The sequence below is a fragment of the Bicyclus anynana genome, chromosome 22, assembly GCF_947172395.1.
Source record: "Bicyclus anynana chromosome 22, ilBicAnyn1.1, whole genome shotgun sequence".
Taxonomy (NCBI): domain Eukaryota; kingdom Metazoa; phylum Arthropoda; class Insecta; order Lepidoptera; family Nymphalidae; genus Bicyclus; species Bicyclus anynana.
Genome location: NC_069104.1, coordinates 7173943 through 7315998, shown reverse-complemented (window position 1 = coordinate 7315998; position 142056 = coordinate 7173943). Strand labels below are relative to the sequence as shown.

Here is a 142056-nt window from a genome sequence, read left to right as displayed (position 1 = left end):
ATTAATTGCCTCTCTTTAATTTAAAACAGAATTAAAAAGGACACGGAGGTTTTTAATTTAATTTTAACTTTTTTTGTCAGTGGACTGTGAAATCATTTGTAATTTGTTCTAAAAGTAAAACTTTTATTTTCATTTCAACATCATGTACCTACCTATTTTTAGGGCTGGTATATGTCTGACTTGTAAGTCCTTGTAAAAGACCAGGCCTAAATAGGGTATTTAAGGAGAAAGAAGAAAAGCAGAAATACTATAATGCACACAATAATACACAGATTAAAGGATAATAGGCAGATTGAGCGCACAGAACACGACGGTGTCGTAGCCGCTCCAAATATAAAATTCAAAAATGAATACATTCTCGAGTCAGTACGACACGAAACGTCGCATCAGTTATTTTCAATATCATTCAAGGGAAATGGCGTCTCGTGTTTTTAAATATTTTAAAAAATTTATGGAAGTTAAGGATTTTGAAACCCCCGAATGTCATGAACTTAAATAAAGATTTTCATGACTTTTACACTCTTGATTATATCATCAATTTAAAAGCTTTTAGCGTTTTCTGCTCTCTGATCAATAATCTTTCCCTTTCATTTTAAGACTTTCGAATATATTTGCAGACATTCGGTTATTCTTCCTCAGATTGAGCCCCAACAACTTTTAAACAGTTCAACCGATTTTCATCAAACATATCTAAGAACACTTGTACATAAGTCACCTATCTTACAAAATAAACTAAATTGAAATCGCTTCATCCGTTCGGGAGCTATGACGCCACAGACAGACAGACAGGCAGACACGTCAAACTTATAACACCCCTTTTTTTCGTCGGGGGTTAAACAGATTATTCTTTGAAGTTGAAGGTTTTCCAGGCGGTCGAAGTCACAGGCATTTGCTAGTCCTACTAATATTATAAACGCGAAAGTTTATATGCATGTATGTTTGGATGTTTGTTACTCTTTAACGCCGCAACTTCTGAACCGATTTGGCTGAAATTTAGAATGGAAATTGATTTTACTCTGAATTAATACACAGGCTAATTTGTATGCCAAAAAACCTTTGATTCAAGAGATTTACGAAAACCTTATGATTTTGTTGGTATTAGTGTTTGTTACTCTTTCATGCCTCGGCTACTGAACCAAATCGCCTAAAATTTGAAGTAGAGATAGATTATAGTCTGGATTAACACATAGCCTACTTTTTATCCCGAAAAATCCATGGCTCCCGAGGGATTTGTGAAAAATTAAATTCTACGCGGACGAAGTCGCGGGCGTCCGCTAGTTATTTGTATTTTAAAAGACTGAGATAAAATTAATTTCAATACCTCCGCTGAGGTGAATTGCTCGTATTTTTGTTCCAGGTATATTATTTTATATGTGAGAGCAAAGAAATGAAAATAATTCTAGAATGAATCTCTTCGCTCGGTGAATATCTATTCATTTCATTCGTTTTATTTAAGTTTAGATGAAAACTGAATGCTTAGATCCATCTCATGATTAATTCATACGTAGGTACGCTCGTATTTACGGCACCAACGTTTTTTTCTTTTACTTTTTTTTCCCTCGTGTGTTTATATCTCTCTAGGACTACCGCTAATTACTTTTAACCGACTTAAAAAAAAGAAGGAGTTTCTCAATTCGATTCTATGTTTTTTTTTGTATTTTAATATTGTGGCTAAACTCATTTAATTACTTAACCTTACGTTTTACTAAAGTAGTCGTGATTTTGTGCATCCAAAATATTGAAAACCACTTGACATCATTCATTTCATCATCATCATAATCACTGCTGAGCTCGAGTCTCAGAATGAGAGGGGTTAGGCCAATAGTCCACCGCGCTGGATGCCAACCCAATGCGGATTGGCAGACTTCACACACGCAGAGAATTAAGAAAATTCTCTGGTATGCAGGTTTCCTCACGATGTTTTCCTTCACCGTTTGAGATACGTGATATTTCATTTCTTAAAATGCACACAACTGAAAATTTGCAGGTGCATCTGTCGGATTGGATTCGAAACCACATCCTCCGGAATCGAAGGCAGAGTACTCCATATCCACTGGGCTATCACGAAACTCGAGAATTTCTAGGATTCTTCCAAAACGTGTCTCAAATGGTGAAGGAAAACATCGTGAGAAAACCTGCATACCAGAGAATGTTCTTAATTCTCTGCGTGTGTGAAGTCTGCCAATCCGCATTGGGCCAGCGTGGTGGACTATTGGCCTAACCCATCTCATTCTGAGAGGAGACTCGAGCTCAGCAGTGAGCCGAATCTGGATTGATAACGAACGAGTAGTAATTAGAAGAAAACCCCTATTCTTATAGTGCACTCTTTTTTTTTTATTTATTCTATACAAGTTAGCCCTGGACTACAATCTCAGCTGATGGTAAGTGATGATGCAATCTAAGATGGGCTAAATTTTTAGGAGTTGGATTAAATCCTACTCTCCTTTTGGTGTCTACACGACATCGTACCGGTACGCTTAATCGCTTGGCGATACGTCTTTGTCGGAAGGGTGTAACTAGTCACGGCCGAAGCGTCCCACCAGCCAGACCTAGGTCAATTAAGAAAACCCGGCCCGGGAATCGAACCCAGGACTTGCGTCTTGTAATCCACCGCGTATACCAATGCGCCACGTAGGCCGTCAAACTATCTAATCCTATTCAACATTAAAAATCACAGATTGACATTTAATAAAAAATCTTTTTAATATTTTCGTTAACATAATACCTAATATATAGGATAAATGATTAGAGAATTAACACAAAGCACAAATATAATCAGAGACTTGTATTAGGACCAGCGCAGACTAAGGCTTAAGGCGGAATTATATTTGTCTGACATGTCGTGTCGTGACGCATCAGGACAGAATCGATATCATACATTTTGTATGCCACACATCAGCAGGGTTATTATGTAACTCGGTGTACCATTCAAATAGTCACTACATCGTTTTTCATCGTATTTTCGTAATTGTGATCATCTGACATAGTTATTTTAACAAAATTATATTGACTACGTAATTTTAAATTAAACGACAGTGATTTTTTTGTTTTATGATCATCTAACATGATTATTTAAACAAAGATTCGTAAATAACGGTTTTTCGTTTGAAATGATCTTAGTAATTGCTACTGCCGCTGCAATATTACTACCGCTTTACGTAAAATATAGATACTTATGTCATTTCGTTGAAAATACTATGTTAGATGATTGCATAAACGAAAATATGATGAAAAACAATGAACAGATTATAGCCTTGCTCGATTCGTTGCGTTGTGATGACTGTCAGTATATTTAGTCTGTGACAACTTCCGGTGGAGATTTTTTTGCTCTAGGAACGAGACTCGGAGTGTACGCAGACCTTTATAGTTTTAATTGGCCCGGAACAGCATATGCAGGAAACGGCTTAGGTTGCAAATTTGAACTTTGAGATTTTGTGCCCCAATTTCTAAATACACTGAGTTGATTCATATTGTATACACAGTTATGAACGCGATTTGTTTATGGGCGAGCCAGCCAGTCACTAACTTTGACGTAAGTGAGCAACCAAATAGAATTAACATTAAATCATTTTTCGTATTCTGTAAAGCCTATTGTTAACAAAAATCAGAATTGCTACTGGATAATGTCATCTACTCTTACCTACTCTATGATATTCACAATTGCTTGTTAGCATTGAATAATTAGTGAATAACTAGTTACTAACTAATAGCTAGTTGGTAAATTTCGTATGTCTACTAACAAACGTCAAGATTAGTGAATTGGCCTGTTAGTTTCTTTTACCACTATAAAGCCACGATATTTGTGAGTGTCCTAGGCTATATTTTATCACGGGAACAGGAACTACGCGGGTGAAACCGCGGGGCGTCAGTAGTAATAAAATAAACAGGTCAGTAAATTATTTTTGCTTCAATGCGTACGTACATAGTGCTTCGACCTCCTTTTTACGTCAATGACTTATATTTTATTTATTTGGGTCTTACATAACTTTAATCCCCTTAAAGCTTTGCCATTAGCCTTTATGAATCTTTTATATTATTATGAATATATTTTATGACTTGATATTCCCAATTCAGTCGGGTAACTCGAATATATCTTGTGTTTTTGCCAAAAAAGCAAACTTGGCAGTCGGCGGTAAAACAAATCTTGTATTGCTTTAGCGTAATCTCGGACCGGATTATAGGACGTTCGTATGCCTTGATTTGTGCATACATGTATGTTTATTACAGTGTCGTGAATGCCGTGATAGCCCAGTGAATATGACCTCTACCTCCGATTCCGAAGGGTGTGGGTAATGAATCCGGTCTGGGGCATGCCTCCAACCTGCAAATTTTCAGTTGTGTGCATTTTAAGAAATTAAATATCACGTGTCTTAAACGGTGAAGGAAAATATCGAAAGGAAATCTGCATACCAGAGTATTTTCTTAATTCTCTGCGTGTGTGAAATCTGCCAATGCTCATTAGACCAGCGTTGTGGACTATTGGCTCTCATTCTGAGAGGAGACTCGAACTCAGCAGTGAGTCGAAAATGGGTTGATAATGATGATGTTTTTTTTACAATATGGATAGCCAGACTTCCACGTTTCTAACCGATTATAAAAAAAGTAGGTTCTCAATTTGACGCGTATATTTTTTATGTTTGTTGCACCATAGAGTAAGCTCCCAGTTGCCATGTGATTTTAGAAAAGATGTTTTTAGGATCGTTCGCATAACTCAAACATAGGAAGGAATGGATACTCGAAAATGAACTTAGCTTTAACTTGAAAAACTTAGCTTTAAGCAATGTGTTAAAAAACATTTACTTAGTCGAGGGTACTACAACATTGATGAGTTCCTTAATGATAAAGATGCTTGGAGGCCGTTGGATCAGCTTCCACCTTCACACAGGAAGTAAAACTATAAGAAATGTAAACAGTAATTGTTGTTATCAATTGTAAATTATAATACTGTATGACTTTTTCAAAAAAGCAACTGTTGAGTTTCTTGCCGATATCTTCTCAGCAGAACCTACATTCCGAACCGGTGGTAGAATCTTTACAAATAGTCAACTGACGTGTCAAAAGTGTAAACTGAGCCTACTTGAAATAAATGATTTTTGATTTTGATTTTGATTTTGAAAACGGGTCCTAACCCGGCTCATTCTGAGAGGAGACTCGTGCTCAACGATATGGGTGTAGTAAAATATTGTATAAACTACCTACCACGATTATTTTCAACTGTTTTAAGCAGCAGCAAATCTACATTTCAGTGCAATAAAAACATAACAATGGACAGTTTTTGCCGCCGCGACCGGCAGCCATTAGATCCGAGCAATCGCTCTGCATAACGGACCAACACGCAACACTTTTTGCCGAGTGCATTGACTGTAGCAAATTGGTTACAGTAAGTTGAAGACCAATCAGAAGCCGAGGCCTGCATCACGCTATTAAAGTTTTTAAAGATTTGTGGTATATATAAGGCAGATTTGCTATTACCTTCGGGGAGTCCGGTGTTGTCGTAAAGACCGGCCAAAGCGAGGGGCCGGACTATCACCTCGCTATTTCTACAATTAAAAAAATAGTAGAGTGGCCTCTGCTTCGTGTATTAGAATGTTAATGTTAATCTCTTGTAGTTAAATTAACCGTATGTATGCGTTAAGATTAGGGACCCTCTTCAAAGCCGTAATCGGTCGACAGCACGTTTGACTTCCTTTTGCCGCACCGTTCTACGCAATTTTTCTTTTGTACTAGCATACGCCACGCGGTTTTAGCCCGTAGTTCTTATCCCCGTGTGAATACAGGGATTAAATATAGCCTATATGTTCATTAGGGATAAAATAAGATTCTAATGTTGAACGAGTCGAACGAACGAGTAACGTTCAGAAAGGCAGGTCCCTTCCTATGGTACGAGTAATTGGTCTGAGGGTGTTAAAGCATAACTGAGAGCGACGAGACGAATATCTTAGCAATCCATGAATTCAACGTGCGGGAGCCGGGTCCATCGCGTGGCAGAGAGAAAACCTCCGAGAAAATTCCAGGACTTGTGACCAATGGATGTAGGGTTAAGAAATTCGTTGACGATCGATCAACACTTCCCGTTCTCTGCTCGTGTTGTTCTCCCTGCCTAGCCAAATTTGGTAAGATCCTGTTAGAGCAGGTTTGGATACCCGTTCTAATATAGAACTAGCTGCAGTTCTAGAGAGGCTAAGTTCTTTAAGTAAGTTATAGAGAGATTTATAATTTAGAATGACGAGGCGCATCTTTGTAGTATTATGAGTTCGAGAAGCATCAACTTTACTGCGAGTTGCGTTCCACAACTAATTGCTAGTTTTGTGAACTCGCAACTTGTCTGCAATGTGCAGTGCATACGCTGCAAGTAGGTCGTGCAATAATGCAAGACCATCTACATCCGGGGAACAACTGTTTGTTCCAGTGTTGCGTATTTTGTACTCACAGTTTCTAAGCATAGTGCTAATTTTAGTGGCCTTCTATTTATATTATTGTTACTTGTTAGGTATAGAACAGTCATTTGAAGTTTGGAGGGATTTTAACCGACTTCAAAAACAGGACAGTTCTCAATCGACGCGTATGTTTTTGTTACTTCATAACTTCGTTATTTACTGACCAATTTTGATAATTATTTTTTTGTTTGAAAGAGTATAACCTCCAGGTTGGTCCCATTTCATTTTCATGATAATCGGTTAACTAAATTTGTGTTGAAATCAAAATAACTAAAATACGTCTTTGAAGTCGATTCTATTTTTATGTTAAAAAGATTATGTAAAGGCTTTCTCTCTCGAATTTCTTTTTATTTATTTTTTAATAAACAGGAGCCATGTTTTTTTAATATCAATTAATTTACACTGAGCAAATAGCTCACCTTAGAGGCAGAGCGAGACCTATTCTACATCAATGGTAATAGTATTTATCATTTTACTCTCGTGGCGTTGCAAGAATCAGCTCATGACTAAGGGCCCCCTACGACTATGAAACTAGTCGAGCTTACTCCGACGTTGTATCACGTGAGTTTGATATTAAATTTAATAAAAATAAATTTAATGAAAAACATAGATAGTCTATAGATATAGGCCAACATAGAAAGTCCTTCTTTTTGGACGTCGGTTAAATAGAAGTCATTTTCAATACAAAACGAAGCAAACACTCTTTTAAAGGAAATATAATATTTTGTACTTTTTTTTTATTAATTATAAGTTAGCCCTTGACTACAATCTCACCTGATGGTAAGTGATGATGCAATCTAAGATGGAAACGGGTTAACTTGTTAGGAGTAGGCTGAAAATCCACACTCCATTCGGTTTCTACACGACATCGTACCGGAACGCTAAATCGTTTGGCGGTAAGTCTTTGTCGGTAGGGTGGTAACTAGCCACGACCGAAACCTCCCACCAGCCAGACCTGGACCAATTAGGAAAATCTCAATCTGCCCAGCCGGGAATCGAACCCAGGACCTCCGTTTTGTAAATCCACCGCGCATACCACTGCGCCACGGAGGCCGTCAAAACCCTTCCGAAGATGATCTCTTTTGACGGATAAGTAAGTATTAGTACTCGTTACCGTATTTAAGTATCACATAAACAATTAATGCATCAAAAAACTACGGGCCGTAACGAACGACCCAATTTTCAAATTACGTATGCGGTGTTACGTACAATTACATAACACACGCAATAGAAATGCTGCTGACGTATAAAATACCGTGTGTATTTGCGATTTGTACCGCTAGATTGCATACGTAAAATACATTGAGATGTTCTATCTTTGCATTCTATCTTGAGGCACAAATATTGAGCCTGTAATTTTACAAGCAACTCTATAATATAATATATATAATATATATAACTCTAAGTATTGCACAGTAATAAAAACAATGAAATATATATAATACTAGCTGACGCCACGCGGTTTAACCCGCGTGGTTCTCGTTCCCGTAGGAATACAGGGAAAATATATAGCCTATAGCTTTCTTCGATAAATGGACTATCTAACACTGAAAGAATTTTTCATATCAGACCAGCAGTTCCTGAGAACAAATTAATCATGTACAAACATGGGGTAACTGTTGTAAGCCGTTAAAGAGTTCCCTCGTGTGTGTTGCGACTCCATCATCAGATCGACTCCAGACCTTCATAAAATTGTAGTCTACTATATAAAAATAAGTCGGGTTTTCCTTCCTGACGCTATAACTCCAGAACGAACCGATTTCCACGGTTTCGCATTCGTTGGAAAGGTCTCGGGCTCCGAAAATTCAGGAAATATTTCAACGTAGGGTAGGGGTAGGGTAGAGTAGGGGTAGGGTAGGGTAGGGGTAGGGTAGGGTAGGAGTAGGGTAGAGGTAGTTGAAAGTTAACATCGAATTTCACGCGGACGAAGTCGCGGGCGCTAATGCTTTATAATTGTTAATGGAAAAAATATAAAACGCTTTAATTGCCTTTACGATTTTTGAAAGTTTTCTTCGGTTTCTCCAGGATCATCCCATCATGAGATCCTGACATGATTACTATGGGACCAACTGGAAAGCCTGAATCGATTTGAAAAAATATTTTTTCATGTGAGAGGGTCACATGAAAAAATATTTTTTCAAATCGATTCAGGCGTCTTCGAGTAATCGGTAAACATACATAAAAAAAAAAGATTCCGACGAATTGATAACCTTCTCCTTTTTTTTAAGTCGGTTAAAAAATGGATGAGTACAAATCGTGCAATACACATACTATGATAGGTAGCCTATAGTATTTACAGGGGTTTTGTGTATAGGTACGAAATAATGAACCTTATCTCAAAGTACATAAGGATTGTAATCGTTTAAATCCGAAACTAAACATGGTGCGTGGCATACACTCGTATGTATGGAAAAGCGGTCGAAGCGGTATGCCTCTTTTATTTACAATTCTAATGGAAATTACTAGAATTTAATAGAAAAACCGGTCAAGTGACAGATGGACTCATACGAATGGTTCCGTATTCATATAGATGTAAGAGGGGGTTTTTACCATTCATATAGATGTAAGAGCGGTAAGCTAGTAAAATGATTTTCAAAATGGCGACCGCCGCGACGTTCTTTGCGTTAGTTCCAGTTTTGGGCACCGAGTCAGAAAGTTTGTGGTATTAATGTTACCTAATAATAGTCAAATCGATGGCGGAGGCTTAACCTACTAATATTATAAACACGAAAGTTTGTATGGATGTTTGTATGTTTGGATGTTTGTTACTCTTTAACGCCGCTACTACTGAAGCGATTTGGCTGAAATTTAAAACGAATCTAGATAATACCATGGATTAACACATAGGCTACTTTTCACGAAACGAATACAAAAGTTTGTATGGATGTTTGTTTATATTATGTTTGGATGTTTGTTACTCTTTAACGCCGCTACAACTGAAGCGATTTGGAATGGAAATAGATTTTACTCTGGATTACTTATATTTCGGAAAAATCCATGGTTCCCGCGGGATTTGTGAAAAACTGAACTTCAAAGTCGGTCCGCTAATAATAAAGGTTTATTAGCATAGAGCACGGAACTCTAAAAATTCAAACATACCCAACTGGTGTTTTATTTGAATAAGGCCGATTGAGCTAGATTTTACTCGGTCAGTGAGTGCTTAATCTCTGTAAAATGTTTTATTGGGATTTTCCAGTATTTGTAGCATCTCACATACACAGAGATAGCGTTAATTTGAAAGGGGTATTGAGCACATACATTGAATTTGTTCAATACATATGAATACATACGAATGCGTATTTTAATCAATTCAATTTATTTATTAACATGTCATGATTACGCATCAATAATTATGTTTTTTTTTTGCCACCATTTCACGTGGGCATGATTTGTATAGTTATTAGGATAAGTTAGCTTAAGTTCCATATTGTATTCTTTCTCAATAATTATGTTGAATTGCGTTTTCTCTTAAATCGTATACACTTTTGGAATAATTCTTCTTTAAACTTCTTTTTGTTCTTAAACTTAGCGGTCTTATTTATAAACATGGATAGGATTTAAACCTCAAATTTCTTCAAAGCAAAGTGAACTTAAACAGTAGTGATTAGGTTTATAGGATTTACATTGACGGAAATTTAAGTTTAAATCCTAATCCACGATTATAAACTATTTAGGCTGGTGATAGGCTTCGGCCGTGGCTAGTTACCACCCTACAGGTAAAGACTCACCGCCAAGCGATTTAGCGTTTCGGCACGATGTCGTGTAGAAACCGAAAAAGGTGTAGATTTTCATACTCCTCCTAACAAGTTAACCCGCTTCCAACTTAGATTGCAACATCACTTACCATTAGGTGAGATTGTAGTCAAGGGCTTACCTACTTGTAAAGAATTAAAAAAAAATGTTAGTTATAAGTTGTCAAGTAGGTACTCTAGCACAAAAAACTTTCGTTTTAAATTCAAAAAGTTCCACAATTAGAATGCTGGCGTTCGTAAAAATGAATCCATTTTTAATCTTACGTAATTAGGTCGGTGTAGTTAAAGAACCTATTATTTCCGTCCATCCATCAGTTCATTCATTTTTAACTACTTACCCCCTATCATTTATAACGATCGATTTAATTCAAAGACTTTCTATAAGTATCATTTAGAAAGAGATATAAAGGCAAGTATTATAAAGCTGACTAGTTAGTTTGTTTGGTTAACGCGCTTATCTCGGGAACTTTTGGTTCTTAAAATATTTTCAGTGTTGGATAACCTTACTAAGATAGGCTATATAATTGGCTGTAATATAACGCTATATGCGCGATAATTTTACGAGTAAAACCGCAGGCAAGTAGGTTCTTTTTAAAATGAGGTACATCTAATACGTAAGTATTGTTACGAACTAGGGTTCAAAGAAACACCTGGTGACTCTTATGAGACTTTATTTCACTTCTTAATCCGAGTACTTATACACACTTCAATTCGTTGTCCAAAATCGTAGCCGAGTTCACTATTGTTCACTTGTATCGCTGGAATCACTTCGATGTTGCTCCACTTCGTTCCGAAGTACACTGCCCCGGTCGTCCTGTCCGCCGCATATGTAAACCAGTGACGGTTTTAGATCATTCTGGGAATGCTTACACGCGTGTTGTTTATTTCACAAAATTCGACAAAAACAATAACAAAAGATTGTTTATATAATGATTTGTTTAATTTGCTATCATCCGCGAAAAGTCGACGAACCCATGCAACAATGTCACCCAGGTCCGACAAAATACTCTCTACGTACGTTTCACCCCGAAACCGGAGCATCCTCAAGATATGGTGACTCTACAACGTGCAACGTGCAACGTGCTATCTAAGTAGTACGTACTATCACTTCCTAAGTAGCAACCTTAGGTTTAGGAAAACATGAGAAGTGGGCCGTTTGTGGTTGGTATTGATGATGATGATTGAAACAAATCTATGAGATATATTCACGTGAAAAACTTATAGTTCCTACCCACATAACCCGTCGTGAGTGAGGTCGGGTATCTCATACCCTGCGATTTATAAAACACAAAATATTTCGAAACTGGGCGATTCCTGGAACTCGGCTGGCTCAGCAGCTAGAAGTGGTGGTGCACAGTGATTTTAAAAGATACATATTAGGCGTTGTGACAGTTCGTCGGCGGAGGAGTAACCTACACGTGAAACCCAATACAAAAGGAAAAATCTGCTTCGAAGAAACATACATAGGGTAATTTGTATTAGAAGAATTAGAATATTTTATGTTATATCGAAGCTGAATTATGTAAGATAAATTTATGTATGTGCACAGTGTATTTTACAATATTGTTGATTAGTGCGTTAAAAATACATTGCTTTTTATAGAAAAATACTTTCATTACTAGATATTTTATCATATTACTTAATATATTTAAACAATACACATCACTATCTAGCCCCAAAGTAAGCATACAGAGTAGCTTGTGTTATGGGTACTAAGATAGTAGATATTATAATATTCATATACATTTATATACTACATATAAATACTTATATAATGTATAAATACACACAGACACTGGAAAACACCCATGCTCATCAAACAAATATTTTCCAGTTGTGGGAATCGAACTCACGACCGTGGATGCAGAAAGCAGGGTCACTACCCACTGCGCCACGCGGCCGTCTATTTTTTATACTTTTTATATTACCTCATTTTCCTAATGTTAAGTTAATATATTACAGTAATAAGTATTATTATAAAGTCAGTCCACTTATAAAAATCAACAATTTTATATTTGGGTATATCATACCCACCTCATAGTTGGTGTAACAATTTTTCACCTCATTCACGCCGGGTTACAGTAGGTACCATAATACCCATGCATACTCGTTACAATAGAAAATGTAGCAAGCGTAAATGTTGTAAAATACTACAAGCTTTTTGCTACTTAAGTATGTGCTCCATTACAGATTTAATTAGCCATTGCTTACAAAACCATTTTGCTGTAATCTCACAGTTATTGCGTGTGGCGACATGGAATGGTCCATTCGGTACAGATATTTGTTTCGTAAGAACTTCTTTATAGTATCCGATCCGATATCCCTTTAATATAAAAAGTATCATCATCAACCAATCATCTACGAGTAAATAAACATAGTAAAGAGAAACTTTTCAAAGTATATTAAGAAAATTAGAAAAATATAATAATTTTCATTTGGTCTGGTAAACATATCAAATTCTAAGTAATAATTACAGGAAAACATATAAATAAATTAAAGCAAACTTACCTAGTGCAGTAAAAAGAATTTATGTACCAAAGTAATGTACTAATTATGTCTATGATTTTTTTTTACCTGGCACCTAAACACATCCACATACTTCTGAATGAAAAACATGGCGTCGTTAATCTACAGGCAATACAGAAGCACAATATTTAAACAAAAATAGATATACTTACAACTTTTTATTAGATCTCAAATACTAAGAGCAGTTATAATGCACATAAATGGAAGTAATATTGAGCTTTTACAATTTAACTAACTAACTAACTAATTTAACTAACTAACTAACTCTATTTAGCAACAGTACGACAATACCAAATTGTAAAAACCTGCAAAATCAGAGGCAGAGGTCATCTCCACTTTGCTATCACGGCTATGCTGTGTGAGCATAGTGACTCACACAGCATAGCCGTGATAGCAAAGTCAACAAAGCAAACCTCTGCCTCTGATTTTGCAGGGTGTGGGTTCGAATCCGGTCCGGGGCCTGCACCTCCAACTTTTCAGTTGTGTGCATTTTAAGAAATTAAATATCACGTGTATAACAGTGAAGGAGAACATCGTGAAGAAACGTGCATGCCAGGGAATTTTCTCAATTCTCTGCGTGTATGAAGTCTGCCAATCCGCATTGGGCCAGCGTGGTGGACTATTGGCCTTACCCCTCTCATTCTGAGAGGAGACTCGAGCTCAGCAGTGAGCCGAATATGGGTTGATGACTTACTCATAGCACAACCTATCGCGATGATTACATACTCCAATACATTCCGAAGACATAGTGTTTGCTTCAAGTAGCTTCCTCACAATTACGTGAGGATGAGAAGAAGCTATTTTTAATAGTTAGTTTAGCAAACCAATAAAAAAAAAGACTTGTTCCATTATACATTGTATCGGAGTGTGTAAAAGAGTTTTTGCACATTTATAATTTTGCATTTGTCTTTTCAATCCATTAAGTGAGAAGTTTTTAACTGAGTGACAGTGTTGAGAGATTTGTCTATTGTTTTATTTTTCATATAGTAATTAATAACAATTAGAAAATAATTAACATGTTGTTAAAATGTTTGTATGTTTTTACGGTTGTGTGTGTTTGCATAAAATTGACCTCACAAGGTAAGTCATTAAAGTAACACCTCATCACCGAGGAGTGGTGGTTCGATCCCCGCCCCGTTGGTATATTGTCGTACCCACTCCTAATACAGTCTTTCCTGACTAGTTGGAGAGGAATGGTAATAGTGGTCATATTTCAAAGATATGGCAAATATTAAAATACAAAAAAAATAAAAATATGCTTTTCATGTGGACCATTAGGTACATGTGTTGGAAAATAATTTTTAATTTTTTTACGTATATTGCATACCCTAGCTAAAAACTTTGTGCACACCACTGTGTGCAGATCAATTTCAATTCTGAACTACTACAAACTACTAAAATTAACTGTATATTCAAAAAGCTTCACTACTCCACGGTTGAGTATCGTACTCAATAATTCAACATGATGAGGTCATGGGTTCGATCCCCACCCATAGGACTTGTATCCTCCCACACCAAAAAGTCTCTACCCAAATTTAATATTTTAGACGTGCGTTAACATTTTAATTAATTCGTTTTTGACCAATTTATTAGGATTTATAAGCTCTTAAAAAATACAGATTATGTAATGACAGACAAAAATAAAAAAATATAGTGTTTTAGTATCCTGTAAATAATTTTAAGCACTTGCGAAAACACAGTATATTTTTATTTTCACAGACGGACACGTCTTCAATTTGATTTATATGTATTTATGTTGAGCAATGATATCTGTGAAGCAACTAATTGAAAATTTGACCCGCATTGTCAACGGCCCTGTGGCGCAACGGATAACGCGTCTGACTACGGATCAGAAGATTCCAGGTTCGAATCCTGGCAGGGTCGCGATAATCTTTTTTTCTTATTTATATATTTTTTTAATTTGTATTTACATAGTTAATGTAAAAAGCATTAAGTTTTTAATATAATTTTGTTTGTGTTTATGTAAGTATACTTATCTTATTTTGTGTGTCCAGTACTAGTGCGCTAAAATAAATAAATGAACTCTTCAATTTTAACAAATCAAAATCAAAATTATATTACTACAAAAATTACCATAGTAATATATAAAAAGTCAAAATTCATTTATTTTAATTAGACATAATTTAGGTACAAGCACTTTCGAAACGAATCTAATTTCGTTAGATAATAGTGCTAATAATATTAAGTCAAAAACTTAAAATTAAAGCCATGAGGGTTCCAAAGCGCGTGTTATTTATGTAGTAAATACTTACTCGTATTACATCTTTACTAATATTATAAAGAGGAATGATTTTGATTGTTTGTTTGTTTGTATTGAATAAGCTCCGAAACTACTGACCCGATTAAAAAAAATCTCTCTGTTGGGGAGCTACACTGTCTCCCGGTGTTATAGGCTATATTTTATCCCTTACTACGCAGATGAATCCGCGTGACGTCTGCTAGTATTTTATATTTTAGTAAAGGTTACTTGTTTTTTTTTTGCCTAAGCATTAAAAGTTTGTAACGTAAGCATACCTATAAATTACTATTAGAAATGAAAATTATATAAGTAATCGATAGAAATAAAAACGAAACCAAAAAGTATGTATTACCATGTTTTCTGTGGTATTACTGTTACTTAGTATGATTCCGAATGAAATAATTTCAGTATAAAAACGGCGTACATTTTCGAAATAAGTAGTTTCGTAATGGCTAGCTTGCGAAGGCTCTGCGTGCTTCTGATTTGCATAACACCTCCCCCAGAGGTAATACGAAATGTAGTGAGAGAATTTCCACACTTTTCCACAAAAATATCTCATTTCCCTAGTGTATTTAGAATTAGAGTGATATTTTCATATATAAATAAATACGAGTATTTTGTTAAATATTTACATCCATCTCTCTTCTACTATAATCGAAACATGAAATTACCAAACAATTTAAACTATTTATTAGTCCATAATATATAAATGGATTTGGATGATTTGAATAACACTTAGGCATCAACTTTTTATCCAGATATTTCCACAGAAATGGGAATTGGGGAGGGAATAATAATTATTTTTATTAGCAAAAGCCCTCTGGCAATAAAGCGGCGAATTCTTTAGATAACTTATCCTACTAATATTACAAACGCGAAAGTATGTATGGATGTATGTTTGTTATTCTATAAGACCGCTACTACTGAAGCGATTTGGCTGAAATTTGGAATGGAAATAGATTTATTCTGAATTAACACATAGGCTATTTTTCATCCCGGAAAAAATCATGGTTCCCGCGGGATTTGTGAAAAACTAAATTCCACGCGGACGATGTCGCGGGCGTCGGCTAGTAATAACTACAGTTTAAGTTATCTTGTAAGGCTTAGGGTTCTTCATTTGGCTTGTAAGTACATCAACGATAGGAAATTATTTATGTAATTATTTTTTTAATAGCAATTGTTACTTTTTGTATAATTGCAGAAAAAATATTTTATAGGCATTTGTTATTGTATTTTCATTTATAATTTTTACAAAAACCTATAAAAGAAGGAAAATTTTGTTAATTTAAGTTTTACACTATCTGTATTCCATATTTCATCCAAATCAATTTATGACTTTTAAGAGGAAGTGGACAGTGACAGCGGACCATTTAAAAAAAGGCTTCAGTCAGATGAATATAAACGTAAAGATAATAATGTCTAGATAATGAATATATTATATAATACATTCGTGTGTTATGTACCTATATCAAATGACTAGCAAACGCCCGCGACTTCGTTTGCGTGGAATTCAGTTTTTCACAAATTCCTCGGGGACCAAAATTTTTTCCGGACTAAAAAGTTACCTGTATGATGCTTGAAACCCTCCTCTATCTTTCAGTGTAAGTCCCATTTAAACCTGTTCGGTCGTTTCATAGATTAGCCCGTGCAGACAGACAAAATGTTTAAAACAGCGTGTTTGTGTTTTTGTTTCGTCTCAATAACTATAAGCACTTGATACAACACTATTATTATGAAATCACAGACATACACGCATTTCTACACAGCTAAAACTAGTTAAAACCAAATGGGCCACTTTATTTAGTTAGTTGTTAAATAAAAAACCACGAATTTCTCATGTCTAGTATTAAAAATAGCGCTTGTAACCGTGTCAAGTTGTCAGCCAAGGTATTCTGTTTTGTTAGCTTAAAGACAAAGGCTTTCTTTGATCACAATTTGGAGTTGTAAAGGGCTTAGTGTCACGATGTCATAGCTTCACGGTTATGAGGCCGGACTCGAAACTGAGGTCTGAGGTTCGATTTTAGCTCCTTGGACTTAGGCTTATTAGAAAGGGAAAATACAGGCATGTAAGGGTCTTGACGGACGAAAAACAAAACAAAAAGTGATGAAAGAGTTACGTATTTTTGCTTTTGTAGTAGGTAAAGAAAAAGGCATGGCAGCTAAAATTTTATTAATAGGCTAGTTGACACTTTTTTAAATAGTCTAAATTATTGTTCATTATCGTTCTAAAAAATTATCATATTTCTTTGAGAAGTGATTACATGAAAATTTTAAATATTTTTTGACAATACCCGCTAAAAAGCCGTCTGCCATAATGTTCTATATTTCTTGACGTCACTTTAACGAATCCTTTACTAAACAGAGCGTTTGACAATTACTTTGACGTTTAATACATCAAGTAACTTATGAGTCAACTACCCTATTGATCATCATTATCATCGTACGATAACGGTATAATAATAATCCCAGGGTGGGCGCGGGTCCATGGGCACGGTTGGTTTTTTGGTTACTGTATTCGTAACCAAAAAACCAGCATCACTCAAAGATCATTAAAGACATATTATTATATCTTTTTGAATTTAATGACCTAAAAGTAAGTAATTCGCTTTATTACTGTCTAAAAGGGCCCCAAATTCTTGTGTGAACAAGGGCTCTAGTTTAAGACGGCGGTAGTTACGTTAATAAGCGGTTTACCCTCCCTGAGGTTATCACTTCAAAAAGTTGAGTCCAAAATCAAATGTTGAAATCTTCAGAGTCAAATGCAGGTTAATTACTTCAACCTTGCGCAAATTCCAAAGGCAGATACTATCTACACAAGGGAGCAATTCCTTTGTCTTGAATGAAATCAAAGACCCTTGTCTCCAGGTGACCCCAATTTGCGAAATTGCCTTTCGCAATTAAGCTTGCGTGCACGAACCATATACATGAGTTTGCATGTCGCGTAAAATGACGATTTATGTATTTCCTAATTGTCTTACAGCCTGTTCCGGTCACACTTTCGTCAATCATCGTCTTCATCAATTCATCATTATCATTAACAGTCGATGTACTTTCACTGCTGGAAATATCACTCACTGTTGAGCACAATACTCCTCTCAGAATGAGAGGGTTTAGGATAGTCAATGTGCCAATCCGCGCATTGGGCCAGCGTTGTGGATAATTGGCCTAACCCTTCTCATTTTGAGAGGAGACTCGAGCTCAGCAGTGAGCCGAATGTGGATTGTTAATGATGCTAATTATGTATGATGTATTTTATAAACGCAAAAGTTTGCTATAGATTACTTGTTATAGATGTATTGATGTTTGTTACTCTTTCTCGAAGAAAGTACTGAATGGATCAAGCTGAATTATGCCATGTGAAGCAAGCTAAGCTCTGAGAGGAGACTCGAGCTCAGCACTGAACCGAATATGGGTTGATAATGATACCTAACTGAAAAATAAGAGGTGCATGATCGAGACCGGATTCAATCCTACGCCCTCCAAATCGAAGGCTGAGGACTATCGGGTTATCACAGCTTGTATCGATCACTGTTTATAATTATAGTTTTTTTTTTTCTTTCTTTACAAGTTAGCCCTTGACTACAATCTCACCTGATGGTAAGTGATGATGCAGTCTAAGATGGAAGCGGGCTAACTTGTTAGGAGGAGGATGAAAATCCACACCCCTTTCGGTTTATACACGGCATCGTACCGGAACGCTAAATCGCTTGGCGGTACGTCTTTTGCCGGTAGGGTGGTAACTAGCCACGGCCGAAGCCTCCCACCAGCCAAGTAGAATGTATATTAAAAAAATTACATAGATACTGTACGAAATAATGGCATATTGGTACTTATATTTCACACACGCGATTCTCGATGATGTCTCCCCAGAGCGTCGTCTGTTGGAGTGCACTCAGTTTCGATCTCTACCGAGCAGGTATGAAACATACATTTGACATACATTTTCCGCTGTATGGCTTCATTGCTCGTAACTCATTGACCTTATTAATACGAGTATAAGCTTCTTGAAGTTTAACACTGGTGTTGAAAAATATGCTGTTGTTTATGGTTATTATATAACTTGTCATGTTCATCATTAGTTTATTTTAAACAAAAAATCAAAATAAATAGTCATTTATTTTAAAAAAAAAATTATATTTTACAAGTTAGCCCTTGACTACAATCTTACCTTATGGTAAGTGATGATGCAATCTAAGATGGAAGCGGAATAACGTGTTATTAGGAGGATCCTTTCGATTTCTACACGACATCGTACCGGACCGCTAAATCGCTTGGCGGTACTTCTTGGTCGGTAGAGTGGTAGCTAGCCACGGCTGAAACCTCCCAGCTAGACTTGGATCAATTGGACAAACCTCAATCAGGATCGAACCCAGGGCCTTCGTCTTGTAAATCCACCGCGCATACCACTGCGCCACGGATGCCGTCAACTATTTGTAAAGACTATTTTTAAAAACTCTGTCACTGGTTTGGAAGGCTGGTTCTACTGAGAAAAGTCAGCATTAAAGGCCAACTGCAAAAGTAGGACTTTTAAGGGATATGGAGCTTAGATCCACCACACCTCCCCAATGCGGGTTGGCGGGCTTAGTGTGTTATGGAATCTTTAACGATCAGGTTTTAACCGAAAATTGACAGGCACCGACGGCTTATCGTGCTTTCTAAGCGAGTAGCACAACCCACTTCCCAATTCCAGACTTTGTTAAAAATGTGCTGAAAAGAAAAGCTCAGTATTAATTTTCCGACTCAGGATTCGTACCCTCGAAATTTGAGCACCTCTGGATCTGATGCTACATAAATGTAAACCAAAGAATAAACCTTATGCACCAGAAAGTTGCTAGGGCTTGCTTAATAGTTAGTAAGAAATATACACTCACTCACTCACTCGCACATAGATAAAAGGTATAGACACAGTATATGGAACAGGTGAGTCAATGGATATTTTATTCACATTAATCTTATAAGCCGCTAAAGCTTATAAGAGTCAAATAATACATAAAATAAGCGTTTTCAGGAAGTCCTCAGAAACAGCTCCGATTTTGATGACTTTTTTTTAAAGTCATGTTTATAAATTGTGGCGTCTTGATAGTACTAAGCGTTTTGTATTATTAGGACTAGATATTAATTTTGCCTAGAAATGAAAATATTACACACATACAGACATTTAAACTGTCTTCTATGCCTATTTAATATTAAAGAGATACAGTTTGTGAGGTCGTAGGTAGGTAGGTCGTATCTTTGGATCTACTGAACCGATTTTAGAAATTCTTTTACCAATAAAAAGCCACGTTATTTGTGAGTGTTAAAGACTAATTTATTACCACACTCCCACAGGAATGGATACTATACGCGTGTGAAACCGCGGCGCGTCTGATAGTTGTACGAGTATAAATTCCGACATGTCCCAACCCATATTAATTTTGGTAAATCCACAGATTTATAAATGTACGGGGCTTACACAGTCACATATAATGTATATAAAACACCGATCCGGAGTCCTTGATTTAAATTTTAAATTAAGCGTATGAAGTAGGAAGCTGATACAAAAATATTGAACGTTACAAAAAACATTGCGTATAAAAAGCCGCTAAAGTGATTGTGTGTACGGCCTTACGTATATTTTCCTGAACTAAGCCCGCACAAAAATAAATAAAAAAATCGGACTTGGTTAAGAGCCGTGATAGCTCAGTGGATATGACCTCTGCCTGCGATTCCGGAGGGTGTAGGCTCGAATCCGGTCCGGGGCATGCACCTCCAACTTTTCAGTTGTGTGCATTTTAAGAAATTAAATATCACGTGTCTCAAACTGTGAAGGAGAAACGTGAAGAAAACTGCATACATGAGAATTTTCTTAATTCTCTAAGTGTGTGAAGTCTGCCAATACGCATTGGGCTAGCTTGGTGGACTATTGCTGTCATTCTGAGAGGAGACTCGAGCTGAGTCGAATATGGGTTGATAACGATGATGATAAACAGAGATTCTTCTGTGATTGTTTGCTTCTTTCTAGCTGAATATTCTCTTAGACTGCATTGTCACCTACTCAAATGAGTCAACTTGTTAAACAAAATAATAATTTCAAGCGAACGTAAAACTTTTTATTAATCTAAATCAGTTCAGATATTTTAATATCTGATCATTAGTTAAAAGTGCATGTTCACTTTTGTATATACACACTAAAGTCAAGTTCTACAAAAGTGCACTTCACTTTAGCTGTCAGTTCAGTTAAGGATGCGACTAAACAAGTGTTACGTGACTGTTTTTTTTACATTTAATGATAGATTCGGGTTACAAATTCAAGGAATGTTCTAGCGTTATTACTCAACCGTTGACACAACTCGTCCTGATGACCAAAACGGGTCGCATTATCGATACGGTGATTTAGTAATGCATAGCTAAATGATTACAACACCCTAACCCAACTAGACTGAGTTAGACACGGTCAGTTATAATAGGATATCCAGCTAAGGTCGTCGTGCATTAGGAACGGATCAAAAACAACCCTCAATTTAAACGCTGCGTTATTTTTTTAATTGTTTTGTCTTATAACGTCCAATCAAATCAAGTGAACGGAAATCGCACAAATGATTTAATAAATTCAATTATATTTACAGCGTTTATAACTTTGTTTTCTTGTGTCGATCTAAATAAGTGAACGTAAATAGCACAAGTGTAGTTCTTAATTAGTTACCAAAAGCGTTTTATGTTTTTTTTATTAAATCGTTCTAAATAAGTGAACAAAAATTTCCGTCAGTTTAATATTGATTCCTAAAAAAAAAGTTTTGTAATTTTTGGTTAAACCGTTCTAAAAAAGTGAATTCAAACTTCGGTTGTGTAATATTTTTAATTACATTTATAGAAGTGTTTTCATTTTTTTTTAAGCGTAAATTACGTGAAACGTGGACATGAAACATTTTTAATTAGTTAACAAAAGCGTTCTTGAGAAGTGAACTAAGTGGAAAGTGTAAAGATGGAGATAATAAAAATCTTCTACATCTGGACAATTTTAACGTTCGTTGTACTACAGAGTGTAATAGTAGGAAGTCAAGAAAGCTCATTCGAGCTTCCGGTGCAATTGTTTGGTTTCCCTTTCATCATAATGGCGGTTAGGATCACAAATTTCATTAAGAAACTCTCTTACGCTGTGAGCCCAGGTAATTTTGTTTATATATTTAATATCTTTTATGTATTTACAAACTAATATTTTGATTATTATGGATATAACGCCCTTTTAGGGCATTATTAGGTACTATTATTAGGTGGATTATATAATTTTACGTATTGTTATTGCTATTCAAAGTCGCGAAGTATTAATTTCGATTGGTGAATTTTAACATTTACATGTTATGTACTTACATACTAATACATTGGGTATTATGAACACTACGCCCTTTTGGCTTTTTTAGGTACTATTATTAGGTAGATTACATACTTTTATGTATTGTTATTGCTCGCGAAGTATTAATTTCAATTGGTGAATTTTAACATTTACATTATTAAAATATTGTTAAACAATTTACAATATACATTAAATAAAAAAAAATCTAATTTAAAAAAAAGTAGCACATAATTTTACCAAAATAATTTAAAACTACTTCATCAGTGTCAACCCATATTTGGCTCACTGCTGAGCTCGAGTCTCCTCTCAGAATCAGAGGGGTTAGGCCAATAGTCCACCACGCTGGCCCAATACAGATTGGCAGACTTCACATGCGCAGAGAATTAAGAAAATTATCTGGTATGCAGGTTCATCTACGAACGGATTCGAACCCACACCCTCCGGAAACGGAGGCAGAGGTCATATCCACTGGGCTATCACGGCTCTCAAAACTACTTATCTTAATAATATTTTGTAAAAGATTACTTAAAATTGTGTAAGATCGAAAAAATACCTGTCTAGGTGAATACTTCGAAAAAGTTGTATATAGCAATATATTGCGGTCATTTAACCTTGAGCCATATACATAAATATTTTGAAAGGTGTACGTGTTAATCACTATTGCGTCTGGTTAAAATAAAAACATGTTCTTTTCTGCGAATAGTATTCAGTAGACATAGAAAGTTCATTATTTACGGATATTCTTTTTCTGCTTTAAAACAAATCCGACTCAAATGGACATTAAATTAACCAACAAAGAAATTAGTATTAATTCCGAAAAGGGACAATTCTACTAAGTACTTAGTACTTTCTTCGCAAGTCCTCTCGTCAGGATTGCCTTTGCATGCTACGTGTAATTTGTTTATTTTGAATGTTTTTAATTATTATTGTATTTTTGTGTGCAATAAAGTATTTCTTCTACTTCTTAAAGGATTCCATACAACAACAAAGGTTGTTAATCCTTAATAAATGTATTTTGAATACAGGGAAAATATTTTTTCATTAAATAAAACTACTGTATCTGTTATATTATTAACTGGAAACAGTGATACAAAAACTTGAACACAATAAAAGTTAAGAGACAGGTAACAAATAAGAAAATGTTGGCAAAACATCTATAGTCTAAGGGGCGAGGATCGAACTTATGAACTTTCGATGTTGAATCCGGTTCCATATACGTGGAACTCTTGAGGCTTAAATCTGACTGTTAAAAAATCAAAGGTTCAAATCCTTACATTAATTATAAGATTTGTAAGTATAATTGGCGAAGGTATGCCGTTAATATGATATGATCTCGATAACCTACTTCCATGTGACCGCTATGACATAATGGTATTGACTAACAAACTCAAGCGGGGACGGACAATCTCACCGAGCAGTACAACCGTAGACTTACTCTCACTAGCACTTCATAACGTGCAAAATCTCTACACAGTTTTGCATATAACTATCTATTCATATTGCCGTATAAAGTTCATAAGCATTAATCATAATTTTGCGAAATTTTTCTCTATAAATATCTGTAAAAGTGTTTTGAAGTGTGAACATAACTTTATGTTATTGTTGTTTGTGGTTGTACCGTGCTTATTTTAACTACATAAATCCAAAATATTTTTTGATTTTTTCTTTTTAAATATCTATAAAAGTGTATCTGTAAAAGTGGACGTATAATGGTTATACGTCATACTTTGTGTTCAGCAAGTGTTGATCGAAAAAAATTGTAACTTAACTTAAATATTCCTAAATAATTAACAATGAAGTACCCTATTATTCTGTCATTGTATTTTGTTTTTTTCGTTAATTCCAATATTGTGAATGGTCAAGAAACGCCTTTTGAATTGCCAGTGCAGTTAGTCGGTTTTCCTTTCATAGTTGGGACTGTTAAGTTGACGAATTTTTTGAAAAAGTTGTCCTATTCGCTAAGTCCTGGTGAGTTGATAATATTCCGTATCTATACAATTATACATAATAGCGTGAGATGTGATTGCTAAGTGGATATGACCTCTGCCTTCGATTCGGAGGGCGTAGGTTCGAATCCGGTCGGGGGCATGCATCTCCAACTTTTGAGTTTTGTGCATTTTAAGAAATTAAATATCACGTGTCTCAAATGGTGAAGGTATAACATCGTGAGTAAACCTGCATACTTTAGAAATTTCTTAGTTCTCAACGTGTGTGAAATTTGCTAATCCGCACTATGCCAGCGTTATGGACTAATCCTACTCATTCTTACAGGAGACTCGTGCTTAGCAGTGAGCCGTATATGGGTTGATAATGATGATGATGATGATACATAATATCAAACTTTTTAAAAGCTCAAAGGTAAATGGGCCGGACTCGTCATCAAGAAGTGTTGGTTCGATTCCAGCCCGCTGGACTATTATCGGATATCCTCCTAACATAATATTTTTTTGACTACTTGGAGGAGAATGGGAATTAGTCATATTAAATAATATTATAATAGTTTAAAAACATTACCCTCTTTCTGACGCAGTCGGGTAAAAATCTAAAAAACACGCTTTTTTAAATTATAAATTACAAATGGAGTTTTTTCCTATTCCGGACAGCACACTTTCAACACTTTCTTTTTATAACTCATATCATGGGGGTGCATTTCAAATAGCCTGTCCACTATCTTGGGCGTCCGCCATATTGGATTTAAGTCACGTGACAATTCCATACATATATTACATACATACATAGTTAGTTACAAGTGAAGCTAATGTAAGGGTGCTAAAAAACATGGCAAATATTATATTTAAAAAAATGTCGGTATGTTTATCTGTCTGTCTGTCAAGGTGCTGCATTACCACCCTTTTGGGCAAAGACGTACCGCCAAGCGATTTAGCGTTCCGGTACGATATCGTGGCCTCTTACCAGCCAAAGACCGCAGTCAAGGGCTAACTTGTCTAGTTGGTATGCGGATGATAATGAAAAGTGAGAAATGTTCTTAATAAAAACCATTGACGCTTGATAAATAAAACGATAATTCAAATATTTAAAAATGCAAACGTGACTGCCCAGCGTAAAACAAACGTTTTGTAGGCTTTTACGGCCGTTTCGCAAATAAAAGGCTATAAACCATGTGTGAATATGCATTCGCGCGTTCACATACGCGACAGGCGGAATTCATACGGGCTGTCTGTTAACGTCTCTTATCTCGCAAATTGGTTTTTATATTGCTCTTGTATTGATATGATGATGTTTTTTTTTTATTTTTTTACCTTTTTTTTTTATTCTTTACAAGTTAGCCCTTGACTACAAACTCACCTGATGGTAAGTGATGATGCAGTCTAAGATGGAAGCGGGCTAACTTGTTAGGAGGAGGATGAAAAAACCCCTTTCGGTTTCTACACGGCATCGTACCGGAACACTAAATCGCTTGCTCGCTAAAACGATTCAAATAAATCAAAGAGTATTTAGGAGGTTTTTGACGGCCTCCGTGGCGCAGTGGTATGCGCGGTGGATTTACAAGACGGAGATCCTGGGTTCGATTTCCGGCTGGGCAGACTGAGATTTTCATAATTTGTCCAGGTCTGGCTGGTGGGAGGCCTCGTCCGTGGCTATTTACCACCCTACCGGCAAAGACGTACCGCCAAGCGATGTAGCGTTCCAGTACGGTGTGGATTTTCATCCTCGTCCTAACAAGTTAGCCCGATTCCATCTCAGACTGCATCATCACTTACCATCAGGTGAGATTGTAGTCAAGGGCTAACTTGTAAAAAAAGAATAAAAAGAAAAAAAATTAATAAAAGTTTAGCATCAAACTGCTACATAGTAAAGCAGTCCTAATCACTACTATTAGAAGATCACTGTACTTTGAAGTACTTTGATGCTTAAATTTTAATCTATGTTTATAAATATGGTCGAAAAGGTCTCAGTCTAACGTCGTCCCCATTTCTGGGCTAGGACAGTTTTTAGCGAAGCAGGCTGGCTTGACCTCTAATACTAATAAATACTTCATAACATATAGCTAACTGATTTCTATGTATCATAGAGAATTGTCTATACGATGTACAATCAGTTTTAGATCACAGAATTATGAAGACGTTAGAATTTATCATGTGATCTGAAATAACTCTAAGAAGAGTTAAATCGTGTATTCTTCTGCCATACAAAGGAAAAAAGAATATTGCGACAGTATGTCTGGATGTTACGAAATTGTTTTTTAAATCCATTTTACTGAAAACTTTACTTTGCCGTAGTGCCGTAACTTTTTAACCGACTTCCAAAAAGGAGGAGGTTCTACGTTTGGCTGTTAGTATGTTTTTTTTTAATTTAAGTACTTGTGTTATACGAGTAGGCTAGTGTTAATATCGCTTAAGCTTATTGAATTGCATATAATTGAGCTATTTGCTGTTGCCGTGTCGATATTAATACGAGATTATCGTTGATTATATTATTATTGGCATATTAATTAATTAATTAGTAATTGATAATATCAATAATAATATGCTTGCCATAATTATTGATATTCTCTGAAAAGCTAAGATAGTAGGTTGTATAAAGTATATAGGACTGTTTGTCGATTTCGTTTTAACTCAAAAACTATTCGATTGATTTTAATAATTCTTTCACAATTAAAAAGTTCTATCTTTATCAAGTAACATAAGCTATATTTTAAGCACGTATTCCCATGGGAACGCGAACTACGCCGGTGGAACTTATGCTATATTTTACTAGCTTAATTATGTAGGTTACGTAGATTTCACTGTGATTAATATAGATTGAATCGTATTTTTAACCGATTTCCAAAAAGGAGGAGGTTGTACGTTCGACTGTATGTATGTTTTTTTTTTAATTATTAGCTACACTTTATTTGACCGCCGGTGTTGTAGTGAGCAGTGAGTTTCTAACTTTTTTTTTTACAAATAACCCCTTGAATACAATCTTACCTGATGGTAAGTGATGATGCAATCTAAGATAGAAGTGGGTTATCTTGTTAGGAGGAGGATGAAAATCCACACCCCTTTCGGTTTCTAGACGACATCGTATCGGAACGTTAAATCGCTTGACGGTACGTCTTTACCGGTAGAACTACATACAAGTACATAGGTTTGAGTACCACAGCTTGAAAATATTTGTGTGATAAACATATGAATCATTACTCATACTTAAAGATATTAGTAACTAGCCGACGACCCGCGTTTTCACCCGCGTGGTACCCGTACCTGTGAGAATACGAGGATAAAATATAGCTAATGACACTCACAAATAACGTGGCTTCCTAGTGGTAAAAGAATTTTTAAAATCACTTCTGTAGATCCAGAGATACAATACCATTTACCTCTTTATAATATTACTATAGATTACCAAGTTGTTATATTCATATTATTTTAGATTACAGTAATAGGGATGATGACACTTTTTTAAATTGTATATAAATTTGAAGTATGCTAATAGTAAAGCAATTTTGTAAGAGAAACAGGGTATCTGCGATCATTACTTTCGGAGCTACAGGGATTTAAAGGGTCAGATTTGCGGCGCTGACGCGGATCCCTGAAAAACGCCCTATACAAAATGGCACGAACTTATGACGTCGTAGGTAATGTAATGATCGTTAGATTTGTATGTGTGTTTGTTTGTTTGTTTGTTATTTGTGCGTTTATGTATATAGTTTATTTATTAAAAAATGTCACATTCAATGTAAGGAAGCTAAAACTGTATGAATTTTCTTCTAATTACGATAAAAGATTTTTAATAGCTTTTGAAATTTTATAATCTCATTTATTTTGCAAATATCCAGACAATATTTTCTTTTTATGTATAAATTAGTTAACATTGACCCTAATTACCCGAATGTATCATAAAAATCAATATATTCAAACCTAGTCAGCATCCCCATTATGATTATAAAAGATCTAAAATTCATATTTTAATTATAGTCATATAATAAGTAGTAGGTAACATTATAATATTATCTTCAGATTTACATAACAAACTACCGTATATAACTACCGCAATTTTCGTTTCGCCAAATATATTACATTTATAACGACCTAAACTATATGTTTGTCTACATAAATATGTATGTATAGAACCAGTTACACAGGTCTATTTGTTACAACATGAAACCGATTACTACGCACTTGAATTGTTGTACCATGTTATTAGAGTTATTCATGCAATGATAGTGTTAGTAGAGCAAGAGAAGTAACGTTAAAAGTGCGTGTCGGGCCTCGCGCATTGTAGGGTCCCGTAGAATAATTTATTACGACACTGGATTGGCACCGCTTTCAAACTGTTCAAAAGGTAGCATAGATACAATGTTATTTTTGGCTTTTTAGTTTAGGTTAATTAATGTGTTGGAAGTCGGTTGAATTTTTTTTTATTACAGATGGGATTGTAGTCAAGGGCTAACTTGTAAAGAATAAAAAACAAAGTCACCTTACATCAGTTGAGATTCCAGTGAAGTGCTAACTTGTCAATTAATAAAAAAAAACATCCAGTATGCTTTTGGGTTATACCAACACCAATTTCCAAACTCCGGGCTGAGAATTTTTACTGTCAATGTATTAAAATAAAGTAAAATTCGGTATTTCATTTCTGGGTCAGCCTGACCCAGGGTTCGAACTCAAAACTTCATGAGAAGCCCTGAAGGATAAGCAACGGTCCAATGGACCAACGAGGCAGTAAATACTGCATCCCTTACCTTACCTTATCAGGCGACGTCCACTGCTGGACACAGGCACCTTGCATGGACTTCCAAAAACAACGGCCTCGAGCTGTCTTCAGTAATGTACTCAGTCCACCTAGTGGAAGGGTCGCCATTCCAGCACCTTGGGATCCCAACGTTCATCGGCTCTTCGAACTATGTGGCCCACCCATTGTCACTTCAACTTCGTGACTCGCTGAGCTATGTCAGTGACTTTGGTTCGTCTGCTGATCTGCTCATTTCTGATTCGATCACGCAGAGAAACTCCAAGCATAGCTCGCTCCAAAATACTGCATAGATAAAGATAAACAACAAGTCATAAGTAGGTTAAACGAAATAAAACACTCGAATAACTTTTCCAGGCAATTTTTATAACTTAGCTACTTCTGGCCGATTTCCAGGTCAAATAAAACAATATGGCGCACAAAACAAATTGTTCTTGATTGTGTTCGAAGTTGGAAAAACTATTTGAAGAAGCTTTCGGACGGGAGGATTTCGCGGATATCGATAGAACGAACGAATTCCTCGGGTTGCTACTAAGAGAGATTTACTGAGGAAATTATATTCCGCTAAGAAACTTCGAGCTAGATTTTCAAGACATAATGCTGAAGAATCTATACTTGATATTAGTACCTATCTAAAAAGAGGTAAATTTTGTGGTGTTGTAGACGGTAATCTCTGGATCTACTAAACCGATTTTGAGAATTCTTTTACCATTGGAAAGCAATGACATTTTTGAGTGTGATAGGCTATATTTTATCCCCGTTGACTCAAGGAACGGGAGCTACGCGAGTAAAACCGCAGAGTGTTGGCTACTTTAATATAAGTTTATATGCACGTTTGTTTCATGCAAAAAGTACTGAGTTGATTTGGCTGAAACTTGGAATGGAAGTAGATTATATCATGGATTAACACATAAGCTACTTTTTAGCCCGCGTGATTCCCAAAAAACCAAGTAGATTGAGATTAAATTACTCTCTTATTTTTTACATTTTTAACAATGTTATTAAGACAAAATATAATACAAAAACTATTAAAAATTTACAAAAAGTAATTAACCCTCCCGCTGCGGGACATTTGAGTGCCCAAGCACCTCCTCCTCTTCCTTACTATACGCGCCGTCTGAAGAATCACTGCCTTCTGTATCCGACTCCTGATCCAAAAGTTAAGCGAAAGCTTTTTACGGTCAAAGTTTTTCGCTATAAGACCATTGACTATCACACAACCACTATCAGAACAATAATAGTTGACTCAACATTCCACATGGCGGTAATCTCGTGAGCAAGGTCCAAGTAGATTTAATCACTAATTATTACATCAGCCGATAGACCAGCCGCTGCTGGGTACCAAGCTAACTAGCTGGCTTACCAGCAGCTATCAGCCCATCTAATATGCAGCAGCGTAGCTAGGTAACCTGGTGCAAATGAAGAAATGGGACCCCACTACTATCTATACGGGTTGGGTTTTATTAAGGAAAATATTAAAATACCTACAAATACATAAAAACGCTAAGCTACTTTATCATCAGCTCTTTATCATTTTCAAAATTTTGTAAATCAGTCCGCTCGCGATTTTCTGGTAAGGTTTACACCGCTATTGATAGGGTGCCGTAAAGTAGGCTGGGGCTTCCTTCTTGAATTACGTAGCTATTTCTAATTATAAATCTCTCTTTGATTTCAGCTACATACCGCTCCAGAAATCGTCGCGAGTTGACTTTAGCGAGTGACTCCGAGCCGTATGACTCGCAAGAAGTAGAGAAGTACATCGTAGGAGAGTTCGGCGCGCGAGCCTGCGTGTTTGAGAGAGTGTGCGCGCACTATGCAACCAGAGCGCGATCACAGCCGCGACCACAGATGAATTGGTCTGATGTATTCAGGTAAGCAAGCCTAAGAAAATGAATGATTGATCGATTGATTCATTGATTGAATGAATCAATAAATTAATTTACGTATTAAATCAGTTTTTCACAAATCTCGTGGTAACTATGGCCTTTTCCGGGATGAAAAGTAGCTTATGTGTTTATCAAGAGTAAAATCTATTTCAATTCCAAATTTCAGCCAAATCGCTTCAGTAGCCGCAGCGTAAAGGAGGAACAAACATACACACTTACACACAAACTTTCGCCTTTATAATATTATTGTGACGATAAATTTATTTTTTAATATTTAGGTAAACGATTGGATTAAATCGAGTGACTGTGAGCCGCTTAAGCTGCTCATTTTCTTTGCTCTGAGCCATATTAGAATAGTTTGCCACGAGTTTAAGCGTCAAGTCAAAGCCGCAACCATAAAATAGCCAGCTTGAATAAATAAATAAATTTATGTTTGATTTATTCATAGAAAATAAGGTCATAAATCTAATAGAATTCTGCATTGAAATTCCATTTGATTCGATCTAGAGTCTGGGTTGAATGATTTACATAGAAGTAGATAAGTATATAGTATATAGTAGTATGATAAATTGAAATTTTACCAGGGTGTGAGATACCCTGGGACATGCTCGCCGGGTTAAAGAGTGAAGTAAAAGAGATATTTAAATTTAACGGCTATCTTAAACCGCGAGGTTCAATTTCTAACGGTTCTAAACGATTAACTAAACAAGTTTCTTAACAACATATTACTACTTACATGCGAAAGCACATCCAAAATTTGTCAAGGACATAAGAATTTGAATACAACGGTTGAGTCAAAGATCATATCACCTTTTTAGTTTGAACTCTTATGAAATAAAATTACACATAACAAATTAACTTTAAGTACCAGCTGTAACTAAGTCACTTTTTATGATAATTTAAGAAAGGTTTTAAGTTTTTTTTTACTTGTTAGTCTGTGAAGAAGCCTATAAGAAACTTTTTTTTTATTCTTAAAGTAATTACAGCAATTCAAGCTTTTTTTGTGTATTAAAAAATTTTTGTGTATTAAAAACTATTTTTTTTCTTAATTAGTCAAACGTAAGATACATAAGTTTGACTAAACACGACACGCATACAAAAAAAAAACATTATTAAAAAAAATTATTAATGTTTTTTTTTCATCAAGTTAGTCTACGATATCACCTGATGTTAAGTGACAGTGCAGTCTAAGATGGAAGCTGAGTTATTTGGAAAAGGCATAACTTTATTCAACCCGTAGGTACCTGTGAAAGTTGATCTTGGTTTTTTTTTTATTTAAATAAACCTTTTTATATTTCCTTTTTTAAATTAATATTATAATAATCAATTAGTAATAGATACAATACCCGGCCTTGACCTGGCCGGCCGTCCGAAACGATGGGTTTCTCTTACGAAACCAATTCAAATGTATGCAATTCAAGGACACGCAATTCTGACTTCGCGTCACGCAACAGTGGATAGCACAACATGCCAGTTCTACACATCTTGATTGACGTAACACGTTGTTGTGACGACCTTTTGACTTAGTTTACAGAGGTCCAGGGTTTGATTCTCGGTTTGGATTAATATAGGAATTTATGTTTTCTGAAGTAGTACAGGTTTCGCCTAGGGGTAGACTTTGGCCTTATAGGTATAGATGTAATGCTAAATTGTTTCCGGACGATGATGTATAACCAAGGGTAGGCAAATAAATAAGCCATGCTATATCCTATACTACAGCATTTCTTTATGAGTAATGTTTACCAACAAAAAAATTAGAAATGAAGGTAGAAAACGCATGTCATTTCATAACTTATTTATTTTCAATTGTGTATTGTTTGTTTATAAAATGTTATATAAAATATATTAATCATATCTAATTCTTCTAAGCTTATTAATCAAATTTATTTTTATTAATTTAAGAACAAGTTAATTATAATTATGTTTAGGTGTGAAATGACTAGTGATGTATACCCTTATTTTTAATTTGTTCGTTGGTAAACAGTACTCATCAAGAAAGGCTATAGTTGGCGTTAGAACCTATCATCACTTAAATAAAAAAATATATAAATAAATATACTTAAACAATACACACGTCATCACTATCTAGCCCCAAAGTAAGCCTATGTAAGTCTATATAAAGTCTTGTTGTACGTACAGTTGTTCAGATATATGAAGCACATAATGAGACTTGTTACAGAGCGAACAATTTTCTCGCTTCTTCCTTGGCTGTGTGTACAAAAAAAAATGGGAATGTTACACAACATCCCTCAACTTTAATCGGTACCCATTGAGTCCAAAGGTAATCTATGGGTAGCACAAAGAAAATGAATAAAGCTATGCTCTTCGCCTGCACGATAGAACGAACTGTGTTAGGAGTATCTTTGCGTGATCGAAACAGAAATGAGAAGATTCGCAGAAGAACCAAAGTCACCGACATAGCTCAACGAGTTGTGAGGCTGAAGTAGCAATGGGCGGGGCAAATGGTTTGAAGAGCCGATGGTGTTTGGGATCCCAAAGTGCTGGAGTGGCGACCCCCCGCCAGGTGGACTGACGACATCAAGCGAGTCCCAGAGATTCGCTGGATGCAGGTGGCTCAGTATCGTGATGTTTGAAAGTCCCTACAAAAGGCCTATGTCCTGCAGTGGACGTCCATCGGCTGATATGATGATGATGATGATGATGACTTCGCATGCACATTTCATTTATTTAAATAGGTATACCTAAATAAAAACTACTTAATTAACAAAAAAGTTCATATGTAAATTGATGAGGAAGCTATTTGGGCAAGTAATATAATGTAACCAAGATTTGTTATGATACGTAAACTTTTGCAGGCTGGTTTGAGAGAAGTTTTACCTTATATTCAGACTTTTTTCACGAGAACTTTTTGCAAGAGATCTCACCTCAGCGGCTCTGAGGTCGACATACTTACACATCGTATAGGCAGTGTTACCAACTCTCCAAAATATTTATCCCTAAAGTTGGTGTCAAAAACCCCTAAAATCGCCTTAATTATTGAGTTGTCCCCCTAAAAAATATAAATTCATAATAATTTAGAAATAATATGCTGTCATACGTTTCAAAAGTCTATATTTAATACAGACAAAATACTACGTCTTTATCTGAAGATTCAGATTTTTTGAAATCATACATGTTGACAATGAACAAATTTACCAATTTTTTTTATTCGATGAAAATTGCCTCCAATTGCCTCAGAGTGGTTGTAGAATAACGTATTATATGTCGTTATAGGTCGCTAGGCCAAGAAAGAAATATTAAAATTATCATCAATTTAAAAATATTAAAGAGTCAAAAGATCCCTGAAAATACCCGTAAAAATTTCAGACCCCTAAAAAATCCCATTTCATTTATTTGCCCCCTAAATCTGGGGAGAAAACCCCTAAGTTGGGAACTCTGCGTATAGACTACGTGCAGTGACTGGCAAAGATAGACGCTGGTGTGGACTAGGCCTTACGTGGCTAGTATGTAGGACAGTGATGTAACGACTACGCAACCGACTCGCGTCGTGTGGTGTCACGTAGACATGTCAATAGTGTTCGACTAAAACGTGTAGCATGGTGCGGCTGACAGTTGCCTTATGACGTTCAATCCTACTAATATTATAAAAGCAAATGTTTGTATGGATGTTTGTTTGGATGCTTATTACTTTTTAACGCCGCTACTACTGAAGCGATTTGGCTGAAATTTGGAATGGAAATAGATTTTACTCTGGATTATCACATAGGCTTACTTTTTACCCTGAAAAACCCATGCTTTCCCGAGATTTGCGAAAACTGATGATTTTGATGATATGAATGTTTTTTACTCTTTCAAACCTCGACTACAAAACCGAATTAGCTGAAATGTGGTATTGAGGTATATTATAGCATGGTTTAACACATAGGCTACATTTTATCCCGGAAAAACCATGGTTCCCGAGGGATTTGTGAAAAACTGAATTCCACGTGGACGAAGTCGCGGGCGTCCGCTAGTATGTACTATTATCGTGAATCGCGGCTGACTTTCAAGAGTGAAACCAACTGTCACTCGCACTATGCTCAGCGCACGTTGTAAAATGACTCGATTAAAGTGACTCGAGCAAAAATAGCCAAGTTCTGTATACTTAAACGACGTTTGGGGTACACGCGTCACTGTTGAAAGATGGATGATGTTAGGAGCTAACTCGCATTGCAGTTCCTTTAACGATATTTATAAGAATGTTAAGTAGAGAATCTGGTACATTCTTAAATGTTATGTACAAAAGCTTTTCGTTAGTGTATATGTAATATTTAAAAATGGCATGATTTTTTCTTGTAAGTATGGTATGGTTAATGAGAAAACATAAGATAAAAACTCAAACGATATTCGTCTCTCCACTGTTAGTACTGATTTAATGAATGTCTATTATACAAAATAGGTAGCAATATTTTTAAGGTTAAAGGTGAAACGAAATTTTAAAGATGTACATACGTAAATACAAATAAAAAAAGATAATTTCTAATAATCAAAACACCGTGAGCACGCAGCACGAAAACATTTTGTATGTTTTCCGAACTTGGCTGAGTCACTACCGTGTTTCCTGATCTTTACATTACTCGAGTCATTTGAACTGCGGCAATTTACAAACCATATAATATTCATCTATTCAACTATCTTCGCCGTAAATAACTTCTTACATAACTAACTGTTTTTCGGCCAATTAATCCAGTATCTATCTATCAGATTACTATGTCGATATCAGACAAAACAGTTAGTGCAAATACTATGTCTGAAAAGTAACTAAAGTCAAGACAAAACTTTATGTTATATTTATGCATAAAAAACGGCAAAACGGCCTTCGTAGTATGCCGCTAGTATAAAAGTGAAGTAAACTTAATAATGCGGAACTTTTACCTAGATTTCAAGACCGCAAAGATGATCATGTTTCCTTAACACTCAAAAACTTACCTTAATGTTATAAATTTAAAAATCTTTTTATGTGAGAAGGATATAATAATTACTCTAAAAAAATCCTCATTATAGAAGCTATTAAAGATTTAATTAGCTAAGTTTAAAGTTCATTTTTGGTTGTTCATTAAACAGTAATAATCAGTGAAAGTTTTGTGTGGTCTTGCATAATACCAGCATAACTCAATGTGGTGTGCATTCCATAGATGCAAAAATGCACTGCTTATACACCTTTACCCATTGTACGGAATATAACGGAATACGGAATATGGAGTTTTCCATAACGGAATACGGAGTTTTCCATAATGGAATACGGAGTTTTCCATAACGGAATACGGAGTTTTCCATTTTGTACAATAGGCTACTTGCCTCTTTTGTAAACAGTGTTTAAACTGAGTTATGGAAGTATTATAAGCTATATTTTATTTTGTCCCGTCAATAATAACCAGTAAAACGTTTAATATAAATGAAAAAATAACTACGTAAAATTTTAGCCGCCCAAACACAACACAATACGAAGTGACGTCATTCATAGAGATAACAGCCTGATTGGCGTTTGCAATTATGTGATTTTTTCACGTCACCGCAAGCGCCAATCACAAACCGATGCCTTGTAGCGAATGACGTTACAGTTTATGATTGGCGTTCGCGGTGACGTGATAAAAATACAATTTTGTTCTATAAAAATATTACAATTACAAAATTATATTCACAAATAAAAATGTGATTAGAGTTTCTAGGCATCTAAACTGCTTCTATGCAAAAAATCTTCTTAGTTTTGTACAAGTAGCCTATTAGTATAATGCCTTAAATTAAATACCCTATGGATGCCACTAAACTTAGATACAAAAATCATTACTTCTTTATTCTGTAAGGAGGGAGGCCAGGCTCTATAGTTAGTAAATAGGCTAATAATGATGTTAAACATCTGTTTCTTTGTCCACAGACAATACAAGCGTTCACCAGAGCAGGCCAAAGAGCTGTATCTACTGAGCGTATTCCTCGGAGACATCGTGGGGTCGCCGCAACTGTGCCACCAGCTAGCCAAGAGGCGGGCTTGTGATGACACCTTGCTAGCCGACAATCATTAACGTTTAGACAATAGATTAAGAATAGTCTAAGAGCCCGTGAACTCCAGACTTTCGTCATTTCATAAAAGCTGAAAGTTTGTCAGCTCATACTCCTACTATAAGTAAATACGGTAGCCAATTATTGAGTTTGGACCGTGGTGGCTTTGGGAGGTAGCAGATTTTAAGGATCCAGGCCCTCAACCGTCTAATAAAAAGTATAAAGTGTAATTTATTCATGTTTTCCTCGGCTATGAGAAATTATATTACCAGTCGTCAGCTTCGTAGAAACCCTTCGAAAAACACTATACAAATTTGAAACTTCAAGGGTTTCTAGCGAAGGGTTGCCAAGAAGCCACGTCTGGCAAATGTTCTCATATTATGCCAATAAACATACACGGGCTCTCCGTCTATAAGGCCCGTCTATGTCGTGTAGCAACCGAAAGGTGTGGGTATTCATCCTCCTCACTTACCATCATGTTAGATTGTAGTCAAGGCCTAACATGTAAATAATAAAAGAAAAGGAAGAAGGAAGAAGTCCTGGCTACGAAATATAAGGAAGTGGACTAGCATAAAGACAGACGGAGAACTTTTACGCCTAGCCATGGACAAGGAAAAGTTTAGGCAGCTGACCGCCGACCTACAATAATAGACAGGAACTTTAAGAAGGAGAAGCTTCTTTAGAAGAAGTAGCATAAAGTTAATAAGTTATAGATTACGGTATAGACTATCTGTCATTTATCAGAAGTGGTGAAACTGGCCCTCAGTATTTTAATCTACTATATAAAAATAAGTCGGGTTTTCCTTCCTGACGCTATAACTCCAGAACGCACGAACCGATTTCCACGGTTTTGCATTCGTTGGAAAGGTCTTGGGCTCCGTGAGGTTTATAGCAAAGAAAATTCAGGAAAAATTTCAACAGAAAAGCGGGAAAATGTAGGAGTAGGATAGGGGTAGTTGAAAGTTTACATCGAGTTTCACGCGGACGAAGTCGCGGAGGTCCGCTAGTTTTACTATAAAAATATGATCATGATGGTTGACTGGCTTGTTCCGAAAACTATTATAAAAAAAATAGACAATTTTCTTTAGTACCTACCTTAGTAATGTTATGTTATAATAATATATTGTTAACTTGTAGAGGCTCGACTCTTAATCACTTAATTAATAATAAGTATAGTTTAATACATACATACAATGTTGTCCTATCCGGTCCCGCTTTGTCCTCATCCTGTGAATTCCCTGTCCTGATCTTCCCGTCCCGTCCCGCCGTAATCCACCCCGTCCCGTCTCTGTCCCGTCTCTACCTCGTCCCGTATCCTCACCCGTCCCATCGCATTCCGTCACATCCCATCCTGCCTTGTTCAAACACTACCATTTGGCCAGTTTAAAAATTAGTGGAGTAAGAGAAGCCGAACGAATTATACAACTGACTTTATAAAGGCCCTCCATTACCAACTACGGAAACGATACAACCGAAAAAGAAAATCGAATGTGAAAATTAAACAATGATACTGTGAGATAATTCCCCGTTACTGTGAACTATGACTAAGTTTGTTTATGTTAATCGAGTTTACATAGACTTCAAAACATTAATGGTTTACTATTTACAAATTACAATCGACTAAACTTTTAAAGCGTCTAAAAGCATGTTTTTGTAACTAATTTGAATGGCACTTTTGTTTGTCAACAGATTTTAGCAAAAAAAAAACACTAAATATAAATAATGCTTCAATTTTGTTACAATATCAGGAAAAACAGCACCATAACCAGTTTAGCCGTTCCTGAGTTAAGTGTGCATAAACAAAAATAATATAAACAGACAAACCAACAGATTAAAGTTTTGAAAATCAATATTTTGTGCGTTATATTCAATGCGTATGTCACCGTAAAATTGTAAATACCGTTAAATAACAATCTATCTCGCAAGATTGTGAACTATCGATATATTTTGAATCGCAACATATTGATTACAAATGTATTATTATTAGGTAGATCGTAAAATTTCTTTTATTTTTTTTATTTGTACGTTCACGAATAAAAAAATACCTTACTAAGTTAACCTAGCCTTTTTTTAACGCTGGGAAATGCTTTTACGCATCCGGAAATAGAGCGGCATAAGCTGGCACTATTACCAAGGGAGTATGTGCGACTCACCGGCTGCGAGTCAGCCAGAATACCCATTAAAACCCAGCAAGGTTCCATCGCGTCGCCTGATGCCTGAGTTCCGGGAACAAAATCAATCTTCCGCAAAACCTAACCTAACCTAACCATTGGTTTCTGAACTACTCGAGTCCCGGTTCTTAGGAATATGTATGGAGTCCACAATCTATCGAGAGCTTGTTTGCTGTGTCGAGAGTTTAAAATCTCGCGCGATAGATTATAATCTATGTATTTACAATTTCACGGTGACACAATTAATTACATTGGTTTCTTGTCTGTAAGGACACCGTTTGCTTACGATTTTATTCTAAGTATATAGGGATGTTTAAAAACTAATCTCTTTTATGCGAACAAATAAGTTTGTTCTACTGTTTAAGTCTAGGTGTTGTGGTTTTGATTTTAAATATTGTACCCATTACAAAATTGTACAAAATATTACGTAAAGAATCAATAAGCTTAGCTAAGTTATAATAATATTATTATGTATGTAGGTACATTAAGTTACTAAATACTAATAAATTACTAACTTTCATAAAATGTGTGTGGAGTTAATAAACTGATGAGACGTACAAAGACGAAATTCGGGATGAAATTTAGAGGCTTTTGTTAAAGAATATGTTCAGTAGTTTTTAGAAGATTACTTATTAGATTATTGGATTTTAAAACGTATTTTTATTCGATGTAAAAATTTGTCTATTGACAAAACAATCTTCAATACACTTACCATTTTATGTGAATAAATAATATTTTAATTTAGTTAACTATTAAAATGTATTAATAAATGAATAAAAAAATCCTTTTACGTATATCTCTATGATAATGTTGTAAAACATGCTCAATTTCAATGTAATAGTTAGATAATTTTACAAAGTACCTTCGAAGGTACTATTTACTTTACTTAATGTTTTTTTTTTAATTTTATAAAAAGTTACCACATCAAGCAAGTGATGAATAGAGTTTAAGTAAGTTTAATTGTTACAAGTTCTTGTAATTTATATTTAGGTACATAGGTATTACTTAATAGATATACATAATATATTAGGTATATTTTAAAATTAGGTATCTACTGTCATTCGAACCTCAAAAGCTCAAAAGGTAAAGCGGTCAGACTCATCACCGAGGGGTGGTGGTTCGATCCCGTCCAGTTGGACTATTGTCGTACCCACTCCTAATAGATACAGCAAAGATTACAGTGTAAGATACAGTCTTTCCCGACTAGTTGGAGGGAAATGGGAATATTGGTCATAACATATAAAAGCAAATATTCTTTATTAAAAAAAAAGTTGAATCCCAAGGTTAAAAATTCTTTATTTCAAAAATTATTGTACTTATTATATCCATAAAACATGAAAAAACTATTTACACTTGAATTTATTTATTTGTATTCGCTTGATTAATAACAAGGTTTATCGCATCACGCCATCTAGCGACGAATGTAGCAAGCGACGCAAACTCAACTAACGGCCGTTTTCAGTAACCTATCTATCAGCCATTTCGCTTGTTAACGTTAAGAAAATCTATCTTTATGTTCTTATCTGTTTTTCAATAACTTACTGACAGATAGTTTGACCATGTAAAGATAGTTTGACTGTTACAGATAATCGAGGATAGCTATCTATCTGTGATCTTGGGTAGCTTTGATTCATGCTGACAACATGATGACTTTTCTACCAATAAAAAATATACAGTGTTTAATTTTTGTTGTTGGTTTTTGAATCCTGTAAATATTTAAAATGTTATATTTTATAAAATAAATAAATGAGAGAAGATTAAACAGGAATGTATACTTATTACGTTTTTAGGGTTAGGTAATTTTAGTGTAATGTTTTCGTAAAGTTGATAATTTGGAACCGTGAATTTTTCTACTTAGATGCCACATTATAGGCCTACGGAAATTTTATTAAAAGAAATTCTTCCAATAATAATGCTATTTTATAATATTATATTTTGTTTTATTTATGCACAATATAATTAATTATCCGTTATTCGTATTAAAAATCGTATGAAAATTTTATAAAAGTTTTCTAATAACGCCATCTAGTATCATTTCAACTAACTATGACGTGTTTTACGCTTGTTTCATAACTACGTTCTCGTGTAGATATTTCTCTTACGAAGTTTTTATATTCACTTATAGATAGATGGCTCTGAACACAAGTAATACTGAGGTCTTAGAATAATATAGTTTACTAGCGGACGCCCGCGACTTCGTCCGCGTAAAAATTGATGTAAACTTCTCTACCTCTACCTTACCCTGCTCGTAAACCTACCCAACCCTACCCTACCCTACCCTACCCTACCCTACCCCTACCTTACTCCTACCCTACCGCTAACGCTAACCCTTCCCTCCCCCCCACCTTACCCTACCCTAATCCTACCCGTAACCTATCCATACCCTATCCTACCCTACCCCTAATCTACCCCTACCCTACCCCTACCTTACTCCTACCCTACCGCTAACCCTAACCCTTCCCTACCCCTACCTTATCCCTACCCTAGCCCTACCCTACCCGTACCCTACCCCTACCCTACCCTACCCCTATCCTACTCCTCCCCTACCCTATACGTTCCATATCCTTCCCCTACCTCTACCTTGCCCGTACCCTACACTACCCCTACCTTATCCGTACCCTACCCTACACCTTCCCTAAATTACCCCTACCCTACCTCTATCCTACCCCTTCCCTACCTCTATCCTATCCCTACCCTCAGCAAAATTGGTCCAGCCTTTTGTGCGTGGTGCAATGACCAAAAGACTATAATTTCCCAAGCGACTTCTATGCTAATACTATAAAGAGGTAAAGTTTGTGTGGTTGTCGGGGGTAATCTCTGGATCTACTGGACCGATTTGGAAAATTCTTTTGCCAATAGAAAGCTACATTATTTGCGAGTGTCATAGGCTATGTTTGGTCCTCATATTCATACGGGAACGGGAACCACGTAATTGAAACCGCGGGGCGTCATATAGCGGCATTTCTGCGACTTTCAGAAATTTTGTATTATCTCCGAAACTATATAACTAATTAACATACTGTAAAGGGCAAATCTTATCTCTATAATATCCTTGTGATTATTAAATAATTTATTTTGATAAGGATTTAAGTTTAGTTGTGTAAATAATGACGTAAACCTTAGTTTAAAATTTAAATAATTTATTAAAGTACTAAAAGTACTATATCTGCTAAAATATAAAAGATAGATATATGGTGTCGCGGACTTTTTTGTAGAACTTTTAAAGGTTCAAAAAGCCTCCATACATTTATTTCAGTTATACGCAATGGTTGAGGCAGCGCATGCGAATAAGTAAGTTTTTCGGTCTGACCTGTAAGAGAAAACCCGCGATATCTCAGTAGTTATATATGATAGAAATATAAAATATAGCCTATAGCACTCCCCGATAACGTAGCATTCTACTGGTGAAAGAAGTTTTAAAATCGGTTCAGTAGTTCCGAAGATTACCCCATTTCAAAAAATTGTTACAAACTTACAAACTTACAAACTTACAAACTTACAAACTTTACCTCTTTATAATATTAGTATAGATTATTAATAATATCTATTGAGTTTTTCATTCTAAGTAATTCTCAGTAAAAATTCTCAGCCCGGAATTTAGAAGTTAATTAAAGTTACACCCTCGTGCCTGTGAGAACAGTAATCCGGGTAATTATCACCAACCCGCATTGATTCAGCATGGTGGGTCAATGCGCTATATCCCTTTCCTATTAGGAGTGTGCAACGTCAAGTCAGGTAATATTGCCTAATTTAATCATCATCATTAACAGCCTCAGACCAATTATTGTATAGGACCTGCCTCGCTAGACGTTACTTTTCTGTCAAAGTATATGATCAATGATCTAATGCGATTATAAAAACTGTCTCTATAGTATCTATGTTTCATAGTTGTAATCGTGTTCATCGGTTAAAGAGCTCTGTAAAAATACTTTTTTGTGTAATTGAATTGCGTAAAAAACGGGCAAAAAAAATCTAAGCTCGTTTTCTTCTGAAAATGACAGACAATTTTGTTTGTGACTATGAGTACGATACAGGTCCTTCTATAATTGATCCGAGTTAACAGCCGATGGACGTGACTTCCAAACACAACTGTCTCGAGCCGCTAGCATCCAGCGGCTCCCTGAGACCCCGCTTGATGGGACCCCACCTAGTGGGTGGACGACCAACACTGCGCTTTACGGTCCGCCATTCCAGGACCTTGGATCCCCAACGTCTATCGGCTCTTCGAACAATGTGCCCTGCCCATTGCCACATCAGCTTCGCAACACGCTGAGCTATGTCAGTGACTGTGGTTCGTCTGCGGATCTCCTCATTTCTGATTCGATCACGCAGATAAACTCCAAGCATCACTCGCCCAATCGCCTGCTGAGTGACTTGGAGCCTTCTAATAAGGCCAATAGTTAGCGACCAAGTCTTGGATCTGTAGGTCATCACTGGCAACACGCACTGTCCGAAGACTTTCGTTTTCAGGCACTGAGGAACTTTGTAAAGATGCTTAGAATAGTAGGTAAATGTTTACTTTGCGTACATACAAGGTAACAGGGGTGATGGTTGTTAACATACCGATTCCTATCGGATTACCTTTTAAAAGTTCACAAGTTTTACGGAAGTTAATACTAATTTAACGTACTTAGCCAAAACACATTTAGACTCAAAAACATATGAACGGTTTACCTACTAGAAATTTCAGCCTTCGCTACTGCTAGGTAATTATGTTACAAGCATCAGATGGTGTTCTGAGATGAGAGGCGGAACATATTATTGTGCGGTTAATATAAATATGTGGTTACGTTCATTACATTATTTTGTTTACGCTTTTCCTTTTACTACTTACTTTAAACAGAAAGTTTGTTTACATTTTGAAATATACTTAATAAATTACTAGCAGACTACATCAGAAGTGTACAAGATTTTGAAATGCTGGTTAAACACTTCAGTTTTATAATTTTTTAACAGGACATTTTTAAATCGGATCTACAAAACGAATAAAACATTATTTTATAAGTAGGTAGTTTTTTATCATACTAGTAATTTAATCCGTAATGTTTAAACAAAAACCAGATCTTTAAAATCTTAACTGCAGCAGCTACAGCATTGAAACAACTGATTCAAGATAGAATATTTTTGAAAATCCTAAGAAAAATATAACTTGGTCACCCTAAGCATTTTTTCAAAACGAATTAAATAAAGGTGGTGGTTGGTTGCTGACGGCTCGAGGCCGTTGTGCTTGGAGGTCCATGCAAGAGGCATATGTCCAGCAGTGGACGTCTATCGGCTGTTAAGGTAAGGTAAGTTAAGGTGGTTTAATCTGTATTTGTGTTTTGTTTATTAATTATGGAACATAGTATTTAGAGATAGAGTACATAGTATTTACTGATTGGTTTAAAGATGATATATAGTCGTACATCGTCGGTCGGTCGATCATTTTAAAGTTGGTAAATAATGCGAGCAGTGATAGCCTAGTGGATATGACCTCTGCCTCCAATTCCGGAGGGTGTGAGTTCGAATCCGATCCGGGGCATGCATCTCTAACTTTTCAGTTGTGTGCATTTAAGAAATTAAATATCACGTGTCCCAAACGGTAAAGGAAAATCATGAGGAAACTTGCATACCAGAGAGTTTCCTTAATTTTCTGCGTGTGTGAAGTCTGCCAATTCGCATTGGGCCAGCGTGGTGGACTATTGGCCTAACCCCTCTCATTCTGAGAGGAGACTCGAGCTCAGCAGTTAGACGAATATGGGTTGATAACGGCGACGACAATTATGGTAATATTAAATGAACAATGCACACGTAACAAATATTTCAACTGTCCACGTAACCAAATAATTCTAACATGTGTTAAATGAAGCGATTCTAATCTTGAACATAGCGACAACTTTCTGTAGAATTTAATGATGACTTTCAACACATTCCTCAGATTAACGGTCAGATTAGAGTTAGAGCCGTAACGACTCATTAGTTAGAAACAAACTTAACACACTTGCTACCATTGCTACCATTAAAAACTTTTTTTAAAAACAAGCTTTAATATTTTGTTAATTAGATTAACTAAAAAGGTTACTATCTAGTATGAATATACTTGTTGAGACGAATCAAACAAGCCCAAACTCGATGGGGTTACGTCGTTTAGTTACGGATATCCTATGGCCATCTTCCAGTTCCATCATCAGACCCTGTTTATCATTTAGTATCAAAGTATTTGTCAAGATTAATCAAATGAACCCAAACTTAATGGGCAATCCGATTCGTTTAATTACGAGTTCCTTTAGTCATCCTTCTAGCTCCATCATCAGATCAGCTCTATCTCATAATAATATTGCAATGTCATCCGATTTATACAGACAAGATTTGATTACAGACAGAAAACGAGGAACTAAATAAAAGCTTGTGAAAAGGGAGACGAATATCTTGGCATTCCAACGAGCGGGTTCATTAAATTTTAAATATTTAAATATCAAGTGTTTCTAATGCCTCTAAAAAAAATCTCCTCTAGTCGGATCGACTGTTGTCAACTAGTTGACTATTGTCAACTAGTCTACTATTGTCATACTAATAAATACTGCTGTATTAGTATGACAATAGTCCAGCGATCGGGGATTGAACCACGACCTCTCGGTAATGAGTTCTGCCTCTTAACCGTTGAGCTATTGACGCTTTACTGTTTGATCATCATGATTATCAACACATATTCGGCTCTCTGCTGAGTTCGAGTCTCCTCTCAGAATGAGAGGTGTTAGGCCAATAGTTCACAACGCTGACCCAATGATGATGCAGACCTCACACATGCAGAGAATTAAGAAAATTCTCAGTTAAGCAGGTTTCCTCACGATGATTTTTCTTCACCGTTTGAGACGTGATATTTAATTTCTTAAAACGCTCACAACTGAAAAGTTGGAAGTGCATGCCCCGGACCGGATTCGAATCCGCATCCTCCGGAGTCGGAGGCAGTGGTCATATCCACTGGGCTACCACGGCTCTACTGTTTAAATAAATAAATAAAAAAGCCATTTATTTCTTACAGAAGTACTAGTTTACAAGATTTGGTTAAGTTGAGTTTAGTTTAATTGTGTTAGTATCAAAAAGTAGATGATTATTATTTAATAGTTAGTGCTTTTAAGTATTTTTTTTTCTACTGTTTACTATACTTTAATTTACTGTTTTACTGTTTCGTTAATGGACAGTGTGCCTAGTGGGAGTTTTCAATATTTTCATACTGTTTCTATCACGTTGACGTTTTCGCAAATTTTATATGGAAACAGTTGTGCAGTAGTGCCACTAGATGGCGCTGTTTCAATTCCTTAGAAATTCGCGTTTACGTTACGTGACGGTAACAGTATCAAACTGCCACTAGGCCCTCAGTACTATAATAACAATGGCGCAACTATACTCCCAAGGCACATTCTAATGACACCACCCTCGCATCGTTAGTTAAATTGTGTTGGCTTAATTAAGGCTATCATACAACACTTGCGAAATAGTACTAATGATTTGTGTATTGTGGTTGATTATTTGATTAACTATGCAAGTATGGAATTTGTCTTATTTTGGTAGTCTTTGGATGGAGTAGTGAGGTGTACTGGTGGACCAATAACTATATATTGTTCTTTGTACATTAGAATTCTGTATTAAATATAAATTAATTTATATTATTATATCTATTTTGACGGCCTCCGTGGCGCAGTAGTATGCGCGGTGGATTTACAAAACGGAGGTCCTGGGTTCGTTCCCGGTTGAGCAGATTGAGATTTTCTTAATTGGTCCAGGTCTGGCTGACCAAGACGTACCGCCAAGCGATTTAGCGTTCCGGTACGGTGTCGTGTAGAAACCGAAAGGAGTGTGGATTTTCATCCTCCTCCTAACAAGTTAGCCTGCTTCCATCTTAGGCTGCATCATCGCTTACCATCAGGTGAGATTGTAGTCAAGGGCTAACTTGTAAAGAATTAAAAAAAGAAAATAAACCTAGTTAGAACTACTTTATTGTTTTAGTCGGGTGCCAACGATTTTTGGTTTTACCGCCCAAAAATCGTTTGTACTCGGCTGGATTAGTGGAGTAGTGCGATAACCTTATCCTTATCCTTATCCTTATCCTTAGTGCACGCTGTGACAACCAATAAGTGGGTCTGCAATAATTGCCGTAACTTATATATTTTTTTATAAGATTTTATTGTAACCTGTTGGTGTCCTGTTTAAAATAAATAAATAAAAATATATATTATATACGCAGCCTCTCAGGTCGCACGTCGGTACTTAAGGGTTAAAGATAGTGAATAAGCGTGCAGGAAAGATTTTTTTGTTTCAATAAGACTTTGCAATTGATATCCAAGATTTTGAGTAGAAAAAAATCAAATCAAAAAAGAAAAAATCGAAACCGATAGGGGTATGGATTTTCATCCTACACCTTATAAATTAGCTTTATTATCACTTCTCAGCACGAGGGAACTGTATTCCCAAACCTGATCCCTGAGGGTCAGCTCCGAGCTAGTACTATTGAAAGGCTTGGTAGGGTGCCTGCAGAACATCTAAACGAAAGTTCTCCTGGCGTCCAAGATTAGTTCATAAGTAGATTAGTGGTGTTTGTTGCATCTTCTAAATAATAATGCTTAATTGATTGAATAATAATAATCTTGTGAAATGGACTTGTGTACTTCAATTAGAATAACCCATAACATATGTCATCATCATCATCATCATATCAGCCGACGGACGTCCACTGCAGGACTAGGCCTTTTGTAGGGACTTCCAAACATCACGATACTGAGCCACCTGCATCCAGCGAATCCCTGCGACTCGCTTGATGTCGTCAGTCCACCTGGTGGGGGGTCGACCAACACTGCGCTTACTAGTGCGGGGTCGCCATTCCAGCACTTTGAGACCCCAACGTCCATCGGCTTCTTCGAACTATGTGCCCCGTCCACATAACATATGTAAAGAATAAAAAAAGGCGAGCTTAGTAATTTTTTTTTTTAATATATCTATCGAAACAACGCTAATATTAATTGGGAAAGTACTCGTACCTATATTACGTAATTTCAATCAAATTGCACAAAATTGACAACCCTCGTAAAACACTAAAACAGTAGTTTCGGTGTGTCGAAAAACTCGCATATCCGCGCTAGGTTTCAACTTGACCAATTACTAAACTTAAGTGCTATTAAATTAATAAAAGACAACTTTAGTTGAGACATTCTATATTGTGAGAAGGTATAATATAGGAGACATTATTCATCGGCTTGTATGTGACACAATATTGGTATCTAATATAATGTCTTAACCGTATAGAAGCAATTTTTCATTTACTTTGTGACTGGACAAGAGCTTTGGTAGCGTGGGAAACTTAACTCACAAACGAATTGTATCTACCGACTTGTAGATAGATACAATTGTCTCGTAGGATTACTGGTAAGGTTGTGCATTTTCAGAACATGAGGTACTGTGTTCAATTAATTAGGATATAAAATTTTGAGTTATTCTTTAAAAAAAACTCCTGAAAAACAGTTTTTTTTTATTCTTTATAAGTCAGCCCTTGACTACAATCTCACCTGAGGGTAACTGATGATGAAGTCTAAGACGGAAGCGGGCAAACTTGTTAGGATGAGGATGAAAATCCACACCCCTTTTCGGTTTCTACACGACCTCCGATTTGTAAATCCACTGCGCCACGGAGGCCGTCAAAATAGAGTAAAGTTAGAATTCTTAAGGTTTTATACACTGTCCCATTTCCTATAAGGAGGGAAGCCTGGTGTCGCTGGGTCGTTAAATGAAGCATCTAATGAGATGACACCCCAGTGTTTCAATTATAAGATCGCAGTCAAGAGTTAACTTGTCAATGAATAAAAATAAAAACCGGCCAAGTGCGTGTTTGGCCAAAGTTCGGGTAAAAAAAGTCCATTCCCACTTTACATGTAGGTGGTATCTTAAAAAAATATGTTTTTCAAGATTTTATTTTACGACATTGTTCATATTTTTAATGTTTTAATTCGTGTTAATTTACAGCTTTCTAATAGTCTCTGCGCTAAACCGCGGACGGACGGACAGACGGACATGACGAAACTATAAGGGTTCCTTGTGGACTACGGAACCCTAAAAAAATAGTAGGTTAGGTATAGCAGATTTCAGATCTTCTCGATGCTGCTTTGTAGCATCGTGGGGTCTAAATTCTAGTCTGTAGTCTGCAAGGGTCCATAAAATTTTCAATTCCAGGTTCAAAGTTATATTGACGAAATCTTAATCTTAGTTTGATCAAGTAGTTAGTTATTTATGAAATAACAACGAATAGATATATTGAAAATAAGATTATCTAATTGCTTTACAAATATCATCAATTGCATGCAATTAGTTTTAACTTATTACCCAAGAGTGTGTTCGAAGAATGGTCCAAATTCGCCTTTCCTATCCCAAGGTTGAACGGTGATTGTATGATGAATCAAATGTGCCAGCAAATGATAGTAAATTACATAGGAAAGCCTTTGTTAAATATGTCGTTATATTGTAGTTAAAATGTTATTTTGTTTGTAAGCAGTTGTAGACTTCTTTATGATAGAGCTTGTTTTTGTAGGTAGGTCTAAGATTTAAATTTTACGGGCAATAATTATACCCTTCTTGATTACCTTACCGTACCGTAGTACTTACTGTTTTTTTTTATAATTATAAAAAAAAATCAGAAGCAGTGGGAAGGCAATCTGCTAATCTCTTAAATAGAACTTCAACTATACCTAATATTATAGGACTCAAAAGTGATTACAAATATAAGAAAACAAATGTCGAACTAAGGTTATGATTCACAACACTTGTCAGGACAATTTAATTAGCAAATCAAACTGTAACCAAAATAAGACCCTACAATGGCAGAGAATGACCTTGAGTGAAGTCACGTACTTGTGAACGATGTGTGTAGGGTTAAAGGTACCTTTGACTGATAACAAACACTCCCCTTGTTCACTCAAGTCACTCTCCCCGCCTATCCCAAAGTAACCCATCAAAAAATACACAAGAAGAGAAAATATTATTGTAATATGATGATTTATAGTTTTTTAGTAATATAGCTTAGTAATTTTTTTTTTGTAAAATGTGCACGCCCTTTAAGGCGAAAATATTGTATGATCTTTTTTTGTCATCTTTTTACTACATGTTTTGTGCAAATAAACGATGATTATTATCATTACAATTACTATAAATACTTAGGGTTGGTGGTAAGGATTCTCATAGTTCGAAGCCTACGAATTCGACTTTCATATAGACCAATTTGGATCATTCTATATACCTATTGTGTTTTTCAGCGTATTTGTATAGCTATGCTAACTACTAGGCAAAGGTTACCACACATTGACCTAAAACTGCACCGTGTTAGTGAGATCGCGGCCAAGCGCTAACTTTTAATGATGGAGTACATTCAAAGTTCTAAATGCTTAAAATGCGGTAAGTAAATCTTACTCATATAAGTACTTGCTAAATGCTATAAGTACTTGTGACTCATGTATAAACACCTCTAGTTGATAGATTGAAAGAGAGAACCAACATAATATTACTTGCTTACAAAAAAGAACAATTCGAGCAATATATAAATTAAAATCACGCGAGTCCATTCGTCAAAATTTCAAATTTTAGTTACTAACAGTAAGAGACGTGATAGCCCAGTGGATATGACCTCTGCCTCCGATTCCGGAGGGTGTGGGTTCGAATCCGATCCGGGGCATGCACCTCCAACTTTTGAGTTGTGTGCGTTTTGAAGGAAAACATCGTGAGGAAACCTGCATACCAGAGAATTATCTTAATTCTCTGCGTGTGTGAAGTCTGATAATCCGCATTGAGCCAGCGTGGTGGACTATTGGCCTCCCCCTCTCATTCTGATAGGAGACTCTCGAGCTCAGCAGTGAGCCGAATATGGGTTGATGACGACGACTAACAGTATCCTGTCAATCTATATATATAACAGCTTATTCTATGTAAGACAAAATATTAATTTGTACAAACGAAAAGGAGATTTAAACCCACGTCTTACTAGACACGGGCATAAGTTAGTTATTTCTGCATATCGTCTCTAAAGAGTAAAAAATCTTTTGTAGGTTTGGGTGTACTCTTCTTTAACAAGATCCCCAAGACTGTGATGGACCAGCCAATGCATAGCTTATATCACGTGAGTTCTGGGCTTCGAAGGCTGACTATAAGGGATCCTATAAGAAAAGGATACGGTAGTTCGAGATTAGACCGATGAACAATCAGTCTTTAAATTAACTATATATGATTTAATTGACTTAATGCATCACTGTGTTTTCGCTTTTTAGTTTATTTTTGTGATTTTGAAGTCGGTTGAATTTTTTTGTTAAAAGATTTTATTTTTCTGTAATGTAATCTAGCATGAACGAAAGCGCCGCAGTACGGTTAATTTCGTTATTTTCATTTTAACACAAAATTACTAAGCCGATTTTCATGAAAATTACATGGAACCAATCTGGACGTATTACTCTTTCAAAGAAAAAGAGAAATTGGTTAACAAATGACAAAGTTATAAAGAAACAAGCATTAAAAAAACATAGGCGTTAAATTGAGAACCTCCCCCTTTTTTTGAAGTCGGTTAAAAATAAAAAAAATTGCTTACCCAAAAACACAAAAGACACAAGCAGAAGGTTGGTAAGTTATTTTTCAATCTACCTTCATAAGAAACAGAAAATCACATACCGTCTTCGCTAAGTTCTTACAGACGAAAGGCAAAGAAAATTTACCGGTCTATTTTGACCCATTAATGTCACATAAAATGGCGTTCCGATCGTAAACACGTCAAACAGGACGTAAGCACGTAACTGTTCCTGTGTTTTTTATGTGTTTGTTTTTGCACACAGTTTTGGCTGGAGTCTTATTCTATTAGGAGAGTTATTTTACTCGTATATTTAAGCGTTGGAGTTTCTCTGCGTGATCGAATCAGAAATGAGGTGATCCGCAGACGAACCAAAGTCACTGACATAGCTCAGCGAGACGCGAAGCTGAAGTGGCAATGGGCAGGCCACATAGTTCGAAGAGCCGATGGACTTTGCGGTCCCAAGGTGCTGGAATGGCGAAAGCGCAGTCTTGGTCGACCCCCCAACCCGACCCGTCGTAGGTGGACCGGGGACATCAAGCGGATCGCAGGAAACCGCTGGATGCTGGCGGCTCGAGACCGTTGTGCTTGGAGGTCCATGCAAGAGGCCTATGTCCAGCAGTGGACGTCCATCGGCTGATAATGATGATGATGATATTTAAGCTGTTATCTCAGAGAACAACGCTTGGATTCGAAAGTAAAAACCGATATAAAATGTACTTTCTTATATAAACTAGCACTTTATCATTCATAACATATCATATAATAAACTTCGTTCGCATGAAAAACTTAACCTTCGGTATTTTAAACAATAGACTTTAATACAAATGTCTATAAATGTAACATACCTAGAATCTCGCTTGCGATCTACACAATGTTCCCTTAAAGTTTCATGTAACTTCTAAACATTAACTTTGTAGAAATAATACAAATTAAAATTGCATCAGACGGATTTTTAATTTTACGGTGCATAAAATCCGTTCGATGCGATCCTTACAATGCGGATCAGTGGAAAATCGTTAAAGATTGTTGGAACAATATATTCCAGCCTTCGCTTACCATACCTATTTATGAAGTTAGGTACATGCAATTTAAAGTTTTTGGAACTTCCTAGTTTCTTCTTATTGTATGTATGTAAGTTCCTTCAGTTTAGGTTTTATTTGAAGACTAGCGGACGCCCGCGACTTCGTCCGCGTGAAAGTCGTTGTAAACTTTCAACTACCCCTATCCTACCCTACCCTAACTCTACCCTACCCTATCCCAACCCTACCCCTACCCTACTCATTAAGGCTGCACTTCTTTATTTATTCCCCCCCCCCCGCGAGTCGCATCGAGCGCGGCAACCGTTACACAAAAATAATCCATATAGCATGAATTAGTATTCACGCGCGATGGCTTAGCGTATTTCATGTATAACTTTGGTGTTTCTTTACCGATTTTTGTGATTCTTTTTTTATTGAATAGGTAATAATGTTAACTTTTTTAGTTAGGGATGAGTGATGAGTGTTATAAACATAAGAGTAGACAAATATAATTAGAAAGCTTCGAACTCCTAAGCTATCGGGAGTTACACGTGTTATTGTGAGTCAACCATAAAAGATAGATATATATATGCTGTTGTGTTTTTCTAGATAATTTTAAGGAGAACATTTCCGTCATACATGATTTCCATGTAGCTTTAACCATTAAGGCTGTATACTCGACGGAAGCTTAAAAAATTGAGTAACTTCTCCCGTTTTCTCAACATTTCTCTTCACTGCTCTGCTCCTATTGATCGTAGCGTGATGAAAAGTATACTATAACCTGCCCAGGAGTATGTAGAATAATTGTACCAAGTTTCGTTAAAATCCGTCCAGTAGTTTTTGTTTCTATAAAGAACATACAGACAGACAGACAGACAGACAGACAAAAATTTTACTGATTGCATTTTTGGCATCAGTATCGATCACTAATCACCCCCTGATAGTTATTTTGGAAATATATTTCATGTACAGAATTGACCTCTCTACAGATTTATTATAAGTATAGATAGATATAGATATAATTTAACTAGGCAACGTATGTGCAATGTGACAATGTGTATATTTTCTATCATTTATTTATAGTCACTGATTGAATGAATAACAGATGAGGGTTAAATATTTCTAATGCTGGATTTTGGACTACATCCTAAAAGGACTTCGAAAAATTTACAAAAAAACTTAATAACTTTCATAAGTCATATAGGCATAGTTTATAAGTCAACTTTTGCAAGTAATTGTAACATAATAACTTAGTGCGAGAGAGTTTTTACTTTAACCTGCTCTGCATAATATTATGTGGTTTATGAACAGTGACTTCGCTTTTTCTACGTGAAAGAAATATTTTCTTGGTGCTTTTTAAATAAACCAAGAAACACGCACAAGCAATTATTTTAATGCAGTGTTTCTAAAAAATATGCTCTCGTATTTTTTGTAGATCGGGTGTTTTTTTCGTAATTATTTAATTTAATTTTAATGTGTGGTGATTCTAAGCTCCATATCCCTTTTTCTATAATGAGGGGAGATGATGATCTAAGTTTATATGAAAGAGACAAGAGACGAATGTCTTTGCAATCCATGGATTCACCCTGCGGGTGCCGGCTCCATCGCGTGGCAGAGAGAAAAACTCCGAGCAGAGTCCTGAACTTGTGACTACAGGACGTAGGGTTAAGGAATTCCTTGACAATTGTTTAACACTCCCCTTCTCCGTTCGTGTTGTTCTCCCTAGGTTCTGTTTAGTTTTTAGTTGATAATGTATGTATTTGAATTTCGAACATCCCATGCAAACACTTTAGTGTTTAGAAGAAACCCTAAAAAAATATTAATACATACTTGGAAAAAGAAAGAAAAATGCATTTATTCCAATATAATGCCACACATCACAATATCTCCAATACTCAATTTCCCAGGCATGTGATGTGAGGCATACTTACTTATGCTTGATTATACCTTTCTTGTAATAACGGTCTCTGAACTAAACCGCGGAAAAACGGACGTGGCGAAACTTTATGCATAACTTGTTGACTCAAGAACCCTAAAAATGCATCTAAATTATAAGAATATACATTGTGCATTCATAGAAAGCGCAGTGTTGGTCGACAAGGTGGATTGACGACATCAAGCAAGTCGCAGGGATTTGCTGGATGCAGGCTGCTTAGGATCGTGATGTTTGGAAGTCTCTACAAAAGGCCTATGTCCTGCAGTGGACGTCCATCGGCTGATATGATAATGATGATGATGGTGCACTTTGTAGTCGCTTTAAAACAAAACTTGTGTATAAAATGCACATAAAAGAACAGTTACTTCGAATAAGATAAACAGACAATAGTAACTAGAATTTCATACATACATCAATGTGATTTGCGATAGATATTTTATTCCACGTTTCCCCATAGGAATAAATCCGTCGAGATCTGTGGAACGTGTCAGGAATTGCTGCCGGTAAAACCTAGCTATGTCCTAAGGATAAATTTGCTGAGGTAATTTATAAGGTCAAATGTTCCGCTACATATATCGACGGTGGAAAGGCAAAGTGTATTAACCGCCATTTTAAGCGATATTGAGTTATATATACCGTTGGTATCGGGAGAATTTTATCTTTCGAAAGATTTTCATCATGATCTGACGACTTTTATGGTCGTCAATACACCCCTGATTTTGAAGATTTTCACATTTTTCGGGTTTTAACTCCATACTAAATTGGTCACTAAATATCTCTTAACTAACAATTTTTACCTTATGCTACTTTGCTTTACTTGAATTTTACTAACATTGAATGTTAAATTCAATTTACCAAACTTTAATACAATATTTTATGTAATTGATACATTTAACCCAACTTGACTTTTCTTTATCATTGGAGTTAAAACATTTTACTTCGATTTAAAATATAAGTTATTGTAAGTTTTACATTTTACTCCACTCTAATATACTGTAGAGATATTATCTCTAAGAAGCTTAAAAAGTATAAATTAGCTTTAAAATATCGTAGATAATTTTAAGTTTAGAATAGTTAAAAATAGTTTAGAGAAAGGTTTACAATGTTCGTTTTCTTTCTTACTTAACTAAACTTTTAAATGTAGGTACTACTACTTAAGATACAATTTGATTTTTTTTAAATGACAGCCACGATCATAAATAGCTATAGGATTATAGTTAATTTGCCCTAAACACAGAAATACTCTGTCTGCAATCTACGTAGCCTAATCTTTCACATGCCGTATTTTTTTGTGAATTTGACCGATTTTAATGTAACTTCCACTAATAACAACACATTTATTATGTCAAAGACCAAGTCATTATAATTTGTAAATATGTGCAAAATAATAAATTAGGGATGATGACATTTTTTTAAATTGTATATAAATTAAGAGTATGCTAATAGTAAAGCATTTTTGTAAAAGTAATAGGGTATCTGCGATCATTATTCTCGGAGCTACAAGGATTTAAAGGGTCAGATTTACGGCGCTGCCACGGATCCTTGAAAAACGCCCCATACAAAATGGTACGAACTAATGACGTCGTAGGCGTTTAAACAAAATTACTTATGTCTTTGTTTTTTGTGCGTTTATGTTTATGGTTCAAGTATTAAAAAATGTCACATTTAATGTAAGGAAGCTAAAACTGAATGAATTTTCATCTAATGACAATAAAAGATTTTTAATAGATTTTGAAATTTTAATCTTATTTATTTTGCAACTATCCAGACAATCTATGCTTTTTATGTATAAATTAGTTAACATTGACCTTATTTACCCGAATGTATCATAAAAATCATTATATTCAAACCTAGTGATCATCCCCATTATAGTTAAGTTTGCATTTCTCTTTTTGTTTCGTTACATTTATATGTTTGTTTGAAATGGTAGTGTAATATTTTTGCTTTGATTTTTGCTCGGTAGAAGGCATTTAGCCTTCTACCGAGCAAAAATCAACTCGTTACACCGTGGAAGATTAACGAGAGAAAAATATTCTAGTAGAAGGGATGGCGTTTTAAACCCTCCCGACTCAGAATAATCCTAATCCGGGATAAAAAGGAAAAAAATGAGTGGTCGTTACAAACAAACACGTTACCTTCAGATAGCAGGATTTGTTGGTACTTTTATTCGTTAATCCTTTTGGGGTCAAAGTTATAATGGCCTTCATCATTATCAACCCATATTCGGCTCACTGCTGAGCTCGAGTCTTCTCTCAGAATGAGAGGAGTTATGCCAATAGTCCACCACGCTGGCTTAATGCGGATTGGCAAACTTTAAACACACAAAGAATTTAGAAAATTCTCTGGTGTGCAGGTTTCCTCACGATGTTTTCCTTTACCGTGTGAGACACACGATATTTAATTTCTTAAAATGCACACAACTGAAAAGTTGGAGGTGCATGCCCCGGACCGGATTTGAACCCACACCCTCCGGAATCTAAGGCAGAGGTCATATCCACTGGGCTATCACGGCACTATCAATACTAATATTGTACACACTGGCCTCATCAATACTAATGTTATAAAGAGGTTGTGTGTAAACTCTGGATCTACTGAACCGATTTTCGAATTCTTACAAGTATTTTTTTTTTATTCTTTACATGTTAGCCCTTGACTACAATCTCATCTAATGGTAAGTGATGATGTAATCTGAGATGGTAGCGGGCTAACTTGTTAGGAGTAGGAAGACAATCCACACCCCTTTTCTACACGACATCGTATCGGAATTCTAAATCGCTTGGCGATACGTCTTTGTCGGTAGGGTGTTAACTAGCCACGGCCGAAGCCTCCCACCAGCCAGACCTGGGACCATTTAAAAAAACCCAGGATCTCCGTCTTGTAAATCCACCGCGCATACCACTGCGCCGTCAAAAATTCATGTTACAAGAAAAGATTAAGAATCATGATAATGACTACCACACCTTACCTTACCTTATCAGCTGATAGACGTCCACTGCTGGACATAGGCCTCTTGCATGGACCTCCAAGCACAACGGTTTCGAGCCGTCAGCATCCAGCGGCTCTCTGCAACCCGCTTGATATTCTCGGTCCACCTAGTGGGGGGTCGACCAACACTGCGCTTTCCGGTACGGGGTCGCCATTCCAGCACCTTGGGATCCCAACGTCCATCGACTCTTCGAACTATGTGGCCTGCCCATTGCCACTTCAGCTTCGCAACTCGCTGAGCCATGTCAGTGACTTTGGTTCGTCTGCAGATCTCCTCGTTGCTGATACGATCACGCAGAGAAACTCCAAGCATAGCTCGCTCCATCGCCCGCTGAGTGACTTTGAGCCTTCTAATAAGGCCCATAGTCAGCGACCAAGTCTCGGATCCGTAGGTCATTGGCAACACGCACTGGTCGAAGACTCGTCTTCAAGCACTGAGGAATTTCGGAAGAATACCACACACGATGGCTTAATTAAACGATACATTATAAAGCTGAAGAGTTTGTTTGTTTGATTGAACGCGCTAATCTCAGGAACTACTGGTCCGATTTGGATAATTCTTTCAGTTTTAGATAGCCCATTTATCGAGGAAGGCTATAAACTATATATTATCCCCGTATTCGTACGGGAACGGGAACCACGCGGGTGAGACCGCGCGGTGTCAGCTAGTCAAACGATAAAATGCATAGTTATAATCGCAAAACGGCGTGTCGCAAAACTCGGGAAGTGTATTGTTTATGGAATAAACACAAAGTATACTTTTACTCTAAGGTAACGATACAAAAACGTGACTAACTGAGACGCTGTTACGATTATGATGTCATTATTATAATGATGATTGATCTTAAACCTACTTTAGCTTTCGATTTTCTTTTACTGCTAACAAATAAGCTGGGCCTGTAGCAAAGTGGCGCGTCGATTCTCTTTCTACAATCGCAAACGCTTCGCAAAGTTCAAGTCATCGATCGATCAAGTTATCGATCGTTGTGCCTAGTGGGAGTTTTCAATGTTTTCATACGGTTACTATCGCGTTTACGTAAACGCGAATTGAAACAGTTGTGAGTACCTAGTGCCACTAGATGATGCTGTTTTAATTCCTTGGAAATTCGCGTTTACGTTAACGCGATTGTCATAGTATCAAACTGTCACTAGGGCCTCTGATCTGTCACTCTCATACATTTTTGTAGTTTTCGAAGCGTTAGCGTTTGTAGAAAGAGAATCGACGTGTCATATGGCTACAGGCCCTGATGTTGCAAAATGTTAATTAAGTTGGAATGTGCTTTAGTTTAATGCTATTTTACCATCATCATATCAGCCAATAGACGTCGACAGGGAGAAGGGTATTTCGTATGAACTTCTAAGCACCACAGTTCTTAGCTGCCTGTAATCAGCGAATCCTGGCGTCACCATAGGCGTATAAAACCTACCCTAGAATGGACCTGTGCCCACCCAAGTCTCAATTGCTCAACGGTAAGAGCGGTCGGACTCATCACCGAGGGGTGGTTGTTCGATTCCAGCCTTGGATATTGGACGTACCCACTCCTCATACAGTCTTTCCCGACTAGTTGGAGGGAAATGGGAATATTGCTCATATTAAAAAAAAAATGTGAGCCGGCAAGAAACTCAACTGTTGCTCTTTTGAAAAATCATAAATTATTATAATTTACAATAGTTACAATCTATACAACATTTTCTTTTACTTTTAATTCCTGTGTGAGCCTACACACAGCCGGGAGGTTTAGCAATAAGTTGGTATCCCAGTAATTGCCAACAAAGGATACCTGAAAATCCTGAAAGTGCAACAAAAAGTTGCTTGGCAGCAAAAAAAGCATGTCAAAGTACTCACAGTGGAATTCATAGACATTGTGGTGACGCCTCCAGGGGATCGTTTACCCGCTGAGTGTCTAATTTAAACTCCATGCGTTTGAGAATTCGACACTCAGCGGGTGAAAGGTCCCCTGGGTGTGCCCCTGCGAAGTCACTGAAAAAAATTTGCTACTTAAATGAGCTACTTACGTAAGGAGCTAGCACTTCACTATTTACTACAGGTGCAGGATACGTACAATAGATGCCGTATACTTAGTAATGACGCAGCTTACTGTACCGTTTAGAAGCAACACCATGTTACATATGGAGCTTGTGCACACCATAGTGCCGGCTATAAGCGTAATAGTGTCTGGTTTGCTACGTATTTTAAGTATGGCGCACCAGGAATTTTTTCTCAGTGTTTGAATTCCACTGTAAGACTAGAATTTAAGCTTCCTATTTCGTTTGTAAGACAAAATATATTCGTAAATTAACAGTATTGTATCAAAGTATAATGACACGATCGATAAGCCAATAACGTGCCAGTTCCCGTTAATTATGTACTAGGTAGCTCGGTAGTAGGTAGGTAGCAACAAAGGACACCTGAAAATCCTGTAACTGCAACAAAAAGTTGCTTGGCAGCAAAAAAAAGCATGTCAAAGTACTCGCAGTGGAATGCCCTGCTGAGTGTCGAATTTAAACTCCATGCGTTTTAAGAAATCGACACTCACCGGGTGAATGGTCCCCTGGGGGCGCCCCCACAACGTCTATGAATTCCACTGTAAGACATTCTTTAGCTTCCTATTTCGTTTGTAAGACAAAATATACTCGTAAATTAACAGTATCGTATCAAAGTATAATGACACGATCGATAAGCCAATAACGTGCCAGTTCCCGTTAATTACCAATTCAGCCGATTATACATGGTCGTGCAACCCAGTGTCAACAAACCCTCGGCTTCCCGGTCTTCTCCCGGGCAGCCCCACTACTACCTCATAGAAAGTGAATGCGCGAGCGCATATTCTTTGATAGCTGATACACGCGGCTTGGCGGCCAAGCGCGACGAACGCCGCCGTAGAAAAAAAACATTTTCCATTACAATTCCCAACTGACTGACTCACATACACACATACATCTGCAAGTCTTACTTCTTATCGAGTATTGTGATAGTGTTTTATCAACCAAAATGAAGACAATTTTCCTGCTCCTAGGTAAGTACAATATTATTTTTCACTCTAAAATAAGGTTTGTTATTTGATACATTTAATTTTTTTTCCGTTAGTAATGTAATAGAATAAATAGAATACTCTCACTATAGGATAGATAATTTTATATTACACTAACGCCCGCGAATTTGTCCGCGCGGAAACCTTAAACCTGACACTTTTAGCCGGCTTCTAGAAAAGGAGAACCAAAAAAAATCTTTATTTGTTTGAAAGAGTATACTTCTTAGGAAAATCATTTTAGTAGTTTTGTGTTTAAATGAAAATAACATTTTAGTTATTTGAAGTCGGTTCTATTTTTGTGTTAAATAGATTATTATTATAACTAACAAAATCAATCTTCTTCACTTTATCTATTGTTGGAAACTGTATTCGAATCCGTTGGGTAGTCTACCAAAAATCTACCAAAAATGCGGGAAGTGACTTTGTTTTTATACTATTTAAGATAGGAAATATTTTTCAATACTTCAACGACTTGAGGACAGTAATGTGGTACATCCAATAAATAAATCACATACCGGGTTATGCCGAGTTAATTAAATTTATATTACTTTTTACCTACAAAACGATTCATTGAGAAATAAACAAACAAATTAGTAAAATACTGTAATAATGAAACATTAATTTATTTTAATTAATTGATTAAATGAATTAAGAACAAACATAACACCTGTAAATACTACACATGAGCGCGTGGGCAGCCAACGGAAAATGCTCGGGAAAGTGTTACGAGTGCCGCTGAAAGAATTTTTTATCTGTGATTACATTTAGCTTGATTGTATGTATAATTTTCTTTAATTTATGTAACGTTATACGTTGCTAAAATATATTTTTTTTAAACTGAACTCTCATTATCTTAAACTAGCTGACACAGCGCGGTTTCACCCGCATGGTTGCCGTTCCAGTAAGAATACGGAGATAAAATATAACCTATAGTCTTCCTCGATAAATGGGCTATCTAACACTGAAAGAATTTTTCAAATCAGGCTAGTAGATCCCGAGATTAGCGCGTTCAATCAAGCAAACAAACTCTTCAGCTTTATAATGTTACTAGCTGACGCCGCGCGGTTTCACCCGCGTGGTTCTCGATCCCGTAGGAATATGGGGATAATATATAGCCTATAACCTTCCTTGGTAAATGGGCTATCTAACACTGAAAGTATTTTTCAAATCGGACCAGTAGTTCCTGAGATTAGCGCGTACAATCAAGCAAACAAATAAACTCTTCAGCTTTATAATATTAGTATAGATGGTACAGATAATACGAGTACGGTGCAGAATATATCAGAGTCTTTGGGTGAGATTCCGTTGGACAATTGTCTTAACCTCAGAGAGTTTTCATAGTAGTTTGTCCAAAAAATTTAAACTGAATAATAAAACGGGGAATATAGCTACTTATTTACCTACGAAGAAAGCGTACTATATTAATATTATAAAGATGTGGTGTTTTGAACCGTTCTTCTACAACTAGAAAGTCACATTATTTGTGAATGTCATAGGCTACATTTTATCACTGTATTCTGACGGTAACGCGAAATACGCAGGTAAAACCGCGGGGCCTCGGCTATATTCACTAATAATATAATTCAACAGCTGTGTTGTCCATTTTTCTTTAAAACGATAGAGGAACAAAATTAATGCCTATTTAGGGGTAAGGCAGTACATTTTTTGTACGTACCTTGGTAGGTACATAACTATTTATTACTTATTCCTAATAGTATTTCCTAAGGAATAACAATAAATCTTTTACTATTAACATAAACCTGGACTCTAGCCGTTTTGAAACGTTTTTCCCATTTTCCTTTTCACTATTAACGACCGCGATCTAGGGCGAGTTTTACGGCGCAATTTACGACAATTGGAACCATCGTAAATGGACAAAGAGCTTGTGATAGCCACACCTACCTAATTTTATGAAGATTGAAAACTGGTCAGCCTATGTTTCTACCTTAAGTAAGTAGATAAGTACGGTAAGGTATGGTATCCAGTTATGGAGTTTAGACCATTGTTTGGCTTTGGAAGGTAGCAAATTTCTAGAGACCAGACTCGAGGGTCTGGTCTCTTGCTACCTTTCCAAGTATGTCTAAGTATAAAAACGTACTTTTTTCAATATTTTCATTAGTATAATATGAGATATTATATTATCTCAAGTCGCCAGTCACTTACCTTAGCGGCAACCCTTAAAAACAACCTTTGCCTGGTGGAAGGCTTCGACCGTGGCTAGTTACCACCCTCCGGGCAAAGTCGGACCCCTAAGCGATTTAGCATTCCGGTACGATGCCGAATAAACTTGTAATTCTTCCAAGAAAGCTCGTTTCTATTTTAGACTGCATCGTCAGTAAACATCAAGATATCAGATGAAATTGCAGTCAAGGGATAACTTGCAACTAACTTGTCAGAGTATTAAAAAAAAAACTTTTCAAGAAAACTATAGGGTTACTAGCGAATGATTGCTACGATTTTAAGAGTTGACAACTGGAGACATGATTTCTCATGATGTACAGCTGAAACTATCAAGAAAATTGTTTTATAATTGAGGATGTGGATACTAGAAATAAGCATCCAATCAAAGCCACCATGGTCCGAACACCATAAATGGCTACCGTGCCTACCTGTGGTTGAAGCAGTAATGGTAATCCTTCAGCATTCATAAAATGTAGTATTTCTCACAGAACACCAAGACGCTGAGAACTGTACCATCTTTATATTGTGGGTATCCAGGCAAATCGTACTAAACGATCCGTATCTACATTTCTGATTCGTAAATTTGAAATGCCCTCCCAGTGTTTGTGTTTCCTGAAACTTATAATCTAAAGACCTTTAAAGCAAGAGTGAATAGGCATTTTCTAGGCAAGCGCGCTCCAACTTAGATCGCATTACTACTTTCCATCAAGCATACTTGTAGTAAGCGCGAGCGTTACTTTTAAAAGGCAGGTCTAGCTCTTGCAGGCTATCGTTCTAAAAAGGAGATCTCCACTAGCTATTTGTTCGCTCACACACTCACTCGCTCACTTGTCTTCTACCCGTTTGGGATTTCTAGTGTTTTGTGCTTAGAACAGTGCCTTCCCATTTTCTTCCCTTGGGTCTCCATTTGTTTGAACACGGTGACAAGAAAAGTGGGATTTTATATTGGTCCTTTTGATTCTATGTATTATGTAACTAGAATAAATTTAATTTAAGTCTCAATAGTTCCAAAGTTTTAGCCCAATGGATATGACCTCTGCTTTCGATCGGAGGTTCGAATCCGGTTCGGAGCATGCACCTCCAACTTTTCAGGTATAGGCATGTTAAGAATATCCGGTGTCTCAAAACGGTGAAGGAAAAACACCATGACGATACCTGCATACCTGATTTTTGTGTGTGAAGTCTGTCAATCCACATTGGACCAGTATGGTGGATTATTAGTGTAAACCCTGTCATTCTTAAACAGGACTCGTGCTCAATAGTAACCCGAATAAAACAGTAGTTTCAGAGCAATGCAAACAATCAAGCCCACAAATAATCAAATGATCAAATCTAAGTATCCTTTTTATAATATCACTAGCTGACGCCGCGCAGTTTTGCCCGCGTGGTTCCCGTCCCCGTAGGAATAATTTATAGCCTATAGCCTTCCTCAATAAATGGGCTAGCACTGAAAGAATTTTTCAAATCGGACTCAGTTCCTGAAATTAGCGCGTTTAATCAAACAAACTCTTCAGCTTTATAATATTAGTATGAATTATTGTAGATTGGAAATAATGAGCACTCACACTATGTTAAAGTGTGAGTGAGTTATTATTCCCGTCGATCATAATTATTCCAATGTATTATAACTTTTCATTTCAGGTCTATTGGCCACCGTAATTCAATGTTAAAATGTTAATTGATACTAGCGGACGCCCGCGACTTCGTCCGCGTGAAAATCGATGTAAATTTTCAATAATGACTCAAATCTTAGTACATGATTTAAATAATTTATTAAAGTACAAAAGGTACTATATCTGCTAAAATATAAAAGATATAGTATATACAAATATAAAATATAAAAGAGCTAGTAATATTATAAAAAAGGATACTCAGATTTGATTATTTGTGTGTTTGTTTGTTTGCATTGCTCTAAAACTACTGTTTTATTCGGGTCACTGTTGAGCACGACTCCCGTTTAAGAATGACAGGGTTTACACTAATAATCCACCACGCTGGTCCAATGTAGATTGACAGACTTCACACACAAAAATATGGTGGCCCGGACTTTATTGTAGAACTTTTAAAGGTACATGAAGCCTTCATACATTAATTTAAATTAATGGTTAAGGCAGTGCATGCGAATATGTCTGTCTTTCGGTCCGAACTGTATGAGAAAAACTGTGATAACTCAGTAATTATATATGATACAAATATAAAATATAGCCTATAGCACTCCCCGATAACGAAGCATTCTGGTGAAAGAAATTTTAAAATCGGATGAGTAGTTCTGAAGATTACCCCTTACAAAGAATTGTTACAAACTTACAAACATACAAACTTACAAACTTTACCTCTTTATAATATTAATATACTTAGATAACATTGAATTACGGTGGCTTTACACCTGAATGCTTGTGTTATATGAATATTCATGTAGTTTAATCAATTTACGCCAACATATCGTATAGAATTAATTACCAAAATAATTCTGAGTTTAATCATATTCATTAACGCCTGGCTTAAAGAGGGGTGTTATAAGTTTGGTGTGTCTGTGTGTTTGTGAATGGGGATGATGACTAGGTTTGAATATATTGATTTTTATGATACATTCGGGTAAATAAGGTCAATGTGAACTAATTTATACATGAAAAGCAAAGATTGACTGGATATTTGCAAAATAAATTATATTATAATAATTCAAAATCTATTAAAAATCTTTTATCGCAATTAGATGAAAATTCTTTCAGTTTTAGCTTCCTTACATTAAATGTGACATTTATTAATATGTGAACTGTAAGCTTATACGCACAAATAACAAAGATATTGGTAATTTTGTTTGAACGCAGATACAAATCTAACGATCATTACATTGCCTACGATGTCATTAGTTCGTGCCATTTTGTATGGACGTTTTTCAGGGATCCGCGGCAGCGCCGCAAATCTGACCCTTTAAATCCCTATAGCTCCGAAAGTAATGATCGCAGATACCCTGTTCCTTTTACAAAATTGCTTTACTATTAGCAATCTCTCAATTTATATACAATTTAAAAAACTGTCATCATCCCTATTGTAACTTCTAAACTGATTGACTGATTATGATGAGGTGATGAAGATCGAAGGATAAGTCAATCCGAAGATTTTTGCATTATGTTAGAAAAAACTTCTGATAAGTAATTAAATAAATCGTTATTTATCTTTGTTTGTTCCAGTTTTTAACATTTTTAAATTTGACCTTTTTCTGTTGGGTATTTTAATTCAAAGTTATAATTTCAAATAGGTTCTAGTCTTGGCTAAGTTACGTTCGTTTATAAACTTTCACAAATATTTTTACTTTTATTTGATTGCTATTATGATGCATGACTGTGATTTATCTTAAACGTTTTTGATAAATACATATCCTTTTATGGATCACAGTAGCTCTAGTAGTTACAATTTAAAATTTATTTATACCCATACGATATAGAAAACAGTAATAGAACTTTCAAAACTTAACCTTAATATATTTTATCAATAGTCTATCAATTAATATACAATAAACAAGATTAGGAACAATAATACATCACCGGGTTAGCAGCGCCTTCAAACTGATCAGTAGGTAGAACAGAACACGATGTTATTTTTCGCTTTTTAGTTTAGTCGGTACATTTTTATTCAAATCGGACCTACACAAACGAACAAACTCTTCAGCTTTATAATATTTATCTATACTAATATTACAAAGCTGAAGAGTTTGTTTGTTTGTTTGCTTGAACGCGTTAATCGCATGAATTACTGGTCCGATTTGAAAATTCTTTCTGTGTTAGATAGCCCATTTATCGAGGAAGGCTATAGGCTATATATTATCCCTGTATTCCTACGGAAACGGGAACCACGCTGGTAAAACCGCGCGGCGTCAGCTAGTCAATTAATATAATTACAATAAACAAGATTAGTAACAATAATACATCACCGGGTTAGCAGCGCCTTCAAACTGATCAGTAGGTAGAACAGAACACGATGTTATTTTTCGCTTTTAAGTTTAGTCGGTACATTTTATGTTTTTGAACTTTTTTTTTTTCAGCTGATTTTTTTTTTAATAGTAACAGACATAATAAAGTAGATATTTATTAGAAAAAATCTATATTTTAAATTGTGTAAATAAGAACTATTATTATTATTATAACACCCCTTTTTGAGCCGGGGGTTAAAAATCAAACTGTACAAGCTATCTCAATCGATACAACCGTCTATATTCATGTATCCGGCCCTTGATTGAACGACCAAGTGAGAGCCACTTGAGATGTTGGTCGAGGATCTCAGCTATTAGACCGTTGCTTGGCCGAATGCTATGGAGTTCTTACTTACTTGAAGTAACCATTCGAGACTGATTTGAGAGCGTGTTTTAAAAGTTATCTATACTAGGTACAGTCCTACTCGATGTGTACTGTTTACCAACAAACAAAACAGAAATGAAGCTTGAAAATGTACGTCATTACTTATTTATTTCATATTATGTTATTAACTGTTAATCAAAATATATTAACTATATCTAGTCGTTCTAAGCTTATTAATCGAATTTATTTACGTTAATTTAAGAACAAGTCAATTTTAATATAATTGTTATGTGCGAAATAACTACCGATTTACACACTCATTTTTAATTTTTTCGTTGGTAAACAGTACATTGAGTAAGGGTGTAGTAAAAATGTTTTAAGACCCTAAGCCCTCATTCGCACGAGAGTTTTTTAACGGACGTTAAAAAAGCGTTCAAATATAGTTAAATGAAGGTGTATTTCCAACACCCAAAATTGAAAATGCAACACAGCTTGATAAAGAAAGTTGAGTTTTAAAAAAGTTTTTTTTCGAGCATTTTCTATTTTGGGCGTTATAAATAGACCTTTGTAGCTACCTCATTTATACACGCATATAAGCCAAGCATACGACCGTGACAAGCATTTAACTTTCGAACGAACGCTTTTTTAAAGGACGTTAAAAAATCTCTCGTGCGATACCTAAACCTCGTGATTTGAAATTCGAAAAAACCACATAGTCTAGCCACTGGACCAACGAGACATTTCAGCCATAAGCATTGAATTGAACAATTTTTTTTTAATTTATATCCTACTTCCTACTATAATATCATGAATGCGAAAGTTTGTATGGATGTTTGGATGTTTGAATGATTGTTAATCTATAACTACGCTACTACTGAAGCGATTTAGCTGAAATTTGGAATGGAAATAGATTTTACTCTGGATTAACACATAGGCTACTTTTTATCCCGAAAAAATCCATGGTTTCCCGAGATTTGCGAAAACTGATGATTTTGATGAATATTTGTTACTCTTTCACGCCTCAACTGCTGAACCGAATTAGCTAAAATTTGGTATTAAGATATATTATAGCCTGGATTAACACGTAGACTACTTTTTATCCCGGAAAAATCTATGGTTTCCGAGGGATTTGTGAAAAACTAAATTCCACGCGGACGAAGTCGCGGGCGTCCGCTAGTAATTAATAAAGCCTAAACATATGCAGTAATATTCAATAATGTTTCCAAGAATCCCGCATTAGCACTCAGTGTGTCAAAGTCACGTCAAGCAAGAAATCGTCGGTCAACCATTGTTTAGCACAATGCACATGAACTACACGAGTATTGTTCCGGCGTGTTTCTATTTTCTTTTTACTGTCGACAGCGATGTGTATTTATTTTTTTTTTTTTTTTTTTTTTTTTTTTTTTTTTTTTTTTATTTATTAAAGGAAAACAAACAGCTTTACATATTACTTAAAATTAAACATATATAGTTGTTGACATTAAGCCAGCGAAGTTTTCACATATAAATTAAGAAATAATTACAAAGTACATAAATAATAATATAATAGATACATTTAATTTTTTATTTTGGCTCGTATACATTTTGTCTAACGTAAGGCTTACATCTGCAATCAGGAAACGAATTAATCACATTTCCTGAGTGCAGACGCAAACATTCCGTACTTATAAAAGAATATATCAATATGTTGGTATTTCTTATTATATTTATCACAAGATCTCTGCAAGAACTTGTTTTTGCAGTAATTGCGATGTGCTTGTGATAGTTGAAATGTATTGTACTGCCGACATTTTCTCATTGACGGTTTAGGTACATTAAATTTAATTTTATTTAATAAGTAAGGACAGTCGATCATACCATTAACTAATTTATATAAAAATATTTGATCCTTATGTTCTCGTCTTAATTCTAATGAAGTTAGACTAATAACAGAGGAGCCAAATCTTTTATTGATGCATTTCACAAACTTACGCTGAATGCCCTCAATCATATCGACGTGACAGGCATACTGTGGGTTCCAAGCGATAGAGGCGTGTTCCAAATGGGATCTCACCAGAGAGTTATAAAGTAAAATAAGGGATTTAGGGTTTCTGAAATCAGTAGTTTGACGAAGGACAAATCCAAGCATCTTGTAGGCTTTATTTTTAATTTTATTAATGTGCAAATCAAGATTTAACTGTTTATCCAACAATACGCCAAGGTCCCTTACTACGTCAACTCTGCGGAGAATTTTACCACATAAATAATAATTAGGAGTTGACACTGTCCTTTTTCTTGTAAAGGAGATAGTGCAACATTTATCAACATTCAGATGTAGACCGTTACTCAAGCAATAATCAGTGATGCGGTCTAAATCTTCCTGCAAACTATAACAATCTAATTCTGTTTTAATTATTTTGATAATTTTAGTGTCATCAGCATAGAGTAATAATTGAGAATTTTTTATACATTTTACCACATCATTGATAAATATATTGAAGAGCAAAGGTCCGAGATGTGAGCCCTGAGGAACGCCGGATGTTATTGGTACAAAAGTTGTAGTGTAACCCTTGACAGTTACCGCTTGGGTCCTATCGCGCAGATACGACGAGAGCCATCTCAGGAGGTCACCGTGAATGCCTATAGCATCCATTTTAGCAATTAATAAGCTATGTGAAATTTTATCGAACGCCTTCGAGTAATCAGTATATACGGCATCAACACGAAATCCCTTGTCCATAGCATCCAAAATCGTATCCAACATCTCACAAAGATTTGTCTCCGTTGAACGCTTATTTATAAAGCCATGTTGAGACGTTGAGAGCAATGCAAATTTAACTTATTATATTTACTCCTACTTTATTAATACACTAGCTGATGCCGCGCGGTTTTACCTGCGTGGTTCCCGTTTCCGTAGGAATACGGAGAAATCATCATCATCATTATCATCATATCAGCCGAACGTCAACTGCAGGACATAGGCCTTTTGTAGGGACTTCCAAACATCACGATACTGAGCCTACATCCAGCGACTCAATTGATGTCGTCAGTCCACCTGGTGGGGGGTCGACCAACACTGCGCTTACTAATGCGGGGTCGACATTCCAGCACTTTGGGGCAGCAGCGTCCATCGGCTCTTCGAACTATGTGCCATTTCAGCTTCGCAACTCGTTGAGCTATGTGGTAACTTTGGTTCTTCTGCGGATCTCCTCATTTCTGATTCGATCACGCCTACGGATACGGAGATATATAGCCTATAAATGGGCTATCTGATTTATCAAATTAGCGCGTATTTATTAGATTAGCGCGTACAAGCAAACAAACAAATTCTTCAGCTTTATAATATCCCCGTATTCCTACGAGAACGGGAACCACGCAAGTGAAACCGCGCGGCGTCAGCTAGTCAATAGATATAAATAAAAGTGTTTGTCTGCGATTTCAATATAAGATTGTTTTCTCAAGTGTTTAGAGTCATTTCACGATATTGAACGACAAACAAGTTTTTGTTTAATTTTTGTCCGTCTATCTGTCTGTATTTGTCTGGGCTAATCTCTGAAACTAGGACATCAAGTGCTTGCAGAAAGCCGCTGGATGCTGGCGACTCGATACCGTTGTATTTGGAAGTCCATACAAAAGACCTATGTCTAGCGGTGGACGTCCATCGGCTGATAATGATGATGATGATGATGATGATGATGATGAATCTCTGGAAGGACAGGACCGATTTTAATGGAACTTTCACTGAAAGATAGAGAAGATTGTGGAGCAACACTATACTACAGACTTTTACGTGTACAAAGTCGCGGGCGTCTGCTAGTATTGTTTTTGTTTAGCTTATGAAAATCACAAAGGTCTAGCTACCGTAGGCTATCAATTTAAAAGTTGCAGTTTATAGAAATTGTTGTTGCTATAGTCCGGGCATACTTTTGAAATCATTACTTCTCGCCGGCGGCACATAACGGCAGCAAAATAACTGAACATTGTTGAGCAAATAGTTCTATCGATCGATCCACGCAAATAGTGTATTATGATCAAGTGAAACGCTCAGTCAGTGATATAAAAGAAAGATGGATACATAGTTTACTTCTTAATTGTAGCCGCCAGCGATTTGGAAGTAGATAATGCATACACCTACGTAAAGGCGGATTCATATTTGGCTGACGTGATGTCACGTGTCGTGTCATGACGGCAAGTGTTTACATTAATATGTAATGTTCTGACGCATCAGGACAATGTTTTGAATCAATACAGTCGCAGCTGACGCTGACAGTCACAAGATAGCACTGCCATGTCGTGACGTCACATTAATCTGACGTGTCGTGATGACGTCGTTTCAGCTCTCCCTCGCAATCCACCGCTCTGACGCGAACTGGGATCGGGTATGCGACACATCAGCCATCACGACATGTCACAACATTTAAATGTAAACGTTGCCAAACAAAATACCGATTATGATGGGTCACGACACGACACGCCAGACAAATATAATTCGTCAGACAAATATAATGTTATCGCCGCGTTGCAACGACTTGGTCTAGGTCAATTCTAGGGTCTCATTTTGGTTACAGTTTGATTTGTTAATTAAGTTGTCCTGACAAATGTTGTCAATCATTTGTTATGAAAAATAATTTTAACTTATTTTACTTAATTAATTATTTTACTTAATTTTACTTATTTTTGTAAACACTTTTATGACTGCTAAATAATTTTTAAAATATAATAAATAAATTCGGTATCAGATATTTTCTAAATGTCTTTAATTGAAAAGTTTACTTACCACATTCAATTACGATTTTGCCAAGCTATAGAAGGTCACGCATCTTTCATTATTATAGGGTATAGAGGGTACTTGGAGCATAAGCCCGCCACACTGCTTCAATACAGGTTGGCGGGTTTAGGGTGATAATGTTAAATTATTTAAAGACTACTATCAGTTGTTAATGACAGTGACCATGGGTATGTAACACCACCAACTTCCCAGTCCGAAGTAAGGTTCCCTTAGTCCAAATATATACGAGAAAATAAGAAGTTGAATCCACGTTAAAATCAGTTTTTCACAACCAGGGGATCCTGAAAAATAGGTCATATATTTCTCTATCAGAGAAAATTCCATTATTTATTTATTTATTTATTTATTAAGGAAAATCAACCGCTAATACATTAAATTCATGCTTACATTTAATTACATTGATAAATTAGGTTAATGCTTAGCTATTAAAAGATTTTCACTACTTTCACAATTTTTAGATATTATGTACACTTCTTACTTATAGATATCCATTAATTTATAGGTACAACAAACCGGCGTATCTCTGATAAACAGACAAACAGCCGAAAATTTAAACAAATACGTTTGTTTAAAAAAACACAGTTGTTAGAAAATCAGAAGCAAACACTTCAATTTTATTTATATAGTATACATAGAAGTAAAGAGATTACTTGAACATCGTTTCCCAATATAAAATGATGAAAATGATGTTGAAAAATACGATACAAAATGTCGTGGGTCACACACGATTTTATTGAAACACATTCACTTAGATGCTTAATGTAATAGTCTAAGAGCCCGTGAACTCCAGACCTTCGTCATTTTATAAAAGCTGAAAGTTTGTCAGCTCATGCTCCTACCATAAGTACGGTAGCCAATAATGGAGTTTGGACTGTGGTGGCTTTGGGAGGTAGCAGGTTTTAAGGATCCAGATTCTCAATCGTCTAAGTATAAAATGTATTTTATTTTTATATTTTCCTCGGCATAATATGACAAATTATATTTCCAGTCGCCAGTCACTTATATCACTTATAAGCTTCGCGGCAACCCTTCGAAGAACACTATTAAATATAAAACTTCAAGGTTCTCTAGCGAAATGTTGCCATGAAGCCAAGTGTCTGGCGAATAGGTATATAATTTTTCATAATAAGACGTTTTTTTATTATTATTTACAAGTTAGCTCTTGACTATAATCTCACCTGATGGTAAGTGATGATGCAATCTAAGATGGAAGCGGGCTAACTTGTTAGGAGGAGGATAAAAATCCACACCCCTTTCGGTTTCTACACATCGTACCGGAACGCTAAATCGCTTGGCGGTACATCTTTGCCGGTAGGGTGGTAACTAGATGGATAAAAATATTAAAAAATTGTACTTTATACTTAGGTTATTAAAGGTCTAGATCCTTAAAACCGTTACCTCCCAAAGTTACTACAGTCCAAACGCCATAGTTGGATACGGTACTCGTCTATAGTAGGAGCATGGGCTGACAAACTTTCAGCTTTTATAACATGACGAAGGTCTGGCTGTCGCTAGCTCTTCGTCTATAAGCTATGTTGAAACCGCTTCAACAATGTCCATGTCGTTAATGTTTTGTAAGGGATAACTCCATACAGAAGTAATGAGCCGTGGATAAGATGCTTGACAAATGCTTTTCGGATTTATGAGTATTTTGCGGGTACTTGAACGTTTTATTTTATTCTGAACTTAAGTTTGAATTTAAAAAAAAATTGAATTACATTATATTTCGTATAAGCCAGTATACCAGAACTGACATAGCCATGCCAAAAAATTACACTTTCTGAACACACAACTCGACATTATAGACAAGTTATTAGTTTATATAACTTTCGTTGTTTACTATGCGTCTAAATGAAATTAAGGCTATTAGCCACCTTTCAGCGCCTCAGTTTCGACATGTTAGTAAAATATCTCATCATCAATATCAACCCATATTCAGCTCACTGCTGAGTTTGAGTCTCCTCTCAGAATGAGAACGGTTAGGCCAATCCACCATGCTGACCCAATGCGTATTGGCAGACTTCACACACGCAGAGAATAAAGAAAATTCTCTGGTATGCAGGTTTCCTCACGATGTTTTTCCTTCAACGTTTGAAACACACGTGATATTTAATTTCTCAAAATGCAAACAACTGAAAAGTTGGAGGTGCTTCCGTACCGGAATCGAACCCATAACCCTTGGAATCGAAGGTAGAGTTCATATCCACTGAGCTATCACGGTTCAAGTAAAATATCTAATAGTATGAAGTATTTGCATACAGAGAATATTGTCCAGCATACCGCAAGGCTATCCACGGAAGGCTTTATATCGCATTGTGGAAACATAAACGGTTTTCCACATATCGTATTTCCGCAACAATTTAGTGAGAACAATATACTAACAGACATTGTGGAACAATTATATGATATCGATCACATTCCCATGGCGGGCCTTGTACATTGTTGTCGCTATCCGCTATACATCGCTAAGATTCCTTGTTTTTGTTAGCGAAACCTTTCGTACGTCTTATGCTGTTATTATGAAATTAATATAATATTTCCTCATACTCGTTTTAATCTAACACACTTGCTTTAATTAATAAGGTCGATGACCTGGGTGAAACAATACTGCCTCATTTTTATAGTAGGGGAGCCGAAGAGGGAATTTTTGCAGTTACTTGAGCGCGGCAGTTGAACATAAGAGACTATACCTTGCAAGTTTTAAAAACACATTCTTATAGTAGGGGAGACGCAGAGGGGATTTTTGCAGTTACTCGAGCGCGGCAGATGAACATAAGAGACTATACCTTGCGCGTTTTAGAGTACCTCCAACAAGTATGAGCTCTTAATATTGGTGGATAAGTTTACCAAACAAATAAAGTAACTTCAAAAATACTTATGCAGTACGTCAGATAAGAATAAAGTGGATTAGTTGATAGCTAAGATAGGTGTGCATTTCGAAAATCTTATGATTTGACAGTAACGTAATGGAATGGGAGGGTTCCAAAGTTACAAAATAAAACCCTTATGTACATATTTTAGTGTCAGAGCCACAAGTGCGTTATTTTTTTTTTAATTTTTGGCTAATATTTTCTGATAATTCCAAAAATTGCCTTTAAATTGTGCAGTTTTTTTTCCCACCCACTGAATGCGAAAAAAGTATCTAACCATCTAATCTACTAAATCTAATCGGTTCTCATGACGCTTTAGTAACTGCAAGTTTAGCATCCCGGGCTCCGTTACTATTAGCGTGAACCCACCAGGTGGCGCTTACCGGTGTAAACTGGCTTACTTTGCCCGATCTTGGGCATCAATTTTTTGACTTTGTTGACTCTCATGTCATCATCTCTTTTACCTTATCCCACTTAAGAGGGGTCGGAAAAACATGTCAATCTCTTCTATTCGCTTCTATGACTCGATCTTCTATATTTTACCCTTGTTTTTTTATGGTAACGAGAACTACGCCGGTGAAACTGCGAGGCGTTGGCTAGTAAATCTATCTAAAGGAAAATTCCAAACCCCAGCTTAAACCCTTATCTACGTTATAAACAAAGGGTTCTGTGTAAAGTTTAAGCTTTATCACAAGCGTTTGAATTGGCCGATGATGTTTAAGTCAGTGAGTAAGTTAGAACTTAATTATACTCTATGTCAGGTGTTTTCAAAGTATCTCTATCCCGCACGACCCAGAGGTGGGCAGTGAGCTGAGGGGGCTCTGAAATAAGATAAGCCGACCGATTGGGCTAACAGCCGGACGCCCACAGTAACTATATTTAAAGTTATTAAATTAAATTAATTAATTATTTATTGTTATCTAAGATTGATAAGATTTATTATTGTGCGTCAGCGAATTGTTTTTGCCCTGATCACAAAAACAAGGTAATCTGTGTAATGCTAGTTCGATCATCCGAGAAGCCCACATGCCTGTAGCGTTAACGGCTTGACATCCGATAAAACTGATCGTCTATTGGTCGTGATCTGCATGATGTCGTGGCATGACATTACTGAATAGTGGGTGGCTAGCATCTACCAATATTTTATGCCGTTGCCGACGGTCAAGAGGTGGGTTTTTATTAAGTGGGCGAGCTCAATCAAGTTTGGGAACCATTGGTCTATATCATTATAGCCGTATTTATAAATACGTGTATATATTGATGTACCAATGTATACAAACTGTATATTGACCGTGCACGAGAAGGCAATCTAATTTAATGAAGTCCCAAGAACTCAGGTATTGAGTTGCCGACGTAAAATAATTTTCTATGATGGAATTTCTTATTGATTTTATATCAGTAAGCATTAACGTAGAGGTTGATATTTCTTTGATGGAGGTAGAGAGATGGAGTTATTAATTTTTAATATTTCAACAAGTAGTAACGTCGAGGGTTATTTGAAATGTAATTTCTTCCAGTAGCTATAATAATTCCTTTATAATTTTTATCAGGATTCAAATATGAACCATTTTTTTTAATTTTACTTTGAAGAATAGTGATGTATGACATTTTTGTATCTCTTCTCTAAAGATTGTGGTCTGGCCCTGAAGTGGGCCAATAAAATAGGGTGATAAGGATGATGACGTTTTTTTTGGGTTACAGCAGTTTTAAGTCCAAGCCATGACAAGCAACTTTATTATATTACTAGAGCCTATATAGTTTCCGGTGGAGGTTATTAGTTATCGGAGCAGACAGTTAGTTAGTTTTTACAAGACGGAGGTCCTGAGTTCGATCCCCGGCTGGGCCGATTGAGATTCCACCACGCGGGTGAAACATATGGAATCTCTGGAATTACTGAACCGATTTTAAAAATTCTTTCACCACTAGAAAGCCACGTCAATTGTGAATGTTATACAGTACACATATTTAAAACAGTTAACAGAAACAGGAAACTACGCGGGTGAAACCGTGGGGCGTCGTATGTATAAATAAATTAGTAAATTTCGAGTAATATAATAAAGTTCTGCATACATTAGGGGGACAAAGGCTCACATTAACATGCGAAAGTAAGTTGAAATTGTTGGACAATAAAATATTATCTCCGTCCATCCATTACTTTACTACAAAGAGGATATTCGTGCGAACACGTTCCCTCAATATCAAATTATGAACACATTTTGCGCGGAAAGTGGAATAATATGGACTTGTTTGAGATATTTCCTCTCTATTTTCTACAGTAGGTACTCGTGTCTGTATGTCATAGACGTTTTTTTTTAAATACCACGTGCCGTGTCTTTTTAATACGACCAATATTCTCGATCCTTTCAGTTAGTCACAAAAGACTATGTTCTATTTTAAGATCTTTATTTTTCTCAAAAGAATTACATTAAATTCGCATAAATGAGCCTCGCCTCCCACCAGCCATAAATTAGAAACCAATTTAGGAAGCACACCGACCTTGAGTAATGAAGAGGCACTTTTAGATATTTAAAAAGAGTATGATTATAATTATTATCATTGGATAGTACTAGCGGACGCCCGCGACTTCGTCCGCCCTTTGATCTCCTTAATCTGGCCCTATCGCAAAATCCGTTCTTAAATATAAGCAAGCTACCTGCCTGCCAAATTTCATCTTTATACGTCAAGCGGTTTTTGAGATTTCGTGATTACATTTCGATTTTGTATTTTAAAGATAATGTTTCAATAGATATAGATAGATGGTGCCTAGAAAATTGGAATGTGAATAAAACTCGGTGCGAATATGAAGGAAAGTTTAGCTGAGCACGTTGCAAATATCGCCAAACATTTCACGTTCAGATATTCCATCTATGTGACATGATGGAATTTCTATTGAATTACACATTTCGATGGAGAGAAATGTATGCATATGAAACTATCTGATATCATCATCTTTTCAGACAGGTTCTGTTAAGAAGAAACTCAAAAATTGTTCTTTTAAAATGATCTTTTTTTTTTAATAATACGTAAATTACTGTTATTACGACTGCAAACAATAATGTCCTCTGCAATTAAAATATATATATGACGGCCTCCGTGGCGCAGTGGTATGCGCGGTGGATTTACAAGATGAAGGTCCTGGGTTCGATCCCCGGCTGGGAAGATTGAGATTTTCTTAATTTGTCCAGGTCTGGCTGGTGGGAGGCTTCGGCCGTGGCTAGTTACCACCCTACCGACAAAGACTTAGCGTTCCGGTACGATGTCGTGTAGAAACCGAAAGGGGTGTGGATTTTCATCTTCCTCCTAACAAGTTAGCCCGCTTCCATATTAGACTGCATCATCACTTACCATCAGGTGAGATTGTAGTCAAGGCCTAACTTATAAAGAATAATAATAAAAAAAAAATAGTCTGGCAAGTTCGATAATGACACTTCCATGATATACGGGCGACGGGGGCAAGACTGCGCGGGTGTGAAATCGTGCGTGCGGGGTGAGGTGCATCAGTTGTGCGTTTTTCATTCATTACGTGTTACGAACGAAGTTGCCATGCTATAGTTGCAGGAAGCCGTTGGATGCTGCAATTTTTAAAAAAATATTTAAAACAAAATTTTCATGTAGTTTTCATATAAAAAGTGTCTACTAGCCTATTACTTCGTCGATCACTCACAGATGTTTATGAAAACACTTGGAAGCGACGACTTATCCTGCTCTCTGCTTTGACTAATTTAAATATTAACAATAGCTAGTCTAAGGCTCCCTGAGGCAATCGGAAACGAGAAAACCCATAGCCCTACCCAGGACTCGAACCTAGAACCTCATTATCCGGGTAACTAGGTAAAAAATACGGTACCAAATCGTAATATTGTGATAGAAAGTATATAACATAATCCTAAGAAATTATACATTTTATAATTACTAATTATCTAATGCAAAAAAATTGTAAAAGCTTGATTAATTTACACAAATTAATCTATTATTAATGTAATAGCTGCAAAATATATTGCGAGTATCGAGTATATAAATCACAATGTTGCATAATTTAAATGACTTATGATCAATTTCAAAAATAATTTAGTTATATTCAAATTACATTTTAAATATTTATTACTATTTGTATCTACATATTTGACTGTTTTCATTAATATTGTAACCTAGCGGATGCTTGCGACTTCGTCAGCGTGGAATTCAGTTTTTTCACAGATCCCGCGGGAACCAAGGATTTTTCCGGGATAAAAAGTAGCCTTTGTGTTAGTCCCGAGTAAAATCTATTTCCATTCTAAATTTCAGTCAACTCGCAACTAGCCGCAGCGCAAAGGAGGAATAAACATACACATTTACACGCAAACTTTCGCGTTTATAATTAGTAGGATTGGTATACTAGCAGACGAGGAGGAATGGAGGAAGTACTCGCAGATGCTGAGAGCTATCATGATAAGGAGAGAGGAAAGAGAACGGGCCGAAAAGAAAGAGAAAGAAAAATGAAAAATAGAAAGTCAGTACGAAGAAATGCTCTGCGGTTCCGTACTGACCGGCAGATACGAAAAAAGGGAGTTAGCTAGCAACATTTTATATTTCACTAGCTGATGCCGCGCGGTTTCACTCGCGTGGTTCCCGTTCCCGTAGGAATACGGATAATATATGGCCTATAGCCTTCCCCAATAAATGGGCTATCTAACACTGAAAAAGTTTTTCAAATCGGACCAGTAGTTCCTGAGATTAGCGCGTTTAATCAAACAAACTCTTCAGCTTTATAATACTAGATACTAAACTAGTATAACCTCGCAGATATACCCGTGTATCTCTTTTTTTTTTTTTTGTGGGAATATGGAGCCTATTACTCCCTGATAAAGTAGCTTTTTACAGGTGAAAGAATTTTTCAAATCAGCCGAATAGTTTTTGAATTTATTTGTTACGTACAAAAATCAAAAATTCTCTTTAAAATATTTGTGTAGATTATAGTATTTTTTAATTACCGTTATCGTTGTTGTTACACATTTTTACTTTATTAAAACCGGTATTAAGTATTTCAAATGTAAAATAAATAAAAAAAAAACAATATTTTTTTAATTATTGAGCAAAATTATCAGTCTTAGCAATTTTTTAATCTGTGTCTCACCCAATACGTCAACATAATCAAGAACTGGTAAAATATTGACATCCTGAACAACTCGCGTCGCCCGGACATAGAAATTGAAATCATGTTCCTTTTAAAAAAACAAAATTATCCTTAACAATTTTTTAATCTGTCTCTTGCATAAAATGTCAACAAGATGTATCTAAAAACAGGTTACAAAATTGATATCCCGCACAACCTGTACCAAACCGGGACATAGAAATTAGCTTCGTTTAATACCCATTACCCAGCAACGGAGTTAAGGTATTAACTGTTTCCGCCTGTACATGATTGCAATATTATGCAATATTATTTAATCATTATCCAATGCATAATTTCTTCCCCATTCTATCGCGTGTTTGAATATAAGAATGCTAAACACAGTCTATTACAGAATAGTGGCATCGTTATGTTGAAATCGGTGAAATAATTTCCTTGTGTGAACGAATTTATTTGCATATTGATTTTAGGCACAGCTATAAGAAGCCCCGCGGTTTGAGCCCCATTGTTCCCGTTCCCGTGAGAACACGGGGATTAAATGTAGCCTATGACACTCTCAAATTACGTGGCTTTCTAGTGGTTACAGAATTTTCAAAATCGGTTACGTAGATCCAGAGTTTACAACACCACAATCTTTACCTCTTTATAATATTAAGTGTAGATTGAGCAACGTTCTGTGTGCCTAGTGGGAGTTTTCAATATTTTCGTACTGTTACTATCGCATTGACGTAAACGCAAATTTATACGGAATCACCAAAATAAACCAAATCACGGTTCTCAAAAGGTGAAGGAAAAACATCGTGAGGAAACCTGCATACCAGAGAACTTTCTTAATTCTCTGCGTGTGTGTGTCTGCCAATCCGCATTGGATCAGCGTGGTGGACTATTGGCCTAACCCCTCTCATTCCGAGAGGAGACTCGAGCTCAGCAGTGAGCCAAATATGGGTTGATGATGATGAATAACCTATACTGAAAATAAATACGTCTAATACAAGCAAAGTGGTAGATATTTGTTTGTAGGAAATAATTAAAAAATATATTCAATATTCATATAAACACGACTGGATAATTTTCTTTCCTTCATTTATTAATGCGTTTTAAAATTCTAATAAGATTGCTTGCACGTAGATATTATTTAATTTGTAAATTAAAATCGATTTAAGAAATGTCGTAAAAGTCAATTGATTAATGCAATTTGTAGTGTTTAAATCATTATTACTATCTACTTTTTAATAACCATTTAAATAAGAATATTTATAGATAATTAAATTATTCAGATCTGTGATAAAATAAAAGATGCGATTTGACAACGTTTTGGGAGTGGGAGTATGTAGTGAAAGGTGCGTGGAATTCGATACTTTTTGTTAATAATATTTAAAGTGATTTTGACGACCTCCGTGGCGCAGTGGTAGGCGCGGTGGACTTACAAGACGGAGGTCCCGGGACCGATCTCCGGATGGACCGATTGATGTTTTCTTAATTGGCCCAGGTCTGGCTAGCTGGGAATGCTTCGGCCGTGGCTAGTTACTACCCTACCGACAAAGACGTACCGCCAAGCGATTTAGCGTTCCGGTACGATGCCGTGTAGAAACCGAAAGGAGTGTGTGTGTGAATATCATTCTACTCCTAAAAAGTTAGCCCTCTTCCATCGTTATGTATAAATGTCACAGGCTATCTTTTATACTTATATTCTCACGGGAGCGGGAACTATACGCGGGTGACAGCTAGTAATATTATAAAGAGGTAAAGTTTGTGATATTGTAGGGGTAATCTCTGGATCTACTGAACCGATTTTGAAAATTCTTTTACTACTAGAAAGCCACGTTATTTGCGAGTGGTCAGTTAAATTTTATCCCCGTATTGTAATGGGAACTACGTGGGTAAAACCGCGGTGCGTCAGCTAGTATGAAATAGAGAGATAGGGCGATATTTTTTTTAATTTTTTTATTCATAATAGACTTGCGCTTGACTACAATCATGCCTGGTGGAAAGCAATGATGAGGTTTTCACTCTTGTCTTGAAGGTGCACAAACCATAAGTGTTAGGAAACACAGAAGCTGGAAGGGCATTCCACATCTTCGCTGTTCTTATTAGAAACCCTATTGTTCTTATTAGATATCAAGTTGGTAAGAGGCTGCTAACATACATTACTTTCGTCCTCGATACGGTGACCTTCAAAAATTCGGCTAATGAATGTGAGAATGCGATACAATCGGATCCGCTGGTAATGGTCCGTGCGACCTCGTCTTATTGTTTTTAATATTTCGTTCTCATTTGTTAAGATTGTATAATAGGCGGGTGGGAATTACGGTATCAGACTAATTAGGTAGAGACATTATATTTTGTTTTTTCAAGTTTTTCATTCAAAGATAAGTTTGCCCTTGACTGCGGTCTCTCTTGATGTTAATACACGATACGGTGTTAAGACAAGATACAGTGTTAAGACACGATAAAGTGTTAAGACGGTAGCTACCAGCGGCGAAGAGTCCGTACAGGCCGATTCCCGTTGGGTTATCTCTTAAAAACCCATAAATAAATATTTATTATTGTAATAAATATGCATCCATGTATGAGAAACCGGAGTTTGTATCATGCGGTGTGAATTTCCTTTTCTTTGTGAGGGCTTACCTTCGTCAAAATTGCATCCTTCGCCACACACACCAATTGAAAGCGATATACGTACTGGAATAATACATCGCTGTAGATACGGTTTTACCGGTAGGGTTGGTAGCCACGACCGAATGCCAAGTTAGAAAACATAAAGACCTAATCTGACTGGAGCTGAGAATTGAAGCCAGGATCTCTTTGCTGAAAACCACTGCATTACTGAACCAGAGAGGTCATCGAGATTTTTTTTTGTGTATTCCTTCGGGAACTTTGAATGATGTTAAAATAAATAGCGGTATTACTTCTCCGGGTAAGCTCTCTCCAACGAGGTCTACTACTTCATCACTAATAACTCATATTCGGCTCACTGTTGAGCACGAGTCTAATTTCAGAATGAGAAAAGTAAGGCTAATGGTACACCACGTTGGCCCAATGCGGATTGCCAAACTTCACACATATAGAAAATTAAAAAAAAATTCAGGTATGCAGGTTTCCTCACAATGTTTTTTCTTCACCGTTTGAGACACGTGATATTTAATTTCTTAAAATGCACATGTAAAGTTGGAAGTACACAAAGTTTTTCACTTACTATCAGGTGAGATTGTAGTCAAGGGCTAACTTGTAAAGAATAAAAATAACATGCCCCGGACCAGATTCGAACCTACGCCCTTCCAAATCAAAGGCAGAGATTCTACTTGGCTGTCACAGCTCTACTACTTACATTTTGGTAAAATGTTATACTCGCGAATGTAGTATGATTATAATCAGAGACAAATCTCCTTATCTAAAAGACCCATCTGATCTTTCGTCATTCACGACTAAGACATTGCCTATCTTTATCAATGTAGGTCACCGATTCACCTACAAAGCCAACTTCCAGTACCTCACAGCAAATAATCTCCTCACGAACTCCAATCCAATGTATTTTCCATATATTTAAACGCAATACATCAGTGAAGGTTCAGGGATAGACGAAATAAAGTTAGATTGATGTTTGCAGCGAGGCAAGGTTCTAATGTATTGAGACTTATTGGTAGCTTTTTTTATTTACACCTTGCGATATTGGTACGTATCTGAATTTAATAGAAGCATAATAAAGTTTTCATGCCGTTTTAGAACTGTATTTTATAACAAACCGTACTGTACAGTAATAACATAGTGCCGTACACATTTGCGATGTATCTTCAAATCTCTGTAAAAATTCAAGTAGCTAATTTTTTTTTTTAATTTTGAAATATGTCTTATATTTTATTTTTATTTGCAGAAGCAACTATTTGTAAAATTCAAAAAAAAAGTACAAATAAATGTTAATAAAAAAATAATAACTGCTTAACTTCTTGGTGGTTGTTCTTAGTATTCGAGGCGGTCACTACAAACAAGCATAATAGATGTTTATATTATGCTTGTAAAGTATAGAAATAGGTAAATGAATTTGTATTAAATTATCAATACGTGTCAAGATTTTATGAATTCTACTTGACGGGCATACATGACTAAAGCCTCATTAAATTAAATGTACTTCAATGGGGAGTTTTAGGTGTGGCGGAATCCGAGAGGAACTAAGTTTTATCTGTAGCGCGACTTAGTAGCGATCTTTTCTGACTCGACAGTATGAGTCTTGAATACATCTCTCTATCTATATCTTTCTATCTAACCATGACATAGAAACAACGAGAAAGAGATGAACTGGAAGCTCACATCGAGTTATAAATATATCGTTACAGAATAGCGCTACTATACCCAATAAACTATTTTTCGTCACGTCATCGCATCGGAATCGTGTCGTCGCGTATAAATGGATGTAAAAAAGAAATGAACCGATCCATTTGTTTGTACCAATTGCGCTTAATCACTTAGACGCGCCCACTTTGCTTTGCTTACTAAATCTATTCAAGTTGAAGCAGGTCGACGTTTGTTTAGTTAGTTGGATGAGATACGAATGCTTGAATAAATAGCAATGTTGTTTCCATAGAAACAGAGTGCCTGAGGGACGGAAACCGTGCCGAAATGCTTTCGACTTGCAAGTACTATATATCATCATCATCATCATCATCATCATCATCATCATCATCATCATCATCATCATCATCATCATCATCATCATCATCATCATCATCATCATCATCATCATCATCATCATCATCATCACTACCATCATAAGGTAGGTATCAGGCTATTTATAGCTGACTTCAAGAAAAAGGAGGAGGTTCTCAAGGTTGTTATGTCATAACTTCGTAATTTTTTAACTAATTTTGAAAATTCTTTTTTTGTTTGAAAGAGATTGGTTCAATTTAATTTTCATCCTTCTAGCGGCCTGCCTTCCAAACCGGAGGTTCTGCTGAGAAGAAACCGGCAAGAAGCTCAACAGTTGCTCTTTTAAAAAACATCATCCATTATTATAATAGCTGATGATAACATTACAATTTCTTATAGTTTTTCTTCCTGTGTGAAGGTGGAAGCTGACCCAATGTCCTCCAAGCATCTTTATCATTGAGGAACTCATCAATTGTGTAGCAACCTCGACTAAGTAATTTAACTCGATTAAGTAAAAGACATTGCTTAAAGCTATGCATTGGCAGGTGGCAATGCATAGCTTTAAGGTGGTATGCAGTGGCAGGCACAGTCTTGGGGATCTTGTTATAGAAGAGTACACCCAAACCTACAAAAGATTTTTTACTCTTTGGAGAGAGATTATGATAGGAGACCCTTCTCATTCTAAGTGGAGACTCGTGTTTAACAGTGAGCCGAATTTGGGTTGTTAATGATGACGAAATCTTCAATTATGAAAAGCGAAATATCTAAATGATCATATCCAAATGAAAAAATAATTCACAAGTTAAATTAAAACAATGCCTTCCATTCACGGCCGGCTGAATAACAAGTGGTCGCTATGTAGCGAGCATAACTGCATTCATGCTAAGCTTGCAGAAACTCTTTACTGTGATTTTGCTTTAACATTTTATTTATATTAATGTCTAAACATTAATATAAATAAATTCCTTATGAAATACGTAATTCAAAGACACTGGGAACTCTTAAAAGTCGTTTATTCAAATATTACCTGTATAGTTGTAATTCGTAGTTTCTTTATAATTATTACTCAGGTATATTTATGTTTATATATATATATATTTATTTATTTATTTTATTAAATATTATGTATATTTTATATTTATACATGTAGTATATATAAATATACTGTTTTTATTATTATATATATATATTTTTTTTGTTGCACTATCCCGCATTTAATTACATTAATTCCTTTATCCAAAAGTTGTCTGGTAGATATTGCTATAAGCAATAAGACCGCCTTTGCACATACTTGTTTTCTATGTTTTCCTTTGTTTTCTTTGTTATTGTTTTTGTTTTGTGCAATAAAGTTTAAATAAATAAAATAAATAAAATGTTAAAACATTTATCGTATATGAGATACTAATATCTCATTTATTTATTTCACCTTTTTTAATTTTTAACAACGTTATTTATACAAAATATAACACTTAACACGATTAAAAATGTACAAAAAACAACCCTCTCGCTGCGGGACATTTGAGTGCCCAAGCAACCAGTCAGAACTCCAGAGTGAGGAACCTCCTCACAATACGCACCGTCTCAAGAATCACCTTCTGTGTCCGACTATTGATCCAACAGTTAAGTGAAAGTTAATATTATATTATTAAAAGTTATTAAATTTAAATATTCCCTACAAGTTACCCCTTGACTACAATCTCACCTGATGGTAAGTGATGATGCAATCTAAGATGGAAGCGGGCTGACTAGTTACAAGTAGGATGAAAATCTGTTTCGGTTTCTACACAACATCGTACCGGAACGCTAAATCGCTTGGCGGTACGTCTTTATCGGTAAGGTGGTAATTAGCCACGAAGCCTCCCACCAGCTAAACCTGGTTCAATTAAGAAAACTTCAAATGGCCCAGCCGGGGATGGAACTCAGACACTCCGTCTTATAAATCCTCTACTCAATCACTCTACCTCCTTATATGAGGGCACTTAAAATCACAGATTAAAGAAGTAAATAGATAGATAAAGTGCCGTAGATAATTCTTGTATGGAAACCAGCAAGCACAGCATTAGCTTTTAGCGTTTTCTGTTATGTGCTTAAAATATATTGATAATGACCTGTTATAAAGTAAACAAACATGAAATAATCATTATAATTTTACGGAACGTGAAATAAATTTAAAATCAATAAAAAATGCAAGGTCGATAATAACAAACCAAAATTATTTACGGACTATTAAAATAATAAAGCTCTGTACAGAAACTTCTCGTAGGCAATTTTAAACGATGCGCATGATATTGCAAACATTTACAATGTTTATTTAGATGTTCTTATCACGACTTTGTTTACGTAACGTTAATTTATTTACATACATAGTAGTGGACCCCAGCGGCTTTGTCTGCGTGGGGTCTACTTTTTTAACACGCTTATATTAGCTTCACTTGTAACTGACTATGTATGTAAGAAAATCTTGGAATCTTAATTTGACCCACTTCCCGGTCTTCGATTAGGATGAAATTTTGCACACGCTCTGAATTCTGATGACAATACATGACTAGCTAAGAAACATTGTTACAAATCCAATATGGTGGCCTCCCCAAGATGGCGGACTGGCTGTTTGAATTCACCCCCATTATATGGATATCAAATGAATGGGTTTGCTGTCAGGAATACGAAAATAATAGTCACGTGACTTAAATCCAATATGGCGGACAGGCTATTTGAAATGAACCCTCATGATATGAGTATCAAGCGTGTTTTTTAGTTTTTTAATTCCTTGTGTCTTTTTGTAGGTAGGTTGATCTATAATACGAAAGACTATTTTTAAAAACTTACGTGGCGCATTGCAATTCGGAGGTTCTGGGTTCGATCCCCGCCTGGGACGATTGAGGTTTTCTCAATTGGTTGGTTGGTCTAGCAGATGGGAGGCTTCGGCCGTGGCTAGCTACCTACCCTATAACTGTAACGAAAGCGTTCCGAAGGGTGTGGATTTTCATCCTCCTCCAAACACAAATTTTTCACAAATCAGGCATCTATCATAGATTTTTCTGGGATTCAAATACAAAGCTACATAATCAGCGAGTAACATAAACCTTATTTTATCTAACAAAAAACGACAATTATGCGGGTGAAAAAGTGAGACAGTTCACTAATATTTTACATTTCTCAGACGAAAAGCTACGATGAAAACTGTGTACAAAGATCTCAAGATCTCGGCTCATAATTTTCGCTAATAAATTTTAACGTACAATATAATGCTTTCACTGTTCACCGCGCAATAATCCGTGGTTTGTAAATAACATTAATTTATTCGCACGCCCGTTTTATGTGTAATTATTCGGTGCTTAGGTAAGGGTGCGTTCACACAAATCACTCGGTTATCAACCCATATTCCACGCTGGCCCAATGCGGATTGGCAGACTTTTGAGGACCTTTTCGTCGTTAAAGAGGTGGGTAACGTTTTTTTTTTAATAAGCACCTACGACATAGTAAAGATATATATAATTTAAAATCTTTGATAACACCACAATATTGTTAGGAGTAGGTATTTGCAATGAATGACAAAAATTTTGTTATTTAATGGGGATTTAGGTTTGAATATATTGATTTTTATGATACATTCGGGTAAATAAGGTCAATGTTAACTAATTTTATACATAAAAAGCAAAGATTGTCTGGATATTTGCAAAATAAATAAGATTATAAAATTTCAAAATCTATTAAAATTTTTTTATCGTAATTAGATGAAAATTCATGCAGTTTTAGCTTCCTTACATTAAATCTGACATTTTTCAAAAAATGAACTATAATCACTAACGCACAAGTAATAAAGATATTAGTAATTTTGTTTGAACGCCATACAAATCTAACGATCATTATATACCTACGACGTCATTAATTCGTACCATTTTGTATGGGGCGTTTTTCTGGGCGTTTTCTGCGACAGCGCCGTAAATTTGAGCTTTAAAACCCTGTAGCTCCGAAAGTAATGATCGTAGATACCTTGTTATTTTTACAAAATTGCTTTATTATTAGTATACTCTTCGTTTATATACAATTTAAAAAACTGTCATCATCACTATTAGCGTGAATAATAAACACTTGATTTTTTTTCAGAAATTCATTGTAAATTTGTGACCGTAACTTACAAATTTTTTAACAATAATTGTTATTGTTGTCTTCATCTAGTGAGAATGGTGATCTTAATTTGGAGATGGATGAAATTTTCAATCTGTTACCATCAAAGTCGAGACATATTTACTTAAATAGGTACTCACCTACGAAAAATTTAATAAGTGGAGAAAACAACAACGAATGTATTCACTTACAAAAGGAGTTTTTTAAACTATTGTCTCCCACGTTTACCTCACATACTCATTATTCATCTTCACAGTAGTCAGAAATTATGTTACTGGGTAAAAACATCTCTCTTAATATCCCTGCGAAGCTTCAAAAAGTTATGATGTATGTGCAACAACACTGCTTTTTACGTATTCGGTTAGCAGCAGTCCACTTTAAACTTATGAAAACATTATATTAATCAAATTGCCACTTACACGTGTTGAATATTTAAGCGTGTTCACTGCACGTTTGTTTTAGACATCATGAAGTGTTTTTGAGTGTTGTTATGTTGATGAAATTAACATAAATGACTGTGTTGTTGTTAATGCTAATTTTTTTGTAATCACGTACTACCTAATAAGATTAAATTTCACCGACGCTTTGACACTTTCACTGTCTTGTGCTCTTATCCTATTTTAATAGTGTAAGAGACTGCGATTGACAGACCTTATTCATTTCATCAAACTATAATTTTGGCAATCTAAGTCCAATAGGTAAGTACTGTAGGTAACTGTGGAGTACTCTGGCAACTCTTCCCAGGGCATCGTTAAAAATACATGTTAGGGATATTCTGCGAAGGCATGCCAGAAGGTGTCTGGTGATTGAAGACATGATTTCTCATATTATCCCGAAAAATATAAAATTACACTTACATTTGGACGGTTGAGTTGAAAACAGTGTTAAATACTGATACTGCGTGACGTGATATATCACGTCACTGCAAGCGCCAATCACAAACCGATGCCTTGTAGCAAATGACGTCACAGTTTATGATGATGGCGTTTGCAGTCTGCAGTGACAGTGATGATAAAAATACAATTTTGTTTGATAAAAATATTACAATTACGAGATTATTTTCACAAATAAAAATGTGATTAGAGTTTCTAGGCATCTAAACTGGCTATATGAAAAAAATCTTCTTAGTTTCGTACAGCAGGCGAGTAGCCTATTACATAAACAATTAAAGATTTTTAAAAATGGGGGTCTACATTAATGGAAATTACTCCAAAATTATTGGTGTTAGAGAATTTTTAAAGATTCTTAAAGGAGATGAAATTTTGTTATGAAAATTTCTCGCTTGTGAATGGGTGGAGTACAGTTCGAACAGCCGATGAATATTGGGGTCCCAAGGTACTGGAATGGCGACCCTGCACAGGAAAAGTCAGTACTGGAAGACCCCCCATTAGGTGGACCGAAGATATCAAACGAGCAATAGACCACTGGATGATGACGTTGAAAGTCCTTAAAAGAGCTTTACAATATAGCAATGGACCTAACCTTACCTTACCTTATCAGCCGATAGACGTCCACTGCTGGACATAGGCATCTTGCATGGACCTCCAAGCACAACGATCTCGAGCCGCCAGCATCCAGCGGCTCCCTGCAACCCGCTTGATATCCTCGGTCCACCTAGTGGGTGGTCACCTAGTGGGGGTAGCAATGGACGTCTAATGTCTAATATTAATGATAATGATGGCCTTGACCCAAAACCACCGTGGTGCTATTTAATAGTTTCTACCCTAGGTACTAACAAATTACCATGAACTGAATAACTGAGCTTTTAAAATGTTACATAGGTTTGGTTGCCACTGCCTCTTGGATTATAATTCGCAGGCTACGATATAAAAGTATAATAGTGTCCAGTTACGTGCTATTTTATACCCCGGATAAACATTAACTCCAAAAATAACATAGCGTTACTTTCAATCGTTTTACATGCATTGAAAATTTAATATGGTCGTATTTTACATGGTTTAGAATACAATGCTCGATGTATATGAAACAGGTTTGGATTGAGAAGGATACGTATCTCAGAGCTCATCGTGATGCGGAATTTAAATCGCGCTCGCTGTAGTTATTGCGGTGTGGGTATTATGGTTATGTTAAAGATGTCTTCTATTGTGGAAGAAAGTTTTGCATTTTGTGTGGTTTGTATTCCATTTAAATGGACTATTCCACAACCGGAACAAATTCATATTTTCTTTCTTTTAGCCAAAAATATATGGCAGACTTCACACACGCAGAGAATTAAGAAAATTTTCTGGTATGCAGGTTTCCTCACGATGTTTTTCCTTCACCGCTTGAGACAAGTAATATTTAATTTCTTAAAGTGCATTCAACTGAAAAGTTGGATGTCCATGACCTGGGCCGGATTCGAACCCACACCCTCCGGAATCAGACTTTTTTTGAATTTGACTATTGACCTAACCCCTCTCATTTGGAGAGGAGACTCGAGCTCAGCAGTGAGCCGAATATGGGTTGATAATTAAAGGGTATGCACTCGTAAGGCAGTATACCTTTTTTATTCTTTGTTTTACCTTTTTTTTTTATCGTTTTGCCGTGAACCTGAAGTCGGTGAACCATAAGCGTGGCGTCGCCTAGCCGTAGCCGAGTTGACGGCGGTCGACGACGAGGCGATACGGTTGCGATGTCTTTTCGAGTTGATAATATGTGCTATGACCCTTAGTCAACATCACGTCTTTTAACTTTAAAATTAAAAAGCGTCACTGAAAAGATAAAACTACAAACAAAACTATAAAATAAGACTTAATTTAATAAAACTGTTAGTTCTGCTCCATAAAAGTCAATTCCCAGGCAAACACACCTGGTTATACGTACAATAAAATGACGGTAAAGTGCTCGTTATATGCATGAGCGGGTTAGCGTGCCGCCTGTCTGGATTCGATTTTATTTTTAACTAGATATTGTCTACTGGCTTTGCACGTGCTTCCCAATTGTTAGAGAAAAACAAGCTATTTAATTAAACTACTTACGTACGATGTTTATGCAGATTATTACTTACTACGGTACAACATACGTAAAAAAAACTTCATTTTACATTTCACTTTATTGAAAAAAACAAACCCACCGCTCCCACTTTGTTTCGTTTGCGAGCGCTATTATGAAATTTTAAATAAATAACCATTTTTATTATTTCAATTTTGACAAATTCAGCGACACCTCATATGTCAAAAAACATCCAGCAGTTTGGGCTTTAGGGCAAGTCAGAGAAAATAATGGACATACAGATATGTATGTCCACTATTTTCATACATACATACATACACTCGAAAAACATTACCCACCTTCTGACGCAGTTGGTTAAACAGATTCCATAAAGTGCAGTTTAGTGTGCCAAGAATCGAATCAGAAATGAGGAGATCCGCAGAAGAACCAAAATCACCGCCATAACTCAATGTGTCGCGAAGCTAAATGGCAATGCGCGGGGCACGTAGTTCAGGGACGTTGGGGTCCCAAAGTGCTGGAATGGCGACCCCGCACTAGTAAGCGCAGTGTTGATCGACCCCCCACCCGGTGGACTGACGACATTAAGCGAGTCGCAGGGATTCGCTGGATGCAGGCGGCTCAGTATCGTGATGTTTGGAAGTCCCTACAAAAGGCCCATGTCCTGCAGTGGACGTCCATCGGCTGATATGATGATGATGATGATGATGATGATGATTAGTGTGCCATGTAGATACAGCACCATGTAACATAAGGATATTTAACACATTATGGTGCCAGCTACACAGTGGCGGATCCAGGTCCAGAGCGCCCTAGGCAAATTATTTATTGGCGCCCCTGTTCAGGCTACAAATGGCCATCATTATGCTATAAATTTTAACTAGTTGTTTTTGTAATTACAATGACGTTGTATCATCAAACCCTAAACTTTAGTAGAGAAGGACCCTTAAGCTCATGTGCGAATTAAATATGACGTAGAACGAATATCGATATACATGATTCCTCTGTGCTCTGGGAAATAGGCCTTTATGTGTGTTGACAGGTGATGATCTATTATAAATATTTAGAACTTTAGATTATAGATCAGCATTTAGTTCTTAATCGTCGATATGTTATTTTCTTTACTTATTTAAAAAATCTGAGCTCGCGCACCCCTTTTAACTACACGCCCCTAGGCACGTGCCTAGTTTGCCTTACGGGTAATCCGCCTCTGCAGCTACAAGTGTAATAGTCTGGTTCGCTACGTATTTTGAGTGCGGCGGTCCAGGATTTATTTCTCAGTAAAGGCTCATACAGGAATATTGACCACCAAGCTCCTCCAATACAGGTTGGTGGACAAAATCAAGTAAATGGGTTTCATCTTTCGAGTAAGATTTATATTGCAGCAAGATCCCACAGTACTAGCCGACGCCTCGCGGTTTCACTCACGTAGTTCCCGTTGCCGTTATAATACGGGGATAAAATATAGCATATGTCACACAGAAATAATGTGGCTTTGTAGAGGTAAAAGATTTTTTGAAATCGGTTCGGAGATTACCCCTACAATACCACAAACTTTACCTCTCTAAATATTTGAATAGATGTACCTATGCTCGAGATAAAATTTTAATCCAACATATAAACATTCTTTATTTCCTATAATTCACTGTGGTAATTTACAAAAGAGGCTACAAAGAAGCGTCAACTTAAAAATAATTTGACAGAGAAATCTTTTTATCTTCTCTTTCTACTATATAAAAATAAGTCGGGTTTTTCTTCCTGACGCTATAACTCCAGAACACACGAACCGATTTCCACGGTTTTGCATTCGTTGGAAAGATCTCGGGCTCTGTGAGGTTTATAGCAAAGGAAATTCAGGAAAAGGTAGGGGTAGGGTAGGGTAGGGTAGGGGTTGGGTAGGGTAGCGTAGGGTAGGGGTAGGATAGGGATAGGGTAGGGGTAGGGTAGGGTAGGGGTAGGGTAGGGTAGGGTAGGGGTAGGGTAGCGTAGGGTAGGGTAGGGTAGGGTAGGGGTGAGGTAGGGTAGCGTAGGGTAGGGATAGGATAGGGATAGGGTAGGGGTAGGGTACGGTAGGGTATGGGGTAGCGTAGGTAGGGGGTAGGGTAGGTGTAGGGTAGGGGTAGAGTTGGGTAGGGGTAGTTGAAAGTTTACATCGAGTTTCACGCGGACGAAGTCGCGGGCGTCCGCTAGTTTCCTATAATTCACTGTGGTAATTTACAAAAGAGGCTACAAAGAAGCGTCAAGTTAAAAATAATTTGACTGAGAAATCTTTTTATATCCTTATAATTTAATAACTCGAACATAAAATAAAAGCGAATCCACGGAAGTTTAATACAAAAGAAAAGATATAATATTTTTGTCGAGATGAGCTTGTAACTTTTTCTTATCCCCCGCGGTTGTATGTAATCAGAGGGGATGTTTTCTCATCTACCATCTAAAATTACATTAAAGGAAACAATAATATGATTTTGGAGATTAATGTAAGAAGAAAATAATATTATAGCCTAAATAGCTCAAGGGTAAGAGCGGTCGGACTCATCACCGAGGGATGGTGGTTCGATCTCCACCCCGTTGGTCTATTATCGTACCCACTCCTAGCACAGTCTTTCCCGACTAGTTGGAGGGGAATGGGAATATTGGTGATAATTACAAGATATGGCAAAAATTCTTTAAAAAAATGCTATAAAAAGTGCAGTGCTGTATTTTTTTTTATACGACGTATGTGGCAAATATCTGAGTTAGGGCCTTTTCTAGGCTATGCCACATATTGCAGGGCATTATTCTTTAATTGCTCCACGGGTTCGCGTGGACAGTTAAGCTATAAAATAATTTAAAATTTAATAATGTAATACGTAAAAATAAAGATCTTTCTTTCTTAAAATCGGATTTTCCCTTTCAACATTGTAACTAAATTAGAATTTTTCCGTTTGTTAATCAAGTTAAATAAAACACACAAAAGCCACTTTCCTTAAAAACAACGTTAACGAAGGTTTTCCCTTTCTTTTTAATGCCGAACCCTTTTAAAAGCTTTTAATTCTTTTAATTAAGACTCAAGAAGTCCACCGCATTTATGCGAGGCTTTTCACTTATTTGAAAAAGTAAACCCGCATTTGAAATCTAAATATAACTCGTAATTTGTTTCGTAACATTTTCTCTCTTGACTTTTTAACCACTTAACACACCTAGGTAATGGGCTGTTCTATATTTGAAATAGGGAAAAAACTTGCTGAAATTTTCAGCTGTTGTAATTCTATAGCAGGGTTTCTCAAACTTTCGTCTCTATAAACCCCTGTTAAAATTTCCAAGTGACAGAGAACCCCTTACTAACTAATGACCCCCCACCAAAGAAAAAAATAAATTTGACTGTTGAAAAAAATAAGGTTCTTATTTTAATAAAAGGTAGCACATAAAATGAAATGTCTTTGTAATATTAATGTGATGGGTGTGCTTGTTTCTTGTCGCAATGGATTCATGTTAGGAGTAATTTTGGACAATTTTAACCTTAATTCTGACTTCGTATCAGTTACGTAAATCTTGTCTCGAACCCCTGCCGACGAATGGCGAACCCCTAGGGGTTCGCGTACTCTACTTTGAGAAACCTTGTTCTATAGGTTTGCGCTCACTATGCGGCCAGTTACGACCAGTTGCCACAACACAACATAATAAACAAAAAAAACATGGTTGTTGCGACCAGACTGTGTATGGTTTCTTAAAGCTCTGAACTCATCATAAGTGCTTGTAAACTAAGACTAATTGAAACAAATGAATTTTCACTTTGACGTAAGCGCGTTATTGGCAAGCATTCGAAGAGGTTACGGCACGCGGTAAGCTTGTTTGGAAGCGAGGTGTTTCCTTTACGTGTCCAAGGCGTAAGAATGAGTTCTTATTCTGTAAAGATGAATGCGGCCAGCCAGTGTTGTGAGGCAGTATTACAACTGCAGTACTGGAGCCCGATAATTGACAATCGCGACCAAGACCACGACCGGTCGTGGTCGTGGTCGCAACTCTGACCGAAGCCCAACTGTAGCTTAATAATACGACCAATGACTAGCCATGATTTTGGCCGCCTGCTGCACTTAGTGCCTAAATTATAGCGTCGATGTTATTTTATGATGTAATGTGCGTATTTGAGTCATAGACTTAATTATAATATTAATATAAACTTAAGCACGATGCCACAGACAGACACATCAAAGTCATAACAACCCTTCTATGTATGTTGGGGGTTAAAAAATATCAATAATTTGAAAGTGTGCCGAGCCATGCAAAGGGTTAAGTACTTGAGCACTCCTATTTCGCTCTAGAACTTTATTCTGCAACTTTTTGCAAAGTCTCACGTAGTGTTTGTATTCTCTTTGCAGCGTCTAATGAAGTTTATAAAACTAGGGCAATCTTATTAGATCACCTGGCATTATGTACTTGAATTCCTTTTAGCTTTCAAGTTATAAATATACAAATAATAAACACATAATACACTAGCGGACGACGACTTCGTCCGCGTGGATTTTCACAAATACCTCGGGAACCATGGATTTTTCCGAAATAAAAAGTACCTAGTCTATGTGTTAATCCAGGCTATAATATAGATATCTTAATACCAATTTTCAGCGAATTCGGTTCAGTAGTCGAGGCGTGAAAGAGTAAAAAACATTCATATCATCAAAATCATCAATTTTCGCAAATCTCGGGAAACCATGGATTTTTTGGGATAAAAAGTAGCCTATGTGCTAATCCAGAGTAAAATCTATTTCCATTCCAAATTTCAGCCAAATCGCTTCAGTAGTAGCGGCGTTAAAGAGTAACAAACATCCATACAAACTTTCGCGTTTATAATTAGTAGGAAGTACGATATGTCATCATCATTATCAACCCATATTCGGCTCACTGCTGAGCTCGAGTCTCCTCTCAGAATGAGAGGGGTTAGGCCAATAGTCCACCACGCTGGCCCAATTTCGGAACGCGGAAAAAGCGGATTGGCGAACTTCACACACGCAGAGAATTCAGAAAATTCTCGGGTGTGCAGGTTTCCTCGCGATGTTTTCCTTCACCGTTTGAGACACGTGATATTTAATTTCTTAAAATGCACACAACTGAAAAGTTGAAGGTGCATGCCCCGGACCGAATTCGAACCTACGCTCTCCGGAATCGGAGGCAAAGGTCATATCCACTGGGCTATCACGGCTCTCAGGTAGGTAATGTAAAAGGTTATAATACATTTTGAAAACGTATATAACGAGAACTCTAGTAACGAGTTTTGTTGTAATAGTAACGATTTGATACAATTCTGACCGATGTTTGCTCAAACTGGGGCAATTTATTTCCAACCCCGCGCCGTAGTCTCGGATCACCCTCGCTGCTTGCTTCTGTGTACAATTGGGTATAATAAAAATCATAGGACACATTTTATTACCTTGTTTGAACCTTATATGAAATTCAATTCAATTATGTTATTTGTTGAAATAACATAATAGAACTCTGCGTGATCGGGCCCCGGTTCATTGATACGGTGTATAAGGCAGTAGCTACTATTTAGTCACTTAGTTTTTTTTATTGTCTGTAATTTCTATTTTTAACCGACTTAAAAAAAAGGAGGAGTTTCTCAATTCGACGCGTATGTTTTTTTTTTAATGTTTGTTACCGCATAATTTCGTCATTTCTTAACCAATTTTGAAAATTCTTTTTTTCGTTTGAAAGTGTATACTTCCAGATTGGTTCTATTTAATTTTCATGAAAATCGAATCAACGTTACTGAATTGATTTTTATGAAAAGGCCGTGCCAATGCATCAATTAAAGCCGATTAAATCATAAACTTTTTGGATTTAAAGACAGTTCTTTTCCGCGGTTCTTTCAGAAACGACTTTAGTTAACACGTCACTGGGTTGGCACCGCCTTCAAAGTGATCAGAAGGTAGCTTTATTTTTCGCTTTTTAGTTTATTTTTGCGATTTTGAAGTCGGATGAATTTTTTTATTAAATATATTTTATTGTAGCTAAGCTAAATTTTAAGTTATTATGACCGATTAAAATTCCTTCTTTGCGGATAAAATAAGCAAGCCCTTTTGTCACCAATCGAAGCAATTAGCCGTGGAGAAAATGTCTTGGATTTTTTTTCGTTCTGTGACTCCATAGAATATCCGTGTCAAATATGTAAAAATAAAAGAAATCTAGAATTAAACAACTATATAAATAAAAAATTACGACTACGAATTTAAAAATGTTATAAGTAAGAGTATTTGTTTTGTTTTTTTTTTTTTTTCTTTACAAGTTAGCCCTTGACTACAATCTCACCTGATGGTAAGTGATGATGCAGTCTAAGATGGAAGCGGGCTAACTTGTTAGGAGGAGGATGAAAATCCACACCCCTATCGGTTTCTACACGGCATCGTACCGGAACGCTAAATCGCTTGGCGGTACGTCTTTGCCGGTAGGGTGGTAACTAGCCACGGCCGAAGCCTCCCACCAGCCAGATCTGGACAAATTAAGAAAATCTCAATCTGCCCAGCCGGGGATCGAACCCAGGACCTCCGTCTTGTAAATCCACCGCGCATACCACTGCGCCACGGAGGCCGGTTACATTTTCTGTGTTTCTCTGTAATTCCCAAGTCTTTGTGTGACCTTCCTTTCATCTTAGGAAATTTAGCCTTGAGACAGACATCACGACAGGCAATATGGGAGTTGGCTCACAAAACAAGATAAAATAACTAATAAGTATATTCAGTATTTTACTGTACTAGTTGTTTCAATAGCTAGCATATGTGGTTTTGGATTTAAAACCAGAATTCAAGAATCTTTTTGTAGGTATAGTTCTAAGAACAGAGTTGGGAAGTTAGTACCTACACCCCAATCCTCGGAAAGCATATTAAGTCCCATTATCACTAATATCTAGAGATCATTATGTTATAGGATGTAAAACTATACTCAGAGGGTCAATTATCCGCCCACTTTAACATACTCGCGTCATATTAAAGTGGGCGGTAAATTGTGCATCTGAGTGTATTAACACCCTAAAGTCGAACATCATGAAAAGAGCAATATTTAATTAACCGACCCAATAATCGAACCCACAAAGGCTAAACCAAAGAGGCAGTCAAAAATATTGAAATTAATGTAATCAAAGATAAAAACGGTAATGAATAATTAATGGACATGTTATTTGATAATCACTAAATGAAATCTCCAAAATCCTGGAGTAAGGCTTTATTTGTTCTCCAATTACAAGGCCTTCTCTTATAATTGGGGAAAATATAAAATCCCTTAAACCGAAAACGCCGAGAATTAAATAACGATTGTCTAGCCCCGGCATAGCCCCGGGTCTTAGCCGGGAAAATCTTTTTCTCGAAAGAATCGGATTTATTCTTGAAGAACAATTTATTTTGGATGACATTCTGTGGATAATTTGGTGATCATCTTAGTAATGAGATCATCGAATTTATTTTAATCTAGATCACATTTAATGATACTCGATTTTGAATACCACACAATTGTAGCCCAGTGGATATGACCTCTGCCTCCGATTATGGAAGGCGTACGTTTGTATCCAGTCCGGGGTATGCACCTCCAACTTTTCAGTGGTGTGCATTTTAAGAAATTAAATATCACGTGTCTCAAACGGTGAAGGAAAATATGGTGAGGAAACCTGCATACCAGAGAATTTTCTTAATTCTCTGCGTGTGTGAAGTCTGCCAATCTGCATTGAACCAGCGTGGTGGACTATTGGCCTAACCCCTCGCATTCTGAGAGGAGACTCGAGATCAGCAGTGAGCCGAATATGGGTTGACAATGATGATGATGATGAATACATATTACCAGTCATCAACTAATATTCGATTCACTGTTGGGAGGGGTAAGACTAATAGTTCATTACGCTAGCCCAACGTGGATGGGCAGACTTCACAGACGTAGAGATTTAAAAAAATTCTCAGGTATGCAAAATCAGAAGATCATCATCGAGAAGAAAATTTTAATGGACAACGCTTCAAACTTGAACGATTGACAAAGAAGAAAAAAATTATTAAATGTCCCGTATAAATCAAATCACCAAAAACAGCGTAGAATTGTTTCATTATTTTTTTTTAAATGTAAAAGTTTTTGTTGAAATCATGTATTTCATAAAGTACTTGTATTGGCCATATTTTGATTATGCAACTGTATATTTAAAATGATATCATATTATGAAATCATTATATCGGCGTTTTTTTTTTAATTTGACAATGTCATGAAAAAAGTAAAATACCAAAAAGAAATTATACTAAAATAGGTTTTCTTTTTACATATTTATATACTGTCAATTAATCTAAAATTAGACCAGGCTAAAACTAATATTATTTATTTATTATTATTTTATTAGATGACACAAATTTGGACATGGTAACGGTTCATTCATCAAATCTGCAGACTAACGTTTGCTAGTTGATATATACGAAATTGAGTGTCTATGTAACAAATGTCATCCGGTGCATAATGACAACCCTCGTGGATATCATACAGTAGGTACGTAGCATTGCTCAGTTAATTTGATATTCATTTTATTAGGTTGTTAATAAAGGCCAAATTAGTGAATAATTGAAATTTAATGAATAAATAATAAATGAAAATTAGTGAATCTAGCAATGTATGAAAAAAGCCCTTGTTTTTTCAGCTTTTATAAAATGCCGGAGATCTAGCCACCACAGGTTTTCCTATATGACTAATAGTTGTCATGTAAATGATATGCTCTAATAATCTCGCTGGATATCGAATCGCGCAGAACTGATGAGTCGATTAGATCTAATTACACTAATTGATTTCGTAAACTGCTGATGCTTATCGGATTAATAATAATAATGTTTAGATCTGACTTAATTGGTACAGATAATAGCATAAAAGGAAAGATTATTTAACGAATACAGTTAATATATACTTCGGGCTTAGGACGTCAGCGACTTCGTACGCGTGTAATTCAGCTTCTCCGAAATCCCGCAGGAACTATTAATTTTTCCGGGATAAAAAGTAGCCTTTGTATCAATTTAGGGTATACTCTCTCTATTTTCCATGTTTCAGACAAATACATTCAGTAGTTTTTGCGTTAAAGAGTAACAAACCGTTACGTTTATAATAGAAGCGGACGCCCGCGACTTCTTCCGCCCTTAGACCTTTTTAATCCAGCCCAATCGCAAAATCCGTTCTTAGTGGATACCTTCTAACTATAAACTACCTCCCTGCCAAATTTCAGCTTTGTACATCAAGTGGTTTTGAGATTTCGAGATGAATGACTTTTCGTATTTAGGTATATATAACAAGATTAGTAGGGTAAAAAAGTGCCTATTTTTCGTTTTTTACGTCTTTCATGTACTCGTATATTTGGATTATATTTTAGTTCTGAGAGAGATTCATCCATCACTGCTGTTGAGATATTGAAATTACGTTGGAATCTAGGTTAGCCTATCTTGCAAAGCGTTCCTAAGCTTTCTATAAGGTAGATTGTATATAGGGTTGTATATTTTGCTGCATAGTTTGTAGAACAACTAAGTTTATACGAAGCAACAACTTCGCAAATCCGGCTTTCATCAGATTAGTGTTGATATTGTTATGTCTATGTATTTATATCTATACCTTTATAGTCTAAGATCGTACTACAAAATCTTTTACCCATCTACTAACGAAAGAAAAATATTTATTAGGTACCAAATAAAGTTACTTTAACTAAATATCGTAACTTTAATTTTAAGTTTACGACTTTACTTACCACCATTAAGTCATGACATAACGTTTCAAAAGTGCTTGTAAAATAAGCCGAATAAAAAAAAAATAATTTTGAATTTTTTGATCTAGTTTTCAATTAATTCAAGGGTTCGTTCAAGTTGTTTATTTGACCATAATTTGGCTAGGGACTCCCTTTTTTTACCGCTTTTGCTAGATAATTCATTATCACTTTTAACAAATCAAATCAAATAAAATATCATTTATTTTAATAAGGCGTTGTTTACAAGCATTTTTGAAACGTCAACTTATGACTTAATAATGGTGGTAATTAAAGTTGAAAACTGAAAATTAAAGTTATGAGGGTTCCAAACGCGTCTTGATCCGAGATGCCCACAACAAACTCAGCTAAGGTTTATTTTTCATCGTCATCATCATAATCATAACGACATCATCTGATTTCACTGCAGGAAACAACCCTTTTGTACGGACTTCTATATGTCACGGTTTAAGCCTTCTGCATCGAACAATTTTGCCGCTCTGGGCAAAGATAAATTTTGCCGCCCTTTACATACACCAATAATACTTTTTTATTTTTATAATAGTATATTGTTAGAATTGTATAGTTTCCTGAGCCTAGTTTATTATGTAAAAATATAGCCGCCCTTCATTTTTGACGCTCTGGGCAAATGCCCCTCAACGACGAGTTGGTACTGCAACGTCGATCAGCCGGGTAAAAAAGTCACCGGTTCTTACACTATTATAGGAAAATCTATTTTATTTATAAGCAATAAACAGTCAGCAAATAGCAAGTCACCGACCCAATTCCGATATTTAATCCAACATAAGAACAGAGCGAAGATTGCTTTGCTAAGCGGTGCCAATAACCTCAAGATTGATTGATAGAAGCTCCGAACTCTGAAGCACGAGTCACCGTTAACCGGATTTCTTATTGTATTACTCGAAAATGAGTGTAAGGGCAAACTTAACGAGATTGACCGCTTATATTTATTTGCAACAAAGGATGTGGATTAATATAAAAGCGAAAGGTCATCACGAAATATCCAATCCAAATACGTTTGACGTACAGGGATGAAAAGGGAATGAATTATTTCAGTGTCTACACGACGTCGTACCGGAACGCTAAATCGCTTGGCGATACTTCTTTACTTTACTTACAGCTAGACCTGGACCAATTAAGAAAACCTCAATCGGCCCAGCCGGAGATCGAACCTAGGACCTCCTCGTAAATCCACCGCGCACACCACTGCGCCACCGTAAAGGCCGTTACTATTCCATCAGATTATGTTAGTAATATTTAATATACCGGTGTTTTCCACTTATACACTGTTATTTTATCTTGTGATAATCGCCTTCGGTTGTAGTTAGTTAGGCAATAATGTCTGCCAGTGGTTCAGTATGATGCCGAGTGGAAACAAACTTGTATCACTCCTAATTAAGCTTACCATTTTACATGTAGTGCATCATCACTTACCATCAAGTGAGATGGCAGTATACTAATTTATTATCAAAATAAAATAATAGCTCAATCTGATGAGTACAGATTGAGTGAGAGCCGTGATAGCCCAGATATCTCTGGACCTGGACTAGTGGACCTCTGTCTTAGATTCGGAGGGCCTTGGTTCGAATCCGGTCCGGAACATGCTTCTCCAACTTTTCAGTTATGTGCATTTTAAGAAAATAAATATCGCGTGTCTCAAACAGTAAAGGAAACGCATCGCAAGGAAACCTGCATTTTCTCTGAGAATTTTCTCAATTTTCAATGTGTGTGAAGTCTGCCGATCCGCATTGGGCCAGCGTGGTGGACGATTGGCCTAGCCCTTCTCATTCTCTGGCACTCGTGCTCAATAGTACGCCGAAAATGGGTTGCTAATGTTAAACAAATACCAAGCTCGAAACTTCCAGTAGCTTCACAATGAGTAGTAAAAATCGTGATAACATCTGAATCTCATCGCTCAGTCATCTTCACGAATTAACTTGACCTTCAAAACTGACACAGTGTACTAAATACATTCACGTGACCAGTGAATAATTGTCTATTGTATTAAAACAGATAGTGAACATCTTTAATACGTGAGGACTGTTACATGTAACGACACGAGCTGTTTTTTTTTTAAACTCTGCTAATGGTAAATGATAATACTGAATAATGGACTCGATAATTACAACTTGTAAAAAGTAAAGCAATTTTTTAAACCCAATATACTGCTTTCCGCCTATAAAATGACAACAAAAAAGAGTAGAATTATTTTCTTAATATAAGTGTGGTCACTCAAATTCATTGATTTTATTTTATTATTTATAACAATTATTTGTTAATGGATTTATTTTAAGTCTAGGAAACTCTTTTTTGATTACAAAAGTAGATAATTACCGAAATGTTAATACTTCTAGTTATAAATATTTATAGGCAGTAGCAGTGCCAGATTATCAAATCATTTTGTTCCTAGGTGTATAATGAAGCATAATATTGTGTTTCAAATGCAAACAAATTTAATTATTACTGTGTAATCTTCTCATAACAACTTCAAATTAAACATATTTCACATAGGAAATAAAGCCACCATTTGGATAGATATATTTCGTAAACTCTAAATATTTTTGGACTGTAACGATATCGTGTACGATTTGTCGTGATGTATAAAATATCAATTGATTTAGGAAGTTTACTTTTACTGCATAGGAACGCGACGCCGCACGCAACACTTTCTTTCTGCGGTTTGGTCACGGCACGACAGTTTTGTCGGCAGATTCTTCATATTGCACTAGAATGTGCAGCATAAGGACCATTATAAGCAAATAATAATTAAAAAAGACAAAAGAAAATAATGTATTTACAGCTACTATGATACATTTTTTTTAAATTTAATAATAATTCAATTGAATATCGCTCTAGTTCAGCTGTTTACGAGTTTCATTAATTTTTTAACTCACTATTTGATAGGTGAAAATTGAATGAAATTATGTAGGTACAGTATTGAGATTATGGATGATTAGTGAAAATATGTCATACTGGATTGCCACCTAAACTTATTTTTATTAAATTAATTAATACATTTTTAGTTATTATTGACTTAATTTACCCGCATTTGGGTATTTGACTACCTTTACATATATTATGTATTAAGACTACAATCTCACCTGATGGTAACTGAAAGATGCTTGGCGGTACGTCTTTGTCGGGTGGTACCTAGCTACGGCCAAAGTCCTACCAGCCAGGCCTGGACCAATTAAGAGAACCTCAATCGGCCCAGCCCGGGATCGTATCCAGGACCTCCGTCTTGTAAATCCACCGCGCATACCACTGCGCCATGGAGGCCGTCAAATCATCTAAGCCATTTACGCTACATTCTAAGATTAGGCTTATTAAACTACAAGCAAAGTTTAATTTCTAATGTCGTGACGATGATGTAGTAAAATGTCATTCTCGATTGCCTCCTAAACTTCGCAATAAGTGATGCACCGAGCTAATGTAAAGGTTGCAAGCAAATAAAGTGCATTAAAACTGCTCCGGCACACTGAATACAGTTATGACTTCATAATTGGATTACTTTCCGTCGCGCAATCAGTAAACTCAATTCCCCGGCCTTTCAGTCTCATCGCTCTCAATTGCTTCTATGTTTTCTTTTCATGAGAACACGTAATAGCCCGGAGTTAATATTTTTTTAACTAAAGTATACCCAACGATATTTTATACCAGAGATAGGACACTAGCGTATCAAAACTGAGGCGGACAAATGTGATTAATTGTATTAATTTCATTTAGTCGCTTATTAAACAACGAAAGTTATTTAAGCAAATATTACTACATATTGTCTACAATGTCGAGTTGTGTGCTCAGGAAGTGTAAAAACTATATATACTTATATACAGGGTGTCCCGTAGTTAATGGATAAAACGCAAAGGTCGTCTATTTACGTCCGTCGTGATGTATGTATTAAAATGTCATTCTAGATTGCCTCCTCAACTTCGCAATAAGTGATGCACCCAGCTAACGTAAAGGTTGCAAGCAAATAAAGTGCATTAAAACTGCTCCGGGACAGTGAATACAGTTATGACTTCATAATTGGATTACTTTCCGTCGCGCAATCAGTAAACTCAATTCCCCGGCCTTTCAGTCTCATCGCTCTCAATTGCTTCTATGTTTTCTTTTCATGAGAACACGTAATAACCCGGAGTTAATATTTTTTTTACTACAAATCAGTTGAGAATACAGAAATACAGAAAATATCGTTGTACACATCAACATATTAATGAATCCTTAGCTATCATCATCATCATCATCATATCAGCCGATGGACGCCCACTGCAGGACATAGGCCTTTTGTAGCGACTTCCAAACATCACGATACTGAGGCATCTGCATCCAGCGAATCCCTGCGACTCGCTTGATGTCGTCAGTCCACCTGGTGGGAGGTAGGTTAACACTGTGCTTACTAGTGCGGGGTCGCCATTCCAGCACTTTGGGATACCAACGTCCATCGGCTCTTCGTACCATGTGCCCCGCCCATTGCCACTTCAACTTCGCAACTCGTTGAGCTATGTCGGTGACTTTGCTTCTTCTGCGGATCTCCTCATTTCTGATTCGATCAAGCAGAGATACTCCTAACATAGCTCGTTCTATCGCCCGCTGTGTGACTCTGAGCCTTTTTATGAGACACATAGTTAGCGACCAAGTCTCGGAACCATAGGTCATCACTGGCAACACGCACTGTTCAAAATTTAGCTATAGTCTATTGGAATACTGAATGCCAACTTAAATAGTAAGTATAGTTAGTATTTACCGCAGTAAATGTATTCAGTAGGCATAAAATAAACATCCTCCCACAGTAATTCATTTACTTATCTGGTACTGACGTCTGACAGTACGCACTTCATCAAATGTTTACTGAACGTAAGGCACCTCACGCACTAGACGGCTGTGACTACAAATAGTTGTTAGCCGTGGTCGCAAAAACTACGCAACCACGACCACGGCCGATTGTGAAGTGGCCGATTGGTTGTGATTGTTTCCATCCATCATCCATCCACCACGTAACACTGGCTTGCCAGGCCACATTCACCGTCATACAACTAGTGCGCAAGCGCTCTACGGAATAGCAAACTATACGTAAAGCGACTAAGTGCACGGTGTTTATTAATTGTTTCTTCAGTTCTGCAGGGTTATTATGTATCTCGGTGTACTATTCATATAGTCAGTCACTACATCGTTTTTCATCGTATTTTCGTTTTTGCAAATTTCTAACATTTCTACGAATGTACAAAATTATCGTCATTTATGTAAAGTTACATTGGTATATTAGTGGAAGTGGCAAGTATTAACGTTATTTTAACACAAAACTGATATTTACGTAATTTTGTTGAATTATTCATGTTAGATGATTGTTTAAACAAAACAGCATTGCTACTTGATGTAAAATGGTGCATAGCTGGGGTCTTTGATGACACTTGCATAATATGCGGGCGACAGGGGGAAGGACTGCGCGTGTATGAAATCGAACGCGCGGGGCAGAGAGAAGGACTGCGTGGGTATGACGCCGTGCTTGCGGGGCATCGCTACCCCCCTCCCGTCCCGTGCGGGCCATCGGGAGTGTTACGATTACGAACAAATTTGCTAAGCTATAGTCAAGATTATTTATTAGAACTAACTATGTTAAATGATCACGAAAACGATAAATACGAATAAAATCTATGTAGTGACTCACTGTTTGAATGGTATATATAGATACTTAATAAGACCGTTGGTCATTGGGCAACTGGTCGTAGTAGTGGTCGCCTAGTACATGAGGTGCCTTTTGTTTATATCCGTCTAGTTAGCTGTTGTTTTGGCATTTAACGTTAGGTAATATTATAATTATTGCGTACGGTGGGAGCGAAGAAAATGTTGCGTATCTGACATTGCAGATAACGATCGCGATTAAGTAACTCAGTGGCTAACTGAGCTTGTTTGATATAAGTATGTTTTACATTTCAACTTCATTGACTAATACTGCGATCGCCAGTTTGCTTGTTTTTCATTTCCGGTGTTTTATGATGCCTATCATCCTAGCCGGTGGTAGAGTCTAGGGTTCCAGAGGGTGTGGATTCGAATCCGGTCCGGAGCATGCACCTCCAACTTTTCAGTTGTGTGCAAATTAAGAAATTAAATATCACGTGTCTCAAAAAAACACCAAAGCAAACCTGCATACCAAAGAATTTTTTTAATTCCTTGCGTGAAGTCTGCCAATCTGCATTGGGCCAGCATGGTGGACTATTGGCCTAACCCCTCTCATTCTGAGAGGAGACTTGTGCTTAGTAGTGAGCCGAATATCGGTTGATGATGATAACTTAAATATTACATCTGTAGAGTAGTTTTTTTTGTGTTCAATTTAGATACAAGTATATGATTATGCCACTAAAATTTTGAAAGCATTCGTAAAAGCTTGGGTAAATATTGTTCGGTGGTTCGCTTTGATAAAACTACATAGCCTTGGTCTCAGGAAACGCGTCATTAGCATTCCATGTAGCACTCCTAACTCTATTAACCGCTGTCCAATCTCTTTTAAGTGCGAAATACTCGCTTTTAAACCCAAAGGTCATCTTTAACCGCTTATTTTGGAAAGGAGTGGATTACTATTATAATATACTACCTTAAAAATAATATTATACCTCAATAATTAGTTTAAACTATCTACAGGATGTTACGGAGTATTTTCTATTACTTCAAGGTTTTGACAAGTCCACTTATTGGAGACAGACTTTGACTACAATCTCACCTGATGGTAAGTGATGATGCAATCTAAGATGGAAGCGGGCTAACTTGTTAGGAGGAAGATATTCACATATAGGAAATCTATAAGTGAATATCCCTATTTCTACACGAAATCGTACCGGAATGATAAATCACTTGGCAGTACGTCTTTGCAGGTAGGGTGGTAACTAACCACGGCCGAAGCCTCACACCAGCTAGAACTGGATCAATTAAGAAAACCTCAAAGCTTTTTAACTAGCAAATTTTACAGGGAGGTAGTGTGGATGATGATTTTGAAACTAAAATTAAGGGACAGAGTTAAACACGAAGTCATCAGGAAAAGAACCCAAGCTAAAGATGCTGCTCGACATGTTCTCCGCCTTAAATGGAAATGGCCAGGCCACATACAAAGAACATCAGACGATAGATGGTCCCACATTGTTACAAACTGGTACCCACGAGACTCAAAACGCAAACGGGGTAGACCATTAAGAAGGTGGAGTGACGATATAGTCAGGGTTGCAGGTAAAACATGGCAACGAACAGCCAGAGACAGAATACAATAGCTACAATTGGAGGAGGCTTTCACTGCTTTATGCAGTCCTTACAAAAAAGAATAATAAAATGAAAAATTAACATTGCTAACATAATATAAAAAATTAGATAATATCAACTAGCCCACTAACAATCTATAAAACTTGTAAATCTTAATAATAATTTTCAAAAAAATGTCTGTAATTGTAAGGAAATAAAGCTATTTTTATTTTTTTATTTATTTTTAGTGTGGATGTTATTAAGAGTATTACCGTATGAATTATTTACAGATAATAGTGCCCTATGCAGTATCTTTCTACCTGTAAACGAGTATCATTAATATTGTAAGCGATAAAAATCTTCCGCCTTACCGAATGCTCAACTTAGCAATTCAATGTAAATAAATTCAGATCTACTGGTAGATTGATGAAGGATTTTGGCATTTACTCGGGCGTACTAGATAGAGGATAAAACTTTCATGCTATTGAGTACCTCCAGTTAAGTATGAGCACTTAATTTATTGGAGCATTCGTCTAGGGCAGAGGTTCCCAAACTAGATTTTCTTATAGACCACTTTCAAAATGTATCGGTTCCGGTGGACCCCTATTTTTTTGTTACGACAACGTAGACTCCTGTTGAGTCTCCCGTAGACCCTTGAGGGTCAACCTGGACCACTTTGGGAACCAATTTAGGGCAACCTTCAAAATGCTTACGAACATCTCTGCCTCTATGCCTATTCACACTTGCTTTGAAGACATAATTTAAATATTTACTTACTTATAACAGTACTTGTTTTCTATTAAAGTGCATGAAGGCTATAAAATATAAGGTTTCTCGGTCTGTCTCAAATGCCTAAGGTTAGGCTTCAACTGGTTTTGTTGAACTTTAAACCTTTGACTACTGTGTCGATATAAACAAACTAATGATCTTCGTAACTTAGTCCTACACCGAGGTATATATCATTTGAACAAATAAGAAAATATTATTAAATCAGATTATCTTACTAATTTTTTGTATTGAACCTTCACTTCCATCAAAATCATCACTAAAAACCCATATTCGGCTCACTGCTGAGCACGAGTTTCCTCTCAGAATTGAGTAGTTAAGCTAATAGTCATTGACCATTGAATACAGAACAAAACAGTTTTCTGCCTATTGGTATAACAAAAAAAATGGACCAACAAATGTCCTGGCAATATGCAGAATCGTAATCTGCATGATTTTCTGAGTTCAAAACTGTAAACAAAATGCGGTCTTCGGATTACGCATATTCAATACCTTACAGCGCCTGGTCTATGACTGTTAGATCAAAATTAAAAAGTAACAAAGCAACCAAAGAAGAACTTTTTTCAGTTCATTTAAAAAAGGAACGCATCATAGCCATACCTTAACCAAAGATTTTATAATAGAGATATGTCACTAGCGCGTCAAAACTGAGACGAACAAAAGCTTTTCTGGGTTAAGCTAGACATCGCAGGATATTGTCCTGGATGTCCTGGTGTACCTGGAGATATTGTAATGTGTGGCACAATTTCGAAATAAACGCATTTTTCTATCAGTGGAGTAGCTAAATTCAGCTTACATTTTGTGGTGATATTGTAGGCACGTAACAAGTCTATAGTGTCAAATTTCTTTGACCATATTTACAAGATAATACAAACCACTAGTCGTAAAAGCTCAAGGACATAAGAATAATAAACATCTTTCGATTGTTCCAGCGCTCGCCCTCTGCGCTCGCTCTGAAGACGTGAACAAACCCAGCCAGGCGGTGGAAACTCAAAAGGATAAAAGACAGACTGAGGAAGGCACTCCACAGCTTGTTTATAGAACGGCAAGAAAACAGGTACGCTTATTTACATAGTTATATAGGCTACATGCCCGTGGCAAAAAAATATGGGTCGTTTGAACCACCAATACGACCAGTAAGATAATCTTGTGAAGAGATAAAGACAAAATGTCAAATGGCGCCGCAGCCGGAAGTACTGCTACCTCTTACATTGCGTTGCTACTAAAGAGATGGGACTTCCGCTTTTAGTGAGACCTTCACTGCAAGATAGAAGAGGTTACTGAACAACGTATAGGCTTTTTATCCCAGAAAAATACACTACTCCGACGCCACTTGACGTAATTTTGTCTATATTTCTTTCCACTGATCTATAAGGCACAACTGGCTGTGGCTTCTTACAACTGTACCTGACGATAGTTTAAAAGATCTAAGCCAACATACAGTGGAAAAAACTTCATTTTATACTGTCTAATGATAATATCATAATAATAAGAAAACACGTAGCGCCATACAAAAATACTGCGCCACGGTCTTTTTTAAATTGATTTTTAAATTCATTTTAACTGAAAACTGGAAACTAAAATTATACAGTCGTGGTAGTAACCGATAGTAACGTTATTTTAACGAAACCTACTATTTACGTAATTCCGTTGAAATAATCATATTAGATGATCGTAGAAACCAAAAAATCATTACGATTTGATGTAAGATGGTGTAATCAAGGTTATTTCGTTAAAATAAGTAAAAACGAAAATACGATGAAAAACCAGTGACTCATTAATTGAATGGTACACCGAGAAACATAATAGGCCCGCTGGTTTAAGTGACCCATAAATTTTTGCCACGGGCCTGTGGTCTATTGTTGTTTTTCTTCTGATGAAATTACCTAACTTCAATGTTTCTTTTCATCTACTCACTCGAGTATAGTCTAGGCGTTGTTTTGAAGTTATACCCTTTGTTGTTTTTCTTGCGATATAAATTACCTATACTTTCAATGTTTATCTACTCGAATCGAATCTATAGTCTAGACGTTGTTTGGAAAAAAAGACATGTTTGAGAAAACATTTGAATCTCAGTATTTGTTTCGGGCTAATCTCTGGGCCCACTGCACCGATTTTAGTGAGACCTTCACTGGAAGATAGAAGAGTATACTGAGCAACGTAGAGATTTGTGAAAAACTGAAATTCACGCAGACGAAGTTGCGGACGTCCGCCAGTCTAAAATAATATTTAAAAAAATACTCCGAGCTGAGCTCGATCACCCAGATATTATTAGTTAAGTAAGTATTCATCAACTCCTTTAAATAAGATTTCCATATAAAATACTCCTCATTTAAATCTGTAATCAAAAACAAGTCTGAGAAATAGACGCGCACCGACCATAGACGTAATAAGAAGTCCAGACACCGTGTTCTGATCTAAACAGTGACGTGCAGCCATTCTGTCACTTCGTATAACACGTACACGCTGACACGCACACACAGGTGCACATAATATGAAGAGAGACTGCCACAAAATTCCTATAACTGGCAACACATTTCATACCCACCCATAGATACTTGGCGCTATTTATTATTTACAAGTTAGCCCTTGACTACAATCTCACCTTATGGTACCCGATGATGCAATCTAAGATGGAAGCGGGCTTATTTGTTATTTCGGTTTCTACACGACATCGTACCGGAACGCTAAATTGTTAGATGGTACGTTTTTGCCAGTAGGGTGGTAACTAGACACGGTCGAAGCCAGAAAACCTTATGCGGCTCACCCGAGGATCCCCGTCCTGTCACATACACATCGCACATATACTTGCGCCACGGAGGCCGCCAAGTTGTTTGACAGGGAGATACCATCTGCCAGTTTATAAGTCTATGGCACCGAGTAACTCTTTTGGTAATAAATTGCTCATTTCCATTTTAAGATCATTAGCTAAATGCTTTAGTTCTACTAACATGCATCAGCTTATCAGTGAGAGGGATCCGTGTACATTTAATTCTAACTAACTTAATATTGTTTGTATAGTAAATGAGCGTGACTTTGCAATCATTTTGTAATTAATTTTGACTTGCGTAACGTAATTAAAACCATTTCTTTGTACCTACCTGTTATGAAAAATCTTCTAATTTCAATTAAAATAATTAATCAAAAAATTAAATAACACAACCCCGTGAATGTATCTAATCGGAAGTTCCAGATATAATCAATTAAAAATGAATAATGCATTTTCACAAAGGATTCGAAGGACAGCTCGGCTCCATAACCAGCCTTTTTAATGACAAACTACAAGGCCAAGATAGGATGTCTTGTCCGTGTTTTTTTGTTATTCGGGTATCACGCTGAAACTACTGAATAAATTCAAATGAAATTTGGCACAGTTTAAGACCATAATACGATAAAGGTTTTTTTTTTATTCTTTACAAGATAGCCCTTGACTAAAATCTCACCTGATGGTAAGTGATGATGCAATCTTAGATGGAAGCGGGCTAACTTGTTAGGAGGAGGATGAAAATCCACACTCCTTTCGGTTTCTACACGGCATCGTACCGGAACGCTAAATCGCTTGTCGGTACGTCTTTGCCGGTAGAGTGGTAACTAGCTACGGCCAAAGCCTCCCACTAGCCAGACCTGGACCAATTAAGAAAATCTCAATCGGCCCAGCCGGGGATCGAACCCAGGACCTCCGTCTTGTAAATCCAAACTTAAAGGATACTTTTATTGCGAAAATAAAATGAGAAAGGGGTTGAAAGTTTGTATGGAAAGTCCTTCACTTTTACATAAAAAATACGAAATATAAATTAATACAAAAATTACATTATACTTCGTATTTTTTTTTAAGTGATGAGTGGTGTGCATAAAGTGGTGAAATAGGGCTTGAAAGTGTACATTTCCACTCGGACGAAGTCGCGGGCGTCCGCTAGTAGTAAATAAAATGTTAATTTAAATACAAATGTATTCCGAAATAACAAAGGCCCAAAATGGATAAAAGATCGTTACGAAGGCGGTAGCCTATATTACATAAACAATTGTCACCATTCTGTTACCATTCTGTTACTATTCAGTTACCATTCTGTTACTATTCAGTTACCATTCTGTTACCTATTTTCAGTCTGTTACCGTCTTACCGGTGAATTGCAAATGTCGCCGTACATTTTGTCCTATCCCTTTCACTGTGGCCTAGATTACAACACGGCTCCTTTGACCGTTCGCACAAAGCTAACTATCGGATATATTCTTACTTATAGGTATAACTACCTATCGCCAACAAAGTAAGGAAGACATATTAGGCACATCAAAGTAAGATACTAACATCCATCTATGCGTAAATTCGACGGCCTCCGTGGCGCAGTGGTATGCGCGGTGGATTTAATGACGGAGGTCCTGGGTTCGATCCTCGGCTTGGCCGATTGAGGTCTTCTTAATTGGTCCAGGTCTAGCTGGTGGGAGGCTTCGGCCGTGGCTAGTTACCTACCACCCTACCGACAAAGACTTACCGCCAAGCGATTTAGCGTTCCGGTACGGTGTCGTGTAGAAACCGAAAGGAGTGTGGATTTTCATCCTCATCCTAATAAGTTAGCCCGCTTTCATATTAGATTACATCATCACTTACTATCAGGTGAAATTGTAGTCAACAGATAACTTGTAAAGGATAAAAAAACGCGGGGCTTAGGAAGAAAATTTAAACTTTTTTAGGGTCACTACTTATTTCATATATACCACTGTAATAAAGCAGCCCCCTATTCTCTTTGCTATGATCGTTAACGCTTCGAAAACTAAAAAGATGTATGGAAATGACATTAGCTATCGACAGGTCACGTGATCAAGATCTGTCATTCCCATTATTTGTCTAGTTTTCGAAGCGTTAGCGATCGTAGAAAGAGAATCGACAAGCCACTAGGCTAGGGGGGCAGGCATGCCAAATTTTCCTTAAATCGGAACAGCCATTACCAGTTATTTGTTACTTGATTTCTTCGGTTATTAAATGGAGAGTGTCATTCGTTAGTGAAAGTCTTTGTTTGTCGAGGAATCCAAAACCATTTGGACGGTGGCCCCGTATATCTAATCGCTCAAACTCTTAACTGGCAATTGTCGACGAGTACCAAGTACTTAACTACAATAATGACTGTTTAAAACTGTCGCAGAGAAACTAGGTTAAATAAAAGTGCTTATGGGTATCTGAGTACTTGTATGGGTCGATGAAGGTTCCGTAGTGAATCTTTGAACAATGCATATTTTGAAAATTACAAATATACCTAAATAAGTTCGTTAGTCTAACGAAATTTCTCAAGAGAGTTGACTGATTTGAGATTTTTCATGTTTAGTTCTAGGGGAGGTTTGGGAACAGTAAGAAACACGGAAATATTTTTGTTCTATTATTTTTTTGGTAATTTTTGTAAATTTCTTGGGTTAAGCTAGCTGACAAATCTATAATAATATTATAAAGATGAAAAGTTTGTTTGTTTGTTTGATTGAACGTGCTAATCTCAGGAACTACTGGTCCGATTTGTAAAATTCTTTCAGTGTTAGATAGCCTATTTATCGAGAAATGCTATAAGTTATATACTATCTCCGTATTCCTACGGGAACGAGAACTATGCGGGTGAAACCGCGTCAGCTAGTCAATTATAAGCATAGATCTGTGTAAGGAAGGATATCGCGCAAAAAATTATATACTTTTTCAGGAGGATATTTAACTAGCTGACGCCGCGCGGTTTCACCCTCGTGGTTCTCGTTCCCGTAGGAATACGGGGATAAAATATAGCCTTAAAGAACTTTTCAAATCGGACCAGTAGTTCCTGTGAAAAACGCGTTCAATTAATCAAACAAACACACAAACAAACAAACTCTTCAGCTTTATAATATTATATTAGTGTAGATTTCTCAAAATCAACTTTGTCACTATGCACATTGCTAAAAAGTTAGACGTGGACCAGATTCGAACCTACGCTCTCCGGAATCGGAGACAGGGGTCATATCCACCGGGCTATCACGGCTGTAGCGTGTTTACTTCACGCTTATTAAGAACTAGAGCACAGGAAGACTTGATTGCAAACAAACAAATTGCCTCTGATTAAATAATAATAGAAATGATACCTTTGTTTACTTCGCAACGGAAACGAGTGCCGCCTCTATTTCCAAATGTCCACGATGTTTTCCTCCCTTTCACTGGCGAGGCTGTTACACGTAATTACCGTGTTGGGACATGTACTCGTTAATTTGCGACTACGACAATTTTTGTACAATTGACGGAAATTTTGTAAAGCGCTCTTAAGGGGAATGCTGTTAATCGCGAATATACTTATATATAACTTGTTAAATTCCTTTACTTATTCTCTGACCAATTCCGTGATAGCCCAATGGTTATGACCTCTGCATTCGTAGAGCATAGATTCGAGCCCGGTCATGCACCTCCAAATTATCAGTTGGATGCATTTTAAGAAATAAAATATCACGTGTCTGTAACGGTGAGGAAATTTATAATAATTTCACCGCAGCTAATTGCCTCAACTGATGACAGGAGGGCTGGCTCATTTTTTGCGCAAAGGATCAGCCTGGCTGTCCAGCGCGGAAATGCAGCCAGTATTCTTGCCACCATTCCACGTGGGCATGATTTGTATAGTTATTAGGATAAGTAAGCTTAAGTTCCTTATTGTGTTCTTTCTCAATAAAAAAAAACGGTGAAGGAAATCATCGTGAGGAAACCTGCATAACAGACAATTTTCTTAATTCTCTGCGTGTGTAAAGTCTGCCATTCCGCATTGGGCCGGCGTGGTGGAATATTTGGCCTTACCGCTCTCATTCTGAGAGGAGACTCGAGCTCAGCAGTGAACCGAATTTGGTTTGATAAGGAACGATGTTCCTGAAGATGAATTTAATATATATTGTATAAATTTTCATTTATTTTTCAGGAACAAGTCGCTCCTGTTGAAGAAAACCAAGAAGATGACAAAGGACAAAGGTAAAGAATAAAACTTTAACAAAGGTAGAACTTAAGTTCTTCCAACACCTACTTAAGAGATATTTTCCACATTTCTATTCTTCTAGTTTTTCAGAATCGCTAAAAATAAGAAAAGAGACATAATTTGTTTATCGTGACTGCTAAAAATGTAGTTTGCAAAGAATTAAAAAGGGCGGTTTAGATATTCGAAAAAAAAGCAATTGATATTTTGAAAATTAAAACATAACTATAATTAATTACCCTTCTGCACCGCCATTGTTTGAAATTTGTCTATTTCTCTCGACGAGATTATCTCATTGGTAGCATGTTAGCGCCACTGATCAGCAAGTTAGCCACTGTTGAAACAAAAAAGGAATTTGTGTGGGAAACATCAATTAATTTCACTCATGGAATAAGCGAACCTTTCTCTAACAACCGAACCGAAACAAAATAGCGTGATACTGTATCAACTATTAAGAACTACACGATTGATTTTCCGTCGTGTTAAGAATATGTTTCCGTTAGAAAATGATCCATTTTTACAATAACTCGAAGTTAATCCATAATTGACGGCAAATTACTGGTAATTAATTGTATCGGTTCTATGTTTAATTGAATAATAAATGTCTATTATGTACCACGAACGAGCGAGTTGTGCAAAATTTATTATCGATGAAAATATCGATGTCATGTTCACTGTTGAAATATAAAAACATTATTTTTTATTGTCCATTAGGTACCCATAATAGGGATGATGACAGTTTTTTAAATTGTATATAAATTAAGAGTATACTAATAGTAAAGCAATTTTGTAAAAGGGTAAAACAGGGTATCTGCGATCATTACTTTCGGAGCTACAAGGATTTAAAGAGTCAGATTTGCGGCGCTGCCGCGGATCCCTGAAAAACGCTCCATACAAAATAGCACGATTTAGTGACGTCGTTGGCTCGCGGATCGTTAGGTTTGTATGGGCGTTCAAACAAAATTACTAATATCTTTGTGCGTTTATGTTTATAGTTCATTTATTGAAAAATGTCACATTTAATGTAAGGAAGCTAAAAGTGTATGAATTTTCATATAATTACGATAAAAATTAATAGATTTTGAAATTTTATAATCTTATTTATTTTGCAAATATCCGGACAATCTTTGCTTTTTATGTATAAATTAGTTAACATTGACCTTATTTACCCGAATGTATCATAAAAATCAATATATTCAAACCTAGTCATCATCCCCATTGTAACGGTTTCTACGCAGTATTATAAAGGAACGTTAAATTACGTTAAACGGTTAAGTTTTAGCGATTTGACCGGACAAAATAAAGTAACTTCCTATCTAAATGATTAAGTATTCGAGTTAGAAAAATATTTACTCTGCTAAGGATGTCAGACATCTTAGCAGAGTACATATGTTTCTATATATGTATATATATTTTCGTCGGCTAGTTCATATAAGAAAAAACTCAAGTTAAAGTTAATTTTGATGAATTTAAACTTGCAATTTCCAGAGGGGGATCCGAAGAGTATCGACCAGGGCAGGTATACTCCCTCAACGTTCAAGAGCTTCTAGAGCTGCAACCGGAGAGAAAAGCGCCGCTTGGAAGCAGCCAACAACTGCAGCAGCTGTACACCAACCCTCAACAAGAACATAGGCAGAATCTGCAACAGGTCTACTATTTGGAGCCGCAAGTCAGTAGACAGGTAACTAATTAACTATTAATTAACTAGCCGGCACCCTGCGGTTTCACCCGCATTTCTCGTTTCTGTAAGACTACGGGGCTTAACAATGCCTATGACAATCACAAAGAATGTGTCTTTCTAGTAGTAACAGAATTTTCAAAATCGGTTCAGTAGATCCAGAGATTACCCCCTACAATTATTGAGTAAACATAACAACATGAGAAATAATAAAATTCCAGTTATTTACTCTAATACTCGTACATACATTCTTAATACTCTATTCAATGGTCAGTACCTACCCTACATCCGGGTTTCTCAAACTTTCGGGTAAAATTTCCAAGTGACAGCGAACCCCTTATTAGTAGGTTTTTATTTGAATAAAAGGTAACACATAAAATACCATAATAATGTGTCCTTGTTTTTTGTCGCAAATGGATTCAATGTTAGGAGTAATTTTGGACAATTTTAACCTTAATTCTGACTCGGTATCAGTTATCAAGCCACTATTACGTAAATCTTGTCGCGGTCCTCCTGCCGTCAAGGGGTTCGCGTACCCCACTTTGAGAAACCCTGCCCTACATCATTACGGCTGAAGTTAAGTTCATCCCACTCATTTTTAAGAAAAAAGCCAAAAGAAAACACCTACAAAACTGTACCTACTAAAATATTTGTCCAGTAGGTTCAGTCAAGTCTTGTTGACAAAATAATTGTATGATGATACTTACCAGAAACTTTTGTACTGTTGACTAGGATAAAAAACCATCCAAGTGCGTATCGGGCCGCGCGCAGTGTAGGGTTCCGTAGATAAAGCTAGCACTTTTTTGATTGATTTTTATTTGCTTCATATTTTCTCGGTTGATTTTATTCTCCACACTTATGCAAATAACTTAGTTTTGGCAAATTCATAATTCTCATGTTATCGCCGCGTTGCAACGTGCTTCAGTGTGCTCGTGGCGTTCAAGACGTCCACATCTCTTGTTGTGTAATTCTTTATGGGTTACTTGAGATAGGCGGGGGAGTGACTCGAGTGGAAAGGGGGAGTGTTTGATAACAGTCAAAGGCACCTTTAACCCTACACACAACGTCACAAGTGCGTGACTTCACTCAAGGTCATTCTCTGCCATTCTAGGGTCTTATTTTAGTTACGGTTTGATTTGGTTATTAAGTTGCCCTAACAAATGTTGTGACCTTTGTTCGACATTAGTTTTCTTATTTTTGTAATCACTTCTGAGTCTGCTAGAACTCATAAACTTTTTTATGTCTTAAATTACATAACTACTAACTACATAATGCAAAACAGAAATTATAAACTACTTTTATTAAATTACAGTTCGCTCTTCAACCGTCCCACACCGTAATCGCACGGCCGCATTATTCATCCTACGGCGGGGAGGCCTCAGTAGGAGCGGCGCTCTCTGTGAGTGATACTGGAGCAAGTTCCTCTGAGGGTCTGGACCAGGAGCTCCTAGCCCTCCTCGGACATCAAATAAGACAAGAGGACACTCGCCCACAGACCTTCACACAACAAGCACCTCAACAAGCACAAAGTGTTGCTAGTCAATACCAGCCGGTACGTTACATTAATATTTTTTTTTATTTAGAAAAACGCGATCTTAGTTGATGTTAGGTGACGAAACTCTTCTTAGACTGCTGAATTTCCTGAACTGACTGACTGCTTTTATAGTACGTAAGTTTATGAGGTATCCTCAAAAAGAAAAACATCGATAATACGAGATATCTGTTGTCATGTTTTCATTGTTTCGCTGTGATATTATATCTGTTATAAAAGCGAAAGATCAAAAATGGATTAAGATATGAGGTAATTTAAATTAATCATACAAATCTGTTTAATATTTGTGTCTCAAGGCATCATGAAGATGAAGCAGCTTCATCTTAATGAAACGCTTCACGATGAAGCTACTCACGGACAATTAGATTGGTAGTAATCAATTGTATAACAGTTCCTCAGATTCTGGAGTATTAAATATGCTGTCACTAACCCAACATTGTTTATACATAATGAAACAAACAAATTTTTTTACAATTTCAGGTGGACGTTCCATACGTACCCAAACCATCAAAAAAGCCACTGAAACTCCGTTCCAAAGTTCAAACAGCCCCAACGCCAACATCAGCTCCTCAGCAATACCTGATAGAGACCACTAACGTACAACAACAGCATCAGCCTCTTCAATTCCGGCCGATACCACAAAACCAGAGAGTACCTCAGACTCTACGCTATGTCCCAATCCAGCAAGCTCAAGCGGCAGTTCAACAACCCTTATATGAAAGGCCAGAATCCCAAGGTCTAAAAGTTGTACCTGCGCCAAAACTGCAACAGCTCAATCCACAGTATAACTACAGGATTCAATACCAGCAAGAAGCTTCACCGAAACAGTACCGATTAATCGACACACCTAGACCTCAACCAGTAAGACAAGAAGCTCGAGTTTTATCCAACGAAAGGCCAGTCACATACCTAAAAAGATTCCCCGAACCAGAAAAAGTGCGAGTGGTTCCAACTGAACAGAGCATTCACGAAGGCTTATCTTCAGTCCAGCGACCGGTGCAGCTCAATGATCAGTACTATTTACGTCCTGTGTACAGAACTAACGATCAGAGAGCTAGATATGAACTACCAGCTGCAACACTTAGACCGATGGAACAAGCAAGAAGTTTTGACACAGTAAAAACACCGCTTTCGTCTATTTATGTTAGCAAAAATATTGTACCCAAAAAAGTAGCAAGACCAGTCGTAAGATATGAACAAGTTCCAAGATTAGAGCAGCCTTTAAGAGAACCTTACAGAATAGAGCAGGCTAGTACAGATCAAGTGAATGTGGAACAACACACTCAAAGTGTTGAGGAACAAAGATCACATTTGCCTCCTCCCAAAAATAGCAAAGCGTATACGCCTGAGGAATTCGCAGCTTTAGTAGCCGCTGGGTATTCGGTGACACCTATACCTGTAACTCAAGCTGGTACTCAAGTGGCTCAATCAAGAGCTTCCTCTGAACCCATAGCAGTTCAACAACGTAGACTTTACAGCAGACGCCATCAATATCTTCCTTTGAGAGGAGATGATGCACCATGAGCAACAGAACAACGATATGTACATAGTGTTAGGTTTAACTTTATAGACATTAAATTTGATAATACATAAAATTAAAAAACAATAAATGTTTTATTTGCGACAAATATTTAAATCAAGTCATTGAGTAGAACTGCAGTATACTCCGCGCCACGAAACAAGTCTCGTAGACGTGGCGCTAATGTCTTAATGGCGCTTTGCTTGCCTGTGTTATTGCGTTACTGTCATTTGTGTAAGGCGCTGTCAATTTTAGTTTTTTAGCCGCAGGTTTTAGCCGCGTGACTTCTTTCGTAGGTATCAAGTATGCTAAAATCCTAACGATGATTTTTAAATTTGTCATATTTCAAGAGGGAAGAATGGAATACTTTTATATGAATAAAGGTTAAAGATCAGGAGTGTGACATAGCTTAGGTAATTTATATTATGAGAAACTAAAAGGATTAGGTATTTACAGGCATTTAGACAACTCTCTCTGTGTTTGTAGCAAATCATGTCATGTAAATGAAAAATAAATTATGCGTAATATATAATTGTGTATTATCTACAGTGATCAAATGTTTTTACATGAAATATAGTGTAAAAAGATATCCTGTCACTTGTGATTGGGTATATCGAGGTAAAAAAAAACAAAATTATTTCCTATGAAGATTTATCGGAGAAAATCTTCAATATAAGATCAGAGAAATCTTCAATATTAAATTATACCGAGGGAAACGATAATTGAAGTAGACTTGTAAAAAGGTCGGCAAATTAGGTTTATATCTGATGGTTGAGTTAAATCCGGAATCCGTGGATTTGAAGCCGCTATTCAAATGACAATATCTTCTGAATGAAATTAATATTTACTTTTTTAAAGTACATTTTTTTACTAGTAAAGTACAAAAAGATCTCCGAGTTGTATACTTCTAGTATAGATATAACACTAGTTCCTCCGATCGTGGATGGTTTTTAAATAGATTTGAGGATTTAAGGTAAGGTAAGGTAAGGTCAGGTATTGACTATTACGTCAATCTAACGAGTTAAGAGCATTGTAATTAAGTGCACCAAAATTCCAAAATTTTGAGAAGTTTGCAATTGATATTTTGAGATAAGATTTGCAAAATTGGAGCGACAATTTCTAACTGAGATTTCTAATCATATGATTGTTATTATAAATACTATATAAGTACCGGGACAGGCGACTTAGGTACATAATATGTATTCTGTGGTATAGGTACAGGCAAACTTATAAGTTAAATAAACTTATTTTCGGTCCACTCTATGATTTAAACACGCAAACTTATAATCCATAGCAAAATACCAAACAACTAAACCGCTATTTGTACGATATACGAACCTCAAACCGCAAACCACTGACTAATAATTTGGCTTTAGGGTGAGTGACAGTCTGGCCAACTATCGACGAATTTCTCACAACAAAATATTTTTTTTTTAAAGAGAGAGAATTGACCATTTTTTTTAATATGAAAAATATTACCGTTTCCCTCTAACTACTCGGAAAAAACGATAGGAAGAAGGGAGTGAGTACGATAATACCCAAGCAGGCGAGGATCAAACCACGATCCGGTTCCTATTTGAGCTATTTTGGTTAAGTTATTGATGCTATCAAGTTTGCTGGTTTTTCGTATTATGTAGATGTTTGAAATTACTAGGTTTGCTAGTGTTCTTACTATTGTGTAGATGTTTTAAATTACTAGGTTTGCTTGTGTTCTTACTATTGTGTAGATGTTTGAAATTACTAGGTTTGCTAGTGTTCTTACTATTGTGTAGATGTTTGAAATTACTAGGTTTGCTAGTGTTCTTACTATTGTGTAGATGTTTGAAATTACTAGGTTTACTAGTGTTCTTTCTATTGTGTAGATGTTTGAAATTACTAGGTTTGCTAGTGTTCTTACTATTGTGTAGATGTTTGAAATTACTAGGTTTACTAGTGTTCTTTCTATTGTGTAGATGTTTGAAATTACTAGGTTTGCTAGTGTTCTTACTATTGTGTAGATGTTTGAAATTACTAGGCTATCGTTATTTGTTATCTTTATAGTAAATATATGATGGATATAACAACTAATAAGTTTCCTTTCTGCTGAGAGTCGTGTAATTTGATACGCACAACGTACATTAGCAGGAGAAAATGAATATGCTCCTTTGAATGCGGAATGTCCTTGTACCGGAAAATAGAAACATGATACCATATTTTCTATATGAACCATAACATTGACACGCGCCTAACAACCTGAAAGAAAATCAAAAGAAATAACATTCCTATTGACTCGGTTTATATGTTTCATATTTATTATAGACTAAAACACAAACGTTCTTTTTAACCGACTTCAAAAAAAGGAGGAGGTTTACAATTCTAGTGTATGTTTTTTTTTTTTAATTTTTTGTTGTTGTCCGGGATAATCTCTGGAACGGTTGAACTTAATTGGGACTTTCACTAGATAAAAGAGGAACTTAAAGGGTACTTTTTATCCCGAAAAATCCATAATTCCCTCGGGTTATGTGAAAAATACTAACGAAGTCGCGGGCCCCGCTATTAACAAGTATTATAAGCTAAAAAACTTTAAAAACTTTTGTTATATGGGAAATAAATTCGGGTGCGTACAGGGGTCACTTCTTGCCCCTACACTATTTAAGTAGCACATAAATAACCATAATTTAATCTATACTTCTTCTATACTAATATTATAAAGAGATGAACTTTATGGTATTGTAAATAGGAAGGAAGTTAATCTAACATAATAAAGGGGGTTCTGTAGATCCAGATCTGCTGACCCGATTGTGATTTTTTTTTACCACTAGAAAACCACGTTATTTATGAGTGTCATAGGCATCTAATGGGATCTGTATCTAATGGGAACGGGAACCATACCAATAGTATACTATGGTTTGATATTAACTGACATATTAGTTTTAAATAATAACGGCATTGCAGTAAGAACTTCCTAATGGAACCCAATTACGTAATGGCTGTATTACCTTTCTACCAACCGTATAGAAAAATCCTACTTTTAATTTAATTAAAACATCAAATGCGCTGTATAAAAGGCTTTTACTTCTTTGAATCCCACTATGTAGATAAAATAAATTAAAAGCAAAATAATGAAAATTTGCAAATTAAAAAAGGAAATGGAAGCTTTTAGAAGGCAGAAAAATATCAACGGAAAGCAAATTAAATTAATTAGCATAGCCGTTCTGGTTATTTTTTTTTCAAAATAATTTTGTTGATATTATTCACTAATCTAATGAGAATGCCCGGGGATTATTTAACTAAATTTTGAAACATATTGACTGCCATTCTGCATCCACGGCTGTGGGTTCAATTCCCACTACTGGAAAATATTTGCGTGATAAGCTTAGATTATATAATGATTTATTTATTTTGCTATCATCCGCGAAAAGTCGACGAACCCATGCAACGACGTCACCCAGGTCCGACAAAATACTCTACCTCCGACTCCGACTCCGATAAATCAAAAAAACTCCGACTCTGCTTTCGGTTTTAATAAAACTACCTATGTTACATCCCTATTCCCGACTAGCATAGCACTTTTTAGTTACAGTATTCGGCAATTACTCTCCAGCAATATTGATGCTTCAAAATTGCTCGATAATTGAATGAAGAATCTTTTAAGGCTGAATTCGTTTGAGAGATCGAACGAGTATGCAGCAATCTAATCAAGGCCCGGCAGATGTGAGTGGCTACAATAGCTACATGCAGCACATACGAGTACAGTTAAAAGGTTTCTGACGTTTATTGCAGGCAACGCCACCGCCATTAGCATTTCCATTACCAACATGATTCTGTTAGAGACATTAGAACTCAACTCGAAGTGGTTTCTATTAACTCGGATATTGTTATATTTATTGATTATTTGACGTCTAGTGTTTTTGAGTTGTGATCAACACCGTCTTCACCATATGTGCACACAGGGCCCCATTCTCAGGGACCAAAGACTGACAAATTCTCACATTCATTCTCAAAACATTTTTGTCGAGCACATTACACTATTTTCACAAATCAGTGATCCTTTCAGAAGGTATTTACAAGCCAAATATACTACGCCATTTTATCAATAACTGTGCCTATTGCAGATAAAAGTAAATGGGCAGACGACATTGAAAGGACGGCTGGAAAACGGTGAAGGAAAAACGCCACAGATAGAGACTACTGGTCATCTCTGGAGGAGGCCTTCACCCTCAAATAGAGGGATTCGCACTAAATTTTTAAAACTTTATATATAATAAAGTAACTGGAGTATGTACTTACACAAAAAAAATTAAAATTGTAATTTATTTTCGTTTTGTAACAAAATTATAAATTTTATTAACCTAATTCTACATATTATATGATTACTATGTATAGTTTTCTTATGTGCGAAATAAAAGGCTTTTTTATTTTTTATTATTTTATAATATTCACTTTTTTTTGCTTTCCAAAAGGGCCCCAAATTCTTGTGGGAAGAAGAAATATTATGATGGATGGATGGATTTCTTATAGTAGATAATATGTAGACTAATTCTACATATTATCTACTATAAGATTACTATGTATAGTTTTCTTATGTGCGAAATAAAAGGCTTTTTTATTTTTTTTTATTTTATAATATTCACGTTTTTTGCTTTCCAAAAGGGCCCCAAATTCTTGTGGGAAAAAGAAATATTATAATGGATGGGTGGATCGACAGGAGATGATCTGTCATGTATCTCTGTATATAAATTCATGTATAAAAGGAAGCCGAAATCTAAGTGCATTTAAATAAACAAAATGAAAGACAAATTGTATCTTTAGATATGCACAAGACATTTGAAATCTCAAGAGTCTAGACTGTATACTTCCTTCAATGTTCCCTGAATTATGTAACAACTCGAATATCGTGTTCCGCTATAAAGTTATACTGAACTTTAAAAGTTCAAGAAGTAGAAATTGTTTCGACATTTGCCTCTTCTTTTTTAACCGACTTCCAAAAAGGAGGAGGGTCTACGTTCGGCTGTATGTATGTTTTTTTTTTTTTTTTTATGAATGTCCAGCGATAATTCCGTCATTTGTGGACCGATTTTGAAAATTCTTTTTTTGTTTTGAAGGGTTTGATTCCAGAGTGGTCCCATTTTTTTCATGTCAGGATCTGATGATGGGATCCTGGAGAAATCGAGAGGAACTTTCGAAAATCGTAGAGACGTAGTGCGTTTGTTAGTGTTTCCATAAGGTATTTTAAACCACTACAATTTTATGAAGGTCTGGAGTTGGTCTGATGATGGAGCTGATACACAGACGATGGGACTCATCAACGATTTACAGGAGGTACCTTTTGTTTGGGCTTGATTTATTTGTATTGATGAGAACTTTCCACCTAGATGGGTTGTGACTGTATTAAGGGTCTGATAATGAAGACAAAGGACAGTGAAGAGAACTCCTCGACGGTTCACAGTAGCTACCTTGTGTTTGGACTTGATAAATTTGTATTGATGAGAACTTTCCACCTAGATGGGTTGTGACTGTATTAGGGGTCTGGTGATGAAGATGAAGGAGAGTTAAGGGAACTCCTCGACGGTTCACAGTAGCTACCTTGTGTTTGGACTTGATAAATTTTATATTGATGAGAACTTTCCACCCATATAGATTGTGACTGCATAGGGGGTCTGGTGATGAAGACGGAGGACAGTCACCTTTCACGTTTTTCTAGATATTCATATTACGTGTTGTATACGAGCTAAGGTAGTATTTTTAAAATTGGGATTGTAGGACTTAGATACTTATCATAAGAAAATAACGTTTCAATTAATTGCTCATTAATTTTTGTTCACACTCAGTTAGGTGTGCTAACACTAAAAATTAAAAAATAAAAATTTTAATAAAAAAAATTCAACCGACTTCCAACTCTAAAATTAACCTAAACTAAAAAGCAAAAAATAACATCTTACCTATGTGCTACCTTCTGATCAGTTTGAAGGCGGTGCCAATCCAGTGTCATGTTTTAATTAAAGCCTTTTCTGAAAGAACCACAGAAATTGTGTAATTTAAATGGCTTGAAAATCGACATTAAAAATCTCGTCGTTTTATTGTGGTGTGTACCCGTTAAGAGCCGTGATAGCCCAGTGGATATGACCTCTGCCTTCGATTAAGGAGGGTGTGAGTGCATGCACCTCCAACTTTTCAGTTGTATGCATTTTAAGAAATTAAATATCACGTGTATCAATCGGTGAAGGAAAACATCGTGAGGAAACCTGCATACCAGAGAATTATCTTAATTCTCTGCGTGTGTGAAGTCTGCCAATCCTCAAAGCGTGGTGGACTATTGGCCTTACCCCTCTCATTCTGAGAGGAGACTCTAGCTCAGCAGTGAGCCGAATATGGGTTGATGACGATTAGCTGATTACTTTGACTAATAGACTTACCAAACCATTCTAAGTAAAGCTGAGGCTATCATCTATTTCCACTCATCTAAAGTGTATCCAAGTTTCAACATAATACATTATGGTGTGTCGCTTACACTGACGGACTCAATTTGCCTACGAAGTTTACACAAACTCATACAAGTTTAGAACTGGTCCATAACACAAAGTTTCTCAGTTATTTTGAACCTTATCTCTCTTGTTATAAAGGATATAATGCTACTAACTGTATCACAAACATATGTGATGATGTAAGGACTAGTGAGTGATTCTGTGATAAATGGTACATCGTAGAGCCTTTTATGGCAAGTTATTATTAATGGTAATGTATGGTTTTAGTACTATTGTCTTGGCCTAAAGAGCGTAAGTGGTTTAACTCATTTGACTGCCTTTCTTGATGAGCACAGCCCCCTTGAAAGTGGCACGTCGATTCTCTTTCTACGATCGCTAACGCTTCGAAAACTTGAAAGATGATATGGGAATGACATTTGCTTTCGACAGATCACGTGATGAAGATCAGTCATTGTCATACATTTTTACCAACAAAGAAATTGGAAATGAAGGTAGAAAACGCATGTCATTTCATAACTTATTTAATTTAAAATTATTTAGAGTTTGTTTATAAAAAGTTATATAAAATATATTAGTCTATACTAATATTATAAAGGCGGTAAAGTTTGTAAGTTTGTATGTTTGTAAGTTTGTAAGTTTGTAACATTTTTTAAATGGGGTAATCTTCGGAACTACTGGTCCGATTTCAAAAATTCTTTCACCAATAGAATGCTACATTATCGGGGAGTGCTATAGGCTATATTTTATATTGGTATCATATAAATTAGCTGAGTTATCACAGTTTTTGTCATACAGGTCGGACTGAAAATCCTCTTAAACAGACTTATTCTCATGCGCTGCCTTAACTATTGTGTAAAATTGAAATTAATGTATAGAGACTTTATGTATCTTTAAAAGTTCTACAAAAAACTCTGCGACACCATATATATATATATCTTCTATATATTAGCAGATATAGTACCTTTTGTGTTTTAAAAATTATTAATTTTATATACTTAGGTTTACGTCATTATTTATACAACTAAACTTTAATCCTTATAGGGTAGGGGTAGGGTAGTGGTAGGGGTTGGGTAGGGTAGGGGTAGGGTTGGGGTAGTGGTAGGGTAGGGTAGGGGTAGGGTAGGGTAGGGGTAGGGTAGGGTAGGGGTAGGGTAGGGGTAGGGTAGGGGTAGTAGTAAAGTTGACATCGAAATTTACGCGGACGAAGTCGCGGGCGTCCGCTAGTGTTATATAAAGTGAGCGAACGTAAGTTCATTTTAGCAGACTCAGAAGTTATTACAAAAATAAGAAAACTAATGTCGAACAAAGGTTATGATTCACAACATTTGTCAGGAAAACTTAATTAACAAATCAAACTGTAACCAAAATAAGACCCTAGAATGGCAGAGAATAACCTTGAGTGAAGGCACGCACTTGTGAACGATGTGTGTAGGGTTAAATGCGCCTTTGACATTCATGATTTAACACTCCCCTTTTCCACTCAAGTCACTCTCCCCGCCTATCTCAAGTAACCCATAAAGAATTACACAACAAGAGATGTGGACGGCTCGAACGCCACGAGCACACTGAAGCTGTCCGTACCGCAATAAACGCGGCTATAACATTCGCCGCATAGAAATGTAAATAATAAAAAGAATCCGATAATCGATTTAAATCCATGTCTATGCTCTAATCCACAGAACCTATACTAATATTATAAAGCTGAAGAGTTTGTTTGTTTGATTGATTGAACGCGCTAATCTCAGGAACTACTGGTCCGATTTGAAAAAATCTTTCAGTGTTAGACAGCCCATTTATCGAGGAAGGCTATAGGCTATATATTATCCCCATATTCCTACGGGAACGGGAACCACGCGGGTGAAACCGCGCGGCGTCAGCTAGTTAAATCACATAGGTCAAAGGTAAAAGCTCGAGTTCTGTCGGAAATGTCGGATTATGGTGACCTGGTTTAATACTTTAAGTGTACTATATACTCTTAGTTCGGCGAACGTCACACAATTCCAGAGTTGAGAGAGAGTCAGATAAGCCTTGACGTTGACAAAGGTATTCAAAGAGCTATTAGCCTGTGGGCCATTCAATAGACGTGCAGGTGACTAAAAAGTAAATCATTTTGTAGAATAGGCTAGTTGACACTTTTTTTAATGATCTTTTATTGTTCATTATCATTCTACTGAAAAAGAATATCATATTTTTTGAGGCGATTACATGAAAATTTAATTTTTAAATATTTTTTTGACAAAAAAAGCCAAAACGCCTGTCGATTTATATTTCAACTGTTTCACATTAACAAATCCCTTACAAACGTAAAGTTTGACTAAAATTTAAGTTAGCAATTAGTTTGACGTTTAGTAGGTACATCAAGTAACATTGTGACGTCACAAAATGGACGACAGTGATTTTGACATTTGGAAAATTTAAAAGAAGACATGATTATTAAATTAAGTTTTTTAAGAAACCCTTAACCTTTATTAATTAACATCGAAAAATTACAAAGAAAATACATAACACTCTCTATAATACAGAAGTTCTATGCCCAGCCAAGATGTGGAATGTTTATCAATAACAATTAAAAAATGTTTTAAAGGTTTTTAATTTATAATAATTGTTTTATGCACACAGAAACCGAACTAACCTCAAGGATTATTTAAAAAGTCTTGCGTCGAAAAATTATTTTTTTGTTTGATACTTAATTATGTAGTAAATCCGATTAAATCATAAACTTTTAAGATTCAAAGGCAGTTCTTTCCCGTGGTTCTTTCAGAAACGGCTTTAATTAATACATCACTGACTTGGCACCGCCTTCAAAGTGATCAGAAGATACACATACCATGTAATTTTTCGCTTTTTAGTTTAATTTTGAAATCGGTTATATTTTTTTTTAAAAGATTTTATATGCTTCACACATTCAGCGATAGATTTATATTTATGCTTATATACAGTTTTAGGAATTTGTAAATCTATTATTTCGTTGAGCACGTTGGCTTAATGAATTTCCATTATCATCCGCCGTCAGGGCCGTTTGATCTAAAACCAATAGTTGAAGTTTGGGGAAAGTTGAGGAAATCGGAAGGTCCAATTATTCCGGTCATGGCATATTTGAGGCTTATGTTGTCAAATTCTCGAGATATGCGGAAATAGTTTGAGCAGCCTAATCTGCTATAGACAGCCTAATTGCAGTCACGTTAACGATGAATTTTTGAAGATTTTTAAATACCTACCCCTTTTTTATCTTATTATCTATCGTAAAATTAAAAACTCTTTGATGCGTTACGTACGATGCGGATCAGTGGACGCCTAGTACCGGACCGGATTGGCAGACATCACACACGCAGAGAATTAAGAAAATTCTCTGGTATGCAGGTTTACTCATGATGTTTTCCTTCACCGATTGTAACACGTGATATTTAATATATTAAAATTCACATAACTGAAAAGGAAACGCATGTCCTAACCGGATTGTAGCCTACATAATCCGAATCGAAGGCAGAGAAGAAGAAGAAGAAGAAATACTTTATTGCACACAAAAATACAATTATAAATTAAAAAGATAATTTAAACTTAGCATGCAAAGGCAGCCTTATTACTATAAGTAATCTCAGACGCAGAGGTCATATCCACTGCCTAAGCATTATACAGTGCGAATTGTTCATTACGAGGAGTTCGAGCAAATTGATTACATCTTCAAAGAAACAAATGTTGATTGAAACAGTTTACGCTACCGTAAAATGGCTGTCTGAAACAGAGATACTTATTGAGTAAGCAATTAGAGATACCGTTATCTAATTTCAGGCGAAATTAATTGCCCAAATTAATTTAGAAATACTAGGTTCGAACCTAACTAAAGGTTTTCATTACGTTATACAAATGTTTTAGCAGACTCAGAAGTAGATTACAGTCAGTCAGTCAGTCAGGACAACTTAACTAACAAATCAAACTGTAACCAAAACATTACCTTGAGTGGAGTCACGGACTTGTGATCGTTGTATGTAGGTTTATGGACGTCCTTGACAGTTAAATAACACTCCTCGTTTCCACTCAAGTCACTCTCCCTGCCTATCCCAAAATCACCCATGAAGGATTATCCAACAAAAGTTTTTAGTATACATACAAGTTTTGCTAAATTTATTATTATTATATTTTTTGACTAGCGGATACCCACAACTACTTCTGCGTGAAATTAGTTTTCTTAAACCCGAGCGAGCTGTGGATTTTTCCAGTATAAAGAGAGACAGTACAAACAGTACAGTACAGACAGAGAGACGCAAATACTAAAACTAACTTAACTGCCCCTCCCTGATTGGAGACACCTTCCTTTTTTTTACGAGTTAGCCCTAGACTACAATCTCACCTAACTGTAAGTGCTCCATCGCCAGGCGCTTCGGCACGCTCTTTAAGGGCCTACAGGCGGCATCTCATTAAAAGAAGGTTTTTTAGTTGTTTAAATAACAAGTTTACTGTACCTTAGTTTGTAATATAGTACGGTATTTGGATAATAAAGTCAGTTAGCATCCGACGCGTGTTTCATTACGTAGCAGTTGCAATCTAAGACGGAAGCAGGCTAACTTGTTGGCAGGAGGATGAAATCCACGCTCCTTTCGGTTTCTTCACGACATTGTACCGGAACGCTAAATAGCTTAGCGGGTATTTGTTTGTAGGGTGGTATATAGCCACGGACGAACCCTCTAGCCAGACCTGAACAAATTAAGAAAACCTCAATCAGCCCAGCCAGGGGATCGAATTCAGGACCTCCGTCTTGTAGAGCGGCGCCATGGAGGCCGTCATATCCTTTATCTTTATAATAATTTCATAGAAAACAAATTCATTGAACACGTCACATTACGATTGGTACAAACAACTCAGTGTGTTTAAAAATAGATCCAACGACAAAGGGGGATGTCGTCGAACGACGGTGGGTAAGGAAATAAATTTCATTTTAGGGTTACTATGTATTTGAAATATTTAGGAAAAGTCCTGTTCGTTCAAATTATCCTAATTTTTGACGTGACTTATAATTCGATGACGGCTGCACACTCGAAAAAAGCTAACGTCATGCGTCGTTTCCTCGCTGTAGGGTTGCCAACTTATTTTACAAGAAATAAAGTAGGTATATTCTGGTCTACGAAGATTAGTAATTGATAATAATGATGATGATACCTATTCAATTGGTTTAGATAGGTACTTAAATAAATATTAGTAGGTATATTTTGAGAAATGAAAGCCTACATCCTGAACAATTTACCTACTTACAGTTATTTAAAAGAATTCCGTTATCCGCTATGTCGAGTAGGTAGGTAGGGTACGTAACCTACCCACAGGGTTGACTCAACATAACTAAAAAAACATACATACGAACGAACGTAGAACCTCCTCCTTTTTGGAAGTCGGTTAATAAAAATAACCATCAAAACATTTTAACTCATTAAAAAAGTTCTTGTGAACTAAGGCTAACGATCTCTCTGATTTAGTTACTAAAGTCTAATTTTTATCGAAAGGTAGAATGATCCTACTCGATTCTCTACAATTTTGCTATGTTGTTGTGTTAAAACCTACAGGTTTAGTTGTGTTATGATCATCAGTGGCGTGCATAAGGTTTTTAACTAGGGTGTGCACTCTATGTGACAGACATTCGGTTGTTCTTCCCCACTTTCAACCCCCACAACTTTTAAACGGCTCAACCGATTTTCTTCAAACATGTCTAAGAACACTCGCCCGTAAGTCACCTTTAATAAAAGAATAACTAAATTGATATCGCTTCATCCGTTTGGGAGCTATGGCGTCACAGACAGACTGACAGACAGACAGACACGTCAAACTTATAACACCCCTCAAACAAAAAAAGGGAGTTAAAAAAGAAAACAAATAGACGAAATAACAGACGAAAGTCCGTTTTTTCCACAAATAAAATGGATATAAATACAAATAGTAGCTATAAGAGACTTCTAGTCATTTATCGCCATGATTTCAACATTTCCATTAGGATTATTGTTAAAGCTTTCAAGAATGGACATTCTAGAGAATGGCTTTTGTCAAGTTGGCCCTATTATCCCTTCAATCCTTTCTGCTCAATGAAAAGTTGAAAATTTCGACCCAAACGAGGTTCAACGCTGAAGGTTGAATACGTTATTCCATTTATGTATGCGACCTTTTGTGATAGCCATTCGTAGGTATATATGCCTTTAAATTAGCTAGAATGTGAACTGACGTTAGTTAATATGCAGAGTGTAGGTACTTATTTGAACTAAAAATGAAGATCAATCTAACAGTGTAAAAAAAGGAATATTTATGTCTGTCTGTCTGTTACCTTTTCACGGCACAAGTCACTGAATTAAGTGAGATGAATTTTAATCTATACTAATACTATAAAGCGGAAGAGTTTGTTTGTTTGTTTGATTGAACGCGATAATCTCAGGAACTACATGTCCGATTTGAAAAATTCTTTCAGTGTTAGATATAGGCTATATATGCCCGGATTCCTACGGGAACGGGAACAACACGGGTGAAACCGCGCGGCGTCAGCTAGTATAGTAATAATTGAGACTTAGGAGCAAAACATATAGTGTTATCTCATAAATCCATGGATTGTTAAAAACATGAATTTTAGGCGACCTTTTCATTCTCTTTGTTCAAAAGATGGTTATTTTATTTGATCAAAAGTTACCTCATCACATTACACTTATATTATAAAGAAAGTTTGTGTATGTATGTATATTTGTTCCTCCATAGCACTGCGGCTACTGAAGCAAGTTGGCTGTGAATGGAAATAGATTTTGCTCTGGATAAGCAGATATGCTACTTTTCAATTCGGAAAAATCCATGGTTCAAGTGGGATTAGTGAAAAACTGAAATCCACGCAGACGAAGTCGCGGGTGTCTGCTAGTAAACAAATCATCATCATCATCATCATCATATCTGCCGATGCCGACGTCCACTGCAGGACATAGGCCTTTTGTAGGGACTTCCAAACATCACGATACTGAGCCACCTGCATCCAGCGAATCCCTGCGACTCGCTTGATGTCGTCAGTCCACCTGGTGGGGGGGTCGACCAACACTGCGCTTACTAGTAAACAAATAAATATAACTAATAAAATACGCAAAACATAAAAGAACATATTATATTGACTGGAAAAGTATTATTGGGAGTTACTCTCCCAATAATCTTCTTCTTCCTATCTATTCTCCTTCCTATCTATTATATTAATCTTCCTACGTCCTATAAATAAACAACCTGAGTAGGAAGAACTGCCTTGTTTTTCTCTGTTACGTACTTAACCTTATTCATTATCAGAAGTAGGAAAACTTATACAATTTATCTAAAAGCCGCATATATAAGTAAAGTACTGACAAGCAGGAAGTTGTTTTTTTATTGTCGTAAATTAAAAAAAAAAACAGCTAATGAAATTATTTTGTTGGCACGCTACTAGCGACGTACCGCCCAGATATCTACAGTTCGTGCGCTGTAGCATGGTGCGGGTGACATTTGCCTGTATGACGTTCATAATACGTACTATTATCGTAGATCGCGGTAAACTTTCAAGTGTAGCATGAGCTTTCACGCGCACCATGCTACAGCGCACGAACTGTAGCGTTCCGATAAGTTGTCGCTTGAAAACCCGGCAAAGGTATGGGTAGAATAAACTTGTACCTTTTCCAAGTAAGCCCGTTTCCATGTTAAAGTGTTTTTCAGATAGCATGGGTACGGTGACAGTCGCCTGTATGACGTTCTTATTACGTATTAATATCGGGAATCGCGGCAAACTTTCAAGAGTGAAATTAACTGTCACCCGCACTATCCTACATGAAACGAACTGCATCGTCTCTTAACATCAGGTGTGATCGCAGTCAAGAGCTAACTTGTACCTAATTGTCAAAAAAAATCCTCTTAAACATAAACATGAAGCGGTGTAATGGGTTTTAGCTCTATATCCCATCTCCTATAAGGAGGGAGGCCTGGACCATAGTCGACCTTAGTAGACCTGTAGTAGACGCTTATAATCATCATTATCATCATATCAGCCGATGGACGTTCACATCAGGACATTTGTAGAGACATCCAAACACCAAGATCCTGATCCACCTGCAGCGAATCCCTGCGACTCGCTTGATACCGTCAGTCCACCTGGTAGGGGGTCGACTAACACTACGTTTTCAAATGCGGGGTCTAATGGGGGGTGCTGGAATGGCGACAACGAATGTCAACAATGCATATAATGTTGAATGGTATTTCTAAGGCAATTCAGATGCACCTAAATAACTCTTTTCATATAAAATACCGCTTGAATCGGTTTATATAATAGATTGACGTCTGAGTCGGGCCACTCTGTATCCACAGTGACGTCATAAATCCGCAATGTCGTCATCAACGTTCAACCAAATAGGGGGCGACCTCTTACATTTATAGGTTTACGACGATATTGTTATAATGTAGGTATATTAGTTTTAGTCAACATTATAAATCTATAGAAACAGCCTCTCTCCTCATGATATGGAGTTTACACCCACCACGCTGCTTCAATCCGGGTTGGCGGGCTTAGAGCCGTGATAGCCCAATGAATATGACCTCTGTATTCGATTCGGAGGGCGTAGGTTGAAAAATCGTGAGGAAACCTGCATATAAAATGAGAATTTCTTAATTCTCTACGTGTGTGAAGTCTGCCAATCCGCATTGGCCCAGCGTTGTGGACTATTAATAGCCTGCCTACCATCTCTGTCTTTTAAGAGGAGACTCGTGCTTAGCAGTGAACCGAAAATATGTTAATTATGACGATGATGGATTTAGGGTGGTTAAGTTTTTTTTAAGATCAATTTCAGATCTTAATGATAATGACCGGGAACGATGACTTAATTTACTCTCATAATCTAACTCTCCTACTATATTCTGGCAAGTTTGTTGATGACACTCCCATGATATGCGGACGACGGGGGAAAGACTGCGCGGGTGTGGAATCGTGCGTGCGCGGAAGTGAGGTGCATCAGCCGTGGGTTTTTCATTCATCGCTACACGCCCCCAGGCCCGCGCGGACCATCGGGAGTGTAACAACAATACCCAGCTTCGGATAGAAAATTTATACTGAAAAAAAAAAGAAAAGCTGAAAAGAAATACATACACGAACCAAAGACCTTGTGCTTCGAAGTCACTGGCTAACCACTGAACTAACGAGGTAGTTTATGATAATAGTACCTACAATTGCCTAGATTATAAAATTTTCTTTCAGTAATTTACTTCAAGGTATAAAACATTCATACAGTGACCCAATTTCTTTAATATGTTATTAAAGAGTTGGAGCGAATTGTTAATGCAGGCAAGCTTGTATGAACGGAATTAACGGTTTAATCCAACTTTTACGTTCAATTTTCTGTGTTATGTTTTTTATAGTAAAACTAGCTGACGCCGCGCGGTTTCACTCGCATGGTTCCCGTTCCAGAAGGAATACGTCGATGAAATATAGCCTATAGCCTTCCTCGATAAATGGGCTATCTAACACTGAAAGAATTTTTCAAATCGGACTAGTAGTTCCTGAGATTAGCGCGTTCAATTAAACAAACAAACATTTCAGAATTATAATATTAATTATAAGTATAGATTAGTATAGATATATGTATGTATATGTATGCCCGCTGTAGGAATTATAGTACCAACCGCCCTTTTAGCACCAATTGTTGTAAAATTGAAGGACCGTAATAAATAATAATAATTTGGCTGGTTCAAAAGGTTGTGTCCTTCACCTGTCGTTGGTAAACTCTTATCATTATCATCATTATCAACCTATATTCGGCTTACTGCTGAGCTCGAGTCTCCTCTCAGAATGAGAGGGGTTAGGCCAATAGTCCACCACGCTGGCCCAATGCGCAATAGTAAACTTCACACACCTAGATAATTAAGAACATTCTCAGGTTTCCTCACGATGTTATTCACGAAAATTTTGATTCTCTGCGTGCGTGAAGTTCATGATGATAAGAGTCTACCAACGCCAACTCGTATCGGAACAACGTGGTGACTCTAAACTCTATATCCTCTTTCCTATAGGAAAGCACTGTGGATGAATTTATCTACATAATAAAGTTAAGTATTGCAGTTAAACTTTTGTAGGCCCATTCCACGTGCGGCGAACATTTTGTCGTTTTATCCCCCGAGGCTCTTACGGTTGTTACATGGCCCGCAAAACATCGGTTACAGTTTATGTTTACGATGGTTATATTGCCCTTACTTTGTAACTTTAATATGACAATCAAATTAACACTTTACTATTTAGTTATCTTTGCACATCTATAAACCTCTACTACAGGTTACTACAGTTCACCTCGAAGTATAATGTTTACCAACTAACAAATTAAAAATGAGGGTATAAATCACTAGTCATTTCACACCTAATAATAATTATAAGGGGGTGTAAGTGGGAGGCTAGTACCAGTCAGTCTCCCCAACTGCCAACCTCACCTGCTCGTGGGGCACCCTGCAGATGGACCGATGAATGGCGGTATATCCATTCCCACAGGCTAGTAATCTCGGCGCGAGTAATCTAGCACTGCGCTGACCAACCCACATGGCCATCGTGGTTAGTACTGGGCAAAACTTTATATGGACGGAAAAAAAAAACACAGCCCCTAGTCCCACGCAGCCCCACTAATCCTGGCTCTGGCAGCGGTTACGGTAACGGCGGGACAAGGGGTGTTAAGAATTTCTGGCAGAGATTCCGCTGCTAACCCCGACGACTAGACCGAGCAACATATAACGCACGCACTTTAAAGGTCCAACAAAAAAGTCATCGAGCTGGAAGCAGCTATAAGCAAGTTGCGGTGGTAAACTCATAAATAGATTTAACTCTGGATTTTACTTGGAAAAGTCCGTGGTTCCCGAGGGATTTGTGAAAAACTAAATTTCATGCGGACGGAAAATGCGGAAACGCATTTTTCTTTCTTAGTGTATCTGTCGTAAACCAGAAACTATAATGAATTTAGCTGCAAACTTACAAATCCTTGTCTTCAAAGCAACTAGAAACTTTGGTCTCGAAGTTCGATCTCTAGATGTCAATATTAATTAACTACTGATTCAATTAATTACTAAAAGGTTCATTGTTCTAGTAAATCATTACCGCTAAGCGTTCTCGATATTTGGAAACGGGCCAAGAGTTGTTATAGTTGGTTCTTATCTTCGCCCATTAAATATTATTTGGTATTAAATAACCGCCAGAATCCGCAAATAGTTTAGTATTTAAAATCCTAGCATGGAATGTTATTTGGATAATACCTAACGATTGCGTCTCATAGAATAATGCAGAAAAATGAGATATTGTCTGTGAAAAATCTTATGAAATAGGTACGAGTAGGTAATAGCTTATAAAAATGTAGTTAATGCATACTTGGTATAGGTTTTTGATCCTTGAAATAAATGACCGACATAGCTCAACGAGTCGCGAAGCTGAAGTGGCAATGGACGGGGCACACAGTTCGAAGAACCGATGGACGTTGGGGTCCCAAGGTGCTGGAATGGCGACCTCACACTACAAAGCTTAGTGTTGGTCGACCCCCCACCAAGTGGACTGACGACATCAAGCGAGTTGCAGGTATTCGCTGGATGCAGGCGGCTCAGTATCGGGATGTTTGGAAGTCCCTACAAAAGGCCTATGTCCTGCAGTGGACGTCCAACGGCTGATATGATGATGATGATGATGACTAGGTTCGAATCCCAGCTTTGACTAACTAATTAATAACCTTCTAGAAATCTACACACAAACAACCGAAGTTCCTTATATTTTACTCCGAGAAGCGAATATCAAAAATATTCAAGAATAACTTTGATGTCAAAATCTCTAAAAGTTGTACGATTTATTATTTTTCGTTGACACGGCGGCAAAATTGTTAATTTAACGAGAAAACTTCGATTCTCCTCGGGCGAAACTTTTAACGGCTGTCGAAATCACTACACGAAATAAATTCGGACCCGAGCGCTTTTATAAAGTCACTGAGTTGAGTCGCACAGTAAGATATACCTACGTTAAATTTCGATAGAACGCCCCAGGACAGTGCGCTTAGAACCCTTTTCAATAAAAGGCTTATCTAACGCTAAAATATATTGAGTGGGAAGTTTATGAAATTAATCTGTGTAATACAGTTTTTGACGGCCTCCGTGGCGCAGTGGTATGAGCGGTGGATTTGCAAGACGGAGGTCCTGGGTTCGATCCCCGGCTGGGCAGATTGAGATTTTCTTAATTTGTCCAGGTCTGGCTGGTGGGAGGCTTCGGCCGTGGCTAGTTACCACCCTACCGGCAAAGACGTACCGCCAAGCGATTTAGCGTTCCGGTTCGATTTTTATCCTCCTCCTAACAAGTTAACCCGCTTCCATCTTAGACTGCATCATCACTTACCATCAGGTGAGATTGTAGTCAAGGGCTAACTTGTAAAGAATAAAAAAAAAAATCCGGGATGAAAGAATTCTATCTGTTAATCCAGAGTAAAACCTATTTGCATTCCAAATTTCAGCTAAATTGCTTCAGTAGCAGCAGCGTAAAGGAGAGACAAAAATACTTACACACAAACTTTCATTCGAGTGATTAGAGTGACTAGCGGTTAAGCTTCGCTTTGACTTTTGTGCACTCCTTCCCTACTCCTACCCTACCCCTATTATTTTTAGGTAGGGAGCTGTGGGTTGGAATCCCATTGATTCTGCAAGTTTTCATTTAAAAAGGTATATATTTCACGTGTAAGTACGTACGATAAATAGTTTTTGTGATATCCGATTTCGAATCATAAATAACCCTTCTAGTTTTTTTACTATTTAATACACTGCTTACTGTATTATTATCAGTATTTCGTTTAAGAACCCTACATAAATCTTAAGACCTTAATCCGTAGTTCATAAAATGTCAATAGGACCCGGAGTCCGGGAAGGGACCAAATCTATTTTGCGATAATAAAACAAGTATTTCCTTTCAGGTTGTTTCGGTAATAAGTTTCGGTATTTCTTATTCCATATTTTCCTTTGAACCTATTCATGGACTGATAAAATTATAAATATGTATAAGTAATAAGTATACATTTTGTGATATTTCATTTCTTAAAATGCACATAACTGAAAAGTTAGAGGTGCATGCCCCAGACCGGATTCGAACCTACGCCTTCCGAATCGAAGGCAGATGTCATATTCACTGGGCTATCATTATTTATTATGCTATAGAAATTAAATATCACATGTCTTGAACGGTGAAGGAAAAACATCGTAAGGAAACTGCATACTTAAGAATTTTCTTAATTCTCTTGATTTGAAGTATGCCAATCCGCATTGGGCTAGCGTGGTGGCCTATTAGCCTAAACCCTATCATTCTGAGAGGAGACTCGTGCTCAACAGTGAGTCGAAGATGAGTTGTCAATCTCTTCCAAGTTAGCTTCCATTTTATATTGCATCGTAACAAATTTTATTTGACGTACGTACATTCAATTCTTTTCACATGTTTTTTACACACACTACAGCTATATAAAGGCTAAATTGGAAATGCTAGTAAGCTAAAAATTTAGAGCACCCAAGTTGATTATGAAACTCAGACGTACTTTGCTTTATAAAGAAATGTAGAAAGGTTTAGTAGATTCTTATGTTACCCGAGATTTTTATAGGTATGTGCAAGTAAGAAATGTATTCAAGTAAAAGAAAATCCTTTTAGTCGAAATATATATATTTTATATCTATATTTTGGTATCTTTAGTTTAAAATACTAAAGGATTCACGCGACTTCATCTGCGTGGAAACCCTTTTAGAACTTTTAAAAGTGAACAATGCCGTAGTAAGCGAGTTTTGCGTAAATTTGCGCAGCCCATTTCACTGCATATTTCTTTGAAATTTCGGTCATATAAGTTAGAGCATGATGTTTTAAAGTCTTTATTTATAAATAGATTAATTCCAATTCGTACCAGTAAGTAGTTTCTGAGATTTTGCAACAACATTTAAGCAACCAAACTAATCTTCAGTTAAGTAAAGAATTACTACTTAGAGAAGAAAAGAAGATCTATCTTTACCTACTAGTAAGTCACTTTACTCTTTTAACAGTAGAGTTTTGACAGTAGTGTCGTCAAAGTACTGCCATGCTCATTTTTGTCACTAACCAGCCCCTGTAGCCAAATGGGACATCGATTCTCTATCTACGATCGCAAACGCTTCGAAAACTAGAAAAATGTATGGGAAAGACAAATCTTGATCACGTGACCTGTCGTTAGCAAATGTTATTCGCATACATTTTCCTAGTTTTCGAAGCGTTTGCGATCGTAGAAAGAGAATCGACGTGCCACTTGGCTACAGGGGCATTTCTTTGTAGATTACCAGTGGAATTGCAACAACAAACATTAAATTATTCTTAGTTTACATATTTTACTTTTAGGTCAGGGCCATACATAATGCAACCACTAAAGCATTGAGATCTTGATTATTCAATGTTAAAGCATTTTATACCAGTAAACTTTTATAAGTAAGAAAACAGTATTTATAATTTCCGACGAATTGATAACCTCCACTTTTTTTGAAGTCGGTTAAAGAAAAGAGGGTTCTTCATAAATTGACGTAGGTACATTAATAAAAGATTTCCGCCCCCAAACTACATATTGATGATTT

General features: G+C 36.5%; 2 protein-coding genes and 1 non-coding gene across 4 annotated transcripts; all 3 read left to right on the top strand.

Annotated features, from left to right (window-relative positions):
* The first annotated feature begins 14526 nt into the window (after window positions 1-14526).
* Window positions 14527-14599, top strand: Trnar-acg (transfer RNA arginine (anticodon ACG)). The gene has a single exon. It is a non-coding gene; the product is annotated as a tRNA-Arg (tRNA).
* A 6794-nt stretch (window positions 14600-21393) lies between these two features.
* On the top strand, window positions 21394-36950 carry LOC112044326 (uncharacterized). Of its 2 annotated transcripts, none has more exons than XM_024080143.2 (3): window positions 21394-22120; window positions 30677-30872; window positions 36763-36950. In XM_024080143.2, the coding sequence occupies exons 1-3, from the start codon at window positions 21937-21939 to the stop codon at window positions 36905-36907; spliced, it is 525 nt and encodes a 174-aa protein (XP_023935911.1). In that variant the 5' UTR covers window positions 21394-21936; the 3' UTR covers window positions 36908-36950. The 2 variants fall into 2 exon arrangements, with proteins under 2 accessions (XP_023935911.1, XP_023935912.1); XM_024080144.2 differs by lacking the exon at window positions 21394-22120 and adding an exon at window positions 23700-24273.
* Window positions 36951-60414: 23464 nt separating this feature from the next.
* Window positions 60415-121088, top strand: LOC112044325 (uncharacterized). The gene is made up of 6 exons (XM_024080142.2): window positions 60415-60586; window positions 110225-110349; window positions 116198-116247; window positions 117737-117929; window positions 119239-119478; window positions 119959-121088. The coding sequence occupies exons 1-6, from the start codon at window positions 60562-60564 to the stop codon at window positions 121000-121002; spliced, it is 1677 nt and encodes a 558-aa protein (XP_023935910.2). The 5' UTR covers window positions 60415-60561; the 3' UTR covers window positions 121003-121088.
* Window positions 121089-142056: the final 20968 nt, after the last annotated feature.

Bases quoted from the DNA above. Each gene is read 5' to 3' on its own strand.
- LOC112044326 (XM_024080143.2), top strand. From the start codon at position 21,937: ATGGAGATAATAAAAATCTTCTACATCTGGACAATTTTAACGTTCGTT. The intron at 22,121-30,676 runs GTAATTTTGTTT...CTTTGATTTCAG, and splicing joins CTCTTACGCTGTGAGCCCAG to CTACATACCGCTCCAGAAAT. The intron at 30,873-36,762 runs GTAAGCAAGCCT...CTTTGTCCACAG, and splicing joins AATTGGTCTGATGTATTCAG to ACAATACAAGCGTTCACCAG.
- LOC112044325 (XM_024080142.2), top strand. From the start codon at position 60,562: ATGAAGACAATTTTCCTGCTCCTAG. The intron at 110,350-116,197 runs GTACGCTTATTT...TTTATTTTTCAG, and splicing joins ATAGAACGGCAAGAAAACAG to GAACAAGTCGCTCCTGTTGA. The intron at 119,479-119,958 runs GTACGTTACATT...TTACAATTTCAG, and splicing joins TTGCTAGTCAATACCAGCCG to GTGGACGTTCCATACGTACC.